At 37.2% G+C, this 130488-nt stretch overlaps 13 protein-coding genes and 4 long non-coding RNA genes across 23 annotated transcripts in view; 15 read left to right on the top strand and 2 right to left on the bottom strand.

Moving 5' to 3' along the window:
* Positions 1–1236: 1236 nt before the first annotated feature.
* On the bottom strand, positions 1237–2383 carry LOC148153456 (uncharacterized). The gene is made up of 2 exons (XR_015761656.1): positions 2003–2383; positions 1237–1768 (listed from the first exon to the last, which is right to left on the bottom strand). It is a non-coding gene; the product is annotated as an uncharacterized LOC148153456 (long non-coding RNA).
* A 4053-nt stretch (positions 2384–6436) lies between these two features.
* LOC148153457 (uncharacterized) lies at positions 6437–8905 on the top strand. The gene is made up of 4 exons (XM_088001368.1): positions 6437–6692; positions 7204–7318; positions 7407–7479; positions 8631–8905. The coding sequence occupies exons 1-4, from the start codon at positions 6617–6619 to the stop codon at positions 8670–8672; spliced, it is 306 nt and encodes a 101-aa protein (XP_087857494.1). The 5' UTR covers positions 6437–6616; the 3' UTR covers positions 8673–8905.
* Positions 8906–23952: 15047 nt separating this feature from the next.
* Positions 23953–52611, top strand: LOC106903452 (NLR family CARD domain-containing protein 3-like). 5 transcript variants are annotated; one of them, XM_088001421.1, is made up of 9 exons: positions 23953–24061; positions 26550–26690; positions 27612–27725; positions 30233–30468; positions 37309–39115; positions 42056–42238; positions 47485–47655; positions 49193–49342; positions 50256–52611. In XM_088001421.1, exons 2-9 carry the CDS (start codon positions 26569–26571, stop codon positions 50260–50262), a joined length of 2790 nt encoding a protein of 929 aa, XP_087857547.1. In that variant the 5' UTR covers positions 23953–24061; positions 26550–26568; the 3' UTR covers positions 50263–52611. The 5 variants fall into 5 exon arrangements, with proteins under 5 accessions (XP_087857547.1, XP_087857548.1, XP_087857549.1 ...); XM_088001422.1 differs by lacking the exon at positions 27612–27725; XM_088001423.1 differs by lacking the exons at positions 47485–47655; positions 49193–49342; positions 50256–52611 and adding an exon at positions 45583–45691.
* On the top strand, positions 52570–55726 carry LOC148153458 (cysteine and glycine-rich protein 3-like). The gene is made up of 3 exons (XM_088001652.1): positions 52570–52576; positions 52678–53039; positions 55563–55726. The coding sequence occupies exons 1-3, from the start codon at positions 52570–52572 to the stop codon at positions 55659–55661; spliced, it is 468 nt and encodes a 155-aa protein (XP_087857778.1). The 3' UTR covers positions 55662–55726.
* A 1168-nt stretch (positions 55727–56894) lies between these two features.
* On the top strand, positions 56895–61503 carry LOC148153459 (uncharacterized). Its single transcript, XM_088001427.1, has 4 exons — positions 56895–57185; positions 59169–59298; positions 60351–60423; positions 61165–61503. The coding sequence occupies exons 1-4, from the start codon at positions 57137–57139 to the stop codon at positions 61246–61248; spliced, it is 336 nt and encodes a 111-aa protein (XP_087857553.1). The 5' UTR covers positions 56895–57136; the 3' UTR covers positions 61249–61503.
* A 1339-nt stretch (positions 61504–62842) lies between these two features.
* On the top strand, positions 62843–69886 carry LOC148153460 (uncharacterized). Of its 2 annotated transcripts, none has more exons than XR_015761641.1 (4): positions 62843–62960; positions 68482–68598; positions 69038–69095; positions 69664–69886. XR_015761641.1 is itself a non-coding variant. In XM_088001426.1 (4 exons), the coding sequence occupies exons 1-4, from the start codon at positions 62912–62914 to the stop codon at positions 69784–69786; spliced, it is 351 nt and encodes a 116-aa protein (XP_087857552.1). In that variant the 5' UTR covers positions 62843–62911; the 3' UTR covers positions 69787–69886. The 2 variants fall into 2 exon arrangements, 1 of the variants encoding a protein (XP_087857552.1); XM_088001426.1 differs by having other exon boundaries at positions 68482–68602.
* LOC106905920 (E3 ubiquitin/ISG15 ligase TRIM25) lies at positions 64632–66791 on the top strand. The gene has a single exon (XM_014970980.2). The coding sequence runs from the start codon at positions 64638–64640 to the stop codon at positions 66297–66299; it is 1662 nt and encodes a 553-aa protein (XP_014826466.2). The 5' UTR covers positions 64632–64637; the 3' UTR covers positions 66300–66791.
* A 2926-nt stretch (positions 69887–72812) lies between the features above and the next one.
* LOC106905921 (uncharacterized) lies at positions 72813–76799 on the top strand. Its single transcript, XR_015761658.1, has 4 exons — positions 72813–72971; positions 75560–75686; positions 76131–76200; positions 76356–76799. It is a non-coding gene; the product is annotated as an uncharacterized LOC106905921 (long non-coding RNA).
* Positions 76800–78167: 1368 nt separating this feature from the next.
* On the top strand, positions 78168–80843 carry LOC148153461 (uncharacterized). The gene is made up of 4 exons (XR_015761690.1): positions 78168–78339; positions 78959–79091; positions 79727–79799; positions 80402–80843. It is a non-coding gene; the product is annotated as an uncharacterized LOC148153461 (long non-coding RNA).
* Positions 80844–83925: 3082 nt separating this feature from the next.
* Positions 83926–87657, top strand: LOC148153462 (uncharacterized). Its single transcript, XM_088001350.1, has 4 exons — positions 83926–84420; positions 85651–85765; positions 86067–86139; positions 86533–87657. The coding sequence occupies exons 1-4, from the start codon at positions 84342–84344 to the stop codon at positions 86578–86580; spliced, it is 315 nt and encodes a 104-aa protein (XP_087857476.1). The 5' UTR covers positions 83926–84341; the 3' UTR covers positions 86581–87657.
* Positions 87658–88069: 412 nt separating this feature from the next.
* Positions 88070–94467, top strand: LOC148153463 (uncharacterized). The gene is made up of 5 exons (XM_088001452.1): positions 88070–88259; positions 91386–91448; positions 92028–92142; positions 93311–93383; positions 93879–94467. Exons 1-5 carry the CDS (start codon positions 88085–88087, stop codon positions 93906–93908), a joined length of 456 nt encoding a protein of 151 aa, XP_087857578.1. The 5' UTR covers positions 88070–88084; the 3' UTR covers positions 93909–94467.
* Positions 94468–95141: 674 nt separating this feature from the next.
* LOC148153464 (uncharacterized) lies at positions 95142–97676 on the top strand. The gene is made up of 4 exons (XM_088001453.1): positions 95142–95301; positions 96555–96675; positions 96999–97059; positions 97360–97676. Exons 1-4 carry the CDS (start codon positions 95253–95255, stop codon positions 97438–97440), a joined length of 312 nt encoding a protein of 103 aa, XP_087857579.1. The 5' UTR covers positions 95142–95252; the 3' UTR covers positions 97441–97676.
* A 4761-nt stretch (positions 97677–102437) lies between these two features.
* LOC148153465 (uncharacterized) lies at positions 102438–103503 on the top strand. Its single transcript, XR_015761621.1, has 3 exons — positions 102438–102641; positions 103213–103272; positions 103359–103503. It is a non-coding gene; the product is annotated as an uncharacterized LOC148153465 (long non-coding RNA).
* Positions 103504–113273: 9770 nt separating this feature from the next.
* Positions 113274–114970, top strand: LOC148153466 (uncharacterized). The gene is made up of 4 exons (XM_088001378.1): positions 113274–113416; positions 113510–113618; positions 114141–114215; positions 114378–114970. Exons 1-4 carry the CDS (start codon positions 113344–113346, stop codon positions 114646–114648), a joined length of 528 nt encoding a protein of 175 aa, XP_087857504.1. The 5' UTR covers positions 113274–113343; the 3' UTR covers positions 114649–114970.
* A 3406-nt stretch (positions 114971–118376) lies between these two features.
* Positions 118377–120344, top strand: LOC106905918 (uncharacterized). Its single transcript, XM_088001379.1, has 4 exons — positions 118377–118535; positions 118619–118727; positions 119565–119639; positions 119727–120344. The coding sequence occupies exons 1-4, from the start codon at positions 118481–118483 to the stop codon at positions 119986–119988; spliced, it is 501 nt and encodes a 166-aa protein (XP_087857505.1). The 5' UTR covers positions 118377–118480; the 3' UTR covers positions 119989–120344.
* A 4528-nt stretch (positions 120345–124872) lies between these two features.
* On the top strand, positions 124873–127170 carry LOC106905922 (C-C motif chemokine 20-like). Its single transcript, XM_014970981.2, has 4 exons — positions 124873–125036; positions 126477–126603; positions 126674–126732; positions 126822–127170. The coding sequence occupies exons 1-4, from the start codon at positions 124964–124966 to the stop codon at positions 126848–126850; spliced, it is 288 nt and encodes a 95-aa protein (XP_014826467.2). The 5' UTR covers positions 124873–124963; the 3' UTR covers positions 126851–127170.
* A 1367-nt stretch (positions 127171–128537) lies between these two features.
* Positions 128538–130488, bottom strand: part of LOC106905919 (vasoactive intestinal polypeptide receptor 2-like) — a 26932-nt gene continuing 24981 nt past the window's right edge. For both annotated transcript variants that reach the window (XM_014970978.2, XM_088001384.1), the window contains exon 13: positions 128538–130217. In XM_014970978.2, the coding sequence (XP_014826464.2) occupies positions 130056–130217 (162 nt within the window). In that variant the 3' untranslated portion in view covers positions 128538–130055. The remainder of the gene's footprint in view (positions 130218–130488) is intronic.

Raw genomic sequence — 130488 nt, forward strand, 5'->3', positions numbered from 1 at the left:
CCAACCGCAGTAAAGTTGTTTTCAAGTTGGATACTGGATAAACCGAGCTCCACGGAGTAAGAGACGTTCAGCTCAAGGTTGATCCGATTTATGAACGCTAATTTCGGCCAGCTGTTCTTAAGTCTCTCCACAAGCGCTCGGAGTTTCACATTGCTGCTGTCAATTTCCGAACACTCCTGTGCATAAATGCTTTGTCTTGTGACCAACTGATACCAAAAAGTGGACATTCATGCTATTACACGAGGCACACTATCTTCTATTAAAATTTTAAGTCATATTCAATAATTTTAATATTAAATGTTTTCTTCAGTAGCTTCCAAATTGTGTCCCATTAACTCAATCTGCTTGAAATTGTTCTACTAGATTGTATAGATGAGGCACACTCACCTTTATTACATTTGAACACCTTTTATATATTTTTTAGCTATTTCTGCAGTCAAAATGTTTTATTTTTCTTAGCTTGTAGGTCATGTAACCTATTAACTCAAAATCTGTGTACAATTATTCTATTAAACTATAGATTAGGCATATTTTTATTCCATTTTGACCCCTTTTTTAACCAGAATTATATTTAAAAAAAAAAAGAAAATTCATAAAATGTATTACCTCAGATGATCATCACTTGTTACCCGTAATGTTCAATTGCATAAAATTCTAGGCCAGGATCTATGTCATTACATGTTCACTTACCTGAAATATGTTAAATACAACAAATATTTATCAAAGTGTGGTCTATTTCATAAAATTTGTCACCTTTATTGTTTAAAGTTTAAAGATGGGCTCTTTCATCTGGTTTGTGTCATGATGTGGCGGTGGACACAAATGCAGCAGGCAGTGGACTTACTTTATGTGGATGTAGAAACAAGGCTGATCTAACAATAAGAACTAAGGAACACAGAGCAAGAGAAACTAGAAGATCTAAACAAAGAAATAACCCAACTAGAATGACACAGAAAGATACAGACTCAGACATGGAACAATAACTGAACCTATGGTGATCAAATTAAGAAATAAACATTACTAGAAACCCTGCAGGGAGGCTGAAATAAGAAATAACTAGAAGGATAAAATAGAATAGTCATTAAAGAAGGCTTGACATGGACTCAGACAAACAAGGAAAAGCAATAATATTATTCTAACTACACTAAATACCATGAACCACTTAAGTGAATTGAAACACAAAGTTAATAAAATGAAAAGCAAAACAAACCCAAAAACCCAGTGTCTTGACAGATGTCTGATTATATAATTGTTTACTTTAATCACATAAAATATTTATTTAAAAATATAATCTCATTACATGTATGTTTATTACCTGAATATTTAAATATCAAATTGTTACTTAAAATGTGATTCTTTTCTTCACGTTTACATGCAACTTGAAGTGCTTGAATCAAACGATTCATGAATGTTTAATACATTAAATTATTAAATGAGAGAACAGCCACTTCCAACTGTATTTCAACACAAATGGTTCCTGTTCCTCTTCAGAGTCTGCAGCCTTGCTGAGCTCCTCTCCTGGGGTTCCTTCCTCCTCAGCTTCTCCAACTTGCTCCTCTTCTGTTGCCTCTGCTACTGTGTTTTCATTATTTATCTCTTCTGGGGTAAATAATGAAATCAGTCTCAGTAACCTGTTGATGGTTTTGCTGTATCGCCTCTTTAATTGACGCGCATGTCGGTCCGATGTTGTGGCGTTTACCTCAGTGACCCACATTCAGCACTGGACCCCAGTCAGGATTGAGCTCATCCATTTCATACGTCGGTTTGCCTTTAAGAGGACATATCAGAACACATCGCTATTAAAGCTGTAAATTTGATAACACTAGTAAAATAGTTTACTTCACAATAATGTAATAACCTCGATGTCCACTGACAAAACTCGGACTATGCTACATAAACAATATTAGCCCGAGCTAAACAACAGAAACTGAACGTAAGAACACTCGGACAAAATCATAGAACATTATGACACAAAACCAACAAAGCAAATTTAGACACTCACCAGAAAGGAAATGTCTGGAGGAAACTTGTAGGTATCTGGGGATTTTGGAGAACGTGATATCAAGACGTGTCACCGCTGATACCAGGACATTCGTCTTCTTTTCGTTAGCACCGATAGCTTAGCCTCCTCACGTTGTTTCCAAGCAGGATAATAGTGAAACCAAAGTCCGTCTTATATCCTTTTACCGTTTCAGTCGTGTGATCGGACATTACAGACAATAACGTAGCAAGTTCGTACCATAGCTAAATTATTTTAAGTAACTTGGATTGAAAAAATCTGCGAGACTGTTTTTTTTTATACTGCGAGACTGTTGTCTATGGACCCCTAAGATGGCGCTGATACCCCTCCGACTAGAGCAGTGACGTCACGCTCCAAAGCTCTATTATCTGATGACATCACAAGAGGCTGACCAACCAGGGTCAGCTTTACTAAATACACTTTCATTCTTATGGATTTTCATTTTATCAATCATTTCTGTTCCCCACAGGAAGAACATTTAGAAAAATAAAAAGATTAAATAACGAGAATTCAAATTGCAAACAGTTAATTCTCACATTTTAAGTCATTTTGATCCAGATGACAGAAACAAGGAGACAATAATCATCTTTGGATTATAAACTTGTGAGTCTTTTGAAGTTTCCATCTGTGGGGATCTTTGGTTGGTTGAGTCGGTTTTGTTTATTTCTGTTTCTTCTTCTGTGATTATCAGCCGTGTTTGTTTTACTTTGGTTCTGTCATTTCTTAGTGATTTTGCTTTATTATGCTTATCTATTGTGACTAGTTTGACACTCTGGATTAATTAAGTGTTTTAGTTCTTCTTCTTTTCTGTGATGGCGGATCAAAAGCAACTTTCAGGTGCATACCGCCACCTACTGTTCATGAGTGTGCAGCAACACAACGTTACATCTATTAATCTTTATTTTTAATTTAGTGTTATGCTGCTTTCCTAAACCTATAAACATCCACCATGTTTCCTTCAGTTCCCAGTAAAACTCCCGTCCTTCTACTTTTCTCTCTTTCAGGCTCGTTAGGTTTACAATTAATCAATAATTAATCTATATTTTCTTTCACATTTATCATTATTTTTCCTCCCAATAGACATAAAAAGTCATTTAAACAAATATGACCTGCTCTTAATCTCATCATCATTATTTCTTCCATTCTGTTTCCCTCACTAATATTTTTAATTAATGCTTTTGTACTTTATATAAACTCCTTCCTTTCTGATCTTCATTTCAGCTTTGTTGACATATTTCTACGTCTTTACTCTTAATAACTGGTTTCCTTCCCCTTTCCTAAATGAATTGTAATTGTTGTTGCCTCCCTTTCAGGTAATTACTCTGCCTTTTCATCTTTAGCTCCAGTTATTCTTTAGCTTAGATTTATTTCCATCTTTCTGCTGGAGAACAAAAAGCTGCTCGCTGACGATGATTAGCTTTGGTTTTAGCTGTTGTGTCAATAAAACACGTTAAATCTTAAATGTAAATATGAATTAAATATGAAAGAAAAAGGGACCCAGTGATTTGCTACTACCGTATTTTCCGTACTGTAGAACAAACCATACTATAGGCCGCAGCTACAATTGTTTTTGAAAACAAACAAAACAAAACAAAACAAAACAAAACAAACAAACAAATAAATAAAAAACTGGAAACGTACATATAAGCCGCTGGATCTCCGCCGCTCTCGGTTTTCCATAAGGAAGCAGCAGAGGGCAGTAGAGAGCTGTGTCCTAAAAACTCAGCCCTATTAGGACGCGGCCCTCCGTCTCCAACGCCGAACCACAGTTTCGTTCATGCCGAAACTATGGTTCAGCATGAACGAACCATAGTTCATTCATGACGTGCAGCGGCTCTATTTCCCTCTTGTAGTGCCAGATCGGTCGACTCAACTGAAAATTGCATCACATGAGTTTGAAGAAATCTCTCCATCGTGCCTGCTGCTAACATGTAAAAGAAAATTAGCACGTTCTTCTTTGATTTCCAATTTTGACTTCCAATGATTCACTTCCTGCTAAAGAGCCCCCTGGCGGTTGAAGAAAGAACCGCAGAAAAGCCGCACCGGGCTATCAGTCATATGGTTCAAAGCGTAGGAAAAAAGTAGCGGCTTATAGTCTGAAAAATACGGTAAATGTTAACACTACAAGAACTAGATGATAAGGTCAGGAAAAAGTTTTAATTAAGAAAATAAAATTGCGAGGTTGAGGGAAGCAGCGGAAACCAGAACATGTAGATGTGATGTTACGGTTCAGGGTTTTTCACTTCAGTTTAAAATTAAGAAAGCTAACGTAAACACCAAGTCTGACAGAGCGGCAGCTAATGTACCGCAGCGACAGGAGGCCTGGGAGGGTGGTACAGCCCTGGCCACCGGCCCTGGCCCCAGGCCCGGCCCCGGGCCCGGCCGCCGGCCCCGGCCCCGGCCCTGGCCCCAGGCCCGGCTCAGTCTGCAGGGGCCTGGATGGGAGGCAGGACAGGACTTCAGGGATCCGAGCCTCTGTCCGTCTGAGGAGAGCCGGAGCAGGCGGCTCTACTCTCCTGATAAAACCCAGATGAGCTCAGTGTGTCTGTTTAGTCAGGTTGCTAAAAACTTGACAAGATCGACTGATTTTAGTGATGAATCTGTTTTACGGTCATATCAAGACTTTTCAGTCATATTTAAATCCATACTTTGACTGGACCAACCTCTCCTGTGTTTGTAGTGAGCCATCAGAATCACTTGTTGACGTGTTTTGAATGTTTTTCCCTCAGTTATGCTGATAATTACGAGGTCATGGTGCCGTAATGAGCTGATTCACATCTGCCAAACTACTTCAGATAACATGACCAAACAGCAGCTCAGTGTTTGTGGTGGTCATCTAGGAAACGAGAAGGGAATCACCAACATTTCTGAGTTACTTCCTCCCACGCAGAAGAAAAAACGCTCCAGAAATAAAACATGCCACTTATTTTTAGCCTCCACTGCTAATAAACTCACACAGAGACGGTTTTAGATGTGTGACTGAGGGGAAATACTTGAGAATGTTATGCAAATATGTGGCTCAGAAATAATCAGAATTTTTCCTGAGTGATGAAACTAGCTAGGTTTAAGACACTTTTAAATCCCTGATGTACAAATATTCTTCCTTCAGACAAGCTAAGAAACAACAAAAACACAATATTGATATGAAAGCTGATGAAATTTGTTCTGGTTGAGCAGAAAATATTTAAAACTAATTTGGAAAAGTTTAAACCATCAAGAATTAAACACTAGAGTCACTGAAGCTTCAGCATTATTTTAGCAAAAACACAAAATATTACCAAGTATTTTGGTCTAGTTTTAACTTATAAAGTGGGAAAAAAGTTTTTTAGTACTTAGAGGTTTTCTAAATCCATATTGGTAAATAATTTACTTACAAAAGCTCTTACTTCTTGGTAAAAAGTGACTTTTAACTTAGTTTAGTCTTATTAAGTGTACTAAGATATTTACACTAGAAGCTAAACCCTAATACTTGATAAGAGTTTATGTTTTTTACAGTGTAGTTTCTATATTATTTCACTTACAACATGGGAAAAACATCTTGTTTATACTGTCAATAGTACTTTTTCATTAATATTAATGAATTGTTTACTTATGTCTTATGCTGTAAATTAGTTTTGTATTATTTTAAGACATTTGCAGTAAAAACTAGACTAAATAGATGTGGTAAGATTTTGGTTTTTTGGAGTGTATCACTAAAAATATCAGATTTTGAGTGGAAAATGCTAAAAAAATATATTAAAAGAAAAGCTTCTCAGAAAGATAATTAACTGACCCCAGTAATCTGAAGACCAAGAATGTCAATGTTTATACCCATAACTGTAAAAAAATAATATTCAATATATCTTCCATCATGACTTGTTTTAACTGAGTAATTTCCCTTCATATATTTAGCAAATCTGAACCTTAAAATGTTAAAAGAAATGGACAGAAAACCCAGAATAAAGACATTTTACCAGCAGATTAAGTTGAAAACCATCCTCTGCTGCATTTATGTTCAGTTCCAGGTTGATTAAACTTTTTAGATCAAACTTTAAAATAAAAGTGAAACTTAACAGCTGTGAGATTTGCTTCATTACTCAGAACCAGTTGCTGCACCACAAAAAATTTAAATATCCGTTTCCTTTTGTTAATGGAGCCGCCGCCTGAACCAGTCATGATGTCACAAACTGTTTTTATTCTGGTGGTTTGAACGCATCAGATAACCACAGGTAGCCAGCCAATCAGCTCTGCTGCATCAAACCAAATCATATATGGACATAGCATGGAGGGTGTGGGGTCTTTTTGGTGTGTGTGTGTGTGTGTGTGTGTGTGTGTGTGTGTGTGTGTGTGTGTGTGTGCGTGCGTGTGTGTGTGTGTGTGTGTGCTCATTGCTGCTCTTACTCGTTGTTTCCACTGCAGACGTGTCCCATGACAACACAGCTTCCTATTTTTCTGCCATAAAAGATCGTCCTCCTCTGGTTCCTTCATCGCAGCTCCAGAAGCGAAGCAGCTTGCAGACGTTCAGAGTTTCAGACGTTCAGAGTTTCAGACGTTCAGAGTTTCAGACGTTCAGAGTTTCAGACGTCCAGTCTTCCTCTCCTCCAGGTTTGCAGCATCATGTCGCCTCTTTCTTCCAGCCGCTGGATCTTCCTGCTCAGCCTGGCTGCTCTGATGCTCATCTCAGACTCTGAAGGTAAAAATATACCCAAAAGTTTTCTCTTTTTTGCTAAATTTTCTTCAGTTTATGAATTATGAATTTGATCTAGAAGAAATTCAAGTAAAAGAAACTGTTTTTTTTTTTTAGTTTTTAGATCATTTCTAATTATTTTTTTCTATATTTATTTTTTGTTTCATAATTCTTTCCTATTTCTGTCAATTTAATTTACTTTAAAATTAAATAACATTTTTAGCTTGCAGGTTAAAAATCAGTTAACCCGCAAGTTAACTGCTGCAGGATTTAAAATGAATTATATCATATCTTGTTATTTAAAAACAGAGAAAAATCTAGCGAATACTTTACGAACAGTTTCGGTTCGGATATTCGCTCAGGGAAACGGCTCCAGTTGCAGATGTTTCATTTTTACAGTGTTTTAATTTAGAAAAGTGATATTGTGATGATTAATGTGACCTTTTTCTCTACCTGTCTCTCTTTCTCTCTGTCTCTCTCCCTGTCTTTCTGTCTGTCTGTCTGTTGGATGTTGCAGGAGGCCCGTTCCAGACTCTGCCCTGCTGGGAGGCCTGCATCTTCCCTCGGAAACAAAGCATCCAGACCTGCTTCGAACAGAGACCACGAAACGACTGCGGGACGCACGGCTATGTGTAAGCAGGACGGGATTTTAGTTCTGGTTCAGCTTTTAAACCCGTTATTAAAAACGACTGGTTTTAAATGTATTTTTTCTGTTTTTAGGGTCACAACCGAAAATGGCAGAACGATTTGCATTAAAGGACACGCACACTGGATCAAAAAGATGATTGCAGATGTAAGTTTGGGTTTTTCAAGCTTCATTATCTTATGATTAACTTACATGATAAAGAACATTAAGAATTTATATAAAGGCATAAAAATTATGACTGATATTAGAAATCATAATGGTTTATTTAAAGGTTTGTAGCTAAAAATGTCACATTAACATAATTCAGTGAAAAGGAACTAAATATTTAACATTTACTCAAATAATCTAGATATGATATTTAAGACTAAAGTTTAATTTTCTTCAGTTTTTGCCTTTTTTTAAACACTTTCTGTGAGATATATAGGAGGTTTAGATTAAAACGACCCACAGTGTTCATATAACAAGCTGTTATATGAACACTAAATATCACTTCCAGTGCCATGAGTCTCATTGTTTCTGAAATGTGCACAAAAGAATAAAAATATATTTATCGTAAAACTTTTGAAGAGGGAGTGTAAAGGTTCAACTCTGTCGGCCGTAAAATCATCAATCAAATCTGAAATGGATCAGGAAACATTGGACTTCACCTGACTGCAATAATATTTTAATAAGTTTTACCATTTTTACGTGATCGTTTAAAATTTAAAACTGGGGATTTGTTTCTTGATCTTAGCCGGAGAATATTCAATGATGTCACACTGCAACAGCTTCTAAACCTCAGAAATATTCTGAAACTTTTTACATTTAATCTCATTTAATGCTCACACCTCCATCTCCACATGTACAACTTTTACCTCAAATGTAGGTAATTTTATCTTCTTTCACCTTATATGTCACTCATATTTGCAACACTTATATTTTTCTGTTAAATCACCCGGAGCGCCGAGGGGGCACACTTTGATTCACTCCATTTCCTCCTTCCTCCTAGCACGAATCACCATGGCAACCGGTGACTCGGCATTTTCTCCCTTTCTTGTGTTAGATCACGTAGAAAGCTCTGCTGTAGAAAACCGACCCACAGTTGAGCAACGTTGACCGTGTTAGCATGACTAACGGAGGGAAGTGTCGGGTTTTGGGTGTTGGCTGCATCAGCGCAAAATAAAATATCTTCAAAAGTGTTTTAGTTTGAGCCAAGAAGCCACTGAAGAGAAAAATCTCATCTTAATGGCAGATTGTGTTTGATTTTTTTAATGTTGCAATGACTTCTCAAGCATTTCTTCTTGTTTTTCTCCTTGCAGGGACACCTGCACTGTCCTCCTGACATCTCTGAGCCTTTATAAGTCCTGGGATCTGAAGAAGTTTGAAATCAAAGGAGAATCTCTGAGCCTTTTCCACTCAAATACTTTTGGTCAATATTTTTATTAGTGTATTTAAAGTTTAAATGTGGCTTATTTTGAATTTATTTAAAGAAAAAAAAGATAATTTATTTTATTTTTGTCTAAATTTGTAATAAGCTAAAAGAATTGTGTATCCGTTATTCTTGTAACCTTAAATAAAACTGGATTATTTTTAACCCAGTGTTGTATTTCCTTTCTCTGATGAAGATACAATGACAATAAAATCAGTTGGAACATGAAATATGGTTTTTCAGTGCAGGGTTTCACAAAAATAATGTTTTTAAACTGAGCTTGAAAAGAGAAACTGCTGTTTGAGTTCAGGCAAAACAAATAAAAAACCAAAAACTATTTACACAAAACAGAAAACCATAAAAGAATCCAACATGAACCAAAAACAAGTTCTGGTTGCTACATCAAACCCGACTCACCTTGGTCCAGTTGTAAAGACGAGGAGGAATATGCTAGTTATTGTGCTCAGTGGGAAGCTAACTACTGTTAGCATAACAAGCTAGCAGCATTGAAACATGTTCACCATCAGAGGTTTTAAGAGGTTTTTAACATTTAATTAGACTCAAACAGGAGTGAATAACAGATTATTGCTACATTTTGTGAAAGTGGCAGCCATTTTGGATTTGTAGGTGAAAGACATCCTACTTTTCACATGCAGCCCATGTTTTACACTGCAAAAATACAAAACAGCCGAATTTTTAGTGTAAATGTTTTAATACACTTGAATTAAGAGAAAAATAACCTAAATGTAACTTTTCTTATAAGATTATAAGCTTATCAATAATTCTTGAATATAGATCAAACAGTACTAGTTCAGAATTTTTCACTAAAATAAAAATAAAATATGCCAAAGGACCTAGTGCTTTTCTTACATTTATACTCAAGAATTATTGATTTAAAAGCTGAAATATCTTGCTGAAAAGTTATTTTTAAGATAGCTTCATCTTGTTTGAAGTGTACTAAGATATTTGCCTCACAAACTAGGTAAAAATATGTACAATTTTTATTTTTGTAGTGCCTTTTTCCAGCTTGATGTCTCATTAAAAATGGAAATGCACAATTAAACTGCACACTCTAACCAAACATACTCACAAAAGAAATCCCCTCACACCTCTTCATTTTCTATTTATTGGTGCTTCTGAAAAAGGAATCACAAAAAATGTCTTTAAATAAAAAACTTAGCTTAAACTGAGCTTTATAAACTGAAGCACTGTCTGCTGTAAACTCGGCTGTTTAACTTGTCCAGTTGTGGTTTCGGCTTCAGTTAAAGTAAAGCTTCATCATCTTGTGTTTGAGTCGGGGTACGTGTTTGTTATCGCTGCTCTATTTAGATTTCTTTGTTCTGTACCACCTCATGTATCATTTCCATGGAAAAAAAAAAGTTTTCAATCTGATAACTTGTTATTTGCAGCACTATTTAAATGCGTCTTAGTGATGCAGCAGTTTTGGTGAGGGTATTTCAGCCCTGCGGTGACTTTGTGGTTTGTTATCTGCCAACTTCTACCCATTTCTCTGCAAACACATTCATTACTTTTAGCATCTTTTCTTGCTTAGCTATCATTGCCCAACACTACAGTTCCTGCTTTTTGCTTCATGCTCACTAATTTAAGAAACGTAAACTTTGGCAGAAGCTGCAGTTAGCAGATTATCAGCAGAGATTAACTGGGTTTACTGGAGAGTGAAACATCGTCCACTGAAACATTTCTTTTATTTTGGGCCTCCTCACTCTGCCACTCTTTGGTTATTGATTAAAGTTTGGGTTTGTTTTACTTTTTGGTGTCTTTTCAACCACTGATGGCAAATCATTGAGATCTAAAGAGTTGATTATAAATAAAACTGAAAACTGTTCAAACAGATCAAGTTGGATTATAGTACCAGGATGAAATATAGTTTTTTTTTCTCATTGGAAATAAAGTTTTAAAACAGTTCAGTGGACATTATGTTACATTTCTTTGACCTAAGTGACCTATTATGCTTCTCTTAACAGGTTCTGATGGGTCTGTGGCCTCTACAAAACAGGTTTGTTACATTTCTTAGATAATGAGATTCCAGTTTACTTTCAGCTCCTTTCAGAATAAAATGTTTTAGAGCCTCCTGTTTCTTTAAATCCAAATAAGCTGCTGCTGGCCACGACCCCAACTCAACGTTTACACTCGTATGTGGAAATGGCTGCAAAGAGATGCACTATTATACAATCTTTGAAAAGCAGAAGTTGAACCCTCTGCGCAATCAACTAGAAAGCAGAAAGTGGTTTCTGGACGGCAAATCAACAGCAAAGCACTTGTCTTTTCCAGCAGCCATACAACGGTAAAACCAGCTGACCAAACTGCCAGAACTCAGCCGGGGTTGCTAGGCAACAAGGCAGGGCTCAGTGCCCATAGCTTATTTTAAAGACACCAAAAACATTAACTTACTGTCAAAAAACGGCTAGGTGTTGCTATTTTTTTTAAAGTGTTTGAGCTCCTTTTAGAAGATACTCAAAATAAAAACATAAAAATGCACAAAATGTGAATTTTACATAGTGGGTCCGCTTTAAATAACTAAATAAATTTTAAACAGCAAATGAGTCCAATTCAGTTCTTTTCACAGAACTAGGCGTAGTGAAACTCTTGACTATTCACAGATTTTTTTTAAATCTAAAATGCAGCTGGGGAAGTGGAAACAGCAGAGGAAGGTTTTAAAAGCATTTACTCAGAGAAGCCAAATACAAATGCAGCACACTTTTCAGATATTTATCTTTTTGTTTTGGTAAAACTAAGCTTTTCTTCTGCTTCACAATTACATCGAGGTTTGAGGTTTTAAAGTGACAGAAAGAGGAAATGCTTAAGAGGTGTGAAAACCTTTGCAATCTAATGGCCTCAAAGTACAGGAAGCTTTCATTTATTAACGCTTTTCTTTTCTGTTAAGGTTAAAAAGTGTGAGATATTTTTGTTCTTACATTCCATTATTGTAACCAAGTTGGCCACTGATGGTTAAAGTTCAGTTTAATTTGTCGACAGTGACGGGTCAAGTCTTTTTTGGGACGTTGCATCATGTTCCGCCTCTCTGAGTTTCCACCAAACTGGTTTCAGAGCCAAACTGGTGCTGCAGGTTGGTTTCCACCGACTATGCGCAGAGGAACTTACTGGAGGTTAAAGGTTGTCTTTAAAACTTAAACCTGCTGAATTTGTTACCAGATTCAGGTCAAATTTATCTATAAATCAGATTTAATCCACTGAGCCAAGATGGGGATTTACAGATAAACATAAAAGCATCCAGTGAGACATTGAAGGAGATTATTTACAGGATTTATGTTGACAGCATAAACAGATTCATACAGCTGGTTCATGTTATAATAAGAAGAAATCATATATACATTATACAGAAGAGAACCAGGAATAGAACCATGTGGAACACCATGAGAAACATTTAATAATAATAATAATAACAATAATAATAATTATATATTGAATTATTTACATTTCCTTCACCGGAATCTGGAACAAATTACATAAAAATGATAAATTCTCTCTGCAGCAATGATTTACTGTTAAATAAGTGGAGTTTTAATTAGTATTTGATCAAATTGATTGAAAACAAACTTTAGACTCAGTTCGTCCTGAAGGAACCGCTGGAGGTTTGTTGGCGCCCTCTAGTGGTCATACTCAGTGTTGAAATCTTAGATATTTATTTCATGACTTTTCTTCAGTTTTTAAAACAAAGATTTAGATAATCATGAATACATGTTGTACAAAATGCTAAATGAAACATTTTTATATTATATTTAATATTAAATACATAATCTCTCAAGTACATGTAAAAAAATATATGAATATATTTAACTTTTTAAAATATTTTTCTATGTCCAAGTCTTTCATGGTTAAGAAAAATTTGTAAAAAATACTTTTGATGTCACTGTTATGAACAAATATAGTCCTAAAAGTCTTTAATATAAACTATGATCTCTGTTAAACAGTGTAAGTTTTGTGATAATTGCTGAGATATTTTATGTTCTGCAGCAAACATATTTATCTATTCGGTTTTAATCTGCATGTTTTAAGAAAGACAAATGTTGCCAAATTGGAATCTTAAAAAGACTGCAGTACTGAACAAAATGGATGTTTAAATTTCTTTTAAATTTATTTAATCTATTTGCTGTTTGAATATTAAAGATAAAATGATGGTGTATGAAACCACAGACGGTGATGAAATTGTCTGTTTCTCTGTCTGTAGTAAATAAACCACGCTGCATCGCAGCGTTTTTCTTCCTCATGAGTGTTTCTAACCTCTTCCTCTCAGTTGTAGATAAGCAGCTGCCGCAGTTCAGCTCTCTCTAGGATGCCCCTTTGCCCTGGGCAGGTGGCGGGAGACAGCAAAAATAACATAACAGTTGGATGAGGGTGATTGACAGTGCTAAGACCCGCCTCCTGGCTCTGATTGGTTGTTTCAGACGGTCAGCAGCGCTAGGAGGAAGCAGAGAAATTTGATTTTATTCACAGATTATCAAACTCTCATGGCAGGGTGACAGTTTTAACAAATATGCACCTTACATTTATTTATTTTTTTTAAATAAAAGTTGTGGGTTTGAAGATGGGTCACAACAGGACCAGTGATGGGGATTCAGTCGTTTCACAGCAGCAGCAAGCTCGGCTTGAACGAATCTATGCCTCGGTGTTGGAGAAGGAGGGCTGCGTCCTTAATAGTAGATTTATTAAGACGCAATCCCTCTGCTGCATCCTTGTGAAAAACCGAGAGCAGTGGAGACACCAGCGGCTTATAGCTTGGTATGTGTACGTCTCCAGTTTTTAGAAAAGAACTTTGCAGGTGTGGCTTATAGTATGGTGTGCTCTATAGTCTGGAAAATACGGTAATCAAGGTTGTTATTCTGATCTGTCCAAACAGCATCCTTTCCAAGTCATATTCAGTCCAATTCTTGCTTCGCACGCAAGGAAGGGCGGGGATCTGGTCACAATGACCGAGAGGGATGCCAAAGGCCCCTTCGCAAAAAACAACTTTATAAATAATATTTCCTCTCCAGCATATCATAATGCTGGAGAACAACACTTCAGATTAAATAGTACCATGGAAAGGCCTGACCACCAAATTGGTGTTCCCCAACAAAATAATAATACAACATCGGACAGATGGTAGTAAAACACACTTATGACGAACAAAGTCAGCATTTAGATAAACAGACCAACATGGAAACAATATCATAGATAATCTCACTGGCACTTATTCTACTGCTTTGTACAGATAATCATGCTTGTGTTTCACTGCATGGTTGTGTGTCTGTGTGCATATGTGGTGGTTTAGGAGGACCGGGTGAGTGGTCCGACATTTACCTATGTGGTAAACATAGGTAAATGAACGCTCTCAAGCAAGAGAGTGGGAGCAGAAATTCAGATTGTCGGCCGCTTTCAGGCTGTGTTTTTCCTTCTTTTCTCCTCCTCAACCCGAGATGAAGAAGGAGGAAGGGCAGTGGACTTCTGTCTGAGTGTGTGTGAGTGTGTATGGGTTGCCTGTCCCTGGGTTGCATGACCCTGTGCTCTGGGTAGTTTAACCCTTAATGGTATATCATTGGGACCCACAAAACCGCTATTCATGCAGCGATGCCAAAACATGCACATTTCCACCATGTTACACACAAAACTCCAAACGATGACACCACTTTCACCAGTTTCGCTCAGTCAAGCCTGTTGACCTCTGAAATGTGACAAAGCAAAGCTCCTGGTGCATAAAGCCAAACCTGGAGCTGCTCATCACAGGCATCCACATTTGATCATACATCTCTCATTCAAACTCTCATTCATTTTGTCATACTTTGCTCATCCACTTCTTTCACACAAAAATTTATCACACATCTCATCACACACAGATCAACATCATTGCAGTAAGCCTACTCACTCACACTTCCATACCTCTTTTCCCCGGATATTTAGGACATAATTTAGAGTCTTGTTGATAATCTAGTTAAGTTCTTACTTTTGTGTGTACACTGTCACTTGTTATATTCTAATTTATGGCATCAGCATTTATTTGCTGAATGACTGCCTACCGTTGAAAACAGTTTCACAATTCAGTAATATGTTTTGTTAAGAATTATCACATAGTTGCCACAGCTGGTCAAAAACATCAACATGACAATCATGTAACAATCAAAATGTGACTAAAAATTTCAAACACAGAATAAATAACTTATTTATTTAGCACAATAACTGTAAAATGAATCCTTGTCAGTGAAAACTTTGTATTTTTCAGTTATAAGACTGAGTCCACAGCTGTTCATGAATTGGCTGGCATAAATTTGTGCCCTGCTGAGTTACACATAGCACATGATAATATAGCAAATATTAAAAATGGAAAATTTTACAAAATTATACAATAAGACAGGTTTTATTTCATTTACATATCTTTTTTGTCTCACCTGTGATTCTGCAGCCAACCCTGCTTCTGTACTCTGCTGGAAACCACATAACATCTGTGTCTCCTTTTGTGATCAACATTAGATTATTTTTGTTCTTTTTTCTTCCCTTTGGATTATTTTGTTTGTATTTCCTTTTAATTCCTGTGTAAATTCAAAGTGTAAAGCACTTTGAATTGCCTTGTTGCTGAAAATATGCTACATAAATAAAATTACCTTACCTAAAGTATACCAAAAACTGTTTATAATAAAAATAGCTTGCAGTTACTGGTTATTTTTGTTTTATATTCAGTGAAAAATGAACATTGGTCAGTGGGGACATGCTCATTTGTCTGACCTCTACACTTCAACAACCCATAAAATTGTTCAAAACATAATTTTTAAAATATATGTGCATGTTATATGACCAAGACACATGGATATTTCCATTTCTTGATTTTCTCAAAAAATGTGGTTTGCATTATATGAAAATCTTTGAGATAAACCTGTGAGACACAAAATACACCGAATTCAGAGGATGATCCCATTAACTGAGCAGACCTGTCATTTACGTTTTACAAAGGAATTTTAAAAAGCATTAAATGGCTGTAACTCGGAGCAGCACATAAAGAAGAAACATGGTGGGACATGTCCACAGCAGTCCTAGGTTACGTCTATGTGATTGGCAGAGAGGGATGCCAAAAGCTCCTTCGCATAAAACAACTCCATCAATATTATGTCCTCTCCAACAATAGCATGGAGGGTGTGGGGTCTTTTTGGTGTGTGTGTGTGTGTGTGTGTGTGTGTGTGTGTGTGTGTGTGTGTGTGCGTGTGTGTGTGTGTGTGTGTGTGTCTGCTCATTGCTGCTCTTACTCGTTGTTTCCACTGCAGACGTGTCCCATGACAACACAGCTTCCTATTTTTCTGCCATAAAAGATCGTCCTCCTCTGGTTCCTTCATCGCAGCTCCAGAAGCGAAGCAGCTTGCAGATGTTCAGAGTTTCAGACGTTCAGAGTTTCAGACGTTCAGAGTTTCAGACGTTCAGAGTTTCAGACGTTCAGAGTTTCAGACGTTCAGTTTCAGACGTTCAGAGTTTCAGACGTTCAGAGTTTCAGACGTTCAGAGTTTCAGACGTTCAGTTTCAGACGTTCAGAGTTTCAGACGTTCAGAGTTTCAGACGTTCAGAGTTTCAGACGTTCAGAGTTTCAGACGTTTAGTCTTCCTCTCCTCCAGGTTTGCAGCATCATGTCGCCTCTTTCTTCCAGCCGCTGGATCTTCCTGCTCAGCCTTGCTGCTCTGATGCTCATCTCAGACTCTGAAGGTAAAAAATACAAAAAATATTCATAAAATTTTCTCTTTTGTGTTAAATTTTCTTTAATTTCTGAATTAAGAATTTGATCTGGATGAAATATGAAAAATTATTTATATTTTAATTATTGATCAAAAGGTTGTGAACTTTTAATGAAAAAACTGATTTAGACATATTATTATTTCTAGCACTGTTATTTTGCTTAATGTGAATTAAAATAAGTTTAATTTTGTTCAGGTAATTTTTAAAAATTAGTTTTATTTTTTTAAGTTATTTTATATTACTTTATTTATAATAAAACATATTTAGTATTTTGCTAAGTATTATTTAATTTTGTTCAGGTAATTTTTTTTAGTTTTTATAATTTTTTTATTGTTTTGTTTGTTATATTCATCTTATAATTTTTTTATTTCACAGTTCTTCATTGTGGTTAAAATTTTGACATCAAATATAACGCTAAGAAGAGCAATATTATGATATAAGTAGGGCAGATAAGCATCTGATAACCCCTGACTTCTGTGTATCTGGTACTGTCCTCTATATATGCAACAAAGTTAAATATTTGGGACATTACATAAATGATGACCTGACCTACGGATGATCGTGACATCCGTAGGCAGCATCATATGATTTATGCACAAGCTAATATTCTGATCAGAAAGTTTAGTACGAGTTCATCCTTTGTGAAAATAGTAGCTCTTTGTAAAGCTGTTTGTACTTCACTTTACACTGCCCATCTGTGGCAGCAATACAAAAACAGTAGCCTGCAGAAACTTTATGTGGCATACAATGACGGCATGAGGCTACTAGTGCTAGCCATATGTTTGTACATAATGCTGCACCCACATGTGCAGCTGTGCTCAGGAATCGTTTGTACAAATGCATGTGTAGATTATCTGTGTCATGCAATAATAAAATTGCAATTTTAGTAAATCCGGGGACCCTCCCCCACCTGTCCGAACGCCCCCCGCACCCGACCTAAGCTCCGAGAGATTTTTTCAGGGCCCAACACACTTGCAGACATAGGGCAGCACCGCCCCATGTCGACTTATGGCGACCCCCTTCTCCGGGAACCGGGCCGCTCGAGGCGCTGCCCGACCCTGGGCTTTCGTTACCCGGACCCCGCCCGACCTCTGCCCTGAACCCCGCGTCTCTGCGATCTCGGGGGACCGAGAACCCGACCCCACCCTCATTTGGGGTTTCCGAAAGTTCTCGCCACGCTCTGTCTTCAGAGTGATGCATCCTGCTGGGTCCCTACCTAAGGGGTTCCGTCGCCCGACCGCCCGGAGGGCGGCCGGGCGGCGGGACCCCCCCGCCTGTGCCCTTCCTACCCGCCTGTGTGACCCCTGGAGCTTGACCTTTCGGCCTGCAGACGCGCGACATCTGGGAGCACACCCTTCGGCTCCCTTGTGGCAGGCCTATAGCTCCCCGACCAAAGGGTTCCAGATGGCAAAAGCGCTCCCCTTTTATTCCTGGGAACCTCCCCCACCGGCCCAAACGCCACCCGCACCGGACCTGAGCTCCAAAAGAGTTTTGAGGGGCCCAAAACACTCGCAGACATAGGGCAGCACCGCACCATGACGACTTATGGCGACCCGGTTCTACGGAACCGGGCCGCTCCAGGCGCTGACGGACCCCGGGCTTTTGGAACCGGGAACCCGCCCGACCACCGCTCCGAACCCCGCGTCTCTGCGACCTCCGGGGACCCCGAACCCGACCCTACGATCCCTTGGGGTTCCCTATAGTTCTCGCCACGCACTGTCTTCAGAGTAACACCTCCCGCTGGGTCCCCCCCTTTGGTGGGGACCCAGCCCTCCGCCACCTGCCCGGGACCCTCCTACCCACCCGTGACCTCTGGAGCTTGACCTTTTGGGCCTGCAGACCCGTGACATCCTGCAGCACACCCTTCGGCTCCCTTGTGGCGGGCCTATAGCTCCTTAACCAAAGGCTTCCGGATGGCAAAAGCGCTCCCCTTTTATTCCCGCGACCCTCCCCACCGGCCCAAACGCCACCCGCCCCGGACCTGAGCTCCAAAACCGTTTTCAGGGGCCCGAAACACTCGCAGACATAGGGCAGCACCGCACCATGACGACTTATGGCTGCAACCGTCCACCCACGGGGTCACGGATCGACCCCAAACCCGTCCTTCAAATAACCAAATGTCACCATATGCTAAAGTCATTCCTGATGGCTCCGGTGACCCCCCCGCACACCTCGATCCCGTCGCCCGACCGCCCGGTCAAAGGGCAAACGGAAACAAGTCAAGGCAGAGTGAAAAAGAAAACAAAACAAAAGTTGAGCCAGAGGAACTCGTACACAATTCCTGTGAAACTGAGAGCTGGACTGGAAGCGCTGTTGTACCCTGCCCCCGTCACACTTGCAGACATAGGGCAGCACCAACCCATGACGACTTATGGCTGCAACCATCCACCCACGGGGTCACGGTTCGACACCCAAACCCGTCCATCAAATAACCAAATGTCCCCATATGGCTAAAGTCGTTCCTGACGGCTCCGGTGACCCCCCCGCATCGCCTCCGACCCCCCCCAAACCTCCATCCCGCCTTTGGAAACGCCTTCCCCGTTCACCTGACTCCACATGTCCGGAATGAGCCCAAACGGCCGCACCCCCGAATTCAGAGAAACCCTCTCCACAACGGAACACCCGGACACTTCCAAAACCAATACAAGACCTCCCCCAAGTGTGTCTGGGACGACACTGCGCATCCGCCAGAATGGCTGAAACTGATCCCCCATTCCCCATTCAAATGCCGCAGAGTGTCCAACATTTCAATCGCAACCCTTGGCAGCATTTTCCACCATGGCGCAGCACAATTACATTATAACCCACGACATATGGGACTAGTGGTCCTAACCCTACCCTAACCTTACCCTAACCCTACCCTAACCCTTTCAGTATTTCAAAATGTTCTTCACTAATGAGATGATTGAACATATCACACATCACACCAATTTGTACTCTGCTCAAGAGCTGGGGGATAAAATCAAGACTAGCCCTGAAGAAATACAGCATTTCCTAGCGATCCTTCTTTTTATGGGTGTTTTCAATTTCCTGTCACTGGAGGACTACTGGCACCATGAATCATGCTTTGACCTGATTGCGGACACTGACTGAAGATAGGAAAAATTAAAATGTAATATTTCCTTGTTCGACGCAATGTTTTTCTTGGTTGAAATTAAAATCAGTGTTTTGTGGCATTTTGACAGAAATAAACTGTATCCATTACCCCAGACATTTTTTTGTTGTTTATTTCTTCATAAATTAGCATTTTATTTTAATTTATCTACTGTAATTGGTATTTTTATTAGGTCATGTACAAACCTAGTGATGGTTGAAAAGTTTAAATTATGATTTCCCCATATTTATTCTAAAATTTTACCATATTTGTTAATATCAACTCAGAAAGTCACAAAAATTCTTTTGTAAGATAATGCCATAATTATTATTAGTGTATAACACTGTAATAACACTTCTTGTTTCATATTTGCACCAATAGAGGAAAATGACTTGATTTTATACTAAAGAAATAAATGTCAACTACATTAGCTTAATTTGCTACATTTATTATTAACTTACATCTCAATATTTCCAAAACCACAGGGTCTGTTGAAAAAAAATATTGATTGTGTTTATGAATCACCCTAGGGTAAAAGAAATGCAAGGAAAAACATGTTCACAAGTTTTTTTCTTGGTGTGGTTGTCAAAGAGTTAAACCATTAAGTGACCATCTCAACTGTTTGGTAGAGATCAATATTTCCAAAACCACAGGGTCTGTTGAAAAAAAAAAATATTGATTGTGTTTATGGATCACCCTAGGGTAAAAGAAATGCAAATAAAACAATTTTCACAAGTTTTTTTCTAGGTGCGGCAGTTAAAGGGTTGTTGCAATGACTTCTCAAGCATTTCTTCTTGTTTTTCTCCTTGCAGGGACACCTGCACTGTCCTCCTGACATCTCTGAGCCTTTATAAGTCCTGGGATCTGAAGAAGTTTGAAATCAAAGGAGAATCTCTGAGCCTTTTCCTCTCAAATACTTTTGGTCAATAATTTTATTAGTGTGTTTAAAATTTAAATGTGGCTTATTTTGGGTTTACTTAAATAAATATGATAATTGATTTAATCTTTTTCTAAATTTGTAATAAGCTAAAAGAATTGTGTATCCGTTATTTTTGTAACCTTAAATAAAACTGGATTATTTTTAACCCAGTGTTGTATTTCCTTTCTCTGATGAAGATACAATGACAATAAAATCAGTTGGAACATGAAATATGGTTTTTCAGTGCAGGGTTTCACAAAAATAAGAGGATTTTAAACTGAGCTTGAAAAGAGAACTACTGCCACTTGAGTTCAGGCAAAACAAATAAACAAAAAAATTATTTACACAAAACAGAAAACCATAAGAATCCAACATGAACCAAAAACCAAAAACAAGTTCTGGTTGCTACATCATACCTGACTCACTATGGTCCAGTTGTAAAGACGAGGAAGAATATGCTAGTTATTGTGCTCAGTGGGAAGCTAACTACTGTTAGCATAACAAGCTAGCAGCATTGAAACATGTTCACCATCAGAGGTTTTAAACATTTAATTAACAAACATGAGTGAATAAACAGCTTATTGCTACATTTTGAGAAAGTGGCAGCCATTTTGGATTTGTAGGTGAGAGACATTATACTTTTTCACATTTAGCCTGTTTTACACTGCAAAAGAACAAAATCTTACCAAAAATGTTGCCTAATTTTTAGTGCAAATGTTTTAATACACTTGAATTAAGAAAAAAATAACCTAATTGTAGCTTTTCAGCAAGATAATAAGCTTGTCAATAATTCTTGAATATAGATCAAACAGTACTAGTTCAGACTCTTTCGCTGACAGCAAAAGATTTTTCCTGTTTAAAGTTAAAAAAAATCTGACAATATTTGTGGAGTCTTCTGCACAATCAAGTAGAAAGCAGCAAGTGGTTTCTGGGTGGCAAATTTACCTGCAAAAGCTCTGATTGATGTGATTGTAACAACAACAATGAATAATAATTATAATATATTGAATTATTTACATTTTCTTCACCTGAATCTCGAATAAAATACATAAAAATGATCATTTCTCTCTGCAGCAACGATTTACTGTTAAATAAGTCGCACTTTAATTAGTATTTGATCAAATTGATTGAAAACAGAAACTTTAGACTCAGTTCATCCTGAAGGAACCACTCGAGGTCTGTTGGCGCCCTCTAGTGGCCATATCCAATGTAATATTCCATCTTTATTTCAAATAAAAATATAAAAGCTAACTTTTCTTTTGTTTTTAATGCCCAGATTTAGAGATTATCCATAAGTACATGTGTAATTTTTAAGCAACACTTTTTAATCAACATTTTTAAGATTTAATATTAAAATCTAACCTTACTTCACCTTATAACATCACTTGTGAAACAAAAACAGTATTTAATTTTCTTTACTGTTTTTCTATGTCTGAAAACAGTAAAGAAAATTACTGTTTTACATCATGATGTAATGTTGTTTCTTAAACAACATTACATCAAGTTAAAAAAGGCATACTTTATTAGCCTTAAATTTACACTGAGATGTAATTTAAAACATAGTGAAATTAATAATTTAAAGTAGTGTTAAGTGAATTTAAAAAAATTCTATTTTGAGCATATATTTTAAAATATACACAAAATATCTTTGACAGATATTTTAAATATCTTAAATATACACCTGAGCAAGTGTATATTTACACTTGAGCAAATACATATTTTGTTCACTTAAAGTATACTTTTATTTAATATATTTCTTAAAAGTGTATTTTGGTACTATTATATTTAAGTATGTTTAAAGTTATAATTTCGAAATTGGTACAAGCATACTTTCAGTATACTTCATATATATTTATAGGTAGCACACTTAATACTTAGTATACACAAATGTACTTTCACAAATGTAAGTATGTTTGAAATATACTAAAGTATACTTTTTTCACCTCGGCATGTTCTGCTCTTTGGGTGGGAAATATTTCAGTGTTTTTCAGGGGTGTTGTTGTCAGTTGCTATGGCAACGAGTCTGTGTGTCGCCTGGCAAATGCAGAGAAAATGTCCAAGTTTCACTGAGTTAACAGAGTTATTCTACGGCGGCAGCGCGGCTATGGATGAATCGTCTCTTTGCCCTCCAGCGTTGTCCATAAACAACAACATGCAGGTGGTCTACATTTGTAAATCTGATTATTAAGTCAGTGCCTCTCCTACTTTGCACCTCACTGACGTCACTGTCTGTGTTGGCTGTAGAAAGCGGCTCTGCTGGAGTTTTTAAAGTTTCCAGGTTTTTCTGGTTCCTGAACATCAGAAGGTCATGAAGAGGTTTTATTCTTCTGCTCTAATCTGGAAGAATCATTTCAGTCCAAACATGGAAGCTAGAGCCGTCTTTGTTCTGAAATCACATCTCAAACAGAGGCTTTAATGGCTGAGAGGCTACATGACCTCTGACCCCTCTGGGTTAAAAAGCTGCTTCCCTTCAGCTGGTTGAACCAGAATCTTTGTTTCAGGTCCGTTTTCCTTCTGTAAATGAACTGAAACAGCCTTTAGTTCAGATAACTGCTGTCCAAACTTATCGCTCTGAGACAAAACTGTCGTTTAATAATGAATGAGAACCAAACCTGAAAAAGCTGCTGCTGCCATTAACAATAACTCTGAGCTGATGCAGTCTAATGTAGGCCTGAAATAATATTTGAAGCATCTAAATACTGTATATCTATATTAAATAACTGCTAATTATTCTAATGAACCTTCGGCTCTACAGAAACGTTAATGTAAATGTTGAATCTGGAAAAATTAAATTCTCCATATAGTAAAAATGTCTCTTTCCTTCCAGCTGCAATGCTTGTAAATAAACATTGTTTATTTAGAATCGGAGGATCATCAGATCGGTTCTGGTCGACCCACCTCGTCGTTTGGGTCGGTAAGACACTTCACCTCCTTCCTGCTGGTGTTGGTCAGAAGGGCCGATGTGTGAATGCATCCTTTGAGATTTAAATTTGGTATATAAACGACATTATAAATAAAATGTATTATTAAAAACAGAAATAAAAATATAATACCAGCATTCTTTTCTCTAAAATGATTTTTCAGTCTAGTTTATGGTTTTACATCGTAGATATAAGTCAGCAAAATTAGTATTTTTGTCCGATTAGTACCGTTAATTTTAGGATAATTAACACTTCATATTTTTCAATATTTAGGAAAATATTGAAAAATATTACAGTATTTTTCAATGAGTTTTACAACTTCTAATATTTTCACAATACATTTCTGTTTTCTATATTTAATAACTGTTAAAATTATGTAAAATTTATGTTTCTTAAGTTTTGATAATTCCATGTATTTTGTACTGTATTATAATATTTTGGATGTTACAGTCTGTAACTGTTGGTATTTAAAAAAATTACTTTAAATTGTACAGATTCTTTTTACAGTGTACACATCAGAAGGTGAGCTCCTCCTCCTCACCTGTATCAAGCAGATCACCTGCGCATGAACACACAGTCAGCTGATTCATAAACTGAAAGTTTTCTATCAGTTTTGTTCTCCACTTTGTGACCCAGACGTCTCAGCAGCAGATCCAGTGAGTAAACACACTTTATATAAAACTGGTTCTGACCCGTTTTCAGGCTTTTCTCTGTTTCCGGGTCAGAGAAGCCAGAACAGACCGAACCTTTCAGTCAGTTTGAACTAATCTGAGCAGCAACTTCCGCTGTTTAAATATAATCTCTCTGTTTGTGTAAAACTGGTTTAATGTCAGATATTTTATTGCTCTGCTGTCATTTAAAGCTCTGAAGAGAAAGTTTGTCACTTTTCCTCTGGAAATAAACGACTTTAAGTGTCGACGCCTGTCAGACAGCGGCCTGTTGGACGTTATGATCTCAATGTTGATCAACAGGTTTGTTGAGCCACTAGAGCATCATGGGAAATGTAGTTGAACTCCTCTGACTACAGAACCTTTTAATATAGAAATATTGAACGTTTTTTTTACTTTATAGTTAAAATCTGAACTATTAACTGTAAATATTTATTCCACAAATCAAATGACGATTTTAGACGCTTCTGTTATGATGAAAACACAGAAGTCATGTTACTGAGTGAAATAGAAACTGAAACTAACTTTGTTCTTCAGGCTCCATTTTGAGACGGAGGACAGAAATAACTTGTCGTTTTAAGACAGAAGGTTTTTATTATTATGTTTCTAGAACATAATGACTTGAGTGGTGCCTCAGTGATCAATAGATGAATAAATAAAGTCTTAATCAGCCCCTAGGGGGCAGCATGAGGCTGTGGGTGTGTCTGCAGGGGGCCGAGAGGATGAAGGTGGACAGATTGATTCTCAGCTCTGGGGAAAAAGCTCATCTTTATCCATGAAGTGGTTGTTCACTTTATGAACCTGCAGCGTTTCCAGACGGTACCAACAGTTTGTGGATCATCAGCAGCAACCAACTGGCCTTCCTCTGCAGTCGGCCAGCAGATATCAGGTCCAGGTTCGGTACCTGATCCCACGACCCACTGGGCCGTTTTCACCACCCGGGCCAAGTCCTTTTGGTCCTGGGTTGTTGTCGTCCCACCCAGTCCTGCTGAGGCAGAGGATGCTCTTCATCACGGCTCTGTAGACGTTCTGGAGCCGCTGAGCAGGAAGTCCCGCCCTTTGCAACTTCCTGAGGAAGAAGAGTCTTTGTTGGGCCTTCCTCGTCAGAACAGAGGTGTTCAGTGACCAGGTCGGGTCCGAGGTGACCTGGATGTCCAGGAGTCTGATGTTGTCCACCTACACACTCCACCACCTCCACCTGGACTGGAACAGGTGGTGCACTGTCAGATTTTCCTACCGTAGAGCATCGATCTGCGCTTCGCCTCTCGGTGGGACGGATAGAAGATCGTCTGTCATGGATCCTTGTTGGGGTCGAGCTTTACTGGATTTATTTTAATTTAAGGGCTGATCAAGAAAGTATTTACACATAAAATTAAATTAATTTAAATGAGACTTTATTGTGAATCGTTGCTGCTCATAAATTATTGTTACACGAGGAAACACATTTATATTTCATGTGAGAAATATTTAACCCTAATGATCATGAATATAAACTAAATAAGAACTTAATGAGTCTTTTAAAGAGCAGAACTGGTTTTATCCTAGTAGGAAAAACCAGAACAAAAACACTTTAAACTATGACAGAGTATTAAAACCATAATATATTTTTGGAAGAAATTTATAATATTACCAGAATAAAGTTGTAATATTCTGACTCTATTCTCATATGTTCATGTTTCCTTAGTGTGTCCATAACACTCCATCCTGTTAAACTGCTTTATCTGAGTATTTAAATCCTAAAATGTGACACATCTCTCCTTCCTCTGCAGTCTGGGGTTCATCAGAAACTGAAGTTTCTCTGATCTGTGGAGTCAAAGCAGATTTAAACTCAACAGATTTCCCTCTTCCTCCTCTCTGAGTTGTTTCTTTTCCAGTTGGACTTCTTGTTTCTCCTGCAGCAGTGAGAAACTCTTTGTCTCTCTAAGTGGAAACCTGAACAGATCTGCTGGAAGCTGAGAGATCAGATCCTCCTCTTGATCTCCATGGATCACCTGATCCTGAATCTCTCTGATTGTCGGTCCGTCTGGAAAATATTCCTTCCACATATTCCTGCCTCTCTGACTGAACCGCCTCTCAGCAGGAGGACTGGCAGCCCGTCTAACGGAGGTCTGGACCCCAAAGGTTTCAGAACCGCTGCTTTAACTGAGCCCATCTGTTCAGGACCAACACTTCACCACTTCATAGGAAATGTTCACTCCTTCATTCACTACATCTGACCTCACTCTGGATGTTTCTGCAGACCTGGAACATGATTCCAGTTCAGGTTTTAAATGTTGTTAATAAAGTCAGAAGTTCTCCAGGAGGTTCTGGATCAGCCAGCAGACATCAGAAGGTCCTGAAGAAGTGAAGGAGAGAACAATTCAAACCCAGATGGTTCCTGCTGGATCAGGTTCCTCTGATCCTCTGAACACATGATGGGATCAACTTCCTGCTGACTGGATCACTGGGAACTGACTGGTACTGGTTTCTCTTTCAGACTCACTGAGATCCAGAAGATGGAGGATTTGGACCTAAAGCAGGACAGAGCAGAACCTGCAGGATCCGTCTGTCCCTCTATGAGGAGTGACTGGTCTGCAAAAAAACCTCCAGACTTCAGTACTGAACCAGAACCATCAGAGTAAGAAACCAGTTTCTAACTGATTCATGTGATTCCACACAGATTTATTTAATATTAACTTGTTTATCTTCAGCAAATAAATAAAAGAAACTTAATTTTTCTGCCAACTTAAAGCTGAGTAGACATGAGGAACGTCAGCCAATCAGAGGAGTTTTAATGAGGCTTCAGTGAGTCAGAGATGGATGGAAACGATCCATGGAAACAGAAACAACCAGAACTTTAGAGAGCAACAATTCAGAGATAAACCCACTGAGAGAGGGAAACTTCTTTACTGGGACCAGTCTATATACTGGGAACACTGGGATCAGTTTATATACTGGGAACACTGGGATCAGTTTATATACTGGGAACACTGGGACCAGTCTATATACTGGGAACACTGGGACCAGTTTATATACTGGGAACACTGGGCCCAGTCGATATACTGGGAGCACTGGGATCAGTCTATATACTGGGAACACTGGGACCAGCCTATATACTGGGAACACTGGGACCAGTCTATATACTGGGAACACTGGGACCAGTTTATATACTGGGAACACTGGGCCCAGTCGATATACTGGGAGCACTGGGATCAGTCTATATACTGGGAACACTGGGATCAGTCTATATACTGGGAATACTTGGCCCAGTTTATATACTGGGAACACTGGGCCCAGTCTATGTACTGGGAACACTGGGACCAGTCTATATACTGGGAACACTGGGCCCAGTTTATATACTGGGAACACTGGGCCCAGTCTATGTACTGGGAACACTGGGACCAGTCTATATACTGGGAACACTGGTACCAGTGATCCAGGTTGATGATCCAGAACTTTAAACCTTCTGCTTCTCTGCAGCAGTTTGTCTTCAGATCTTCTTCATGTTTTTATCTCAGAGTTTCTCAGTAATTGATCTGAATAATATTTTGTGTTTCAGAGATCAGAACCTCAGACTGAGAGCAGAACCTGCAGGATCCGTCTGTCCCTCTAGGAGGAGTGACCGGTCCAAGGATCACAATCCAGACTTCAGTACTGAACCAGAACCATCAGAGTAAGAAACCAGTTTCTAACTGATTCCTGTGACTCTGCAGAGACCAACCAGGATTTAAACTTTGATTTCAGCTTAGAAACTGATTCATGGAGACCAAAACATCATTTTAAATCATTTTAGTTCTTGTTTCAGTTCTGATCTTAGAGAGAACAGAACAAACTGGAGGAAAAACTAAATAGTTTCCTTTGTGTCTTTATGAATCTCCAGCAGCTTCCATGTTCCACTGAGGTCTGGGGCCTCATGTAGAAAAGAGAGAGCAGATTTCACTCCAACACGGACAAATTTAGAAAAGTGCAGCGCACAAAAAATGAGGATGTATAAAACCGTACGTACAAACCTGCTGACCTTTCCTTTATAAATCAATTTATAGGAAATAAAGCAGCTGCTGGTCGGCCTGTCGCCTCCATGAATACATATTAATGTAAATTAGCATAAACACATATTAATGTAAATTAAATACCCAGAAGTCTGCCACCATGTGAAGCAGTAACCATGGCAATGTCCTTGTTTTTAGCAGTATAATTATTTATAATAATTATATATTTTTTATTTAAAATGTGCTTTCAGGGCACATAAGGTCACTTCACAAAAAATAAATACATTTTAAAGAAGAAATTAAAAATTAAAATAAAAAACAAAATAAAGAGATCTAAGTGCAAATGGCTGTTTGAGCAGCAGAACGTTCAGCCAGAATAACGACAGACAGAGAGTCGGTCATGATGTGCAGTGAAGAGGTGGTGAGGAAAACGCTGAGGTTGAAATGAAGAAGTGATGATTTAATGATCCAGAAACACAATAATCCAGGCAGCACAGATGAGCAGAAGGCTAATGCTCACAACTGGTAGCAACTGGAAATGCAACTGAAGATGACTTGACCAGACAGATTAGACAAGGACCCGACAGGAACCAGGAACACAGGTGGGTTAAAATACAGGGAGACAATCAGGGGAAACAAGAAACAGGTGAAACTAATCAAGGGAGAAACGGAAACTCAGAGACTCCATAGAAACAGAAACCTGAATAAACACAGAAACAACCAAATCCTGACAGTCAGAGAGTCTCTGAGTGGGAAAGTGACGTTTATTCAAATAGAGAAATCATGTTTACCTGTGATTGTCTCCACACCTGATCACCTGAAATAATCAAACCTGTTTGGAGTTAATCTGCTGATCCAACATGTTTTATTTTTAGTGAGAATGAAATTACTGCATAGATGCATTCAGACCGATGAGTTACATCTTTATGAGACAAAAACTGAGGAAAAGTATTATTTACATCCTAGTGAGGTTTTCACATCCTTTTATTTCTGTTTTCTTTATTTTCTGTGTGTGTGTGTGTGTGTGTGTGTTAGCTTATTGTCTGAGGTTAAATGCAGTTCAGTTTCATCGTTTAAACAATAAAATATTAAAATCATGAACAAACATCAGGTTTGATGATTCTTGGTCTAAATAACTGAATGTCATATTTCAGTATTTAGTGAGTTTTGACTCTTTGTAGTTTGATGTTCACAGAAAAAGTTTGTGTGGCTGCTGCACATTTTCACAGCAGGTCAAAGTTTGTGTATATTTACATAAATTTTCACGTCATGTTCATTTTTCTACATGTCGACTTGTGTGTAAAATTTGGTGCCGCACATTTTTTGTGCATTCGCTTTAAACATGAGGCCCCTGGTGTCTGTGGGAACAATAACAGTTAAGAAGGGAGAGAATAAAGTTCAATAAAACTTTGATATTTTGTTAATAAGTAAAACAATCTCCAAAATGGCCCAAATATTAAATCCCAGAAAATGTCATTAAGTTCCAGACAGACTGTTATAATTTTATTCCCTCATTAAAAACATCCCTGAATTTTTACTTTAATTATTTCATAAATGTTTGAGAAATCCTTTAATCTCCTTTTGGATTTTAAAAGGCCTTTCCTCACCAGCAGGAGTCTCAGAGTGATGTGGGGTCGGCACAAGAAGACTTTCAGTTTTAAATTCCTGAGTTTTTAAATCATCTTAAACTACAACTATAATCAATTAACCAGGACAATAAAACTACAAAGTGAAAACAGAACAAAAGTCCAAAGAATCATCATGAAGTCAGATTTAGCAAAAGATAAGACAAATTTAATAACTTGTTTCTCTGCTAACATGTCCAAATAATGTTCTGTCACAGTTCAAGGCTCTTTATAAAGTTCTTAGATAAAAGCAAACTGGACCTGAATCCAGTTTACTGGAGCTCCACCAGTAAATAATGATCCATGTTTCTACACTGGAATCCAGATCAGAATCAGATTTTGGTCTCTGAGCCTCTGATGGAAACAGTTTTCTACTCAGACAGAATAAAGATTCAGACGGACAAACACAACCAGAGAAAGATCCATCAGAACACCAGATATAATGAAACACTTCAACCAGAGATCATCAATGTTCTGAGGTTCTGTTCTGACTCAGCTTCTGGTACCAGGACGGCTCCAGCCTGTTGTTAGTGAACTATTTCAGTGATGAAGAAATGTCTTCACAGAGGGAGGAAGAGGAGCAGCGTTGGTGAGGAGGAGCAGCCGTCCTGCTGTGCTTTGTGTCAGGAGGTTCTGGTGGATCCGGTCTCTACCAGCTGTGGTCACTGGTTCTGCAGACGGTGCATCAGGTCCTACTGGGACCTGTCTGCTCCATCTGGACCCTCCTCGTGCCCCCAGTGTGGAGAAAGACCCAGAACAGGAGCTGGACTGCTGACAGCCAATCAGAGCAGCTGTGCTCCAGGTGAGACTGAACACGTCCAATCAGAGCTTCTTCTGTCGTCTGTTGGACCAATTCAACGTCTTTAGTTGGGATTTGGACATTTAAGGTTTTATAAATCTTCCTGTCAACTAAATCTGTGTTTTTCCAGCTGCTGTAAATAGTTTTACTTTAAAGTGCCTCTGTTCTCATCTCTTTGTGCTGATTGTATTAAAACTGAACATCTTATTAAATCTAATGGTCATTTTGATGCATGAACTCGGCAGCCTAGTTCTGCACTAGTGACATGCTATGCAGCTAATGTTGTTCCTGTTATGGTGTGTAAAAGTCAGTCCCAGGATCTTTACAGAAATTCACCACTTTATTCAACTCTGACTAGATGAATAACAGAATCAGAAACTCCAAAAGGAAACAACAACAGTGATCACACAGCGCTCAAAAAACTTGCTGTTCTTCTGAGTCCAACACCTGCCTGCTACCTGTTGCCCCCTGACTCAGATTCTTGAGCCTACAGCGCCACCTAGTGACCAAAGAGGAAATATATCATATATTTGGCTTCTGCAGTGCATGGAGGCAAGAAGGTGGGAAAACCAACCTGCTGCTTTTACAGAAAGAGGGAAGGAAACATTGTTGACAATACTTACACCCTCAACTATAGAATCTTACAAACAAACAAAAAAATAAAAATACAATTAAAATAACTATCATCGTAGATCCAAAGTGACACACTGGCACAGCTTCATTTAGACGGGCTCTTATTAAATGCCATGAAAACTATAGAAATAAAACACAAAGCTTCAGACATAGATACATCTACAGACAGACAGGTGACACATGCTTTAACAAAGTTACCTCGTGGCCGCCTGCCACTTCGGAGGTCTTTAGCAGATTAATACTTCGTCGTCCACTCTAAATTAAAATATTAAGTAATTAAAACACCATAACCAATAAATTTACAAAATATTACAAACATAATTACAAAATACCTTAATAGCTACATGAGACACAAGGCTTCTGCTCCTTCTCTGTTTATTCAAGTCTCGCAACACACACTCTAAAAAGAAAAAAGTTGAACCAACTTAATTGAATTGCTTCTGTAGGTAACAAGCAATTCAATTAAGTTTATCCAACTAAATTTATTAAGTTTAACCAATTCAATATATTATAATCACCCAACTCAATTTGTTAAGTCAGTCTTACCCAAATCATTTAGTTTACTTCAAAAATGGTAAATAAACTTAAATAGCACTTTTGACCACTGAAAGCACATATTCATACATGTATTTAATGCTCAGATTGGTTGGCAACTTGGGATTTAGTACCCAGGGGACGCATTAACATACAGCAGGAGGAAGCTGGAGTCGAACCGTCAACCTTCCGATTACAAGGCGACTGCTCTATCCACAGAGCCACAGTCGCTTACTGGGAATGTGTCCCTGTAAGCGTAAGAGTCATTGTGTCAGACATGGGACACTGAATTATTTCAAGTAAAGTCAAAGTGAAAAAGGTTATTTAAGGAAAAGATTTGTGTATTTAGATGACACTGTAAAAAGATTATTTAAATTTAGTTTGGAACTTCTTAAAAGTTTGAGTTGACTTTCTGTAGAATTAAATCAAAGAGATTTTAAATGTTTATTAGAACAAAATAAATGATTTGAGTAAGAATGACTTAAATTTGTCATGTTAAACCCCCTTATGAATTAAGTTATAAAAACTTAGCAAATTGAGTTGGAAGAACTTAGTGAATTGAGTTGGATGATCATAATAAATTGAGTTGGTCAGACTTAGGATACAAAACTGGCGTTGAACTCAATTGTTTTAAGTAAAGTCAAAGTGAAAAGTTCCTTCAGGTTAAAGATTTGTAAGTTTTGAGTTGAATGAACACAAAAAAGTAAGTTGTCATAGCAAAAGCAAAAGAATTAAGTTAAATTAATGTAAATAAGTCCATAAGATGAACTACAGCCAAAAACACTTTTTAGAGTGACACATATACACAAATCTCGCGATAACTTCCAACAAAAAATAGACATGAAATAAAATATAATCATTTTACACAAATCTCAAAACGTGAACCAAACAACTTAAAATACATAATCCTGTTAGAAATAAACATAAATTTTTTCATAACATAAATCATTTTAGTGACACAATCATTTATGAAGATCACTATTCTTATATATTTATGAGCTGGGAAATTTACTCTGTAAAAGTTCAAAGAACAATCTTCATAGTGAGATTGCTTTGTTACCATAGCAACCATCTGATGGTCTCAGTTTAATCTTTGAGTTTTAGCTGTTCATTAATGCATCTTAGAAAACTTCAATTACATTTGACGGCTCAGTCGCTTAAACTAAACAGCCTCTCCCAGATTTCACTAAATCCATGGTGAAATGCTGTTAGTGGTGCTGATGTTTGCAACAACCCAGGTGAAAAAAAGTATACTTTAGTATACTAAATTTTAACATACTTTAGTATACTTTAATCGATGTACTTAAACTGTACTATTTTGGAACAACTAATTTTGTGCTTAGTATACTTTAGTAGTATTTAAATAGTATTAAATTACAACTAATAGTATATTTTAGTATACTATACGTACTTTTTTGGAACAACTTCAAGTGTACTTAAAGTATACTTTTCAAATATATTTCAGAGCTTTATTATTATATTTTGATATAATTATTATATTTTGAGTGTAATAATTCTGTCTCAGAATTATATTAAAAATATATATTTAATATATTTAATATGCTTCAAATATATTTTAAAGTAATGTATTTAGTAATGTATTTAAATTACACTTAATTTTTATTTTTGATTTCCTGCTACTGATAATAAACTACAATTTTAATTACTCGTGAAAGTCTTTATTCCTACGGACCTATTTTGTACATGTCATGTACTACAGTACTTATATTGTTTTAGGCTAAAATTACATGGAAAGATTAATTACACAAGATGCCCAAGGTAATTCAAATATTTTGTTTTATTACCGACATTTTAAAATTGTCCAATGGATCGACGACAGAACAGTCCCAGTCACTGCACCTTACAGAAACCTACAAAAAAGAACAATAGAGCAATTAAACAGAGAAAGCATTTGTATTTAAAGAGAACAGAAAAATGGCAAATAAAAAAAATAATACAAGTTTAAGACGTGGACTCGCCATGTATGTGACGTCATCAGAACTGATGATCATTGGGACCGGATGCCTGGGGTGGAAAAACATTTCTGAGAGGCAGGGCTCATCCTGGACAGGTCACTTACAGGGTCCTGAAAGTCAACAACAAATAAAATGTATGAAAGAGAAATGTTAGATTAACAAGAAGAGAAAAATGCTGTCCAGTTATCTTTAAATCAAATCATGTTTATTAAGCACTTGGTGTTGGTAACAGCAGTTTTTGTTGTTGAAAATGTAGCTAGCTCCTCAGTGAAAAAATAAACTTACATCATGAAGACGATGTGTTTATAATTAAACAAAGATAATTAATAAGCAAACTTACCACCAGCTAGCAACACTTAGCAGCCTTCGTCCCTCCGGGCTCCTTTTGTGACACATTTCATTTCCATTGGTTGCTGTCCCGTTGTGTTGTCGTCCAACTCGGACTAGGACGTCACCAGCTTGAATTTACCAAAATTAGTAACTATTGTCAAGGCCCTTTCTACTTTTAAGGCAATATTATGCGAGTAAAAATGGAGAATTTGAACAGCGTCCGTTATCTTCCCTGCGTTCAAGTATTTTCTTCTCGTTGTGGCGTTTTTTAAATAAATGAAAGTTTGCAATACCGCCACCATCTGGTCTGGAGTATGAACTGGAGCTAATGCTGTTGATTATAAGGTTTTACATCACGCATCTGAAAATTGATTGGGTACTTTCTTAAAAATTACATCATGATTATCCTTTTTTATTGTATGCAATTTTAATAAATAGTAAAAGATTATTAAGGCACTTAAAAATTCATACATATTCATTCATATTTTGTTCACTTAAAGTATACTTTTATTTAATATTAAAAGTGTATTTTGGTACAATTATGTTTAAGTGTGTTTAAAGTACTAATTTCGAAATTGGTACAAGTGTATTTTTAGTATACTTCAGATATACTTATATGTAGTACACTTAATAATTAGTATACTTAAAGTGTACTTTCACAAATTTAAGTATGTTTGAAGTATACTAAAGTATACTTTTTTCACCTGGGAAGAGGGACCCCTAAATGAAATTCTGCTCAAGGCCTCATAAAGCATTGGACCGGCCCTGCATTATGAGCTTGACCCACTGCACAACGCATCTCTGCTGCTGGATGTAGAGGGACAAACGAACGGGAGATTTAATTTATGTGGCTTTAGTAGCTCTTTTATTCCAGGTCTGAGTTTTTAATAAGCGTCACAGAAACTGTTTTGGTTGCCTGAGTTTTATAGGACGAGTTGTTCTGGTCCTTGTGCATCAACTCTACCTGACTTTATGAAGGCAAAGCATTGTGTCACCTCTAAAAAATAAACTAAAATAAAAAATAAACCAGCATGCTTCACTAGTCACTAAGCAAGCGTGAAAGCAGGAGTTTTTTTCTCTATTGCTCTCAGTGAAGGCGGACGATTTTTTCCTCTGCTCCCTCCCTGCCCAAGCCTTCCCTGCTTGCTCTGTTTTTCTCTTTTTCTATATTTTTCGAGTCTTTCTTTGCACATACTCCGAATCTACAAATTATAGATCTGGTCAACCAATCTCTCAATGCAATTGATCAAATTTTCTTGACGAGAAGTCTGGGCACAGGAAAGCCTCTTGTCCTGCGAGGACACATCCGACGGGATTCACCCTGGATTTATTCATAACAGGATTTCTGCTGTTTGGAGCTTGTGCATTCCTGGATTATTGACAAATTTGTGATGAACTTGGCCGAACTAGCAAACACTCAGACTGTTGGTGTGGACAGAGACACAAGTTGGATGTGAGACTTGCTGAGACTTGCAGCAAAGCTGAGGACTCTAAAACTCACTAACGAGTTAGAATCGATCTTGGAGAAGTTGCTATTTTCGGTTCAGTGGAACGACCAACCTAATTTTAATGATTGGGAACTGAGATCTATCGGTGAGACTTTATGGGAGACTGAAATTCATAATCTACCCGACCTAAGACATTCTGAATTGGCTTTCCCCGTGTTGCCTTGGAAGGGCTGCATATTTCCAATCTCCTTGAACATATGTAAACATAACACTCCTTCCCACCTCAGCCCTTCCTGTTATCCATGCAGCTGTGGAGCTGAGCTCTCCCAAGGACATTCCGTGATAACAACATCTTATCAGACTTCTGCTGGGAGGCTGAGCAACGTGGTTTCATGGCCCTGTGATGTCACCACCTTCACTCATGTCTTTGTTATATCCGAATGTTGCCATTTGCCCTAATGTGTCCTTTCCTCTTTCTTATTTTACTTTGTTAGAAACTGTGGAGTACTCACTTTTAACCCCGAAAAGGAATTAGAACAAACTTGGAATCCAGAGGCTCTAGTTTATTCGTCTTTGTTTTTTAAGAAACTGTAGAGAACTCACTATTTAGATGCAGAGATTTCTATATTTTTTGCTCTGTCCTTTGGTTTGTTATTTTGTTTGTATTTCCTTTTAATTCATGTCAAGTACGTTGTATAGCCCTGTTGCTGAAAATGTGCTATATAAAAAAAACTACCTTTATCTCCATGGGCTGAACCATCCGTCCATTAACACCACGGCTAACCGGGATCTCAAACTTTATCCACGCAGACAGAGTCAGCATGTTGAGACGTAAACACACATGTCGGACATAATACTTTGTTCATAAAGAAATATTCTCGCTGCTCGCTCACCTCTAAATGTTTACCTGTGAACACTGAGTGCTGCTCAATGAGGACATTTGCAGTTCACATTGAGTGGCCCAAGCAGAGCAAACACAGTGGATTTAAACTTGACTCCTACCTTGATGAATTCTACAAAGAAACATGGATCCTCATCCTCACCGGGGGTTGATACAAATGTCCACATAGGTAAGCCTATATGGGCGATCCGCGTTGAGGTAAACTACAGAGATGAAGCCGTGACAGCATGCACAAAGCAGCAACCATGGAGAGGCACCAGCAGAGTGATTGGTCTGAGTTTCCTGTTCAATGCATCAACTATAAAAACTATAAACCCATCTTTCTTTCAGGAATAATTCTGCCCTGCCAGTGAAATACTAAACACAGAAGAGACACTTGCATTCCAGCTTATTAAAAGAGAGAGAAAAAAAACAATTATTAAAAAGCCCCTTTATTTTCTTTCTAATAAAACAAAAACACACAAGGCTTAACCTGGCAGGGGGCATGTATAGCATGGCGCCCCCCCCAGGTCTATAATACACTGGGGGAAACCCTGTAATAATTCTAATAATCTGTTGTCCCATGTCATTTTCAAACTACTATTGTTCTTTAAAACCATCCAATCCACTCTCTGACAGAGAAATGCCATATTAACATGAACACTGCCAGATACAATGAGCTGTTTCTCTGCCAGATTAAAGGTTTTTCTCTAGATGTTCTTTATTTTTGCTGAAAAATGCTGGGAGGAAACATCTTTCTTCCTCTCTTTCTTCTGAAGCTGCTGTTTGTGGGAGAAGATCAGATAGAAATGAAATGAGGACATGGTGACATGATGCAGAAGAGTTCATGTTGCTTCAATCATTGAATGGATGTGTTTCTGTCAGGATTCACTCATCTGATCTGATTTGTGAATTTGATACTGACATAGAACAGACTATGATCACTGAACAGAGACAGACATGTGATGTTTGATAATCGGACAATATTCTGTTTCAGATGTTTGGTTTTTATTTTACTTGTGTTTTTTCTTCTTTGTTTCAGCAAATGTTGTTCTGCAGGAGGTTCTAGAGGAACATAAGATCAGTCTGAGGAGGAGATGTGAATGTGTGACTGAAGGAAGTGATGAAACAGGAAGTAGAACCTTCCTCAACAGGATCTACACTGATCTCTACATCACAGAGGGATGGAGTGAAGAGGTTAATACCCACCATGAGGTGAAGCAGCTGGAGAGAGCTTCCAAGATCCAGAACCTCCATGACTCTCCAATCAGCTGCCATGACATCTTTAAATCCTTCCCTGACCAACATGGAGCCATCAGAGTGGTTCTGACCAACGGCGTCGCTGGTGTTGGAAAAACCTTCTCAGTGCAGAAGTTCACTCTGGACTGGGCCGAGGGCTTGGAGAACCAAGATGTCAGTGTGGTGGTTCTGCTGTCATTCAGGGAGCTGAACCTGATCAGAGATCAGCAGCACAGTCTTCTCTCGCTGCTCCATGTTTTCCATCCAACACTCCAGAAGCTCCCAGCAGAGCAGCTGGCTGTCTGCAAACTGCTCTTCATCTTTGATGGCCTGGATGAAAGCAGACTTTCACTGGACTTCAACAGCAGGCAGCTGGTTTCTGACGTCACACAGAAGTCATCAGTCAACGTTCTGCTGACAAACCTCATCAGGGGGAACCTGCTTCCCTCGGCTCTCATCTGGATAACTACCAGACCTGCAGCGGCCAATCAGATCCCTCCTTCATGTGTTTCCAGGGCAACAGAAGTACGAGGCTTCACCGATGCCCAGAAGGAGGAGTACTTCAGGAGGAGGTTCAGTGATGAAGAGCTGTCCAGCAGAATCATCTCCCACATCCAGACCTGCAGGAGCCTCCACATCATGTGTGGAATCCCAGTCTTCTGCTGGATCACTGCTACGGTTCTGGAGAACATGTTGACCTCAGAGCAGAGAAGAGAGCTGCCCAAGACCATGACTGACATGTACTCACACTTCCTGCTGGTCCAGACAAAGAGGAAGAAGAACAAGTACCATGGAGGACATGAGACAAGTTCACAGGAGCTGATGGAGGCTGACAGGGAAGTTCTTCTGAAGCTCGGGAGGTTGGCGTTTGAACATCTGGAGAAAGGAAACATCATGTTCTACCAAGAAGACCTGGAGCAGTGTGGTCTGGATGTCACAGAGGCCTCAGTGTACTCAGGAGTTTGTACAGAGATCTTCAAAAGAGAGAATCTGATCTTCCAGCAACCAGTTTACTGCTTTGTTCACCTGAGCATCCAGGAGTTTCTGGCTGCAGTTTATATGTTCCACTGTTTCACCAGCAGGAAGTCAGAGGTGGTGGAGAAGTTCCTGAGGGAACATTATTCTAATTATAATTCATATTTGGATGAGCGTAATGAAACATCTCTGGAGGGCTTCATGAAAAAAGTCATGAATAAATCCTTCAGCAGTAAAAATGGCCACCTGGATCTGTTTGTCCGCTTCCTTCATGGTCTCACTCTGGAGTCCAACCAGAGTCTGTTAGGAGGCCTGCTGGGTCAGACAGAGATCAGTCCAGAAACCATCCAGAGAATCATCAACAATCTGAAGGAGATGAACTCTGATGAAATCTCTCCTGACAGAAGCATCAACATTTTCCACTGTCTGGTGGAGATGAATGACCTCTCAGTGTTTCAGGAGATCCAGCAGCTCCTGGAATCAGGGAAGAAGCTCTCAGAGATCCAGTGTTCAGCTCTGGCCTTCATGCTGCAGATGTCAGAGGTTCTGGATGAGTTGGACCTGGAGAAGTACAACACATCAGAATCGGGCCGACAGAGACTGGTTCCAGCTGTGAGAAACTGCAGAAAGGCTCGGTGAGTCCAGATCAGTGATGGCATAGTGACTTTGGAAAAGTAATTTTAATCGGATTACTGATTACTCCTTGAAAAAGTAACTAAGTTACATTAAAAGTAACTTTTTTAGTTACTTTCAGCAGCTGCTAACAACAACACTCCACCACCTGTGAAAGTTACATGAAGCTTTGCCAAAACTTAATTACAAGTTATTTTATAATAGTAACATCAACAATGTGTTTCCACTTATAAGGTTGAACTGAAGGGCAGATTGTTTAATGGTTACAACACCATAAAATCTGTAGTAATCTTTGTGTGTTCCTCTATAATCTGTAAACTAAATAGTATTTTAGCCCCCCCACCCCCCTCCCTGCCCCAGCCTCCAGGTTCTGTGTTACAGCCCTGTGTTTGCTGTCATAGTGCAGCACACAGAGCTTCTCCTGCTGCTCCACAGCTCAGATCACCTTCTGCACAGATTTGTGACACTTATCTTAATATTAATGATTATAATGGCGTTTAGTTGCACAACTTTACAGGCTGTTTTCACGTTTATTGCTGTTCATATTAGTCTCGATGTTTGCAGTTTTCTGGAGCTCAACGTGAAGCTTGATGTCATTCACAGCAAATATATTAACTTGACATTAACAAAGACACAGCAGGACGGATCATCTGGGAAATGATGAACAGGGAGCGTCTGACTAAAACTACCTGGATGTCAGATAAATTCTGGGGTTTATTATGTGTTTCTGCTTATTTCCAAACCCAAATGAGAAACTTCACGTTCAGAAACAAACCCAAAAAACTGCAACCAGAGACTCATTAAATTTGCGAACGACTTTAGAAAAAACAAGTCCAGAGTCGCTTATAATAATCTGACTTGGTGACAGAAACTCAATAGATCCTGATTTTCCAGCAACAAAATGTGCATCTCCCTCCATTTTTTGCCTTTCTCTCGGTGCTGATAATGTTGCATAGAAATGGCGATCATCCTGGTGAAATAAAAGTTAAATAAATAAATTAGTGATTGTTGTCTGCTGTCATAAAAATCATTTCTGGAGGAGTCCTGGTTTCTGTCAGATCCTCCCAAAGCTCTGAGAATCTGCTTCCAGAGCTGGAACCATTTTACTCATCAGCTCTTCATCTGCAGCCTTTATGAAGCTGTTAATGTCCATAAAGACCTGGAGAGACATGAGCTGCATCACTCTAGAGCAGCTGACCAAACTGTTGGAGACCAGGATCTACTTTTTCTCTCACCAGCCGGCTGAGATCTACCACTCACCCACAGAAACTGGAAATTAAACTGTATATGCAAATATACAAAAGTTATAGCAGACATATGGAAGTGATAGAAAACCTGATGAAGTTTCTTCCTCAGTGAGATTCTGACACTGGGAGGAGGTTACTGGTTTCTCAGTCAGAAGCTGTTTGTAAACCAGCAGGTATAAATCAGTTATGGCAGATCTGAACTTTGACCTCAATATGAGAAACTTCAGACTGATAGGAGGAGCGGGGGGACTCTGCATACCCTGCACGGGTATGCAGAGTCCGTGCATACCCGGACTCTGTATACCCCTCCGGGTATACAAATCAGTCTGAAATCAGATTTCAGACTGATTTCTATCAGTCTGAAATCTATCAGACTGATAGATTTCAGAACCTATCAGTCTGAAATCTTCTGAAGTTTGGATATTTTTCCTCCAACAGGATCAGAGGAATCAAACCAGATGTTGGACTGGATTTTATTTCAATGTCATTTGTGAATGTTAGAGCCTCGTTTTCAATAGCAGAGCTGTAAAGGTTGAAAAAGGTTATTATTTTGGATAAAGTCTCATCAGCATCAATATTTCTACTAAATAAGAGATGAAAATAAATATCATGTTTGATGGAGGAAAAGCCTCTCAGACTTTGAGCTCAAAGCGAGATGCCAGAGAACCAAACTAATATTTATTTTAGACAACTAATTTAATTCCACATAATTATTGCAGTAGGAGCCATTTGTTTGTTAAATACTTAATGAAATATATTTTTCCTATTTGATGTTTGTTGTGAATAACTTAAACTCACAAATGAACGAGATAATTAGTCAAATTCTGTCGTTTGAACGTTCAGAAACTACAGCAGCTGTAATGAGCCACAGACAAAGGTAAACAAAGGTAAAATAACCTGAACAGGTGATCAACTCAAAACCACTCCTACCATTTTACCCTCTGTCGTATAAGCACACTCGTTGCCGTGTTTAGTGTCAGGAGTTCATCTGGATGTTGGATTAGATGAAGAAGCTTTGATCACATTTACATCCAGCAGTCAGATCCTAACATGGAGGCCTGAAGATATTTACTGACTTCTGCTGTTTTACTGCAGATGGTTCTAATATCTAATAAAATCACTGATTGCTCAGATGAATTGTCCTCCTGTCCAGAGTTTCTCCTGCCTTTCAGTCATTGGCTGCTGGAGACAGAGAGGAGCCATGATCCTAGAAGCTGAAGTTTGTCTAGAAAATGGATGAATAGAAACTATTTTCTGATCATCACCATCCACTCCACCATGTTGGGTCTGTTAGGATATCAGCTCCACTGGTTTCATCCGTTCCTTCATCTTCCAATGAAAATCCTGTTTAAAGTCATGTGATGAAGAGCTTCTGGTCCAGATTGTTGCTGCAGCAGTCAGAGCTCAGCATGAAGAAACAGGGAGGTTTGCTAACAGGTAGCCAAGATGGCCGCCGCTAAAACCTCCAGTTGTTCTGAGAACATGAAGCCTGAACTATTGGAACCTGTTGCTCAGCTTCTCTATTAAATGGATCTTTGAACAGAACCAGAACCAGGATGTTAGTTATGAAATGATCAAACTCAGTAAATTGATGTGAAGACCAGATGATCATCAGATGATATCAATGTTATCATATGTGTTCATATAGATTATCTGGTTTAATCAGAACTGACTTTATTTCTTCTCTAATCACAGACTTGGTGGCTGTGAACTCAGAGAGGCTGAATGTGAAGTTGTGGCTTCAGCTCTGAAGTCCAACCAACATCTGACTGAACTGGAAATAAGTCAGATCTACATAGATAAAACCATTACAGACTCTGGACTGAATCCAGTGTGTGAGATCCTGCAGAGTTCAGTCAGTAAAGTGAAGAGTCTGAGGTTTGTTTTCTCTATTTATCCTATAAAATCTTTTATTTATACTTTAATATTTATTTATCTTCATTTATTCTGTTTTCTTTAAAAACAATCTGCTCTAAATGTCAGAATATAATTTATAAAATCTTTTGCTTTGTAAATAAATTATTTTCTTTTTTCAGACTTTGAGAAAATTGATCTTTATTTTTCACTTTAAAATGTTTTGGACTGATGAACAAAAATAAGTGAAATGATGATAATTAATGATGGAGATGTTTCAGTTTGTTCTGAAAAGATTCAGATGATCAGATTGATTTATTTCTCTTTTCTTCTTCACGTTAATAAAGAAAAGTTCCTCCAGAGTAAAACCAGAACCAGGACCAGACCAGTTATGTTTCATAAACAGAAACTATAACATGAATAAAAACTGCCAGCAGCAGCCGGTTCCTCCAGCTCAGCTTTGTCCTGAAGCTGTGGTTCTGTTGGACCGGGTCAGAGAAGAACCGTCTCTTCAGTCTGTCAGTCGGTTGGAGCCTCAGAGACGCTTCATCAGGTCACTGATCAGAAACTTTAGAGCTGATTCAGAGAAAAGCCATCTAGGCCTGTCGTGATAAATGATAAATCAATTAATCGCATGATAAATTAAACCTATCAACCTCATTTTAATTATTGGCTTTATCGTCTCTTTCTGCCCCCCCCCCCCCTTTCTGTTGATGACACTGAATGAAAAAAGGCTCAACTCCAGTGCTCTCCACTGACCCTCCCTTCCTCATTTCCTTAGTGTAATGTCCAGCGCACACGACACGAGTTGTCGGCCCATTTTCAAAACCTGAGGGACCACACATTAGCCGACAGAAATCCTAGGTATAATGCTTTGATCGGGTTCGATCGTGCCGTGTGGTGTCCAGCCACACAGCCATTATTTTGGACTTGTAGCCCAAAATAATGGCTACAAGTTCAGTTAACTAATTTTAATATCAGGCATTAATCAATGCTTTACTAGAATCTACCTGTGATGCATGTGACTACAGGCAGTGTAAAGTCCTGACTGAATGAAAATCATAATCAATCAATCAATAAATCAATCAATCAATCAATCAATCAATCAATCAAATTTTATTTGTATAACACATTTCAGCAGCAAGGCATTTCAAAGTGCTTTACATAATTAAAATAAAAACAGCATGTGACATTGAATAAACGGTGAGACAAAGAGATTTTGAAAAAGATTAAAAAAGATAAAAACATTAAAACCCGCACCCCCTTTTAGGACTTCAGTTAAATGTCGTTTAACTGGGACTCTAACCCTCTGGGACTTAAGTCAAAACACCGTTTGACAAGGACTCCAACCTCCAGGTTTTTAGTTGAAACGCTGTCAACTGGGACTCTAAACCCTGTAGAAATTTTGTTAAACGTCGTTTAACTGGGATGTTTTCCAGGGGACTTTACATCATTAAAACGTAGACAGTGAGAAAGAGAAATAAAAAGAACTTAATAAATAGATAAAAACTAAAGATAAAAACATTAAAAACATCGAAGACATCAAAACCCACTGTAATCCTAATTTAGCCATAAGCAACTCTAACCAGGTGGGTTTTAAGTTGAGATTTAAAGGCTCTCAGTGTTTCAGCTGTTTTCCAGTTTTCTGGAAGTTTGTTCCAAATTTGTGGTGCATAGAAACTGAAAGCTGCTTCTCCTCGTTTGGTTCTGGTTCTGGGGATGCAGAGCAGAACCAGAACCAGAAGATCTGAGGGGTCTAGACGGTTGGTACAGCAATAACAGATCTTTAATGTATTGTGGTGCTAAACCATTCAGTGATTTATAAACTAACAACAGTATTTTAAAGTCTATTCTCTGAGCTACAGGCAGCCAGTGTAGGGACTTTAAAACTGGTGTTATGTGCTCTATCTTCCTGGTTTTAGTGAGAACAGCAGCAGCTTCTGGATCAGCTGCAGCTGTTTGATTGATTTGTTAGTCAGACCTGTGAAGACGCTGTTGCAGTAATCAATGCGACTAAAGATAAATGCATGGATGAGTTTCTCTAGATGGTGCTGAGACATCAGTCCTCTAATCCTGGAGATGTTCTTCAGGTGATAGAAGGCCGACTTTGTGACTGTCTTAATGTGGCTCTGAATGTTCAGGTCAGAGTCCATCACTACTCCCAGGGTTCGGGCTGATTGCTGGTTTTCAGTTTTAATAACTGAAGCTGCGCATTGACTCTAGTTCGCTCCTCTTTAGGTTCAAAGACAATAACTTCAGTTTTGTGTCTGTTCAGCTGGAGAAAGTTTTGGCTCATCCACACATTTATCTGTTCTAAGCACCTATTCAGTGATTGGATGGGGTCAAAGGTCACCTGGTGACATCGTGATGTAGAGCTGTGTATCATCCGCGTAGTTATGGTAGCTGATCTTATTTCCTGCTATAACCTGAGCCAGTGGGAGCATATAAATATTGAATAGGAGGGGTCCTAGGATTGAACCTTGGGGTTCCCCACATGTGACCTTTGACCTCTCTGATGAGAAGTTTCCGACTGAAACAAAGAAATCCCTGTTCTTTATGTAAGATTCAAACCAGTGGAGGACTGGACCGGAGAGTCCGACCCAACTCTGCAGTCGATTCAGTAAAATGTCATGGTCAACACTGAAGTCCAACAGAACCAGCACTGTGGTTCTCCCACAGTCTGTATTTATATGGATTTCATTGTACACTTTGACTAGGTCGTCTCCGTGCTGTGGTGAGCACGAAAACCAGACTGGAAGGAGTTAAAGCAATTCATTGTTGTTAGGAAGTTATTTAATTGTTTAAAAACTGCTTTTTCAATAACTTTGCTGATGAATCAGAGGTCAGAGGTCGGCCTGTAATTCTGCAGTAGTGATTTGTCTAGATTGTTCTCTTTTATCAGTGGTTTAATAACTGCTGTTTTCAAAGCCTGGGGGAAAACACCTGAAGAGAGTGATGAGTTACTATTTGGATCAGATCATTAGCAACGACAGGCAGAACTTTCTTAAAGAAATGTGTGGGTAGGACATCCAGACAGCAGGAACTGGAGCTTCACTGACTTATAATTTCTTCTAGGGTTTTGTTAATGAAGTTTTGAAATTGGGTCATTTTTCCTGCATTTCTTTTGTTTGGGCACAGCATTGGTACTGGTTTTGGAGTGGATGAGCAGATTAATCCTCTGATCTTTTGAATTTTCTCTGAAAAGAAACTGGAAAACTTGTTGCAGGCGGCATTAGATTGAAGTTCAGGTGGTGACGTCATAGGAGGGTTTGTGAGCAAATAGAAAATAGAGCTCGAGCGTTGTTAATGCTCGAGCATTAACAGCTGCATCCTGTTGCTTCAGCTCACATCTTTTATTCTTTATTCAGATTGATGAGCTGCAGGTTGTCAGAGATCAGCTGTTCTTCTCTGTTTATGACATCCGCAAAGAAAGCCTCTCTTGCATGTGTTAGTGGTGAGTGATAGTTACGTAGTCTTTCCTTGTAGATGTCATAATAAACGTGCAGTTGAGTTTTACGCCATTTCCGTTCGTCCCTACGGCAGAGTTGTCTTGCAGATTGAACTTTGTGCATTTCTCCATGGAGATTTCTTCCTACCAGACACAACCTTCACTTTAATGGGGGCAATGTAATCAATGATATCTGAAAGTTTAGACTGAAAGTCATCTACCAACTTATCTATGTCATTATAGCTTAAGGGTGAGGAAGAAGAGTAGATTTGATTAAATGTTTCTGCTGTGTTTTCTGTGAAAGTACGTTTTGTGATAGTAGCTTTTTGTCCACGTGGGTTAATGGATAAAGAACATTCAAAGATAACAGCAAAGTGATCCGACAGACGACATCAGTTACAGAGACACTGGAAATATTCACACCCTTACTGATAACCAGGTCCAGTGTGTGTCTATGAGTGTGTGTTGCTTGTTTGACATGTTGTGTTAAACCAAAACTCTCTAATATATTACAGAGCTTTCTAGTGCTGTCTAGTGATTACTGAAGGGCAATATAGTATACAGACTTCATAATCTGCACTCTTTTGGTTGAATGCAGTATTTATTTCCACTTTATCTTTATGTTTAGTTTTTATTCAAGTACGTTTTTTTTGTTCATGGAGACTGAGAATCCATTTTATTTTTGTTTTTGGTTGTTTTGTTTATTTAGTTTATCAGTTCCAGTGTTATGTGTTCTTTTGAAAATAAAGTGTATCTATCTATGGCAGGAAATAGCGTGCATTATTAATCATTCCCATTAAATCAGTGTCAAAAGGTCTTGAAACAATATTATCATTTATTGCAATTATTTTTTTAGACAATCGCTCAGCAAAATGTGTTATCATGACAGGCCTACCTCCATAGTGTTTCTGATGATCAGATCTGATCAGAATTGATCAATAATGATCAGATGTGATCAGTGGTAAAGGAGGCCTGTGTCTCACTGCACCAAACATCTGGTCCTCGTCTCCAGCTGTCCTCTGTCTCTGCTGTCCATCCTCTGCTGGGATGTCAGCAGGTAGATGGACCACAACGTCTGCTTGTTGGTGATTGGCTGAGCTGTTGTCATGGCAACATGCAGGCAGCCAGAAGGCAGCATAGCAGCTTCTAGACCAGGACTCTTCAAATCCAGGCCTCCAGGTTCGGTGTCCTGCAGCCTTTAGATGTTTCTGCTTCAACACCTGAATGAAGTGATGAATTGTCCCTCAGGACGCAGTCAGGTTCTCCAGAGTCCTGCTGAACTTTGACCTCATGAGGGACACAGGGGTTGAAGGTTGCAGGACGCCGGCCATCGAGGCCTGGAGCTGAAGATCCCTGGTCTGGACCGAACCAGAACAAGTTCTCCAAGTATTTACTGTCCCCATAGTTCAGTAAATACTTTGACTTTAGAACAAAGAGCTGAGAACCTGATCACCAGCAGAGCAGCGCCACCTGGTGGATCAACAGGGTCATAGGTTTCTACCAGATACCTGAGATAAACCAACCTTCACTTTGACTCTGATATGGAACTATTTTAATATTTAAAGTCCATTTTAATTCCCGACCAGAACCACTGAAGGCCCGACTGAAATATTCTAACAACACGTCATAATAACATGTTCTGGTTCTGCTGGTTTGGACTCTATAAACCAGTTTTACTGGATCAGATATTAAACATCAGTTCATCATGTTTCTTTTACATTCAGTCAAATTAATTTTCTACATTTTTATTATTAATTTGTTCATATTTCAGTTTTAACCTGCATCCTGTTGCTTCAGCTCACATCTTTTATTCTTTATTCAGATTGATGAGCTGCAGGTTGTCAGAGATCAGCTGTTCTTCTCTGGCCTCAGCTCTGAAGTCCAACCAACATCTGACTGAACTGGACCTGAGTGGAAACAACCTGAAAGATTCTGGAGTGAAGGAGCTCTGTGGTTTTCTACAGGATCCTGAATGCAGAATACAACGATTAATGTAAGAAACCATGTTTTATTCTGGATCTGATGTTTGTGGTGTGAAAGTTGTGTTGCCACTAAACTGCAGACAGATGCTGATATTCTACTGATCCACTCTGAGGATCTTCATGGTAAAGTCTGCTTTCTTCTTCTATGGTTTGGTCCAGTTAAAGTTTCTGTGTTTTATAAAAGCACCAGCAGTTCCTCCTCCCACCATCACATCCAACCAATCACAGCGTTCATTTCACAGACACCAACCACACCTGCAGAGAGAAGGTCAAAGGTCAGATTGGAGACTGAAGGCTGATAAAACTCTGATATTAGGATCATTAAATGTCTTAATATCTACAAACAATCAGATATAAAATCTGATAAAATGTCTTTCTGTCCAAGACAGACTGAGGCTGAATTCACTAAATAATGATGTTCATCCACATCTCTGACCTTCTGATCATAAATGATCAATAAACCATCATTGATAAAACCACAAACTTTATTAACCTGTAAAGATGAACAGATGTAGAAACATCAGGAATCAGTTTGACATTTAAAATGAATCTGAACTGAAATATTAGAGCTCAGCCCAACAGAAACAGTTACATTTTAATACAGCAGCATCAATTTAATAAATTATCTGAAATAATATGTAAATATTTTCCCAGCTGTGAATAAATGTGAGGTAAACAAAGTATTCCCTCCTTTCCTGGGTTGTTCCTCATCTCCAGTGTCTGAGGTGAAGCAGCAGGAATCCTGTGAGTTTGTGACAGATGTAGCAGGAAGTTGTGACGTTGGCAGAAGGAGCTGGATGGACGACGGAGGGAAGCTGATAGCAGAGCAGCTTTATTTCTAGACAACTTTAAACAGGACAAAGGAGACATGAAGCAGCATCACATGATCCAATAATCAACCAATAAACCATCAATAGGAGATAAACATCAATACAACAGACCTGATTAAAATAATAAGATAATCATACAGTCAGAATGAAGTAAATGGAAAAAGAGCAAAATAACAATAAACTGATTTAATTCAAACAGACAAAAGTCAACATTTGGTTTGAAGCAGGAATTTATAATCAAACTGGGTTATTGATCCTCAGATAAATCAGTCAGTTCAGTTTCCACTCATGTGTTCATGTGTTTATGAATGAGTGAAGTGTAATTATTGCAGCTGTTGATCCTCCAGATAAATCAGTCAGTTCCTCTCAATAGCAGGTTTCTGTCACTGTGGAAATGAGCTGCTTCATTAAATCACTGCAGCTTCATTAACAGCTCTAATGTCTCACTTTGGTTCTGAAAGTCCATTTTAATTCCCGACCAGAACCACTGAAGGCCCGACTGAAATATTCTAACAACACGTCATAATAACATGTTCTGGTTCTGCTGGTTTGGACTCTATAAACCAGTTTTACTGGATCAGATATTAAACATCAGTTCATCATGTTTCTTTTACATTCAGTCAAATTAATTTTCTACATTTTTATCATTAATTTGATCATATTTCAGTTTTAACCTGCATCCTGTTGCTTCAGCTCACATCTTTTATTCTTTATTCAGATTGTGGAGATGCAGGTTGTCAGAGATCAGCTGTTCTTCTCTGGCCTCAGCTCTGAAGTCCAACCAACATCTGACTCATCTGGACCTGAGACTCAACGACCTGGAAAATTCAGATGTTCAGCAGCTGAAACATTTTGTAAAGGATGTTCAGTAAGTAAATGTTATCAGTGAGTCCAGCTGCTGTCAGCATGTTGAACTAAACCAGTTCCCATCAAAGCTCCAGTGTTCCCAGTAAAGCTGCAGCTTCTCAGTGGTTCAGGCTTCCTGATTGGACACAGAGACAGCAATCAGCCAATCAGAGCAGCAGCAGCTTGCTGTGTTCCTGTGTTTGTGTTGCTGTGTCCATGTCTCCAGGACGTCCAGCTGGACTCCAGCGTCCAGCCGTCCAGCATGTCTAGAGACAGTGGTCCTCATTCATCAAACTGTGGCAGCAGCAGATCTGATCTCAGATCTGTTTGTTCTCTCAGTTCAACAGGAAACAGCTGATCAGGTTGATGTTGGTCACAGCTCTGAGATCAGTCTGACTGCAGCCTGGAAACCACTGGAAACTCTGGTTTCACAAACCATCATTCATTTAGTCAGCAGCTGCTCTTCCTGCTCCAGTCCAGTCCTCACATGTGGACATGTGTCCTCCTGTCCTCAGTCTCATCCAGATGTGTTCAGGGACAGACAGCCTCCATGCTGCTCAGTCAGCTGATGTCCAGCAGCAGATGTTTGTTCATCAGCAGCAGTTTGTGTCTAAATGCAGCAGCAGCAAATCCATCCCTCCAGTGTTGGAGCAGCAGTGAACCTTCAGGCTCTCAGCAGTTTGTTTCCACTGTGGACTTGAGTGGAACCTGCAGAGGAAGCAGACTGGATGCTGAAAGTGTGTGTAGGTGTGTGAGCTTGGAGCTCAGTGTGTTCACTGCAACACGTTAAGATGAGAGCAGAGAGGAAGCTGCTCTGAACACGACTGAAGGCCCTGCTGCTCTTTCTACTGGATGTGCTGCGTCACTGACTGCTGCTGCTGGAGAGAAGCTGGAAACTCACTGATCTGATCTCTGATTCTTTCTTCTCTCTGCAGGTGGTGATCTCTGTAAAGAAGAGAATCGTCTCCGTTTCCTGCTGATCCTCAGAAGCTGCAGCAGTTTGAGTCTAAAGAGACTCTGACTGGATCATGATGACCTTTGACCTGAATGGTTTCCATCCTGTTTATTTCCTCCTGTCTGTCATTTTGTATCTGATGTTTTTCTCTTTGGATGGATGAAGATGAAATTGTAACTCGGCTCCATTTCGAGGCTTCGTGGAGTTTTGATCTGAACTTGATTCAGTTTTTAAAGTTGATCATTTTTCTCTGATTCATTTTCATCCTGAAATATGAACCATGTTTCAGTTCAGCCGTTTCCAGGCTGCATGTTGCTTCATTTGGATCCAGTTTCTGATGTTTGTGCAGCTCTGGTCTTTCTATCTGCTGCTGGAAACGACTCAGTGAGGAAATGATGCAATCAAACTGTTACTGATTATTTTAAATCTAATATTTTCATTTCCTGGTATTTTCTGCTGAGATTTCATTACCTAATTTATGTTTACATAATCAGAATATAATAATTTTTCCTTTTGAATTCTGTACTGAAAAATTCACTAAACGTATAAAAAAATCTATTAACTAGTAAAAACTAGCAAACACTTTAGAAACAAATTAAAACTGAATTGAACAAACAAAACTAAACTAAATTTAAAGCCCAAAACTTTTATAACTCTGGTTGAAACTTTATGTTTCATTAATTATAAATATCCAGAGGATTTTTCACAAAACCAGGATCTTGGATTAAGCCATAATTTTCTGGATATTCTGGTTTAATTAAACCTCGATTCAGTTTCACAACACAGGAAACGTGTACGTTGCCATGGCGATTTATTCTGTGAAGCTAGCTGCTCCAGACCAGGCTAACATCTGGATTAATCCTGGAGCTTCATCTGTTCAGTCAGCGATGAAAACCTGATGAGTTTTGTTTTCTTTTGTCTTTTTTATTACGCTGCATTAATTAATTTTGGTTTTCAGTCTAATATTGTTGTAACATCATGATGTTAGAATATATTATCAATTTAGCATCAGTGTGGATTTCTTCCTGTTCTTTGGGTTTCTCTGTTCTAAGTTTGACATAAAGGCCTTTAATAGACCGTTGCAGTTTTTAGGGGATTAGAGAAATGGGTCATAAAGAAACTCAGGTTTTGTAATCAAGTCCAGCCAAATTAGTTATAACAAACTTTACTGATGAATTTTAATGTCACTTAAAATAATATGTACAATGGAAATTAACTTTAGTTTTGTTAATGCAATGCAGAATTAAAGGACAATATTTAAAACAAATACTTAGTTACATTATTAATAAACCTTTTGTCTTCATCCAGGTGGCTACAATCTTATAAGCTCCATTATAATTTATATTTTGTCTTTTTAATTGTCATTAAGCTGCTTTTACACCAACAGTTATAATAAGAAATTGTCCCTTCAAAACAAAAGCATCACAACTCAAACAGGAAGTTAACTGTAGGTAAAACTAATGAAGGATTTTCTAAGTTATTAGTATAATTATTTGCACATTGTTGTCAACATTTTAACCCCATACTTCCCAGAAACTGTAAATGTTCTTATTTATAATCTGTTGTTCATGTTTGTTCTGGATAAATAAGTTGTGGATCAGAAAAGAGTGACATGAATTAATCTGCTGCCAGATTCACTCGTTATTTTAACTTCCACTGTTTGTTTATAAATTTAAAGTTGTTTATTTGAGCAAATAAAATGTAGTATTATGGTTTAAGAATGTATGTTTGGGCTAATTACTTATTTAATCGAGCCGCTATTGAGCAGCAGTTTTTTTTTATCGAGTTTGATTGGCTTTAATTCCTCATAATCCTCCATCAACATGTTGTTCGTTTAGTGTGAGGGATGGTGAACACAATTAATCTACTGTACCATCAGTGAATGATCGATCTCATTGATCTGATGAAGAAATCTGTTGATGCAGATTCACCTGAATTAAACTTGTATAGATGTTGCTGCACCTGATCAGCTGGTTTGGTCTTTGTGAAACGGATAAAATGTGATGAAATGATGGAGCTTTGCCAAACCCGGTTTTATCTCTGATCCTGGATTTAATAATCCTGCCTTTGTGAAACACAAACCAGGTTAGTTTAAGTTACTAAAATGACATGTCACTGTTTTACTGCAAATGTAGCTTCATTTATAATATAACACAAAGTTCATGTGATTCAGCTGTGAGATTAGAGAGAAAGAATCAGATCAGAGGAAGACCACAGGTTGGTTTATTAATAAGAGGAAATGTAAGATATCTTCAAGCAGTTTCAAAGAAAGTCTAACTGGGAATAAAACATTGATGAATTGTAAATAAATCAATAAAAATAATATTTTTTACTTATGGTTTGGTGTGTCACTTGTTCTTTTCAATAAACGTATTAATTCAACTTATTCATTGGTAAATTAGCTTTTATCCCCCTTCTTCCATTCAATCTGTTTAATTCCGCTCTTATTTTGAAAGGACCGGGCCCGGCTTCCTTCCGGCTGGTTGTCTCCAGCTTGACTCCTGAGCTCAGTGTGAGCAGCATCCAGCCTCGGAGCTCCGCTCAGAGAAAACAGCCTCACTTCCTCTCTCTTCTCTCTCAGCGGCTCCGTTTCTTTAAAAACGGTTCCGCTCCAGCTGGAGCGGCTTTTTCTCTTTCCGTCTCTGCGGAACAAACGGACTTTTATCGGCCGGAGAGTCCAGAGGAGGTCCGGAGGATGAACCCGCCGTGCGCCCGCTGCGGGAAGATCGTCTATCCCACGGAGAAAGTCAGCTGCCTGGACAAGGTGGGAGCTGGAGACTCTACGGAGTAATAATGATGTTTAAAACATTACATTAGATTATCAACCGTTAAAAGTTCATTTAGTTCATTTTGAAGAGGAAACAAAAACGTGAAGGGAAAATTTCAACCAATATAGGTTGATAAATTTTGATCTGAAGAAAATGATGTTTAAGAGTTGAGTTCTTAAAGGCAATTAATAAAATTGAATTTAATACATGGGAAAAAGCAGCAATAAACTAAAACTTGGTATTTGTGGTTGTAACTTGAAAATGTGGCACTTTTGATTTTCAAATTAAGATATTTATGTTTATTCCTGCCAGATTTTTAAAGTTTTCCCAAAGTAAACATCCATTATTTATCCATTTTGGAAAATCTACAATAACGTTCACATTTATCACTTTACATTTAAATCATTAAAGTTTTCTGTTGCCTCTGAGAAAAATATGTGATCAAGAACAATATTATTAATTTGTAACTAAATCTGTTGATTTATTATATCTGCAGAAACTACCAAACATCACAGACTATAAACTAGTTTTTACAGTGTAACACTTTTCTGCGGCTTCTTGCATAACGATGTTAAATTATGAATTGATCTCAGCAGCTTCATGTTCTCTGTCTGTTCTGAGGCTCAGATGACACAGCAGCATGTCGGCGCCGCTCAGAATAATTCCTCCAACTTTCATCCTCAAACCAACAAACATCTCCTGGTTCCTACTGGGACCAGCAGAACAAACCAGTCTGAACTGGTTCAACATGGATTCACTGGGCAGAGCCTTTTGGAGCCAGGAGTGTCTGAAATGAGGAGATGAATCTCTTGTTTTCTGAGATGAATGATTGTTGGAGGCAGAGATTTAAAGAGGAGGCTGCAGAGAAACCAGGTGAGTCAAAGTGAGGAAAGAATCAGATCCTTCTGTCAGAAAACCTCCAGATCAGATCATCTTCAGCGCTTCGTCTCACTTCAGATCCCAGCAGAAAACAATTCATCTGTCCGGTTATTAAGATGCTCGGCGCTCTGAGTGATTTCCAGCTGAAGGGGAGATTTATGTAGGAGGAGAAATGTGTTGGCAGCAGCTGCAGTTCCGCTAATGCCCACTGGGGGCAGTAAAAGGTTAACTGCTGATTTTGTTATTTTCTTAAAAACTCTCCTGAAGCTGACAGCAGAAGAAGAGTGGATCACAGAGGAACCAATAAGGTCTCCTGATCCATCAGAGTCTGGTATCAGAACCTTCTGGACCTTTTCCTCTGGAGGTTCCACTGACAGACCCAGAACCTTCTGCAGGACCGTCTGGCTCCAGGACCGGTCCATGAGAAGCAGAGGAATCCCGTCAGAGTGTCAGATGTCTGGGTTTCCCTGCTGCTCCAGGCTGAATCACTGAGACGACTGATGACTGAAGAACCAGAGACATGTCCGAGTCCAACCTGGAGAGTTCTGGTGTCTGCTGATGTCTGGAGGTTCTAAAGAATTGGGAGATTCTTTATGCTTTTTAACCTGGTTTGATCAGCAGGTTAATAGAGCCTGGAGCATGAAACAGGAGCAGTGAGGGTTTAAAATGAGCAGCAAGAGAAGAACCTGGAGGAGATCTTCAGGAGTCTGGAGACGTTTTGACCAAGAGACTTTAATAGAAACTTTGGCTGCTTGGAGAGAAAACGTCCAGAAGAGAAACACGATAAATAATCTGAGGAAATATTTCTGATCACTTTTTGTTTCCAAAGCGTCTCTGACTGTCAGCTGAGGATGAATCCACCAGTCAAAGCTCTGTGTTAACATCTCCAACACAGAACTGAGTCACTTTCTAAGGATTTGAATAATCCTGATCCGGAGCAGATGGAGGAAGATCTGAGCTGAATGCTGCCAGAGCCAAAGGAGCTGACTGAGCAGCCGCTGCTGTTCCAGTCTGAGCAAATCTATTTATATCCAGGAACTCCTGTTGGCAGAAACTACATTTACACTGATAGCCACACTTCAAAAATACCAGAAATCACAGAAACTAGCAGCTGTTAGCATCTGTTAGCCTCCTGTAGCTGCAGATTAGTGACCGGTTGTCATGGAGACGGTTCGGTTGCTGAAGGCGACTCGGAGCTGCAGCTTCCAGCTGAAGGATGCCAGCAGGGCTCCAAGATGGTGGAATATTTCCCCGTCCAGATCGACACTTTGAAACATTTCAGGATCTTGTTTGTTCTAGAAAATTGTGAGAAAATAGAAAAGTGGAGAGAAAAACACCAAGTATCCACAGATATTCCTGTTTCTACTGAGACAAAGTGAAAACGTTATTAAAGATCCTGTTTTCTGTCAAACTGAGATTAATGTGATACTTTTCATCCAATAACTGTGAACAAATCATGTCTGACCTCCAGAAAACCAGAGAAATGTTGATGAGCAGGACTTTAAGTTTTCAGAAGAAAGTCTGTGTGACTCAGAGACTCGATCCGACTGTTGGACTCGGCTGGTTTTGGTTCAGGAGGATTTTAGATCAGAGCTGATCAATAATCAGACATAATGTGACTGTTTGTGTTTTTCCATCAGAACTGGCATAAAGGATGTTTCCACTGTGAAGTCTGCAAGATGACCCTGAACATGAAGAACTACAAAGGCTACGATAAGAAGCCGTACTGCAACGCGTGAGTAGAGCCGCGTTCTCTGATGGATCCATCATGGCTGCTGCTGCTGCTGATGCTGCGTCCTGACTGCTAAGCTCCGCCCACCGCTGGCTGAGCCGCGGCTACTATCGGAGTCCTGTAGGTTTTTCTATCGGTGCTGGATTCAGTGGTTCTGCTGCTTATTGGACCATGAAAACATGGAGATGATGAACCTGAAAGGGGGCGGAGCTTCCAGCGGCGTGTGACGGATGATTGGATGAATTACAGCTGGTGTTTTGGGGGCGGGGCCTGTGGTTCTGACCCGTTAGCTTGTAACGGTGAGCTGGTTATCATGTTGATCTGGTTTCTGTGTTCAGTGACGTGCGGTCAGGGGGGGCAAGTGGGGCGGAGCCTCTCCTGTCATAACGGAAAAATATAATGATAAAATAATGTATATTGCTATTTTCACCCTGTGGTTTGCACTGTAAAGTATTTATTTTTCATTCAGCTTAACCAATTTTGATATTTTTTTCTTCAAAATCGTTGAATTTTCTCATTTTTCCGTTCATGTGCTGGGAAGTGAAGCCGGTGAGGCAGCAGCGATCCGAGCCTCACCTGGGATTCATCAACCTCCCGCTAACTGCACTGGCTGCTGTTCTATGGGAGCAGCTCCTCCTGTCTGTATGTCGCCAATAAAATGGATAAAAACATTTAACATATGAACTGGTTTTCCATAATTTAGCTTAATTTTAGTGCTAAAATTACGTTTCCATAACAGCCATGGTAGCCATCTTAAAAAATACAAAAATTATCAGTGAATATGGTTTCTATGGGCCCAATTAGGTTTGATTTGACACCAAAAGTATTTATCTGTAATAAATCTTGGTAGTTTTAGATCAAAATAAATTTAATCTTGAAGACCATGGCGGCCATCTTGAATTTGTCAGTGGCTAACAATTTTCCCTTCCAAAAAGCCTTTTGGAAACATCTGTGTGAAGGTTCTTCTCTAAAACGTTACATTTTCTGCTGCATCCTTCCCCAGCACACCTGACTAAACGCCTCATTTTAAGGCCTTTTATAGCTTTTGAATTGTTGATTTAACAGAAACTGTGAAGAAAAACTCGTTTCTTCAACTGTTGGAACCTCTTTTGTGTTTGTAGCTGCTCATGTTTTCATGTCTGTCAGAAGAAAAGCTCCTCCTCTGAGGTTGAAGCCGTTTTTTTCATCAGACTCTGTTCTGCAGCGTTATCTCTGACATGATCTGACCAGTGGAAACTTTTAGGTGAACTAATGCTGAGAGTTGCATGAAGGCTGTCAGACTGTGGTTTGGTAACGTGGTTCATGTTGGAGGTCTATGTGCATCCACAGGCATTTCTTTAGAAACCTTCATTAAGTCGCCGGCGTTTCATCTGTACGCCACGGTTAAAGGTCACAGGGAGCAACGGCTGCAGTTCGTTCCCCGCAGAGATCCGGTCGGCTTCAGATCCCAAACAAACGGACGACTTTCACCACCAGGGGAAAATGTTTCTGCCCATCTTGACGGTTTGGATCGTCCTCACTTTATCTGCAGGTAACGTACATTTAAAAAAGTTGGTTTGTCTACCTTTTTTAGCCACAGCTCATATCTATGACATCTGATGGGTGAATATTTGAATATTCCCCATGAATAACCAGTGGTTTTTCATCAAAACATTTCACTTTTGACTAATTTAGAGTTTTAAGACACAGCAGTAAAGTTTTTACATTTTTTTGATGTTCTTTAAGCAGAATAACTAACAGTTCTCCCTCTGCTGACAAGTTTACAGCTAAAACCACTTTTTATTCACTCCAATCTCATATTTACATTACCATGTATCAGGACTCCTCAGTGCAGGTAAATATGAACTGCTTAAACATCCACTTTAAAATATTATTAGCAAAATGATTGAGAGGAAAATATAAAGGAAGAGGATGCACAAAGCATTGCTTAGCTAACGCGCACAATAAAAATTATTTTAAAAATATTGTAAAAATAATTAAAATGTTGGTTTGAATCCCAAGAATTTATTTTATTTTAAGATAAAAAATTAAGAAAATTCCTGATGCAATCAATTTCTTTTCCTTATTTCTGGACTGGATTTAAAAAGCAACAAGTTTGCACTAAATAAATGCTGGAGCAAAATGTTTGCACCTGTTTTTGCAACAAATTGCAGAAGTTTGCACTTCAGCTACAAACACAATGCAGGAATCAAGAAGAGAGAAATATTTTACTTTACCATAAATTTAACCAAAAGATGAATTAATTACACTTTAATAATAAGTTTTATGTTTTATGAATAATGTTTTATGTAAAACAAAAGGAAAAAGAAATTAAAAACATTGATGTTAAAAATGTACCAAATTATGAAGTATTTGCTGCAGTTTTCACAAATAATATGTACTGACACTATATATTATTATGCAATGTTTAGTTACAAGCAAATTTAAAAGGTTTGTACATCAAAGTGAAGCAACACTAAATATTTTATCAGTAAATCAGAATAAAAAGCAGCGTTTCGTTACATCCTGCCAACCGCAGTCCCTCCTCTAACCAACTCTTTTCTTCTTTACATATTTCATTTACGTAAACAAACATCGACGGGGTTTTCCATAAAAGCCTCATTTCAAACTAAATGATTCACCTCTGGTTTGATTTTGATCAACATATTTCTTCTGGAAATAACATTGTCTAGCAGTACCCCAGATAACCAGCAGAGGGAGCTAAAAATCAGGGTGGCCCTCGGTAAATCACCAGAGGAAGCCATGATGGCAGCCATGATGAATGTCAATAAAAATGTTTCAGTTCTTTAATGAAAACTCTGCAGGTGATTTTCAACAAACCGTTTATAAAATGAAATTTAAACAAATCAATTAAGCTTTTAAAACTGATTTATTTTAAAAGCTGCCTGTCTCACTCACAATCAGAAACATTATAGTGTAGACACATTTAGATAATTTCCACAAAAAACTCAGACATTTTCTAGAAAAAACAAAATTTCTGCGTTTGAAAAGTTGCTAGAAAAACCAAGGAAATAAAGAGATTAATCTCAGAAAATTTAGAATAACTTCATACTTTTGAAACTCAGAACATTTTTAAAGAAAATTTCTGAGATTAATCCTGAACATTTCAGAGTTTTTTCTAGAAATGTTTAAACTTTTCAAACTCAGAAATTTTCTTGATTTTTCTATAATATTTCTGAGATTAATCTGAAAATTTTCTGTTTTTCCAAGCAATTTTTCAACTTTTCAAATTCAGACTTTTTCAAGATTTTTCTAGAAAAATCCTGAGTTTTTTTTTCTTCTAGAAAATCTTTAACTTTTAAAACTCAGGAATTTCCTTATTTTTCCTAGAAATTGTATGAGATTAATCTGAAAATTTCTGAGTTTTTTTTACTTTATTTTTTCTGTTTATCTACAATATGCAGTTGTTGAACCATGAGACGAATGTTTCTGGACATGTTTTATGATAATTATTTTTACACCTGTTCTGATCAGAAATAATTTAAATCTATTTTTTTGTTCCTTGTTTTTTCAGGGTCGTCGTCTGGAGTGAAATGTTTGGTTTGTCCACCCTGCTGCCTGAAGGGCTCAGAGAAGGCAAACGTGGAAAACTTCAAGTGTTTCGAACAAAGAGCAGGAAAAGCCTGCCACAAACACTTCTTTTTGTAAGCACAGCAAATACAAAACAAGTTCATCCTTCCACCTAATTTTCTCCTCTCCCAGCAGGAGCACCATCCATCCACTGATCTACATCATTACATTCATTAAATTACATACAGAAAATACAGAAGAAGTTTTTAACAACAATGTTTAACCATTAAATTAATATCAGAGTAAAGAGTTAAATGCTAACGCATTCATGCTAATTATATTTAATCACAGGTTTGTTAAAATCCTTGAATTTCAGTTTGATGTTTTCAAGGTTTGGAAAGGTTTTCAAGTCCTTGGAAGTTTGATGTTCAAACTGAATAGTTTTGTAATAAAATTCAATCGAACATTTGATTAAAATGTCAAATTTGGAAAATGTTTAAAGTTGAAATCAGATGTTTAAAGACGCCTAATAAAAATACATTTTCTCATCATCTGAAGTTAAATCAGACTAAACTTTAATATTTTAGAGAATTACCAAAATTATTTCTATTTGCTAAATGCCAAAAAATTAGTAAAAGCATTTTTTAGATTTTTTTTTTTTATAAGTTTTTTTTAGCATTTGAGCATCTTAAGATTTGGTGGCATTGTTTGGACTTAATAAATATTTATTATTCTAGTAAGTAGAATAATAAATAAATATGATTGATAAGTATTCTATTTATGAGTTATTGATCATCTTATATTTTGTACAAAGTTATTAATATTGGGAGATGTTTTAGTGCTAGTGTTGAGTTGTTGTCTCTTGTGAAAAAGAAACATTTCAAAACATATACTGTCGTTATATTTAAGTTTACCTTGTCCTTATTGTAAAATATATTAACACAACATATTATTAATATTAGTAATAACTCGTATAGAATATTGAGTTGAAACTGTCTTTTTTAGTTAATTTATGTTTTTATCTCCAAACTTTTGGAAAAGTTTGAAGTCTTACCTTGAAAATGCTTTAATTGGCTGTTTTAGTCTGTTTGGTACGTCCCCAGTTCAGCTGGCAGAGGTAAAATAAAATTTCATCACATTAAATATGTTATTTATTAGTCAAAATGTCCTGTTTGTGTCTCCGTAGGATCCTCACTGGCAGCGGTTTGCCGCAGTGCATCAAGCCAGACTCCAAGTGGCTCCAGGACAAGATAAAAAATGTGAGAATAAAAAACTCCTGAGTGATTCACACACAGCAGATCAGATAATCCTGCAAACAGGTTAAATCATCTTTAAAGCAGGGGTGTCCAAAGTGTGGCCCGGGGGCCATTTGTGGCCCTTTGACTCAGCTTGTGCGGTCCCAACTGCAGTTTAAGAATGTAGCCTGTGCAGAGCAGGTGGTTGACTTTTTATTTTTAAATCAGGGTAAAATTATTACCAAAGTAATTTTATTATAATTGAAAATGTTACAAAGTTTTAAACTTTTTACTGCCAAGTTCTTCTAATAAATAGAACCAGGTTTATTCAGAGATTCTTACTGAAAAGCATCCAAATCAGCTTTTATTTAACTTGCTGAATTTGGATAAATATAGGAAACATTTTAAAAGAAACTGACCCAAATTATGATCTGATATCTGAGAATTAATGTTTAAAATTGATCTGAAAAGAATCTGAAAACTTTTCTCTTAATACAGGAAACGTAAAAATCTTTTTTACGTTTTGGATCTACGATCCTTTTCTACAAGCAAAAACCAAAAACTAGAGAATTATACTTGCTTGATTTCAGTTTTCCTTTGGCCATCATTACTTTAAAGGCTAATCGGTGCTTTTGTTTCATCATATTAAGTTTGCATGACTATAAAACACAAGAGGCTTCCTCTTCCATAACTGTTACAGATTTAGATAAATAGTGTTTGACGCTGAAGTCCGTTGTCCTTTTCTCTCTTTTTGTTTCTACTCAGGAAAACTTGACGTGTCCTCCTACTGACGCCATGCAGCACAAACATCACAAGGCTGAGAAGTTTCTGAAAAAACTAAACTACTGAAAAAGTTTCTTTCCTGCTGGCTGAACGGCTGCAATCTGAGAAAAAGTTTTGCATTTTTAATTAAAAGGTATTTGTAAAATAACCTGTTCTTAGATGCTAACGACAGCTTCTGCAACAACAAAAGGATTTCAGTTTTGAGAAAAGACTAAAGTGAAATAAATCAGTTTAATGTTTTTCTGTGGGTTTGTTTCTTGTTTTTATTCCATTTCATGACTCCATCCATCATTACTCCCATAAACACAGTTCTGCTCTGCAGCCTCAACCTTCTTCACTTTGGGCTCATAAAACGTTTATTCACATGTCTGATTGTTGTCGCATTTAATTAGAAAAATCAGAATTGAGCTTCAAGCCGTCGCTCGGTGCAGAGGCAGACAGAGTACATACAAACTGTAGTAAAGTAAGAGTAGAGGTGCTTCAGCAGATTTTTACTCAAGTAAAAAGTATTTGGTAAAAAGACTACAAGTACTGATCAAATATTACATAATATGATGAACTACAACATAAAGTTAAGTGGAAATGTTTATATTTCAAGGACCAAAATGACAATAATTCATATATGTAACAAAAAAACATAAAATCAGGCAAAATAAAATGTTTCCAAATCAGTTTCTTTCAATATAAAACTTATGAAACTTCAACAGAAACTGCAGGTTTGGTGGATTTTTGGTTAAAACATGTTTTTCATTCAGTGAAAAGAAAATCCAGAGATTTTAATACAGCGCAGTAAAAATACTTGAGTTACTTTTTTCAAAAAAGTAACTCAAATAAATGTAACTGAGTAAATGTAACTAGTTGCTACCAAACTCTGGTCCTGGGAGGCTTGGTTACCTGCTTTCTGCTGCCAAACATTTCTGATAATTTCCTGCATTTACCAGTCCTGGAGCGCCGCTGCCCTGCAACTTTTAATGTTCCTCTGCTGCACCACATCTGCACAGATAATGAGGTTATTAAGGTTCTGGAGAACTGAACTGCACAAGAAGGAGGTGATGAAGCCGTTTCATTCCAGTGTTTTGTCCCTGTGGCACATCTAAAACCTGCAGCACAGCAGAGGACTGGAGTTTGACACCCCTGGTTTAAAACATTCAAAATGTTTTGAATATTTTCTCTTTGTTCCTGGTGAAGCAGGGAAAAATAAAAACACATTTTTAACATTTTTGTGCTTACGTAAAGTTTCAGTCAATGTTGGCAATGTTTTGTCTTAAGGCAAAAATAACTACGTATTAGGTCTGGTTATGAAACATCTCATCAGACAGACTTTGACTAGACCACTGTAAATGGTTGGGTTGAGTTGAACGTTGATCAGAGCTGCAGCATTGGATGTTATCTGTGTTTGATTGCCCTGGTGGAAAAACGTTTTCAGTCTGTAATCTGAAGACCTTCTTCGTTTTGAGCGCCGTTGTCTCAATAGCCACTATTTTTAATTTGCAAACAGACGTTTCTCTTATTGAACCATTTCAGCTGCACCAAACTGCGACGCATGAGAATGTTTGCTTTTTATTTCTGTGTCCTCAGTCTTTATCTGTCTCAGTTTCCTCTTAGATATCGTTGCCAAAGACGACAATCGTTTCTTTCCTGCTCACATATTTTGCTGCTGAACGGTTGAACAGAAACATTCAGCAGCTTTTCCTGCAGATCACAACAAACCTTCACCTTCAGGGGAAAAATGTTTCTGCTCATCATGGCGGTTCTGATCTTCATCCCTCCGTCTGAAGGTAAAAAAACATTTAAATAATTTGGGATGTAATTTTAGAGCACATCGTTAGTGAGAGAGTCGTTTCTTTGAATTTTGAAGCAGCATAAAGTTCTTTGGGTAGACGCGTTTCTGCTTTCTGTTTATTTGTGCAATAAATAATTTTATGTCTGTTTTTTAGTTAGAAAAATGTGAATTAATTACATTCAGTTCAATGTGTTTCTGCTGAACTGATAACATTCAGAAAATCTGAGAAAATGTATTTTTAGTGCTGCAGAAACTCAGTAAAAATAAAGTTTGATGGTCAAATTTAAGATAAAACTCAAATTTTTTATATCATATTAAAGATTTAGGCCTCAAACTGCAAATTCAAGAGATCAGATTGTGACCAGGGGTTTTTAAACTTTTTGTCATGAGGGTCAAAATCATTGAGTCAAAAATATTTTTGTCCTTTATTTTTGTAAAAGACAAAAAATAAAGCCTGATTAGTTGTTTTTTTTTTTTTTTACAAAACATGTTATTTATAGAACCATGTAAAAATGATTTGACATGTTTGCTGTATTAAAATAGAAATTAATCTTGTTTTCAAATTATTTTGGCTCAACTGAATAAATTTATTTCCAGTAAAAAGAAAGGATTTGGGACGTTTTGTTTCAAAATGATTCCTGCATTTGGCCAGATTTAACTTTGTTGGTGCAGCAAAGTTTCAATAAAAGTCTCTGGATAAATTTGGCTCTAATTTTTATTAAAGCTTCATTAGAAAAACATAAAAACTTTGTGTTCGTGTTTCACATTTTCTATTATAATGACATGATGTCAGTCATAATTTCACCTGATTAAAAATAAAAAGTCTCCATCTGAATCAGACACCTGTGATGCAGTTTGGGGGTCACAGTTGGTCCCCAAACCACACTTTGGACATCCCTGCTGTAGATGTTTGATTTTTTTCTTAACTCATAAAATTCCTGATCAAGAACAAAACGTTAAAAGATTATTGGGACTTAGTTTCTCCCCTAAAAGAGGAAAGTATGTTGAAAACAAAAATGTCAAAAAAAACATTTAAGGTTAAATCACTAAATAGGCATGAGATCCAGGCCTGTGCTTTGACTAGGCCCCGGACTTTGTTGGATTAACTGGTACGTTTTGGTTTATTGTTATTTTGCAGGTCCAGTTCTAATTTATTTTTAATTTATCATTTTTTATGAATGAATCTGGAATCTAAAACAAAATGCAATAAGAAAATAAAGACTACATTTCCAATTATTTTGTTAAACATCTCCTGTAATAAGTGAAAAAAAATATCTTGTAATATCAAATATCTTGTAATAAGTGAAAAAATCTGCAGGTGGAACTAGTATTATTTTTAATATTAAGGAGGCATTCTAACTTATCTTACAGAAAATTTTATTTAGTTCCTTCTTATTTTAAGTGAACTAAAATATTTGCACAAGGAAACTGTTGGGATGACGGTTAAACATTCATTACCTTCAAAGCCGTTCCCTCGCCGGAACCAAAACTTGTTCTTCTATATTTTCCTGCACAGACACGCAGGGGAGCTGGAGGTGAAAGCTGATTGGCTGCACTGATGTGTAGATCAGAGCTCAAACTGGTTTCTGTTTGAGCTCTGATCAAACAGAAACCAGTTTGATCAGAGCTGGTTTCTGATCAAACTGATCAGAGCTGGTGACTGAGAGCAGGAATGGAGCAGAATCAGCTGGATCGAGAAACCGTCTCCTGTCCGATCTGTCTGGATCTACTGAAGGATCCGGTGACCATTCCCTGTGGACACAGCTACTGCATGAGCTGTATCGAAACCCACTGGGATGAAGAGGATCAGAGGAGGATCCACAGCTGCCCTCAGTGCAGGGAGACGTTCATACCGAGGCCTGCTGTGAAGAAAAACACCATGTTTGCAGCTTTAGTGGAGCAAATGAGGAAGACTGGACTCCAAGCTGCTCCTGCTGACCACTGCTATGCTGGACCTGAAGATGTGGCCTGTGATTCCTGTACTGGAAGAAAACTGAAAGCCAGGAAGTCCTGTTTAGTCTGTTTGGCCTCTTTCTGTGAGAAACACCTTCAGCCTCATTATGATTCAGCTGCATTTCAGAAACACAAGCTGGTGGAGCCGTCCAACAACCTCCAGGAAAACTTCTGCTCTAAGCATGATAAGTTGTTGGAGATCTTCTGCCGCACTGATCAGAAGTGTATCTGTTATCTCTGCACCATGGATGAACATAGAGGCCATGAAACAGTCTCAGCTGCAGCAGAAAGGACTGAGAGGCAGAGAGAGCTGGAGGAGAGGCGAGGAAACATCCAGCAGAGAATCCAGGACAGAGAGAAAGATGTGAAGCTGCTTCAGCAGGAGGTGGAGGCCATCAATCACTCTGCTGATAAAACAGTGGAGGACAGTGAGAAGATCTTCACTGAGCTGATCCGTCTCCTCCAGAAAAGCAGCTCTGATGTGGAGCAGCAGATCAGATCCCAGCAGGAAACTGAAGTGAGTCGAGTCAAAGATGTTCAGGAGAAGCTGGAGCAGGAGATCACTGAGCTGAAGAGGAAAGACGCTGAGCTGGAGCAGCTCTCACACACAGAGGATCACAGCCAGTTTCTCCTCAACTACCCCTCACTGCCAGCACTCAGGGAGGCGACACACTCATCCAGCATCAACATCCGTCCTCTGAGACACTTTGAGGACGTGACAGCAGCTGTGTCAGAGCTCAGAGACAAACTACAGGACGTCCTGAGAGACTCATGGACAAACATCTCACTGATGGTCGGTGAGGTGGATGTTCTACTGTCAGAACCAGAACCAAAGAGCAGAGCTGGGTTCTTAAAGTATTCATGTGAAATCACTCTGGATCCGAACTCAACACACACACAGCTGGGCCTGTCAGAGGGGAACAGGAAGGTGACGAGGATGAATCAACCTCAGTCTTTTTCTAGTCACCCAGACAGATTCACTAAAACGCTTCAGGTTCTGAGCAGAGAGAGTCTGACTGGACGATGTTACTGGGAGGTGAAGTGGACCGGGTTTTGTGTTTCTATAGCGGTCGCATACAAGGATATCAGCAGAGTGGGAGATGGGAATGAATGTAGATTTGGATATAATGACAGATCTTGGGCTTTAGTGTGTTTCCAAACAGATTTTCAATTTGTGCACAACAGAACCAGGACCTCCATCTCAGGTCCAGTTTCCTCCAGAGTCGGAGTGTACCTGGACCACAGAGCAGGTCTTCTGTCCTTCTACAGCGTCTCTGAAACCATGACTCTCCTCCACAGAGTCCAGACCACATTCACTCAGCCGCTGCTGGCTGGAGTTTGGGTTGGAATAGGATCTGCAGAGTTCTGTAAACTCAAATAGATTTTCTCTCTTGATTGTTGATCACGGTTCATTGCTCTGGTGTCTCTGCTCTGCTGTTCTTCTTTACATTTTATTTTTAAAATGTAGTTTTGTGTTCGGGAGCCATAAAGCAAATCACTGCTGATGTTTTCTTTCATTCTTATATGACAGAAATATTTCTCCACATGAAAATCTGAATTTCTATGAACTCTAGTAGTGTTACGTTATTTGTATTGATGTATTTAGATATTCTGGTTTCTCTTTCAATGTTCTGCAGAGCTGATGTTCTTGATGCAAACTGAATTTGATTCAGTTTTCTTTATTGGAATCCAAAGAACTCAACAACTCAAAATTTATGTACTTTCTTTCCAATTTTCTTTTAGTTTTAATTCAGAAAAATTAATGTTTTCTGTTCTGTCTCTGACTTTCTTCAAGAAAACAATTTGATTGCAGAAAAATGTGGAATGTTTTCTCTTCATTATTACAATAAATTGTGAGTTTTGCCACCTAAAATGTAGAATAATTTCTTCAGTGTCTCGTGATGCAGGAGAAAATCAGATGTTTGGTTTCACCTTCATGCACCAAGAACTCTCCGCTTTCACCACTGCTGCAGAGCGATTACAGGCACTGATCAGTTAACCTGTCATTAAAATAAATATCAAATCAATCGGCGATTTTTATCATTAGATAATTGGTTCATTTTTATTTTAAAGATATTAAAAGTAAGACTTTATAACGTCGGCGGCTCTCACAACTCTCCATCCATTCACCTTTGTTGCAACTGTAGGTGGTTTGGCACACCTGTCCTTACGTCACTCCCACACTAGTCCACCAGATGGCGCATTTGGCAAATCTCCCCATTTGCCTTCAGTCTAGCTCAATATGAATCCAGCAGTAAGTTTTTAAAGTTTGGCTGAGAACTGACCTGGTAAACAGGAGTTATTGTCACTTCCTGTTTTGTGGTGAATGATTGGCAAGTACTTCCTGCAGGCTTTTGAACCCGTATGTGATTATCAAGGGTTAGTGGATACAGTTTCAAGGAGAATAATTATGTTGTTCAATATCATCAAACACAGGTTTAAACCTGTATAAAGCAAAGAGTAAAATGAAGAAAACCAGCAGGAGGTGACTTCCTGTTCAAAGGGGGCGTGGCCAGGTGATGTCACCAATTCACCATGTGAATATGGTCATTGCTGGTTTGCTATGACACATACAGTCTCATGCAGCTATATTATTGTTTATTGAAGTTGTGTCATCCTGATGTTTTATGGGAAATAGATTTTGAGGCCACGCCCACATGCTTTGATGCAGCAAATCGTTTTTGATAACGTTTGATCTCTAATGTCTCAAGACTTTGAGTGATTATGAAGTCCTATGTCAAAAGCTGTAGAATACAACATGTGTAGAACAGACTAAATGATCCAAAATGGCCGACTTTTTGTTGACTCCAAGAGACGTTTTGATTGGACCTGAGATGACACGTCTACTTAATTACATGATTCTTGGTCAAAGCACAGCTTGGGGCTGATTTTTTAAAGACTCCTAGGGGGCACTCTGGATAATTTAGGCCACGCCTACTAAATATTCGACTGCGTTCCTGTTTGTGGTTGGACCGGGACAAATCATGGTGAGTTTGATGCAGCTCGGCTGGAAAATGTGGACGTTACACATTAGGGCAAGGACGTGACATCTGACTTTGCGTAGCCTTCCAGTAAAATCTCTTTATTCTTTAAAGCACAGAGTCTCTTCTTACACAAGATCATCTTGATTAGGAAAAGGGGTTTGGAGATGGAGCTTTCCAAGAAAAACAAAGTTATTTCCTGTTTCGGAGCTTTCATGAGTAATTTAACACAGATTGCACATGCCAAGTTTGGTGCAAATCGGTCCGTCTATGTGAAAGTTATAGCATTTCGTTGGCTAAAAAGCAAATTGAAAAGATTATTTTAATAGAGATTAACGATCACTTGACTCATGTTTTCTGGTGCCTATTAAAAATGTTCCAGCTCTTTGCAAAGGAAATCCTTTAAATAACCGTCTCTGGTCTTCAGATTAAACCATCTTCTGACGCTAATAAATGTCTGAAAGTTTATGCAGTTAAATGTATTTAAGAAATGCTTGACATGCAAGAACATGATACATTTTTAAAAATTTATGAAAAATATTCTCCATGTGTTTTTTCTCTGTGATGTGTTTTCTGTTGCAGTCACATGTCAGCGCCATGGGATGCCAAGCTGCTGTGATAAAGGGACAGATGAGGTCAACGGGGAAGTCTTAGGGATTTTTGAACAGAAGCCTGGACCAGCATGTGCAAAGCACTTCTGTATGTAAGCACAGCAGATATAAAACAAGTTTTCCTTCCACTTCATTTCTTCTTTCAGCTATAAGCTACTGTTTAAATTTAACATTCAGGGAAAACGAGCTCCCTCTAGTGGTAGACCTTTATATCAGCAGTACCTGGAGAAAATCTTTGCTCTGAACAATTTCATTATGTAAAATTACTGAGGTTTTCCATAAACTGTTCTGCAGCACATGTTTGTCCCTCCTAGTTTTATGCTGAACATTTTAGTGAAGATAAATGTTTTTCTAATAAATTAGTATCTTGATGAAAGCAAAACACTGAACTACATGGTCACTGTATTTATATTTCTTAGCATTATCTAAACAATATTTAGGTTATTTTATATGTTTATACATCTATTTGTTTATTAAAATGGCATCAATAGTGATAATGAAAAACTGTCCTGTTTTTCACTTTGCAGCGTTGAGGTCAAAGGTGGTAAAATTTTTTGCATCAATCCGGATTCCAAATGGCTGAGGGTGAGAATCAACTATAAAAACATCACAGAGTTCAATAAGTTTATCATGCAAACATCCCATCAGGTTTACCAAATCTCATCAGTGTACATTGATTTTAAACTAGGATGAAGAAGATCTTCTGTGAAAATGTAAATATTACTTTATAAAGATGAAGATGGGAGAGAGGCAGGAAAATGTTTCCTCCCTGCAGCTCCATGTTTTAAAGATAAAATCTTTATAACAGCAAGAAATCAGACTAATCATGTTCCCAATGGCATCTGAAAGCCAGACGCCATTGATCTTTTAATAAACAGCTACAGATTGTAACATATAGGGAAACGATTTCCTGCTAACTAAACAAAAAGCAATAAAGGAATTAAAAATATATTTCATTGTAAAGTTTGTATAGTTTTTGAAACTATACAAATTCATTTTTATTTCTGTAGAGCAGTTTTCCATCTAGCAGGTATTGGAAAAAGTAAAAAAAAAAATCCACTTTTAAAGATTTATGACAGTGAAAGTATGTATTAATTTCTAGAAGAAATATCCTATAAACCTTTATTTTTCTCTCTTATTCTTTTCACAACAGAGAAAACTAATGTGTGTTGGTGGAGTTGGTGGGTCCGGCATGATACAACTCCACAGCGGGACCTCAATGCTGCCCGGCGTGACCTCGACAAGGTCCTGCTGTGCATTAAAAGTGGAAAAATGAGATTTTGCACCAACAACAAAAGCAGCAATTACTTTCATGCTTTTCTTATTTCTAAAGCAAACAGTAAACAAGTAAATAAAATGATGCTTTATAAAAGTGAGTCCATCTATCCGACTCCTTTTTTTGTCAACTTCTGCAGGACCAGAAGTTGAGAAATTAGTTTATTTTGTGATTAATCAGAAAAACTGAAAACTAACATTTTCAAATAATTCAAAGCATGAATTATGTTGGATTAGAAAATAATGCCGTTTTCAAAACACCTGCAGCACATTTTCCTTTATAAAGCTAAAAAAAGGTTCATTTATTGGTTCTTTTATGTTTTGCATATTCAGTTCAATGCAAATTAAATTATAAAATACTTTTCTAATCCCAGAGATAAACTAGATGCTGTTCTAACTCATATTGTAGACGTTTGAAAGGAAGACTCCCCAGTAGAGGTCAGTATCTCAGTGTTTCTGAAGAAGCCCCTGACTCTTGTTTATACAATCATCTCCAGTTTCAACAGTCGACCCAGAACAGAACCAGCATCTTCATCAGCTTGTTGAGCTTCTTAAAGACGATGGCAGAAGAGATTAAAGATGCGAATCATAAATGTTTCCTTTTTGAAACCAATGCATCACAGATTTGCACCCAAACACACAAAGGGCAATTCAGAGAGCAACTAACTGAACAGTCATGTTATTGGATATGTGAGGAAGACAGAGAACCCAAAGAGAACCCATCAATCCACCGGGAGAACATTCAGCCCCATAACATGAAAACTTCACGTAGAAAGACATCAGGCTGGACTTTCCTACTGTCAGCAGCCCAGTGGTCAGTCTGCCAATGAATCTAAGGTCTAACGGTCAAACAGGCCTGTCAGGGGGTCAGAGGAGCAGCTAATTTGGGCTTATTCAGTTATTTTATTACCATAAATCCTCTTCCTGTGGTCCCAGACTCTGAAGCCTCTGGTCCTGAACCCTAACTTGATACCTTTGTGGGTCTGGTCTGCAGAGAAGAGACTAAAAACCAGAGAGTTTGTGAAGTGGAGTGTTTTTCTTCTGTCTTAAAATGAGCAACAAGGAATGAACAGGAAGTACCCCATCTCAGCTAGGGAAGTCCCAATGACCTAAAAACAAAGCAACAAGTTGATCTACTCAGCAACTTCTCAGCCTGAGAGTTGATGTGGAGTTAGGAACGAAACTGCCCACAAACATAAAATCCTCAAATATCTGAGACTCCCTGTAAAAACGGTTATAACTGCCATTATAACAGTTCAAACGGTAAATATATTAATAAACACAGCAGAAGCTGTTTTACCATCAGTGTTCCGTGGTTACAGCCAATCAGCTCCAAGGGAAGTGAGTGCCGCTCCTGGATTGGCTGGTTTGTAAAAACACCAGCCAATAGATGTCAAGTGTCTTCGAGGTCTTTTATCTTCTGATTGTTGTAGTTCTGCTGTTTGGAAAAACCTGCAAACAGACAAATTTTCTTCAGCTTACATCAGATGATGTCGACTCTGTGACGTTTACTGACAAATTTAGTGTGGAAGTTTTTAGTTTGTAGATTAATTTACCCAAACTTACATGTTAAGATAAAATTTATCAACTGCATCTATCAATCTAAGCCTAAAACTATTCAAACCTCTGGCAGGTTTAGATTTAAAATGATTTCCAATCAACCAAGAAGTTTGTTTCTGAGAGTAAATGAGACAGAAATCCCTCAAATAGTAATAAAACAACGTAAAGGGAATGTACATCTAGTATAACCTCTTTACTTATGCTTCCTCAAAAAAAAATATGTTCACTATAATATCAATGGAAAATATGTATATCATATATATGTCAATCTTTAATTGCTGAGCAGCTTTTGAATGTTTCCGATGTTTTGATGATTCCTTTTTGCCGATAAGCTCCGAGTCTCCATGCCATCACCCTAATCTTTAACCTCCTCCACAAAATCTGAGCCGCTGCAGAACATTAAAGTTAAGTCATCAGAAACAAGCTGGGAAAATTACTTTCATTTAAATAGTTGATGTTCAGACATTCAGTAAGTTAGGATTTGAGATCCAATGAGGATCTATTGTCAGATTAAAACATGTTTTAAAAATATTTTACCTTTTGTGTGAATGTTGAATTTTGATTAGCTATAAATGGAAGATGATCACATTTAACAGAAATAAAGATTTCAAAATGTAATAAAACTCTGAAAGGGAGTTATTTATTGAAAGAAATTAATTTTCAATACTCAAAGTTATTAAATACGACTGTTTTACTACTTGAAGTATTTGGTGTTAATATAGGTTTATACATTTTAAACCAGTCAGTTTTCTTGTCAGTGGTTACAGCTTTAAAAACGGTTTTATTTCACTCAGCGTCCGTCAAGCTTTTGGATCAACGATGAGTTTTTTCCGTCGCTGTGGAGGAACTTTAGTTGCCTTTTCTTTACAGAATCAGTTTAATTCAGCAACACCAGAGCATTTCTGAGCATACTTGGACTGATTAAGTTTACTCCTCTGCATTCTCAATAGTATTTAAGTTCAGACTTTGACTAGGCCACTCCAAAATGTCCATTTATATATACAGCTGTAGAATTGATCTGTGTTTTGTTCAACTGGTCAGTGTGGATGTGATTGACTTTTGTCTGTAGGAACATTATGTAGTTATAACTTTAACTTGTAAAGTTATAACAGTTGGTTTGTTTAGAGCTTTAAAAGTTGGTCTTTGCAAATGCAACTGGTTTCATGTGAACATGCTCACTGTGGCTGGCTGGCTGAAGTTTCATTTTCACATAAAAATAACCTTTACATTGCTATCTGCTGATCTCTTTTGCACTATGCAACATTATCTAATAATCATCTAACCATTAGAGAGTTTTGGTTTTAAAACCAAGTTAGTTTAATAACAAGAACCGGTTCAAACTGCCTCAGACTGCAGTGTAGAAGAATGTGGTTTCATGTTTTCTTTTGCTTGTGGTCTTTTATGTACGTCTGCAGCCATTACTTCTGAAATATTGGTTAAAACATAATTTCCTGTTATGCCCATCATGCTTATCTATTTAAGAGCTTTAAAGGCTGACGGAGCTGCACAAACTGTTCCAGTCGGCTTCGCTGCAGAGCAGAGACCAGACGTGGACGACTTCAACCATCGGGAGCAAAATGTTTCTGTCCATCTTGGCTGTTTGGATCCTCCTCACCGTTTCTGCTGGTAACGTAATTTTCAGATAATTTGGGGTTTTCTTGAAATGACCTACAGGATGAATTATGTACAGTCTTAACTTATCTTTTCTAAATGTTTGATTCTTTTCAAATTTTGATATTTTGCAATTCAAACAGAAAACAGTTCAACAAACAATGATTGATCATTGCTTTGTAAATAATAAATAAAATAACTAAATAAATGTCTGAATGTGTAAATATGCTGCTGTTCTTTTTGCTTCTGTTTCAAATTTATTTTCTTTGTATATAACTTTATTTTTTTATTACTCTATATTCAGTAAAAACTGAACTAAACTAAAAAATAAGTTTAAACCACATTAACCAGCCTTCATGAAGATTTATTTTCCTGTCTATTCTTCGCAGCATGAGCTTCTTTAGCGGCTTTGATTTGCTCCTCAAATATTAATTTTCAAGAGGAAAACCAACATGATGTCTGACGTATTAAAATAAATTCATTTTAATGTGCTGATCACAGCACAGGCCATCTTTAAAAGAGAGAAAAAAACAAAAGCAAAGATATAATTCCTCTTTAGGATCTTGTAACAGAAATACTGCAGGTACTTTTTGAGCTAACTTTAAATAGAACATTTTAAGTGAAATTCCCCATTTTCTTTAACCCTCCTTCATTCTTAAGAGACAGGGTTAACTGGACTAGATTTTTACCCGACAGCGTCGCTTTTTTACAAAGTTTTTTTGTGTGGTTTCGGGAACTGACGGTCTGACAGGACAACGCCCTCGTTTCACGGCTGTCCGACCGTGACATCGGCCGTGCTCAGACCGCAGAGGGTTAATCTCACTGAACAAACAGATGTCAAAGTGTGAATGTAAGAAATCACCCTGCTCCGCACCCATCAGCCACACATCCCAGATCTGCACTTGACTCAGCCTGCAGCTACAATAAGCAACAAAATAGAGCTGGAAGATGTTAAACTAAAACTAAAAACAGGAAATTACACAGAAAACAGTCAGAGATCTGGAAATATTTTAAACAGACAGCAGTTTAAAATAAAATGTCAGGTTTAATAAGGGGCAGCAACATCTTTGTACCAATATCTTTCAAATTCAAAAATATTTTATTGATCCCAAAGGGAAATTAAGTGTTTTAACTTCTGTTAATTCAAATTCTTCAGAGAGTTATTGTTGGGGTTGGAAGATCTTTTGTAGCCGTCTGTATTACAGTGAATTCAAAGAAGCCCCTGACTAAAGACTCTATTTTCCCAAGACAGTCTAATGAAAAAGATGGTCAGGGTTGTCCATCATCTTATTTTTTTTTATTTTATGAAGCATCAACAGTCATTTAAAAATCCTCAAGAAAGGCTCATATTTACATAATGTTGCAGCAGGTAAAAGTAAAAATTATGAGCCCAAAATACCTTTTTCCAACACATCCATGTTCATCCTTGCAGGGCAACTTGGAGCCTGAGTATAATAAAAACATCACATTGTCCCATTAAAGATTTAAAGCCTGAGGTTTAAAGACAAAACGAAAAATAGTTGATGCTGCTTCAAGATAAAGAAAAAAAACAAACTATCTTTAATGTGACAGTAAAGTCACAGCAAATGGAGTAAATGTATATAAAATAAGAAAAAAATAGTAATTTATGTATTTCTCTCTAACATTTAATTTCTCCTGAATACATTCAGTAAAATTTTAGAGTTGGTTTTACTTAAATTGGTTAAAAAAAAAAAAAAAAAATATATATATATATATATATATATATATATATATATATATATATATATATATATAAACAATAAGCTTCAATTTTTATAATAAAAAAATCAAATTAGCAGTAAAATACCAGGGACTTACAGTTTTCAATGTAGCTTCTGTTTCTTTTTATACAGCTCAGCATATAAATATATATATATATATATATATAACAAACTTCAGTCATAATCATGTATTTAGTAGCTGAATATGTTGTTAAGTGGTAGGTGGTGTTTATTCATCTATTTTTGAAATGTTTTGTGTGGTAACCATGTTAATTTTTAATTAATACCTTATTGAAAGAAGAGGAAAACAGGAAATAACTTTGCTAAAACTTTTCTCTTTATGTTTTATTTGTTTCTCTTTATGTTTTATTTGTTTCTCTTTATGTTTTGTTTGTTTCTCTTTATGCTTTGTTTGTTTCTCTTTATGTTTTGTTTGTTTCTCTTTATGTTTTATTTGTTTCTCTTTATGCTTTGTTTGTTTCTCTTTATGTTTTGTTTGTTTCTCTTTATGTTTTATTTGTTTCTCTTTATGTTTTGTTTGTTTCTCTTTATGTTTTGTTTGTTTCTCTTTATGTTTTATTTGTTTCTCTTTATGTTTTATTTGTTTCTCTATGTTTTATTTGTTTCTCTTTATGTTTTGTTTGTTTCTCTTTATGTTTTGTTTGTTTCTCTTTATGTTTTATTTGTTTCTCTTTATGTTTTGTTTGTTTCTCTTTATGTTTTATTTGTTTCTCTTTATGTTTTGTTTGTTACTCTTTATGTTTTGTTTGTTTCTCTTTATGTTTTATTTGTTTCTCTTTATGTTTTGTTTGTTTCTCTTTATGTTTTATTTGTGTCTCTCTATGTTTTATTTGTTTCTAGGCCGTTCGTCTGCTACAGATGTGATAAACCTGCCCTGCTGTCTTGAGGGATCAAATAGGGCCCCAGGGGACATCACTGAGTGTTTCGAACAAAAACCGAGAGGAAACTGTCTGAAACACTTATATGTGTAAGAACAGCAAATATGGACCAATCCTTCCACTTACTCTTTCTTTTTCAGCTATGATCTGGTTGTTTCTGTTTCTCCTGGACATAATGCTGGAAGTCTGTGGGCTCCCCCTAGTGGTAGAATTTTATGTTTGCTGTTCTAGTGCTTCAATTGTTTCTTTTAAAAAACATCATTATTTATCGTTACAAAATGAGGTCTGCCCTGTTTAAATCACAGATACTGACTTTGGCGCTGTGAGATCGACCATCATCATAAGATTGCCAGAAAGAAAAGGGAAAGATTATATCAGTTTATGAGTCTGGTTAGGGATCCATGAAGTTCTCCAAATATCTTAAAACCAGCCATTTTACTGTATCATAGTCTAATGGTGAAGATTCAAAACAATTTCCACCTTACCTTAAAGGTAAACAGCAGTGATAATCTGTGATGTTTCTGTCTTTATAGGGTCGTTACTGAGAAAGGAATGTATTGCATCAACCCAAATTCAAAATGGCTCCAACAGAAGAGGAAGAAGGTGAGAAATATCAGTTTACAGTGAGAGGAGCTGCACAAGCAGGTCCAGTTAAAACAGAGAATGATCTGAATGCACTGGGAAAGAAATCAATACTAAAATAAACATTCAGTAAACATTTTTCTACTCTCTTTTCTCTTTTAATTTTCTCATCACAGGGAAACCTGAAGTGTCTTCTGCCCCAGATACATTGAGGAACCTGATTCCAATATTCCAGGATTGAGACGTTGCTGCAAAGAAAAAAAACAACAACAAAAAAAGCTTTTCTATCTGCAACAATATAAAACAACAGAAGAAGAAAGTGGTTTATAAAAGTTTGTGGTTTACTAATCAGTTAATGATAGAAGTCCTCTGTTTTTCTTAGGTCCACTTTGATTGATGACCTTTTTATCAAATACTGAAGAAAAAAAAAGTCTGGAAATTAAATACATTAAAGGTGAAAGGTCATATTTTTATTGGATTGTAAATAGTTTTCTTGACATATTTTTTGTTAGATTTCAAACTGTAGCCTCTATCAGAAACATGAAGAAATGTATTTTCCCTCTGTGATGAAAGTTTTATCATTTAATCACTTTAATAAAACTAAGTTTACACAAATAAAACGGTCATTTCCTTAGAAGAACAAATACACATATATATGTGTGTACATACACACATACACACATATATATACACACTGGAATAAGTGAAGAGCCCACTGCACTGAACCCCTTTGAAGACTTTGTCGTTATTCCACAAAATTTCTGAACTCTTCCTGAGTTAAAACATTACTATTGTTGTTTCTAAATGAATATGAACTTGTTTTCTATGCGTTATTTGAGGTCTGAAAGCACTGCATGTTTTTGGTTATCTTGACTATTTCTCATTTTCTGCAAGTACAAACAAATACAACATGGAATTTTGGAGACATGTCAGTAGCTCATAAAATAAAAGAACAATGTTCATTTTACTCAAAAGTAAAATCAGAGAAACTGATAATTTCTCTCTCTCTGTGTATATATATATATATATATATATATATATATATATATATATATATATATATATATATATATATATATATATATATATATATATATATATATATATATATATATATATATTTTTTTTTTTTTTTTTTTTTTTTTGGTTTCTAAAAGTGCCGGTGTGGTGAGAGACTCCAGTCACTGGTGTCTTGTAAATGAGCAGCTGGATCGTAACAACAATTACAGTAAAACTGAAGCGAGGCGCAGTGTATGTGGGTCATAAGTGTGTGATGTTCAGAGACAACCAGTAAAGAAAAGTGTGAGAAATTGGTCACAGGAAGCTGAAGAAACCCTGCTGGGAGGTTTTGAGGCCACTGATTGGGTTGCTCTTTGCCAGCCACATGGAAATGACCTCAGTACCAGGACTGAGCATGTGGCTGAAAATATAAAAGGACAATACAGAGAGTTATTGAGGAGTATGTAGAAGCTGCAAGGAGGACTGTAGGAAGAAACTGGAGAATAAACATCAGGGGAACAATATTGGAGATGTGTGATCAGGGAGGAAGAAGGAACCAAAGAAAACTCAGTCATCACTCGACTGTCGACCTGCTGTCCAACAGTTTGACTTGGTCTGTGTTGCAGAGGGAGCTGATGAAAATGTGTTGGTCTGATATTTGTTTAAATAAAGACTTTAACTGGACTCTTTGTAAATTTATGCCGGTTGGTTTGATTACAGTTTGAAAAGTATGTCAGTGGAACCGTGACCCATTTCATGCAGCTGTTAACATATTCACTGTGCCCCCACTGGAACTAGACATTCAGTTCGTTATCTGATGATCTCTTGATTTTACAGACAGATAAAGGATTGGTTCAGGCTGGTGTGACAAAATGTGGTTTTCCTGTTTTCTGGTTGTGACCCCTTCTGTCTTACATAGCGGTTGCCTCAGAAACGTTCCTCTCAAGTATCATTGCATAAAACAGCATTTCCTGTCGTCTCCTTCACCTAGTTAAGAGCTTTAAAGGTTGAAGGAGCTGCAATTAGCAGCAAACCGTTTCACAGCAGATCCAGTCTCCTTCACTGCAGAGCAGAGACCAAACGTCTGGACGACTCCAACCATCAGGAGAAAAATGTTTCTGTCCATCTTGGCTGTTTCAATCCTCCTCACCATATCTGTCGGTCGGTAATGTACTTTTCAAAGAACTTGGGATTTGTTTGAATTCCCCATGGAATAAATTAAATATCTAGTCTTATCTCATCTGTTATCTGCAGAGTCCAGATATTTGAGATTTAATGAGTCAAAATTTGATCTTTTCAATTTAAACTGAAAACAGTTCAAACAAGCAAAGATTGATTGTTTTTAAATAATAAATGCTGCAAGTATGACATTTTTTTTACTAAAAAATTAAGTTTGAAACAAATTAAGCAGTCTTTATGAATGTCTAGTTTTCTGTCTAAACATTATTTGTGGCATAAGGTTCTTGAAGATGAAGTGCAGGGTTTTAATTCGGTTCTCAAATATCATCTCAACCAAGAGGAAAACCAACATGGTACAAAACCGATTAAAGTAAAAGGCATTAAAAAATAGACAAAGAAGAAAACAAAGCCAAAATCTATGACCTCTTCTTTAGTATCTTAGAACAGAAATACTGCAGATAAAATGAGCTAAAACTACCTTTAGTAGGGTATTTTCATTGAAATTCAGTTTTTTCTTTAATTTATTTGACCATATGGACATCAGAGTGTAGATTTAAGAGATCAAAATGTCTAAAAATAAACTTTTACTCTGTTTTTCTAGGATGTCCGCCTGCTATGGGCCAGGGTCAAATAAGCCTGCCCTGCTGTTTTAATGGGATGGAGAAGGTTGAAGGGAAGATCATCGGGTGTTTCGAACAAAAAAGGACACTACTCTGCCGGAGACATTTCTACCTGTAAGCACAGAAAACATCAAATACGTTCATCCTTCCACCAACATCCAACTTCCTCTCAAAAGACATCACCACCACGCTCCGATTCTTTTATAAAACCCAGGAGGTTTGAGCTCCCTCTAGTGGCACAGTTTTAAATCTACATTTGGGATTTTTTTTCTGGTTCATTGTGAACAAAATTAGAAGATTATTGATGCATTTCATTATGACACAACAGCACGCTTTTGAGTTTTGTTTGCTTTTATTTTATAACAAATGTTTACATTGTAGGACCTTTTTAAGACTTTGAAATCATGCAAACAAATTATGTTACAAATAAATCAACAGCCTCTGATTTAGGACAAATTTGAATGAATGGGAATTAAATGATACTTTGAAAAAAACTGAGAAATCTGAGTGAAATCAACAATGAACAGTAAATAAAAGTAGCTGCAGACATTTTGGCAAAATTCAAAACAACTTCCTCAATTTCCAATTTTTTTTTTTTGCTCTGAGTGGTTTTGGTTTTTCCAAAATAGCTAACGCACTTACTGAGAGCTTTGCCGAACTTTCTCATCCTCTGGTGGGTGTGCACCTTACCAGCGGCACAGAAATGAAATTGTCCAGCTGTGATGTTTGTCTTGTTGTTTGTCTCGTAGAGTTGAAACTGTAGGAAAACCACCGCTGTGCGTCAGACCTGGCTCCACATGGCTCCAACACAAAATCCACAAGGTGAGCATCAACAGTGGAAAGCAGATCCGGTTAATTCAGCCAATCATCTCTGTGTGAAGAATCTGTGTCAATAATGGTTTGTGTAAAATAATACGTATTTGTGTAATATTTATCACTTCCTTCCGTACCTGCTGAAGATTTGGGTGAAATATGTTAGATTTGGTAATTCTCATTGTCTGAGATTTAAGTTTCTCAGTTTCAGCATCTAATTCACAAAGCAAATATCACAAAAGGCATCAAGGCACAAACACGAGAAGCTACATTCTTTTACTGCTGTTTTATTGCTTTAATTTGGTTAATAAATCTAAACAAATAATGGATGAAATAAAAAATTGACCAGATTGCAAGTATTTTACATGTTGGTTTAATCAACTGTTGTTATAGTAAATAGGAAGTGACACAATTGGGAATGTTTATGACTCAAAAAAAAAAAAAAAGACATCCAAAGAAAATATTCTGTAAATATTTATTTTAAACCGCATGCTTCTCTTACCGTTTATGGATTCTGTCCAGATATCACCACAAATACAAATATTTATACAATATTTTTCACTTCTGGTTCTCAGAAAATACCCTATAAACTTTATTTTTTCTCATTTCAGGAACACTTGAAGTGTCCTCCGACCTACAGGTACTGAGGGAAATGATTACAAGACCGAGGCGTTGCTGCAACAACAAGAAAAAAATAAACATCCCTGCTTTTTCATCTGCAACAATACAAAATAACTGTAGGAAGCGCTTTTTAATGTTTCGCTGACAGAAACTCTCTGCTTTTCCTCGATATTAAATGTATTAAAAGTGAAAAGTCACTTTCCAGCCTGTAATCTTTGTTAAAGAACCTGCAACATGTTCTCCCTTTATAATCAATGTTTGTTTCATTTAATCATTTTATTATAAGTTCACACAAATAAAGTCTGAAATCAGCAAAAACATTTAACCTTTGAGCAAAACTTTGAAGCAAAATAAATGAGCATAAATAATCTGACTCTTGTTTTTTTCTGCTTTTTTAACTGCTTACATATAAATAAACTGGATTCTTTTTTATTGGTTTTGTTTATTGTCTGGTTATTTCACCTTCCACCATTTTGGTTGTTTTTGTCCCTGAAACAACCGAAAAGATTCAGAAAAGAGAAACCATGACAATCCAAAAGCTTTAATTTAAACTTCGGTTCTCGATACCTGAATCAAAGGACCAAATTATCTGGTTCACCACAAGCTGCGGTTGCCAGAGTTTTACCGTATTTTCACGTTAAGATTCTGGCAACCGCAGCAGCTGGTATGCTACCGTAAGTTAGAGGGGATTTTTTACAGTGTGGCCTGACCCTGAATGCTGGAATGGGGATTTCCAGCTGTCAATGGGCAAGAGGAAGGGTAAGCCTGAACAGGTCATCATCATCATCACACCAACATAAAGACACCAAAGACAAACCACCGTGTAGACACTCACTTAACTAACTACAGTTCTGAGTCACCATTCACCCAGATTCATACGGAGAGGAAGCTGCTCTACAGCGCAGAGAGGGTTTTCTAACCTTTACTGTCATATTTTGTTTTCCACTCCTGTCTTTTTCTTCTTTCAGTTTTTCTAAGTGTCTAAAACCTCTAGTTTATTCAAGTCTTGGAGGCTTGGCAAAATTAGCAAGTTTATCTTTCACCAACTCACACGTTGAGGTTCAAAATCTAAACCTCGCAAAATGTATTTGACTTAAAGAGTAGAAGACAGAAGGCACAACTAAATGCAGCTCAAATGTTTTACAGTGTAATGACATATTTAAGACTAATTATTCAAGACCACAATATTTTATTACTTCATTTACAGACCAGCCTGGTTTTAATGGTGCTGCATTAAAATGATTCAGGTCTCATTTGTCAGAACCACGTCTGTGAATGTAGCTGGTTTTCAATCTTCTTCTGAATTGATGGAGCCCAATTCAGCTTTTATCCACGTTGGAGTTTTTGTTTTTGTCTGTGTAAAGCCATTCCGCATAATTTTAACGGTCTGAACTTTCACTAAACACTCATGTAAAAACTGAAAAACAGTTGAAACGCCGAGTTCCTTCAAACTAAAGCTGTTTAGAGTTGCCCTTTGACTCATTATCACGGGAACATTGACCAACATATTTAATTATTTTGCTGATGGCACTTCCTGGTTTCTCAACTGGCGACTGTATGATGTTTCTATGACTTTTTTTTTTCATGTGAAGCCCTTTGAACTGAACTGCCTTGTTGCTGAAATGAGCTGCACAAATAAACCTAACTGACTTAACTTGATTTTCAGAAGCTCGTCTCAGGTTGACTTTACAACTTAAGGCGCCGCCTGTCGGGCTGCCAGGCCTCAGCCAACCATCCCCCCCAATGGATGGTTGTACTGGAACTGCACTTTCGTTGTCTTTCTGACGATGACAGTAAAATTCTTCTGATTCTGATTCTGAGAACAGACACAAGGAAAGAGGAAATCAATTTGGTGGTTAAGGTCAGACCTGCAACTTCTGCTCCTATACATTAAATAAAATATAATAAATACAGTGATCCCGCATAACAGAATTTAAAACACCAAAATTTATATGTCTGAAGGAACAACTTGTTGACTAAACCAAATAAATTCAAAGAATAAATAAATTTTGACAAACTTCACATCAATAATTATTGGTAAAATAAAACACAGTTTGACACCATGAATAAGTCTGGACTTGATCTGTGTTAAATTTGTGGTTGAAAACCAGTGTGATGGTTTACTTTAGTGTGTTTGGATGTGTGTGTTGTTAGCAAACATTTAACAGATCTCTAACCCAGTGGTTGATTTCACTGAGCTCCTACTGCTGCTTTAGTTGACGTTTGGAAAGCCTGCCATTGCAATGCAACCCGTTTCATGCATCTGTGCAAAGGTTGATTGCGGTCGCTCGTTTCGACTTATCAGCAGCATCTCAAGTTTCATTCTCATGACAAAAAAATTCTTTACATTTTTTTATATGATAATTTCCTGCCTGTCCTGCAACTTTATCTCAGAATATAATATACATATGCAGGGGTCCTCTGTTAGAAAACCTAAAGCAAACTAACGTTAAGAACGGGGTCAGGCTGCATGAGGATGCGGTTCGTTGATTCTCTAAAACGGCATCGTTGGTCAGTATGTCAGAAACAAGAGATCATTTCCTGCTTTGTTTGTTTACTCCCTTATTTCAGACTTTTAAAGGTTTGAAGCACCAACATTCAGCAGCAGGTAACAAACTGTTTCACTGCAGAGCAGATGAAAAACATGGACGACTTCAACCATCAAAATGTTTCTGTCCATCTTGGCTGCTCAGATCCTCCTCACTGGATCTGCTGGTAACATCTTCAGTTTTTGGGGTTCTTTTATTCACAAAGCCCAGAAAAAATTATTCTCTGATCTTTTATTCAGTAATTTAGCTGAGTGTTACTAGTTTTGAACTAATTAACTCTTGCATATAAGTGAGAAGTTGTCTTTGTTTATCCATATTTGGGTATTTTGCTGTTCAAAAAACTCCAGTGCTGGATCTATTCCTTCATCTATTGTTATTTTAATGCCTAAATCTTATCATGCAGGAACAATAAGCAAGAATTGAGGCTGAACTATTTGGATATTATTTTTTTAATAACCAGTCGGTGCATCATTTTGAGCTTAATTACATGTTTTACTAATAATTTCCTGTCAAGTTGGGTTAATGAGCTCACGGAGTGTTTTCAGCAAAAAGCATGACCGCCCTGTCAGAACAGTAAACATAAAAACAGGATAGTGAGCTCCCTCTGGTGGTAGAGTTATTCAACAACACATTAATTGGGTGTTTTAGTTTTGTTTGTTTTTTAAAGTGATGTCACCATTTCACAGATTACTGATTCACTTCATGTACGTCGCTGCAGAACAACTATTTGTTTGCTTTGCTTTAGGAAAAATAAATGCTTAACTGCAAAAAGAGTCCCTGAATGCATCGCAGGATTCCCTGAAGGCATCACAGGAGTCCCTGAATGCATCACAGGATTCCCTGAACCCTTTGCATCTTAGCTGGTTGTGCAGCGGACGGCGAAGCGTCTGATACTGACTCTGCTCAGACGTCAAACTGATCGCTGATCTTCTAAAGTTATGACTGTTGCTTTACGTGACTCTTACAATCTATTTCAGGCGTCTGCGTTATGTAAATTGCAGCCACTCAGTTCATATTATCTGCAACATCTCCAGTTTCGTTCCCATGCTAGAAGAGACTTTTAGTGTTCAGCCGTCTGTGTGTTCATTAAATCTATCAATGAACAATCTAACCGAGAAATTTCACCAGCAGATGGGAAACTAGTAGTAAGAAGCGGTTCAGGCTGCGTCAGAGTTTGGTAGATGAGAATGTGGTTTTCTAGTCTTCCAGGTCATATTCTAGGTCATTATCTCAAACGTTTTCCCTTCAGATATTTCTGCACACACCAGTTCCTGCTAACTCCTTTCTGCTCACTAATTTTAATAACGTAAGTTAGTGGGGGCGGCTGCATTTCGTATTTAATAAACGGCTTCATTCAGATGTGGTTGGTTTCATAGCAGACATGTCGACGAGTTTCACCATCAGGAGCAAAATGTTTCTGTCCATCATGGCCGTCTGGATCTTCCTCTCTCTTGCTGCTGGTAAAGTAGATTTTAAAGCTTTGGGATGATTTAACGTTTTACTCAAAGATACTAGATGAGTGAACTTCTGGTGTCTTTGAGTGCAAACATGCTGCAGATCAAGTTGGTATCTAATTGGGGTCAAACTGACAGTCACTATGAGGAGATTATAGTTTATTTTCTGAAATTATAGCAGCAAAATGTTCTTTAGGAACGTAGATATTTGTTCAATTCCACAAAATTAACTTCAATAACTGCTATTTGGAGAAACAGGATCTATGGCACATTACGCTTTGTGTACAAAAACATTTTAATTCATTTTAATGTGTTTAAACTGGTGAGATCACAACAAAAATGTCAATTTAGGACATTTGACAGAAAAGCAAAGAGGTTTGATTCGGATCTGTTCAGATCATCTCCAGTAAGAGTTAATTACTTTTAGAGATAAAATTACTTTTAGAGATGAAAATATAACAAAGTTCTCATAGAATCATAATTATATCTTGATAGTTTTGCAGTATTTTGCTGATTTATTTTACTGGTGCCTCAGGATGTATTGGCTTTGTAAAAGTTAGATAGCTTATTAAATTTAAATCTCAAATTATGACAGTTAAAGAACAAAATTCAGCTTTAAAAGATGAGTAGAAAGTCTGAGTGTTTGGAATTAAAATATAAAGAAATAAGGAAAGAATTTAAAAAATACTGACAGTTCCGCTTGCGCAGATGAAATTACCTGTTAATTTGGTTTCAATTACAATGCACTAATATAAACATTTGATAATTTAAAGGATTATTAAAATAACCTCAAGCTGAGTTATAAGCTTTTTGTTAACTTTGAACATTTGTAATAAATTTTCAGATTTTTTTTGTTTTTTTAGTGATTATTTAAATAACCTGTTTTCTGGCTACTGAACTGTTTTGTTGCAGATTATTTAACTTATAACAAGACATTTTTCTCATGTTATAAGTTAATTTAACTGCCAATAGAACAAGTACATTGATATCAATATTAAGGAATTATCTACTTAAAACAAGCCTCTATATCTTGTTGAAAAGTTACTTTAAAGTTAGTTAGTCTTATTTCAAGTGTGATAAGATATTTGCACTAGAAACTGGACTAAGAATACTTGGTAAGATCTTGTGTTTTTGCAGTGCACTTGATTGAAATGACAGGAAATTATTTGAAAACTTTGTTATTATTATTCCCTTGATGTTTTTTTCACTGTTTGTCGTTGTGCTTTTCTGTTGCAGGTAGATGTCATAGATGCCCAAACTGCTGTGATAAGGGGACAGAAGAGGTCAAAGGGGAAATCGTAAAGTGTTATGAACAGAAACGAGGACCAGCCTGTGCTAATCACTTCTATATGTGAGTAGAAAACAGATTCATCCTTCCATATTCATCCCTTCTCCTTCAGCTTTGAGCTCTGATCAGTTTTCCTGTAGATGTTAACACGAGCGCCACCTGGTGGTGTAATTTCATATCAGCTGTAACACCTGGAGAAATGAACATAAAATTACTAAAATATTTATTTACCATCTAATTTATAAGAACATAGAACTGAACTAAATGCTCACTCTGTTTGCTGTATCATCTAATTTTAAAAATTTATGTTTGTGCTTCATACAGGAATAATTAAATTGTCCAACTGTTTTGTTTCTCTCTGCAGTGTTGTGGTCAAAGGTGATAGAAAATTTTGCATCAACCCGAATTCCCGATGGCTGAAAAACAAGAGAGACCAGGTGAGTCTCAGCTAAAAACATCATTAAGTCAGTCAAAAACAATTTAAATTTAATTTTAATTTCTCCACTGCTTCCACATATAAACAACGTCAGGATGAAAAAGGTTTAGACCAATTTCTAATTATATTTTGCTCTACGTATAACATTTGAGTTAACTCTGTATTTAGGTGATTGGATGTTTTTTAAACTCAATCAGTCCAGAGAAGTAATAGATGAAGCCAAGATGTAAAAATGTGCTCAGTTATAATATCAATGCAGCTTCTAGAAAACACCCACTGTTCTTGATTAAATTATAACTTTTGCTGGTGCAAACATTTACAAATGACTAATGTGTAAGTTTTCTGTTTTACAAAAAAAATGTAAATATTTACTTTTTTCTTTCTCTCATCACAGGAAGGGTTAAGCTGCAGCTCAGCTGACGAGCATCATCGGCACAAATAAGATGTTGGAGCAAAAACAAAAGGGAAGAAACATTAACTTCCCTTTATTAATACAAGCACATAAACTTCTGCTTAAGAAACATTAACAATGCAGAAATATTTTGGTTGTTGATGAAAATCATCCTTTTGTTTTGGTCAGCTCTGGTCAAAAAGCGAAGCAGGAGAAAATCTGATTGTTTTCTATTTTTTTTTATTTTGTTTTGTTTTTTACATTTGGGATTATTGTTCCAGTTGAGAAGCATAAATCTTTGGTTGTGATCATTTCACTTTTCAGCTTTGCAGGTAGAAAGCTCGCCTTTGATGTGGAGCTTCAATTATCAAAAATATGCTAATGTTCGAGTAGGCTAGTTAAAGTTAGCATATTAGCATGCTAATTCTTGTGACATTTTGCATGACTGTTGCCAAATGTCCATCTGAGCCAACAGGTCAGTTTGAAAGACTATAGGGAAACTGCAGTAGTCAATAAAAATTCAAACATACGTTGTATATTATTGTATTTATTATTTATTTATTTATTTTTATTATTGTATGTTGTTTTAAATTACAGGTTGCATCAGAATAACTGAATCTTGATGAAATCTTGGTCCAACATTAGTAAACTTTGGACACAGACTCTTTATTTCACGGCCATATTTGGCTTTTCTGTAACCTGTAGGTCCTAATTTAAATCCAGTAGAACCTTTTCGTGTCAATAGGCGACTATAAAGCTAAGCTGAATCAAATTATCTCCGGAGTTCATCAAGGTCCTGTCCTCGGTCCGCTCCCTTCGACATAAATGCTTCTGCTCATTCAAATATTATGCAATAACAAGATAGAGTATCACAAATATGTGCAAATTCTCAATAAATGCCTAAATGCATAGGACAGATTAATAGTTGGATGCATCATAATTTTATTCTTCTTTTAAAACGAGGTTAAAACCTTTTTTCCCTATTAGCCTAATTTTAATTTGTTTAAATCTGTTTAATGTAAATGTTTTTGATGTGCTTTATTTAATGTATGTTGTTAATTTCAATACAAGCACTTTGAGTTGCCTTTAGTTGAAAGGTGATGCGTAAATAAAGTTGCTTTGCCTTGACTTGCTTCAGCAGTTGTTTTTTTTTCCCCACATGCAGACTTTCCATTTCTGGTCTAATTTAGCCAATATCTTTTCTATTCTGATCAATCCCAGGGTAATATTTTACAAAATGTTGTAAAAACACCCAGAGGCCTCTGTGCCATCAGACTCTACATCTTTTATTGAAAATGAAATCTGCTTCAGATGTTTATGTTAATTGTGGTTGCAGCAGTTTTGTTCTTATGGTGGGAAAGACTTTTCTTTATGTGGTGACCTTCTGTGGGTCCTTTAAACTATCAATGAATAATCTAACAGAAGTTTTACAAACAGATGGGTTCAGACTATTTCATGACAAAGTGGTTTTCACGTCTTTCAGATCGTGTCCTTGGTCACTATCTCAGACATTTCCTGATCAGATATCTCTGCTCAGTTCCTGCTTGTTTCTGTCATGATTATTCATCTAAGAGCGCTGAAGGTTGGAGGCGGCTGCATTTCTCAGCAGGTAACGAAGCGCTTCGGACCAGAGATCCAGTCGGCTCCGCTGCAAGAGACCCGGACAACTTTCAGCACCAAAATGTTTCTGCCCATCGTGGCCGTTTGGATCTGCCTCGCGGTGGCCGACGGTAATGTACATTTACAAAAACTAGAGTTTGTTTATCTAGATATTAGTCATCAAATGAGTCAATATTTTACATTTTTGACTGCAAACGGGACACCAGATTGAGTTGGTTTTAGGCCTGTCGCGATAAACGATAAATCAATTAATCGCACAATAAATTAAACCTATCGACCTCATTTTAATTATCGGCTTTATCGTCTCTTCCTGACTTTTTTATTTTTGTTGATGACACTGAATGAAAAAAGGCTCAGCTCCGGTGCTCTTCCTGACTTTACCCTAGTGTAATATCCAGCGCACACTACACGAGTTGTTGGCGGACTGTCGGCCCATTTTCAAAACCTGACAGAAATCCTGGGTATAATGGTTCGATCGGGTTCGTCGTGCCGTGTGGTGTCCAGCCACATGGGCACAAAGTAATGGCTACAAGTCCAGTTAACTAATTTTAAAACCAGGCATTAATCAATGGTTTACTAGAATCTACCTGTGATGCATGTGGCTAGAGTCAGCTAAAAGTCCTGACCGAATGAAAATCATTATAACCTATTTATGTCACGTTAACGAAGAACAGCTGAAAACCTACCGGGTTTATCAACTGCGGTAGCAATTTGGCTCCAACTCCTCCCTTTGTGATTTCTATATTCTTTGCACAAAATGTTGAATATATTAATGTTGTTTCCATTCCCCTCCATAATTTCCCCTCAGAAAGCACGGAGGGGAATCCGCGCTTTCTGATTGGCTACCTGTCACATTCAACGGGCTGCGTTAAGCTTCCAGTCGGGGAAAATCCCTGATTTAGATCGGAGCCGCCACGACCGACGATCCACCGTAACCCACCACACACTGCAGGATGGTCGGTTACGAAATCACCAGCGGCCAACGATCTAAGATTGTCATAAGGGGGAAAAGAGGGGCAAAAAAAAAAAAAAAATCATCCGACTGCATTAGGTAGTCGGATGTGTCCATCTTCTTTATTTAAATCTAGTGATTACTGAAGGGCAATACAGATTTCATATCTGCACTCTTTTGGTTGAATGCAGTATTTATTTCCACTTTGGCTTTATGTTGTTTAGTTTTTATTCAAGTACGTTTTTTGTTAATGGAGACTGAGAATCCATTTTATTTTTGCTTTTGGTTGTTTAGTTTATTAGTTCCAGTGTTATGTGTTCTTTTGAAAATAAAGTGCATCTATCTATGGCAGGAAATCACATGCATTATTAGTCATCTCCATTAAATCAGTGTCAAAAGTTCTTGAAACAATATTGTTTATCGCAATAATTTTTTAGACAATTAATCGCTCGGCAAAATTTGTTATTGTGACAGGCCTAGTTGGTTTGTAAAATCTAATAATTTGTTCTAAAAGACTATTTTTGATTTGTTGACTTTTCAACAAAGTGCATCTATGGGACATTGCGGTTTGTAGACAAAAACACTTGAATTCATTTTAACGTGTTTAAACAGACGAGATCGCAACTTGAAGGTTATTTTAGGACATTATTCAGAAAAGCAAACAGGTTTGATTCGGATCTGTTCTCACATCCTCTGCAGTGAGAACCAAGGGAGGAGATCCCATTTCATGATAAGGGGGGACTTTTAAGAACAATTTTGGGGAGATCTGCAAAGTTACAGTGAAATGTAACAGCAAATGTGGTTTGAAAAGTTTTTAATGTGTTCTAGCTGAAGGTCCAAAGTTTTCTAGTAAGTTGCAATGTACATGTAACGTGTGTTTTTCTCAGTAAACAAACTGTTGAGACCCATAGAAGTCAAACTAATATTTAAATGTTGAGTTTGGTTCAGTGTCGCTGATCTAATCTCTGCTACACAAAAATTTAAGGCTCTTAAAAAAAGTTTTAATCACTACTTGATAAAATTCCTCATAAGTATTGATTTATTGTAGTGGTTCTCAATACAACTTATGTGTTATTTAAATTATATGTTATTTTTTACTGCTTTTTTGTTTTTCCATGTCCTGTATGGGTGAGAAAACAGATAGAAATAATGAATATCAGAGAAGTATCATAACTTCAACTTAAGGCTCAAAGCACTAGGGTTTTTACAGAATAATATTAAGATTTTATTTTGTGGTTTTAAAATAAATAAAGTCATACTTTCTTTATTTTTTTTTACTGTAATAGCGCTAACGCTCAGCCCCTCCCTGTTTCAAACTCTTCTCATTAACGGGAGAGTTACATTAGAGCTGAATATAACTGAAATATTTGCTACCTTCGACAGAGAAAACGCTAGGTTTATCAAAGGGTGCGTTCACACTGCAGCCTGAAGTGACTCAGTTCCGATTTTTTTGATGTAATGTGACCTGTATCCGATCTTTTCATGGCAGTGTGAACAGCACAGGTCGGATTCTTTTTCGAATGTGACCCATATCCGATACGTATCCGATTCAAATGCGGCCTAACGTCCAGGTCGCCTTCATCTGAACTGAACGTCACTGATTCTCAACAAATCTCACTATTCTGTGTCCTGATATGCGCAAGTGGGAATAAAAACAACAACCATGATGGATTATATGAGGATTAAGTTGTTAATATGCTGCTCCGGCCGGACAACAACTTCAAATGTGTAAGCTAAGCTCCACCGTTAGCCTCCATGTTAACTTCCGCAAACACTGAGCACTTCTTCTTTATGGCAGTTGGCAGAACACTTAGAACGCTGATGCTATGGCGCCCTCTACTGCGCATGCGGGACACTTTCAGGTTGTTTGCCTGTTTACACTGCAGAACGCATACAGGTCGCATTTACTGGCAGTGTGAACGGCCACGGCGAAAAAATCGGAATTGCCAAAAAATCGGAATTGGGTCACTTCAGGCTGCAGTGTGAACGCACCCAAAGTGTTTCATGTATTCGCTTTAAGTATTTACTTACATTTGTTCGTATTGCGGCTCTAATGGAAGCTGCGCCGTTCCGCTGCGCCGTTCCGCAGCACTGCTGTTGCTCCACCCACATGTTGGACTGAACCATTGTTCTAATAATGGCGGGGGGGATCTAAAAAGTCATTCTTATTTTCTTCTTAGATAAATGGTGGATTTATTTCGTTCTTTGTTTCTTTTGCCTTTTCATCTTGATATTGTACAATGCAATAATAATAATACAAAGTTTTCTTTTATGATATTTTTAGGAGGGAAAATTGGAGACTTTTCCAATAAGGGTGGGCTCGGATTCCACGGGATTTCCGACCATGGTAAGAACGAGTTATTAGAGACAAAACTATCTTTTCAGGTAAAATTTAACAAACTTCCCACATTTCGTTCATCACAATGAACAAAGAAATTTAAAGATTATAAATAGAATTAACAGTTAGGTTTGCATTCATCCTGAGCTTGATTCTTGATCAAATTTAAATAGTAAATCATGAATAAACAGAACCCTGCTTTAAGAGTTTAAGAGAAAGCCTAAACATTTGGAAGTAAATATAAAGGAATTAGTGACATTCTTTTTAAAAAATCTGATATTGAATCTGCACAGCCATCAGTTTAAGGCCTACCAGGAGTCTGGAAATGTTGCATATTACTGGAATATCTTTTTGAAATCTTGGCTGACTGTAAGAAACTGTCTGTAAAACTCACGTTAAAAAATGTGCCTCATTCAATACCATTGCAAATAATTTAAATAAACTTCTGTCAGTAAATGTATGAAGATTTACTGTTAAATATGTTTGAGTTTTTAGTTAATGCTTGATTAAAACAAGAAATTATTTGAAAACTTTGTAAAAATATTCCTTTTGTATTTTGCTTTTTTCTGTCGTGCTTTTCTGTTGCAGGTAGATGTCATAATTGCCCAACCTGCTGTGATAAGGGGACAGATGAGATCAATGAGGAAATCATAAGATGTTTTGATCAGAAACCAGGACCAGCCTGTGCTAAACACTTCTATATGTGAGTAGAAAACAGATTCATCCTTCCATCTTCTTCCCTTCTGTTACGACCCGGCTCGGCCAGGGGAAAGGGAAGTAACATTAAAGAAACCTAGGTGGTAAGGTTTTAACAATTTAGAGGTTTATTGTTTGGTTCAACAAAATAAAGAGGGTAAAAATTAACAATAGTCAAAATGTAGGGACTTACAACAACAAAGTACTAAACAAAACAAATTACACAAACAATCAGTTGTAAACCAAAGAACTTAGCCAAACAAAAAAAGGACTTTCAGAACAGGGTACACAAAGCAAACTACAAATCTCTAACAGAGACTCAAAGATCCCTCACAGGGACAACGAGAGTAACACGAGCTATCAAAGCTAACAAAGGTTAACAGAGCTATCAAAGCTATCAAAGGTTAACAGGGTTAACAGAGCTATCAAAGCTAACAAAGGTTAACAGGGTTAACAGAGCTATCAAAGCTAACAAGGGTTAACAGGGCTATCAGGGCTATCAGGGCTATCAGGGCTATCAGGGCTATCAGGGCTATCAGGGCTATCAGGGCTATCAGGGCTATCAGGGCTATCGGGGCAAGCTTACAGCAGTGAAACACCTAACAAAGTGGCAAGCTGTCTAAACAAAAGGAAACAGCCACACCTTCTCCCAGGATGTCCTTGGTTCTTAAAGGGAGGCCTCAACAGTGATTGGTGGAGCCGGCAATTGATGACCCAATCACCGTAGGCCTCAGGATGTAGGACAGGACGAGCAGGGCCGCACCCACTTCCAGGTGGAGTCAATCTAATTAGCCACTGAAAACAACAAACAAACACAGAAAAGGCCACTGGCCGTAACACCTTCTCTTTCAGCTTTGAGCTCTGATTTGTTGTCCTTTAAATGTAATATGAGCTCCATATATTTGTGTAATTTCATTTTAGCTAAAATGTAATTTCATTTTAGCTAAAATGTAATTTCATTTTACCACCTGGATAAATTAATATTCAGAAAAATACAAAATATTGCATTTTCAGCATCAAGCATTTTATTTACCAGCTAATTTATGATCTTGCTTACATCATTGGAATGAACTAAATGATCACTCACGTTTGGTATATCATCTAAACATTTTTATCACTTCAAATGTTTATATAGTAATAATTATATTGTCTAATTTGTGTTTCACTCTCTGTAGGGTTGAGGTCAGAGGTGGTAAATATTTCTGCATCAACCCAAATTCCCAATGGTTTCATGACATGAAAAAACAGGTGAGCCTGAACTATAAACAGAGTCAATCAAACTATTTAATTACATTTAATTCTGCTAATTTTGTTGTGCTGTAAAAAATATTGCTTCATTTTTTTCTGGTATATGAAAAGTTTTATTTCATTATATAAATCATAATAAAAACAAACAGAGTCAGAAAAACACACTCTTGTTTTAGCTGTTTAATTGATTGATTGATTGATTGATAGATAGATAGATAGATAGATTGATTGATTGATTGATTGAGTGATTGATTGATTGATTGATTGATTGATTGATTGATTGATCTCAATTAGTCCAAAATAAAAATGTGTCCAGTTGTATAATTGTGACATAAAGCTTTTAGAAAACACTCACTGTTCTTGTTTAAATTATAACTGCAGTAAAATGTAGAAATTGTTTTCTGCTACTAATACAAAGTATGTGAACATTAAAAAACAAGTATGCTTTCTGTTTAAAAGAAGTATTTGATTTTCTCTTTTCCTTTTTCATCACAGAAAAACCTACATTGCAGCCCTGCTTTTTAGCATCATGGACACAAATTACGTATTACAGCAAAACCAAAAAAGCATTGACCTCCCTGCGTCACTGACTGCTACAGGAAAACAAGAAGCTTAAAAACCACCTCTGCTTAACAAGCATCAGCAGTGTTTTTGTAGGTCTCAGTTGGAAACAAACATTAGTTTTATGAGTGTAGAGAAGCATAACATTTATGGAAATTGTTCCACAACTTTCTGTCCTCCAGATCCATGAATATAAATTTATTCTCACTTTAAAATGTTCAGCTTGGTTTATTTATCAAAGAAAAAAAGTAGAATTTATTGTAACTATCATACTCATTAATGTTGACTTGCTAAATGCTTCCTCTTATAAATAAACTTTGCTTGTTCAAAAGATTTCAAACAAAATTTTACAAGTTAATGTATTTTTTCCCATGTTTTCTTTTCATGTTGTACTTTGAAGCTGTTACCCAGATTATTTGGATTCAAAAGATGTTATATTTTTGTTTTTATTTACTTGTAAGTCGCTTTTTTTCTATTCTTCAATATTCAATAAAATGTAAAAAAAATAAATTAATTAACATTATCATGGTTTTTCCTTCGATCAGCCCTGAAATGCTTTCATCAAAAACCCAAATAGTCAAAAATCTGATTCTTTTTCTTGTTCATTGAACATATCAAAGCTAAAAACTCACATTTTTCTTTTTTTTTTACACCTTTTTGAAAGTGAGAGGTGCAACAAATGATTTGTTTTGTGGTCACTTCCTCCTCCTACATCTTTCACAATCTGAGCTCCAACTTTCCTAAATGGTTAAAATGATTAAAAGTTTCTGTCCCAGTAGGATAGCTAACAACAACAACAAGACAAACAACATAAGACCAGGTGCCTGATGCTGCAGCCAGGCGCTGTGTGAAGAGAGATTAGGGCAAAATAACATTTCTGCACATGAAAAGCAACATATTGATGAACATAAAAACATGAATCATGTGGAATACATGGATGAGTATCAGAGTAACAACATATGTTGTAATATGATCCAAAACCCCCGGAGGCCTCAGTGTGATCAGACTCTACACCTTTATGGAGAACCTAGTTCATGTTAACTGTGTCTGTGACGGTTAGCTATGAATAATCTAACCAAGACGTTTTACAAACTAGCAGAAAGAAAAAGTTCTTATCATCAGTCACTGTCTCAGACATTTCCTGATCAGATATCTCTGCTCAGTTCCTGCTTGTTTCTGTCATGATTATTCATCTAAGAGCGCTGAAGGTTGGAGGCGGCTGCATTTCTCAGCAGGTAACGAAGCGCTTCGGACCAGAGATCCAGTCGGCTCCGCTGCACAGAGACCCGGACAACTTTCAGCACCAAAATGTTTCTGCCCATCGTGGCCGTTTGGATCTGCCTCGCTGTGGCCGACGGTAATGTACATTTACAAAAACTAGAGTTTGTTTATCTAGATATTAGTCATCAAATGAGTCAATATTTTACATTTTTGACTGCAAACGGGACGCTTGCATCACGTTTGTTGGCTGGACTTCAAAGAAGCACAATGTTGATTTGATAATCAACAATGTTGATAATTAATTATTTAATGAATATGATATTTAGTTACAACCAGTTTGAGTTGGTTTGTAAAGCTAATAATTTGATCTAAAAGACTATTTTTGATTAAAAGGAGTCATTTCAACAGAGTCATCTATGGCACAAAAACACTTGAATTCATTTCAACATGTTTAAACAGACGAGATCGCAACTTGAAGGCATTTTAGGACTTTATTCAGAAAAGCAACGGGTTTGATTCGGATCTGTTCTCACATCCTCTGCAGTGAGAACGACTTACTGCTGATACCTTCAGAGATAAAACTACTTTTAGAAGTAACATTTAATAAAACTCATTTCTTTCATCACAAGCGTAATTCTTCTTCTTATTATTATTATTATGTCCCTTGGTGGGGTCAGGAGGTGCTGCTGCCTCTCCAGCTAACGTTCTGGGTGGGAGGCGGGGTCACCTGGACAGATCACCTGGACAGGTCACCTGGACAGGTCGCCAGTCTGTCGCAGGGCAACACAGAGACAGACAGGACACACAACCATGCACACACACACTCACACCTAGGGAGAATTTAGACAGACCAATTAACCTGACAGTCACATTTTTGGACTGTGGGGGGAAACCAGAGTGCCCGGAGAAAACCCACCATGCACAGGGAGAACATGCAGACTCCATGCAGAAAGATCGGGGCCGGGAATCGAACCCAGAGCCTTTATCTGAGCCCAGAGCCCGGCACCATGTCTCAGTCCACCATGACACTGGAGATGTTGGATATTATTAAAATATATATTTTTAAAACATTATTTGACTGTCAGATGTTTCAGAAACTTTCTGTATAAACATCAATAACTCATGTAAAAAAAAAAAAGATAATAATAATGATAATAATAATAATAATAATAATAATAATAATAATAATAATAATAATAATAATAATAATAAAATAGCAAAACCAATCATTTAAAAAGCCTTTGGTCAGTAAATGACGATTTGCTGTTAAATATGTTTTACTTTTTAATTAATGCCTGATTGAAACAAAAGGAAGTTATCTGAAAAGTTTGTGAAAATGTTCCTTGTATTTTTGTTCACTGTGTTTCTGTCGTTGTGTTTCTGTTGCAGTCTCAGGTCAGCACAATGTGAAGCCAACCTGCTGTGATAATGGGACAGACCAGGTCAGCGGGGAAATCTTAGAGTGCTTTGAACAAAAACCAGGACCCGCCTGTAAAAAACACTTCTTCATGTAAGAACTGCAGCTAAAACAAGAGCATCCTTCATCTTCTTCCTTTCTCTTTGAGCGCCATCTACTTGGTGTAATTTCATATCGGCTGTAACAGCTGAAGAGAATTACGGAAATATTGCAGCACTTATTTATCTCATCTGATTTTACATTCAGCATTTTGTTTACCAGATAATGTATGATCTATGTAAGAACATTTGACTGAATGAAGTAGTCACTCTATGTTTATATAATGTTAGTTACATTTTGGTCATTTTAAATGTTTATTTTTGTGCTTCATACAGTAATTATGAAATTGTCTAACTTTTGGATTTCACTCTTTGTAGCGTTAAGCTCAAAGGAGGTCAAAAATTTTGCATCGATCCAGATTCTCAGTGGTTAAAAAAGGTGAGTCTCAACTATAAAAACATCAAAAACAATTTAATTAAATCTAACTTTGCTTATTAACTGAGCTGTAAAAAATAGATTTGTTCTTTTTTAAAAATTTATTTGTGTTTTTTTTGGGTCAAACTGAAAAGTTTCATATCAACAAATAAATCATAAGCAGAGTCAATGGAGCACACTTTTGTTTTAGATGTTTAACTGATTTGTCTCAATTAAGAATCTGCCAATAATGGAGACTTGTTTACATTATTTTACCTTAAAACAGGAAACTTACACATTTTCATTGTTTTTTTTTCTTCACAGAAAAACGTAACATGCAACTCAACTGATGGGTATCATCAAGAGAAACCACATGTTGCAGCAAAACCAAAAAAGAAGCACTGACTTCCCCGTTCTACTGACTGCTACAGGAAAAGCTGAAGCTCATAATCCTCTGCTTATAAAAATAATCAATGCATCGATAACTTTGATCCTTCAAAGTTATCAATCAGCTCCGACCCGCTCTGCTCAAAAAGCCAAACGATGAAAACTCTCGTTGTTTTCCTTCTTTATCAAATGAATCAAAACTGACATGTTTGTCTCCTTCCTGTGAATGTGTCAATAAAGAGTTTGTTCTTCAATGCAGCTTGTTTTGAGTTTAATAAGAACTTGATAAAGTTCTGGGCAGATGCATCATGGGTTGACTCAGAAACAGATTTAATCTCTAACCTACTGCGTCTCTGAAGGAACGTAAAGATCAGGTCTTTACCTTTTATCCTCAATCTTTATTACATTTATTTCTTGAATTAGATCTAAATTTGCATTAATGAGTTTAAATGTTATTTAAAACATTTGAATCAGAAACTGCAGAAACATTTCCACTGTGACACAAATGCTGAAGCACAAAAAATGTCATTTCTACAGTTCTGCTCGATGCATTTGGGAATAACTGTCTGCAGCTGAAGGTGTGATGAAACGTTATGTTAGATTTTATGTTTGATTCTACGTCCATAACAAATACACTACAAAAACACAAAATATTACCAAGTATTTTTGTTCTAGTTTCTAGAGAAAACATCTTAGTATACTTAAATTAAGGTTAGTTTTGTCTTAATTCAAGTATTAAGATATTTGCACTAAAAGCTAGACACAAATATTTGGTATAATCTTGTGTTTTGTGGTGTTTTCTGTCTTTATGAGTTATACAGAGACTTTAACAGCTGATCTGCTATGTGCTAATGATAGAAACCTCAGTATTTTCTGGTCTTTTCCATTGATCCAGCCATAAAGCAGACGCTGATTAAAACTTTAATTATTTCAGTTATTAGTGAGAAACCTGTTCCTTTGACTTTATCTTGGTCACCATGACACCTTGGAAACTGTGTGAGTTGCTGTAAAAGTGTTTGTGTACACAAAACACACTGTGTGTTTGCATAAATTGTTATCTGATACTAAATTATAACACACGCATGTGGGGAGAGTGAGAAGAGATTACCTGTGTTTACGAGAAGAAATGCCACAGAACCAGGATTAGAATAATCTGACATCTACCAGGGCAGGACGAGCAAAACCGCAGAAACAGAAGAAACAGCAGCAAAAACTGCTGACCGTCTGAGACTCTGAGCTTCAGAGACAGGAGTAAAAACGGAAAACAAAATCCTGCAAATGCTGCAAAAACACAAAATATTACTTCTAGGTTCTAGTGCAAATATCTTAGAACAAATTAAATAAGACAAAACTAATTTACAAGTAACTTTTAATCAGATATGAGCTTGTGTAAAGTCAGTAACTTCTATAGCAAGACGTTGTCCTTCGACCAGTGGAACTACTTTACTTTTTAATGTATATTCAAGAATTATTTTTTTAAAGTAACCTTATTTCTCTTGCTGAAACGTTACTTTTGAGGTAGTTTTGTCTTATTTCACGTGTACAAAGATATTTGCAGTAGAAATTAGACCTGAAATACTTGATAAGATTTCATGTTTTTAGTTTTTTGCGGTTCTGTATTGATCATCGTTCCTACAGGACTTAATATTGATGTACAGATCAGCACTATAATTAGAGAAATTAGCAAACTGCATGTCCTATGAGAGACGGCCTTCCCTTTAAAAGAAATAACATCTGAAAGGGTAGTAACAGTTTATTAACGGAGTTACAGAAGGAAGGAGAGAGTGAAGAGTTCATCTGATTAAAGTTTTCAGCTGAGCCGTTGCCTGAGAAAGCGTCTCTTTGGCTGTGTGGGTCAACAGAAACGATGATGTTTCCAAAGATAACAGAAAATGGACAGACAGGCGACATCAGGAAATATTTACACCTTTACTAATGAGAGTTTGTCCCCGATGAGCGTTGGCTGTTTGAGTCAAAGCAAAACTTTAAAAACTTTTGCTCCTCTGTCAACATGAAGTCATGATAACAGATAGAAAGTCACTAAAATAAGTTTGTTTTTTTAGGGCTTTTATACATTTAGAAGCCAGAAATCCAAAGGAGTCCAGGAAAACTTTAACTCTTTTGACCAACGCTCCCTCCCTCCATCATATGAACTGACTCATAACCACAGCAGATTGGACGATTCTGCCGACCAGACAATGATGTCAATGTTGGTTTGAGATAAATCTTCTTAGAAAGCAGATTTTCATCAGATTCTTCCTGTTTTTACTCATTCTCTTTTCATTTTACTTTTATCCAAGGTGACTGACCAACTACAAGTGAACTGTAAATAGTTCATTTGTGATGATTTTCTTTTAACTATAACTATCATACATCCAAGCCCAGAAATGCTCATACTTCCAGGAGATTTTGACTTAAAGGAGACCTATTATGCAAAATTAACATTTTGCATATTTTAGTACTTCCATTTGAGTCTCTACTGCTTCTAAAAACAACCAAGTGCTTAAAAACAACACCCAACTGCTTTAGGGCAATACGTTCATGTCTTTTGGTGTCTAGAAAATGAGCTGTTTCATAAACAACTCCATATGTAACATCACAAATCACCTACCAACCCCAACAGAACACAGCCTGTTACCTAGCAACGCCAGCAGAGCTCTAGCGCGTTTGGTCAGCTGGTTTTACCGCTGTATGTGCTGTACAATGGCTGCTGGAAAAGACAAGTGTTCATGGCTTGTCATCCAGAAACCACTTGCTGCATTCTTGTTAGTTGTGCAGGAGGCTCCACTTCTGCTTTTCAAAGATGCACAGTTGTATAATTGCGCATCTTTCTGCAGCCATTTTCTTGGCCGGCGTGGCCAGCAGCAGCTTATTTGGATTTAAAGTGACAGAGGCCCTAAAACAGATGATTCTGACTAAAATCTCATTTTCTAATAACGATTAAGTGCAAAATAAACGTAATTAACATGTTTTGTGTAGCTCATAGACCTATCCTAACCTGTTCAAGGAACAATAATAGGTCACAGCTAAATATATTGTTTAGATTAATCTGTCAGAGCAAAATCTTCCCAACCAGATTAATGAGAAATGTTTAAGGAAAAACAATTCTGTCTTTTTTTTCACTAAAAGAATATATCAACTTTAACATTTTATGTATTTAAGTTGATTTAAATGGTACTGGTTTTTGTTTTGACATGTTTCTCTTAGAGAATATTTTCTCCACTTGATGTCGATAAACTGAGGCTGATCCATGACTGCAGGGTTTCTGAGGACTGGTGATGCTGTCACTTCAGGTTTTTATCTTTCAGATTTCACCAGAGAGTCTCAGTTTTTATTACATAATATTAATTACAAATAAAAATCAAAGAGTTCATTCAGGACGTTTGATCAACTTAAAAGCAGTCCGGTCTTCACCTTTAGGGGGAGACAAAGAGTCATGATGATCTCGAAGATACCAGGTTAAAAATGACAAGAACTAAAAGTATATTTAACAGGTTTCTCTATTAGAACAAAAATACTAAAATTGAGAATAGCTAAAATTTAGCTATTATGATAGCTAAATTTATGCTTCAAAAGAGACAGCAGTTCAGCTTTTTTTAATGAATTACTATCTACTCTGCCTGCTCCGTATAACCAGCCACATTAGGGTTTTTTTTATAATCATAGAAAGATTCAGAAGCTGTTTTTCTTCCATCTGAGTTTCATAATACTACTCTGAGGAGAGATTTTATCTATAACGTACAAATGAAACAGAATCTGGTGTCAGTTTCAATTGCTAACTTCTTCGAAGCATTCAACCGGTTGTACAACTTGTACAATTTCCAATGATTTTACTCCTTCATTTAGAAAAAGTTCAAGAAAATAGCTGGAAAAATATATTTTTGTGGTATTTGGTAGTAGAAATATTTCTCTTATTCCTCCCAAAAAGCCAAATGTCTTTTATGTAGTGCAGGTATGTAAACCTCTGGTTGGAGCTGGTAATCTAAGAATACATTTTCATGAAATGCACGCTACCATGTAGTTACTTTTATAAATAAGCATGTTTTTTCTAGCTGAGGACAACGTTAGGATGCACTACTTCTAACAGGCCTGTGATTAATTTAGTCTTATGAGTAAATCAGTTTCAACATTTTACACAGAAAACCCACAGAACTATCAGATAAACATCAACACCAAGAAAACTTGTGGTTAAAGTGGTTTCACTATCATTCTTACCTTTGCTGCAAACTGAGGCATTGGCGTTAAAAAACACAAGTTGTGCCTGCTTCTGTTCTCTGCAAACACTAAAAACTTTACTCCCCCAGATTAAAAACAGAGTCACCCACTTGGAAAATCATAAATTACTTGTAGTCAATCACATTTTAAAGAATAAATTTACAGTTGCTAGTACTGTAAAACCAATTAACCACTTAAACAAAATGTTTCTGACAACAGGAAGTTGGCTAAAGAATCTCACAATGCAGCACATTCAACTCAGTTCAATTTATTGTTTGTCACTGCACACATATGAAATTAAAAGTCAGCTCCAACAGTGCAAACAATGTAGGAAATACAATATAACCATAGATATAGTGATTTTTACATTATTTACAATATTAATCAGTTATATTTAAATATACATACACATATAACCTCCATATAATTAGTGCATGTGAGCGCTCAGAGTGTTAATTGCTTTTGGGAATAAGCTGTTTTTGAGTTTGTTTTTGTTTTAATCTGTAGCATACATCATACCACAATCTAAAGACATTCAGGAACTAATGAAACATTTCTCAGTCCCTCCGGAAAGGAAGGTCACAGTAACGATTAGAAAGCTAATAAAAAGTCTAAGATGTCAGTTTTTAACATTACCGGCTCTTCATCAGCAGTAAAAGGCCCAAGTCTTCAAGAGATATACGATTAGCTGTAATAATAAACATTTCTTTCAGATGTAAAAACAATGCAGTGAAAATTACTGTAGGTTGTTTAGTTTTTATACATTTACTGTATATAAAATATTGTCACATGGAGGTCGCCATATTGTTTACGTTGCAATGCATTCTGGGTACATTAATGCTAACTCCTAGCCAACCCTTTCAATTTGAACCGGAGTGCGTTGAAATATGAGGCAATGCAGAAACGACCAGAGGAAATGAAGGTGGAAATCGGAGGAAAAGGAAAAAGTCGGAAAGGTTTCGGTTGCTTACCTGTAAGAGCTTGACTTTCTAACTCTGTTTACGGTGAGCATCAGGGTGAAAGTATCTATACACGGTTTGTTGCCACAATTTAAAGATGCATCTTCATTACTTTAAACGTATTTGTTTTACTGTCATGTTAGCTCCAGCTAATGGTGTTAGCTGTAGTTAATATTTTAGCAGATATCTCGTGTATAACTGCATATGAATCAATCCATATTATCAATACATACAATTTTTCAAGTACTTATGAGTTTTTACATAACTCAAGTTTGGTTAATAGATAAATGTCATCATATTTATGCCAACATGTTGTACTCAGCCCTGACCTATAAATTCCTCACTTCCTGACTGTACAACCTCATTTTTTGCACGACGGCTCTGTAAAGTATGCAGACAGACCGACTTAGTGAATGACTGGTCTCATGACGATGTGGTGTGAAAATATCCACTTTCTGGATGACTACAAAACCAAACAGATTTTAGACAGAAGGAAGGAGAGAAGTTACTTGGTGAATCTGCAAAACCTTCATCTGTACATACCTTTGTTTTTGTTTTGTTTGTTTTTTTTGGCTTTTTTTTAATCAGTTTTTCCTAAATGTGTTTTATTTTTCAGGTTGTAGCTGCAGTGAGTGACAGCATGAACATTTACTGCACTGTTGGCGTCAGCTTTGAGGTTTTTCCCTACTGTTTTCATCACTATCCGGTCACAGTAACACCACCTCGCTCATCACATCTACGCTGTTTCCTTCCAACCTACAGACTTTCCGTACACACGCGTTGGGACGGACAAACCTGCAGCCCAGAGACGGAGACAATTAAAATGTTCGCCTGTTTGGATTATGATGCTTTCAGGATATTTTGTAGAAAATTATCACCTAAATAATACATAAATTTGTTGCCACCATGTCACTGGCTGAGGCTGACCTGACTCTGCCCCATCCTCTCAGTCTAAGGCAGTTTTTCCTCAATCTGTGGACTGTGGGTGCCCCCTAGTGGTTTGCAAGGTACTGCATTTAAACAGCCGTTTATTGGTCGTGACCTCGGCTCAAAGTGCAACGCTACAGCTAACTTACCAAAGGATTGTGTTTAAAATAATAATGGATAAATGGCTTAAGACCAGGTAACTAAAAAGAAAACCTGAAGATTCCAGAGAAAATTTCTCAGGATGAGATGCAGAGCTTTTGTTTTGAATACTGTCATGCTGAGTGCAGTATGTCCGTAACTAGGCGCTGTGCCCCACGCTGGCTAACTGCATCTTAACACCTAGAATACAGCCATTTATGTTGGGCTATCTACTGACTGAAAGAAAATATTTGTCTTTATTTTTTTACTTTATTATGCGTCTAAATTACAAAGCCCTAAAACGTTATTAGTGCACACAAAACTCGTACTAAAGCTTAGAATCCATACTGTCAGAATCTGTAAATAACTCAAGAAGGTTTTATTGTGGCCAGTCACATTTACAAAATAGCGCCACCTTTCACATTAGGCGGAACAAAGACAAATGAGTTAAGAGCCTAATATTTTAATTTCAGGTTGTATATATTAGGATGTTGTTATTGTGGGGCAGTTTTAAGTTAGGTGGAAGGTGAGGGTTTGTTAAAGGGGGTAAATGATCCTCGGCCTGTAAAAGCTTGAGAAACGCTGACCTAAGGCCTCATATGTGAAGAGTGTGCAGCTGAATTTTGCATCAGTTTTAATAAGAGTAAATATATTTAGATGTATTTCTGCTGGTACGTCTAAATGTGATGATCATATTTTAAGACTCTTGAGTTCACAGACGATTCTATTAAAATGACATTTGGCTTAGTTACATTATATAGATTCTCTGTAAGCTTTGCTAACTTAAGTTATAAAAACGTGTGACAGTTTGATTAGTTCAGTGCTTCTCAATTATTTTCTGTTACGCCCCCCCCCAGCAAGAAGAAAACTATTTGCGCCCCCCACTCCTCACCGTGACTATCCGTCTCTGCATAACATTTTATCCTTATTAATATTAAAGAAAAGAAAAAAAGGCTGCACTGGTGTCATCCTGCATGACAGAGACCATGTCTAATGCTGCAGGCGGTATCAGCTCCTCTGCTATGGTGTGGGGCTTTTTGCACTGTGCAATTTGGTACGCCACCTTATATGATGCTAACAGCGCTCGATGGTTTACTGAAGTAGCCTTCACAAAGCGGGATGACTGTTGGCAATATTCAGCACGTTTTTGCTGAAAAAACTCTAGCGGCTTACCGGCGTGATTGGAGTGTAACGTATTTAAGTGACGCGCTAATTTATTTGGCTTCATGCTGTCCGCTGCGAGCATTTTTAGACACAGAAACACACCGGTCTTTCCTCTTCTCCAACTGTAGTGACAGTGAAGCCAAGCGCTAAATACGCTTCGTCATATTTCCTCGTCTTAGCTTTCGGGTGACTTTCTTTTTCTCATTATCTTTGTCTCTCTCCGCTTTTATTTTCATCCCTGTTAAAAACTTTTTCATGTTGGGGGTTGTTATGTTTAATAACGGAGGCTATAGACAGAACGCAGTCGGAGCTTTCTGTTGACTCAACGCTGCTAACCAAGGAAAACCTGTTGTCTTGTAAGTCGTAAAATGTTGCACTGTCGCAAACGTGACAGGAGTAACAATGACAGCGCCACTGCCCCCTACTGTAGTGGATGCGCAATTACACTTTATACTAGTACTGCCCCAAAAAAAGCCTGTTCCCCAGGGTCACACGCGCCCCCCCAGGTATCGCACCGCGCCCCCCTTGGGGGGCGCGCCCCACTATTTGAGAACCACTGGATTAGTTGAATAAATCGCTCTCTGTGCAGAACAGTTTTTTTTTTACAAATATTCATACTTTTCTCACTGTCAATTTTTTTCATTTTAAGCGTTAGTATAATTGCTGCTGGCATTAGTGATCCTTAAAAACCACCTAAAGCTGCGCAGTCGATAAAACTGAAGTTTGATTGTAGATAAAGACGTGTTGCAAAATAAAGTGAGTGCTATCTGAGCACACATCAGCGTGAATCTCACGTTATTAAAGACTGGCACTAAGCCTGTGGTTGTGCAACAGATTCTTTTCATGCATTTGCATGAATCAGTTTCTTTTTCATTTTTTCTTTAACAATGCAAATATGCTGTTATGAAACTTGTGTCATAATCTTTACATTTCATTTCATGGGTAAAAGATGCCACCGATGTTTGGCTTTTTATGCATTTGTGCCACTTTTAAGATATTTATTTTGATATGCTTTGCTTTGATCTTGTCCAAACTAATGGTTTTTTAATGCTTACCTTTAGCTGTAGTTTTTTCAGTAATGTATTTCAGCAGAAATACTGTCATAATGCAAGATGTGCTAATTTATTCAGCACCCTTCCTCCACAGGAAACTTGACCAAATATTCAAGTTAAACTTACGGACTTTATTTTTTTTCTCATTACTGCTGAATATGTATTAACTAATCTGACTCATTTTAATTTATCACAAACTGAGGCATAATGGGAGTGGCGGCGCTTCCTTTGAGTAATGAGGTCAGTCCAGCTGAAAGACGCCAACAGTTGATGGTTCATTGGCACATGACCGTTTGATCCGACCAAAGCTAAAAGTCACTGAAGCTTCTTCCTCTTTCTTAGCAGATTTAAGTTAAAGTCACAACACATAAAGTGTGTGAAGGAAGTCATTGAGGGGTTTAAAGGAAATGTCGTCTTTCCTGTTACATGAATGCATGACACCAATTTTCCACTGTCAAAAAGAGTTTCTCAAAAATATCAGAAGACTCACTGCAGTTAGAGTTAAAGCAAAAAATAAAATTGAGTTGGTGGAGAAAAACACTTTTCAGAAGACAGAATAAAGTTTAGCTCATTAAAGAAGCTTAATGTTAAACCAGAACAACCCATGCAAGTACAAAAAGCAGTTTTATATACACTGCTCAAAAAAATAAAGGGAACACTCCAATAACACATCCTAGAACTGAATGAATGAAATATTCTCATTGAATACTTTGTTCTGTACAAAGTTGAATGTGCTGACAACAAAATCACACAAAAATCATCAATGGAAATCAAATTTATTAACCAATGGAGGCCTGGATTTGGAGCCACACACAAAATTAAAGTGAAATGTCCCCGTTTTTTTTTTTGAGCAGTATATTAAAGTAAAAGAAAATCTATCTGAGGACTGTTACCTTTGTTAAATGATGAATTGAATATTTTTTGGTTTAAAGTTTTTGTAGAAATCATTCATCAGTTACTACTTATCTTTCCATCAGCTGTATGTGCTGCTGTATGTGCTGGTTTTACCGCACATACAGCGGTAAAACCAGCTCACCTAATGTGCTGCAGCTTAGCTTAAGTTGCTAGGTAACGGGCTGTAGTTGCTAGGTAACAGTGACGTGTGACTCATCCATTGGGAGGTTTTTGAAAAGGCTCATTTTCCAGACACCAAAAAACATCTGGATGGTTTTAAGTGCCTTTTAGACACAATTGAGACCCAAACTGAATTATCAAAATGTTCAAAAAGTGAATTTTGCATAATAGATCCCCTGTTTGACAACATGAAATAGACTTAATGATCTCCACATTACATGGCTTTATTGAAATAAAGCTGCATTTCAAACTTAATTCATAAGATGTAAAATAGATACTTTATGGCAGTTGTAGCCAATGGCACCACAAACTGTTATGTTTACTGGGGAATTACTTTATTATAGTTTTATCTGACATGAAAAGTAGCTTGATGATCTGAGACATTTCAGACGGATGAGCAAGAGGTCAAATAGTCGCACGGCGCTGCTGCTTTCACCTTTGACGCCACAAGAAAGACTGTAGCTCTGTGATGGGAGTGACGGTTTTGTCTTGGTTACGGTTTCTGTTCATGTCTGTGGGTATTCTTGGTATTGGTTTGATGTAACTGTTGCTCGCTGCTCGACTCATTTCCGACGCTTGGCATCATTTTTTAAATGTTTCAGGAAGGTTTTTTTTTTTTAATTTGTAAACAGTTTATATTCACCTTTTAACTCAGGATTTGGTTCTGCATTCATTTATTTCAAAACAAATGATTTTAAGTCACCGCAGTTCAGAATCTGAGTCGGTTTTATTTACTTGCTGCACAAATTCAAACATTAAGCAGGTCAATTTATGCATATAACATAAAAACCACAGATGTTGAACAAAGCGTCGTACTGTTCAATAAAGTGAAGCAAGTAAACAACAATAAGAACAAGAAATACTTAAATGTAAAACTAAAACAAAATACTAATAAACTCTGTAAACTTTCATAATAAAAGATTCTAAAACTGAATCAAACAGAATAAAAATGGGTCTTGACAGTCTAGCATACATATGTAAACTTTAGAGGAAATAAAAGTGAAAGAGCGACGTGTTCGTCTGTTTATGTGTGGAAACATGTTTTTAATGTGAGGTTAGAAAAGTTCAAACATGTTTTTAGGTTTTACAGTCGATTAGCTGACTGTAGCGCCGACCTGAAGGTAAAAGTCTGAACAGTTTGTGTCCAGAATATGTGTGGTCTGCTACTGAACCCGTTAAAGGACACGGGGAGTTTTCATTCTTTTGCTTTCCCTAATGCAGCTGCTCAAGTGTAATAAGATGTTTTCACTGGAAACTAGATAAAAATAAGGTGAGGTTTTTATCCATCTGTGTTTCCTGAAGAATATCTAACTATCATCAATGTTTTTCTTTATCTCTGCGTGCAGAGGCACCACAACCACCTGCTGCTAAGGCTCAGCAGCCTCTACACTGATGGTGGTGTGATTTGACTAGGCCACCCTCAGGTAGAGACATCTTGGTGCTCTTTGGAATATTTTTATTGTAACTGAGTCTTGCAGCCTAAACGTGATGATGGCTGCATGCAGGCTGGATGTAACGTCGGCCCTGCAGCCGGTTCTACCCTCACACAGCAGATTGATGAGTTCTTCACTCCAAACAGTTTTTATTTTCATTTTTAAACAGTTTCATTTCCAAACACATTTAAAAGCATGATATCATTTCCAGAGGCACCAGTTTGCCAGTTTGCCAGTCTCGCTGTGAGTGTTTTGCAATTATGATGCAAACAATCCATTCCAGTCATTCATACTAAACCAGTGTTTTTTATAACTTCTAGACTTATCAAACTTGCAAAAAGTTAATATTTAGCAATACAATCCAAAAGGAAGAATAAACAAAGTGATTTATTAAAGGTTTTGGATTAAAATCTTTATTACTATATTCTTAATTCTAGTATTCACTTTGAAACTGAAAGAGAGCAGCAGTTGCCACAGGCAGTTCCTCTGATTCACGGTTCCCACTCATCAATGAAACGCCGAGCTCGGCTAAAACATGCAAAACCAAACCTGAAGTCACCAAATTATGATCATTACAGAAAACAAGTATTTGAAGATCTTTGGGCTCAAGATGAAGGTTGGATCGTCCACTGAGAAAAAACAGAAACTTTTAGCTTCACCTGAGACAAAAACTCTTTCAGATTTGCACAACTTCAGGTTTATTGCATTCATAATTTGTGGCGTTATTGACCCTCGTTCAGCACAGTCCTTCAGTTAATCAAGCTTGGCATTTCTGTTGCTCAGCTTTCTGCATGTGTGGTTAACCACAAGCGACAGAAGTGAACTATGCGACAGGAAAAGGAAAACGTCTTGTCTGTGTGCGACACGTACATCTGAGAAATAATCTTTTTTTATTATTCTAGGAAGGATGAATTCAGATAAGGAAGGTTTCATGCAAAGTGTTGCAAAATGAATGTTGGAGTGTCAGAAATGAGTGTCATGTCAGTTTTAAGCTGATTCCCATCGCTATGGTTACAGGCCGTTAGCTCTTTAGCAGTATGAGTTTTCACATGTTTCCTGTTCGCACATTCAGACAGTAGCAGTACATTTAGTTTGCTATTTCTATATTTCAGCAGCGTACGGTAAAACCTTTAGAGTTTTGGTTTGCAGGTCAAAGTGTTAAAATGCTTGAAAGAACTGAGCTGATCTAAACGGGGAGGTTTAAAATGTTTGGTGCAAGGCAGAAGATCCAGTTTTCTCTTTCTTGAAGTTTTCATGAATTTCTCACATTACTTGTATGTAGTTTTGCATGTAGTTGAAAACTTTTTATTTCTTGCACATTCAGAGCTGAAAATTCTGCAAAATATAAAATATTGTTACTGCTGATCACAACTCTTAGCAACATTTCCTTACAGCAGGGCCTCATGGAGAGAAGAAGATTAATTTAAATCAAAGTTTGTCAGAGTTTGAGTGAATCGTCCCTGTGAGTTGTTGGCCTCCTGCAGCTGGATATTCTCTGTTCAGAATAAACAGCTCATAGTTCAAAACAAACACTCATCGAAAGTGTCGTATTTAAACAAAAGCTCTAAAACCTGCATTAATGTTTAATACAAGCAGATTAACAAACCGTTTTATGGGGTTTTTAGGTTTGGGAAAGTATTTTGTGCTGATTTATAAAATATTCTCTTTTAAAAAGGGAAATTCTCCAGATCAAAAGTCCATTCTGCGTTTATAGCTGGGAGAAACATCCCGTGTTGCAACCGAGAATAAAAAACGGTCATTGAAAAAGTCAGACAGGAAGCTCCAGTTATTTTAATCCAGTGCAGATCAACTTGAAGCTAGAGTTGAGTTTGATCTTAGGTTTTCTGTCTGCTTAGCTTTGCATTGAATCCAACTGTCTTTAAATCCTCAATCTGCTCTTTTGCATGAAAAACACTTTTTAAAGTTACGTGCTCCAGACAGAAACTTAGAAAACTTAACAAGAAAGCCGACAGCTTCCTTCTTCTCCTTCTGCTTTTGTTTTTCTTTCCGGTCTTCTGTTTTTTCCCAAACGCAGCAGATCAGGTTCTAATATTATCTAAACTGACACGTCCAGGGAAATACTCCTGAAATTTAAAGTTTTGCTTTAAAAGAAATCAACTTTTGAGCAGATGTAAAGCAGCTCACCCCATTTTTTATGCTTTTTGCTACCAAAATCTTTGCATAAATAAATTGAAGCACATTATCTAACTACCACTGATCCAGTCAACATCATCAGTAGTTGATGTTTAACCATTTAACCTCAGTCCTTTTTATCAACTGCAATAATAAACTGAACTTTAAAAACATGTAACTGACTTTGAATTCAACATTTTTCTGCATATAAACTGAATGTGTCTGTTTTGTAAATTGCATTCAGACGCTTGTTGTGAATCGATGCAATATAAAAGAGCTGAATTTAAATAAAATTGTGAGGATAAATATATGTTTGCATAGTGAAGAAATATAAAGTGTTTTACATTTTAAAGCCTGCAAAAAGATGGACTCTGATGAAGGAAAATAATTTTTACTCTGTAGGACTGATCAGAAATCAGAACAAACTGTGTTTTAGTGTCTGGGAATCAAACTTTTTATGTTAAATAATCAACATTTTATCTCGGTGCTTAATGATATATCATTAAAAATGATCAGGTTGTTTTAATATGAACATTTCAGTCCTATGAAATACTAGAAATGCTCAGCTCTGTCGGTTTCCAACTTGAGGATTTTGAAAAGTTGAAACTTTTTCAGAGAAACTTTTCCTAACTTTGTAAAACCATCAATGACTGTTTTTCCTCTGAACTGTTCAGAGGAGATGATTTAATTTAATCACAATCAACAATTTCGATGAAATTCTTATTCGACAAAGTTCAATCAAATGAATCTGTAATCATTTTAGTTAGAATATTAGACAAACTGAACGTAAATCACGTGAACGGCTCTGCTGACCCGACGCCAAGTCATTTCCTGTCTCTTCTCTGAGGTTTTCCATTTAACCTCATTTCCTCCATTCTCTAACGTTTCACCAGTCAGAGTGAAATGAAGGTTTTTACAATTAAAAAAGAGCAAAAAGTAAAATATGCCTGTAACAAACAGAAACAGGACATCAGAATGTAGCTACAGTATTTATTTTATGTGGACATTTTGTAGAATAAAGAGGAAAAATAAAATTTGCAATTAAATTTTAATACTTTAGATATTTGATTCTAATGTTTTTGACATTGATGGAATATTTATTATATTTCTTTGAGGCCTGTTTTATGGCTTTTCTCCAGGTCATCCAGTTTTTGGCACATGTGTTTGGTCTCTGTAAACATTTTTTAATCGTTAAATGTTTAATTTACTCACTAACTTGACCATAAGGATTTGTTAAATTGAGAAAATAATGACTTAAAATTTGGAATATTGGTCAGTTGATATTATTCTGGTAATATAACTTCATTTTCATAATATTATGATTTTATTCTTGTAATCTTATGATTTTGTTCTTGTAGGTACATTTTCTTTCTCTTAGTTTGGTCCTATATTCTGTCGTAAGGATGGGACTCCCTCATGTGATGCTGTATTTAATTTTATGAGACATAACTATTTGATTTACTACTAAACTGCAAACTAATCCCATGTGTAAAGAAGGAAGGACTAATTTGGATTAAGCATCAGGTTTTTGGAACCAGACATTATCAGGCAATCAGCTTGGAGATAACATTTTCTGTTCTAGTCTTTTTTTAATCGTGTTTAATAATCAAAAAGTTTCTCTGCAATACTTAATAAATAAATGACAAAATATATATATTTTTACTCATCTACAAGATAACTGAACTTTAGATAATCAGGAAACGACAGCAGCTGGCTCAGGATCCTTTAGATTAGTTAGAAGAAGAACCAGCCTGGAGAGTCACCAGTCCATCACAGACACTGAGACCAATTAACCCAACAGGGAACCAGTAGACCGAGTACCTGGAGAGAATCACCGCACGCGCATGGAGACTCCCTGTATAAATACCAAAGGCTGGGATTTGAACCCAGAACCTTCTTGCTGCCTCAACTTCAAACAAAAAGGCCTAAATAAAGTAAAACAGCCATGAAATGACAGTGCTGATGAGAGTCCCACTGTTCAGTCCTAAAACTGCAACTTTTTTTTCCATTTCCAGCCGCTGTGGTTCTTTCTCTCTGCTGAGTCAAACCAACCTGTTCCCCTCCCCACCTGTGGGGGCGCTGCACCAAGAACCCCTGAAGAAAACGACATGAAAACCTCAGAAGACACTGAGCGCAACTTCCTGAACAAAATGTAGCAGCGTCAGATTTTAACGGTTGTTACTTTTAGGATTTCTCTTTTGTTTTTGGTAAAAGACTAAGAACCATTTCTCCTGCTAGTGCTAGGTTAGCACGTTTGTTTTGGTTGTATTTACCCAGAATGCCCTGCTCTATGCATTCGAACCGCACCAGAGTTCACTTCAACCGAACTGAGAACAAGGTTTGTAAGACCAGATTGGATTTTTTTTAGTTCGATTACCCATTCACACCTCCCCAAATGAACCGGACTGTTTCAGATAAATTAACTGGAGTTTGATTAAAGCAGGTCCAGTGTGAATGAGACCATAATTAAGTGCATGAAAGAGGCTTTGACTGTTGCCTAACCCCCGGTTAAAGGTTTCCTTCCACCCCCTCAGCGAGGAGCTCCCTGTTTTTGACTCAACTTTCCGAATGAAACCTTCTGATGAAAGCGTTTCCGAACAGTAGATTTTGGGTCATTTGGTGGAATTCCCCTGAAGTCAGCATCTCCGTCCTTCACATGTTCAGAGTGGAGGGAATCGGAAGATGACTAACCAGGGAGTCGCTTCTGCTTTCGGGCCGTTAAGTAGAGGCGGCGTCCGTCCAGCCGTCAGTTCACAGCAGAGGCGGCTGACCAGAACCAGAACCAGAACCAGAACCAGACACTTTCTCTCCCCTCAGTCAGTGAAAATGATCCGGTTTGACGGTTTGTTGAAGGCTGCGCTGGTCACCGTCGTTTTGGTGGTCGCTTCTGGACACGCAGGTAAGACTGATTCAAAATGAAGCTGTTTGTTTTTGTGTGTGTTGAACTGGAAATGATTTGAGGCTTAGAGGTTTTTTTAATCTTTATTTTCAGATGAGAAATTGGCCACATGCTGTGAAAAAGTGAACAGAAATGAGATCACAGAGCCGATCCTGGGATTCCTGTTCCAGAGAGCCAATTATCCCTGCGTCCAGGCGATCATGTGAGCATTTTCAATCCGAAAACTTCAAACTGCAATGAAATGAGATCTTTAATGAGAGAATTTTACACTTTTTAATCAGAATATGCTAAATAGTAAAAGGAGACCCAACGCTGCAAAAACATTAAACCTTAAATACTTTTCTCTACTTTCTAGTACAAATATTATACTTGAAATAAGATTAAATTGACTTAAAAGTAACTTTTGAGCAAGAAATAAGAGTTTGTTTTAAGCCAATAATTTCTTAAAATTGGCAGATTATTTCACTTATAAGATGAAAAGCATCTTATTATAAGTGGAACTAGCATTAAAGGATTATTTATATATAATAAGCTCTTATTTCTTGGTGAAAAGTTGTAAATTAATTTTGTCTTATTTTATGTGATCTAAGATATTTGCACTAAATCTAGACATAAATACTTGATCAGATTTTGTACGATTTTAAGATGCTAACCTTCATTCTTAAATCTAATTAGATTTTTATAAAATGTGGATTCTAATCATTTCTATCTGTTTTCCCTGCAGCTTCCAGACAGAAAGCGGTCTGTACTGCAGCCAGGTGTCGGCTCCCTGGGTTAAAAGAAAGATCAGCGAATTCAGGTTTGTCAGTCAATCTAATTTTATTTGTGTAGCACATTTCAGCAGCAAGGCCTTTCAGGTGCTTTACATTGTAACAAACACAAAGTCTAAAATAGACATTCCTAGTTTTTATCCTTCTGTTTTACTCGTCTATAATCTGTATTTCTACGTTTCCTCTAACAGGGCAGCGAAGGCTCAGGCAAAGGGTGCAGCCAGTTCCTCTCCATCAGCACCATCAGCGGTCTCCCTCCTCTCCATCATAACATCCACCGCCGCCGCTCCACCTCCCTCCACTCTTCCTCCCTCCACTCTTCCTCCCTCCACCCTTCTTCCTTCCTCTTTCTCTTCTTTCTTCAGCTCCGCCTCTGGGGTTTCATCCGGCGATTCGTTTTCTGGCGAGGAGGAGGAGAGCTCTGCGACCTTCATCACCTCCGCCTCCGGCGAAAACAACTGAACATGTTTCATCAACACCGGAACAAACAGCTTAGTTATATTGAATTAATTTAGGATTTTTAGTTTCTTTCATTAGTTAAATTATTTATTTGGTAAAGCTAAATTTGCTGCTCTGACACAGTTAAGGTTAATATTTATTACCTTGTGTATTTATAAACATTTGGAGTAACTTATGAAGCAGTTTGGACATGTTGAATGTTTACTCAGTTATATGTGGAAATGTTTGGAACTTAAGAAACTTTAATGCTTGAACTTTGAACTCTGAAGGAAACATCTGGGAAAATAAGAACTTTATGCATTAATAAATGTGATTTTACATAAAATATTTGTTCATTTTGGTTTCCATCTCATATCGTCAGTAGCTGTTGGGTTCAAATCCCAGCCTGCACTGCAAAAACACAAAATCTTACCAAGTATTTATTGTCTAGTTTCTAGTGCAAATGTCTTAGTGCACCTGAAATAAGACAAAACTCACTAGTAACTTTTAGCAAGATATAAGAGCTTGTTTTATCTGCATCATTTAATTTACGTAAAACAAGTACATTTAAAAAGTTCTAGTGAGCTCTGCTGCCTTGCAGCAAGAAGGTTCTGGGTTCGATTCCCGGCCCGGGTCTTTCTGCATGCTGGGTTCTCTCTGGGTTCTCCAGCTTCCTCCCACAGTCCAAAAACATGACTGTCAGGTTAATTGGCCTCTCTAAATCCTCCCTAAGTGTGTGTGTGTGTGCGTTTGTTTGTAATACCTTGTGGGGACGATTTTCCTGACATATACTACGTGGTGGGGACCAATTGCTCCTTGTGGAAGGGGAAACCCTGTTTTTGGGTCAGGGGTCAGAGTTAGGGCTAAGGTATGAATTGAGTTTTGGTTAGGGTTAGGTATGTGATGGTTAGGGTTAGGAAAAGGGTAAAGGTCAGGTTTAGGCTGTAGAAATGAATAGAAGTCAATGGAAAGTCCCCACAAAGATAGCAACACAAACGTGTGTGTGTGTGTGTGTGTGCGTGCGTGCGTGTGTGTGTGTGTGTCTCTGTGTTGCCCTGTGACAGACTGGTGACCTGTCCAGGTGACCTGTCCAGGTGACCTGTCCAGGTGACCCCGCCTCTCACCTGAAATATTCGCTGTAGAGGCACCAGCACCTCCCGACCCCACTAGGGACAAGGGTGTTAGGAAATGGATGGATGGATAGTTCCACTTGCACGTAATTTTTCCTCCTAAAAAGGTAATTTTCTGAAAAAACAACATATTCAGAGCACTAATTAATCCAAAAGTGTACAAAATATTTTTACATTTTTAGCCAAAACCCACCAAGTTTTATAGTTTTGGGTTCACTTGGTTCAAATTCAGTACAGGAATGTAATGCTGTTGTGTTTTGGGCAATAAAAATTTACTTTTTAATATAAGAAAATAATTAATATTTGTTTACTTGCATCTTTGTCTAACGTATTTTACAAAGTTAAATGGAACATCTGCTGAATGTAATTTAAAAAAAATTGATTAATCGTGAAAATAACTGATTACTAAAATAATTGTTCATTGCAGCCCTAAAAATGTCTCAAACTCATTTAAAAATGTAAGTTTGTCTTAAATACAATAATCAGAGGAATTCATTTTTGTTGTCACAGGAGTATTTAATGTCATACATTCAGTTTAGTAGAAACGGTTTGAGTTTCGTGCAAAAAACTGTGATTTGTGACTGGAACCGGCTGCAGCTACCGCTAATTAGCTGCTGGCTAGCTAGCTAGTGAGCTATCGCTTTTTGCGCCTGGACAACATTCATCTTTGCGACTGGCTCACTTCTGTTGCCAAACATTCATTCTTATATACATCTACACAATTATCTTTACATTTCTATCATTATAAAGGTCATTATAAAGATTTTATTAATAATGGTGTTAAAAAGGTTTAAAAATCTTAAATTTTCACTGGTGTGTTTCACTAAGACGTTCCTACCTGAACTCGGTACCGTTTGATGTGAGCTGTACCGTTTTAGACAACCTGCTGAGGCACCGTTCGCCCTATAGAGGGCAGCACTGAGACGATAATGTGGATATAAATAAATTCACACAAAAGTGTTCAAATTTGCACAGAAACGTGAAGATAGAACCAAAAATAATCTATTAAGACAATTTATCAGCATAAAAGATGAGTCAGGAGTTAGTCGTATAGCAGTTTGTTTATTTATATTTTTTTTTACTTTGTTTCCGTCATTTCTGCTGTAACGCCTGAATTACCCCACTATGAGACAACAAATTATTTCTCTGTTCTAATAATGTTCAATGTGTGACTAATCCTGACTAACACGATTGTTATAGTTTTGATATGTATATATAGTTTTGCCTGAAGGTGTTCAGATATCAGTGTTGTGGCTTGTTTTTGTTACTGGGAGGGAAAACATTGTGACTTGTTGCATTAAGTCATGCTGAGACTCGTTGCTAAATCTGTTGAGACATAAATGCAATTTCCACAAAACAAGAACATCTTGACCTCAAAATCTTCCCTTTTTTACTTGTTTTCAACCTGAATTTAAAACCAAAATATAAACCAATTATTAAATAATGTTTCCTTATTGTAAGCAGATATTACGTACTCTGATGTTGGTCCAGTTAAACCAGTCCTGCTTTATTCTTTAGAGAAATTAATTAAATTCATTTTATGTTTTTGTGAAGTTGAAAAATGCATTTAAGTTGACTTCCCATTTGAAAATATTTATATTTTAGTTTATTGCCCTAGATTTTTATACAATATGCCCTGATAAGTTTTAGACTCATTTTGGGATTTTTTTTTTTTTTTTTTTGTATAATTTATTAGCTTTACTTTTTGGTGTTAATTATAGCATGTTTATATTGATTTCAAAAACAAAAAGAAATGCTTTATACCTGTTTTTACTTGTTTCTTTACTGTGAATCTCCGGTTCACATTGGTTAGAAAACACAACCAAACACCAAATATGTCTTAATATTCATTAATATTTACACTCAGAGACATTCAGCCAATCAGCACCAAGCAAAATGAACGCAGCTCCTGGATTGGCTCATTTGGCAACCAATGGTAGATCAAGTAGCCTAAATATTTCAGCTTCCCAATCTATATTTTGTTTTGAATATTTTAGATATATTCTACAAAAAATTCTCCAAATGGGTTAAATTTTCTGAAAATATTTTGACTTTCATTGATTCACAAAATCTTACAAAGTTTTCTGTCTAGAAAACATCAGTACACTTGAAATAAGACAAAACTTACTTACAAATAACTTTTTCTTATCATGATATAGGAGCTTATTTTAAGTCAATAATTCCTTAGTATTAATTTAAAAAGTTCTTGTTCCACTGGCAGATTATTTCACTTACAATAAGATGTTTTAAGTTAAATTATCTGCCAGTGGAACAAAAACTTTCTCAGCAATATTGAGAAAGTATTTACTTAAAACAAGCTCCTGTATCTTGCTGTAAAGTTACTTGTAAGTTAGTTTTGTCTTATTTCAAGTGTATGTTGTGTTTTTGCAGTGTGTGAACAGGTGAATCCACAGGTTCATGTCTGAACTTATGCCATCAGGTTGACCTCTTATTTCCCAGGGTTTCCATTCACCCACACAGTTAGGGATGAAATATGACAAAAACTCTAAATATAATTTAGTTACTTTGTGAAATCATCGTCATCTGAGTTAGTCAGACCTGGATGACAAGCAGAAACTGAACTTCTGCTTTTCTCAGTTTAATAAATAGATGTTTTCTTCAGAAGGCTGTCAGTTCACCACCAGCTCTGTGGAGGGGAAGTGAGACGACCGACCGACCAGAAATACTTTCTTCTCCGTTTATTCTCCTGCTTTCTTACCATCAACATGCTGAAGGTCGCGCTGGTCGCTGTCATCATGGCGGTTGTTTCTGCAAATCCAGGTAAGGTCAAACTTTAGTTGAATGTTAAGTATTAATGTTTATTCCTGATAAAGACTAAATATTTGATTTTTTGTTGTTCTCAGGTGAGAAGTTGTTTAGCTGCTGTAAGAAAGTCAGCACAGCTGAGATCAAAGAACCGATAATAAAGTTTGAGGTCCAGCGGTCGAATCCTCCGTGTGTGACAGCCGTCATGTACGTACCTGCAAAGTTTCTGATTAAAATGGGAACATGGAGACGATAGCTTTCAGGATCATCGTTTAATTTACAGCTAAAATAATTATAGTTTAGGGCAGGGGGGTCCAAAATGCGGTCCAGGGGCCATTTGTGACCCTCAGACTGATTTTGTGCGGCCCCCCGACTGCTATTGAAAATGATACAAATTTGTCCCCTAGATTCAGATGGAGGCTTTTAATTTGTAACCATGGTAAAAATTATTACATTTCTTACACAGAAAATGAAAGATAGAACAGAAAAAATGTGTCTTTTTATAACAAAGTTTGAACAAAAAGTCAAACCAGGTTTATCCAGAGGCTTTTACTGAGAAGCCAAATTTCTTTCTGTTTTAAACTTGGCTAATATAGCAAACACTTTGAAACAAAGTGACCCAAATCATGTTTTTATTAATTAAAATACATTTATTCAATAAAACCCAAAATAAACTTAAAACTGGATGTTTTTCTTTTTACACATCAAACAGGCAGAATCCGCTGCAGCTTTTTAGGGCCTTTGTGGAGAAAAAAGAAAATTTCTGACAAAAATTTTAGAGTAATCTCAGAAATTTTCTACAAAAAACGTCAAAATCTTCAACAAAAAAAACGTTGAATGTTCTTTTAATTTTTCTAGAAAATTTCTGAGTTTTTGATTAAAATTTGCTCATTTTTTCTGCACCTTGGTAAAAATCAGGATTTGGATCTACAGTGACATCAGTTTACTTTATCTGGCTGAATTTAGGTTGTTAGTTTTTTTGCTTCTGGTTTACAAAAGTTTGTACACCCCTGGTTGATGGTTTCTTCTTTCTGTGACCTGCAGCTTCACCACCCAGACGGGGCATTACTGCAGCCACCCTCAGGCTCCCTGGGTTTTCCAGAAGATCCAAGAGCTGAGGTGAGTTTAAACCTGGATTTATTCCTAATAACTTCAATCTTTCACTATTAAACTCATATTTTTATGTTTTTATTGCTTTTCCAACAGGAGAGCCAAAGCTCAGCTGTCCACTCCTCAGGTTGTCGCTTCAACCCCTCCATCAACTTCATCTTCGTCTTCATCTTCATCTTCGTCTTCAACTTCATCTTCATCTTCGTCTTCATCTTCCGTGCTCCTCTCCATCATTACATCCACCGCTGCTCCGCCCTCATCATCGTCACCCGGACCGTCTTCTTCATCTTCGTCTTTCTCCTCTTCTGCCTCCACAACCGCAGAAAGTGAGACGTTTTCTGCATCCACAGATCAGTAGATCTGCAGCTGATGCAGAAAAACAGAAAATATATTTAATTTGTTTCTCTGTACAACTAAAAACTAAAGATAAGGAAAATGAAAGAATAGAGTTAAGCTAAATTACGATTCACGTTAAATATTCCGTTTTTCAGTGTTAATTTGGTAACGTTATTTATTAAAGTATTTCACTGTCCAGGTAGAGGATAAACTATATTTATATTTATTTACAGAGCTCCAAAGAGTTTAATAAATGATAAAATTGTTTGTAAAATATTTTAAGCTATCTGTTTACTTTAAGGCATTAACTTTTCACTCTGAAGTAAAACTGTAAAGATATAAAGATTGTTTTTAGAAATAAAAATATCTAATCTAAAACTTAATGTTTGGTTTTCTTCATCTTGGTTAATTTTCTGAAAATAAAAATCCAGATAAAAGTCAATGTTTTAAGTTTCATCAAACATTTTTATGGACAAAAATCATCAAACTTCAATTTAAAACAAAATAAATTCAATAAATGAAGATATTAATAAAAAGTCTAATTATTTTAGGAATTTTACCTCCAAGTTAAACATTATTAATTACAAACAGATGTTATAAAGCTTTTATTTCTGTTAATTATAATTAAAATTAGAATGTAGCTTTAATGTAAAGTATGTTTAATGTCGATTTTATGTCGATACTTTTAACCAGACAAATGAAACTCACTGGAAGTAAACTCTGATTTATTGAAGATGATTCTGCAGTATATAAATAAACTTTTCCTGGTTCAGGATTTTCTAAATCCAGCTTTTAATTGACCAGGATTAAATCATTTTTAACGTCAGGGCTTCATGAATAACATTTAACAGCTTCATTCATAACGTTTAGTAAAAACAAAGACAGTTTCCATCATGAAAAAGTAAAAACATAACTTCAGGAAGGTAACTGGTCCATTGCTGGGAACCATTTCCATGTTTCTGCAGGTGTCTAGTTAAAGTATTTGATCCGGTTTCTGGTCAAAGAGTGAAAGCAGTCCTTCGTCCACTCAGAGTCAGAAACCAAATGAAACTAAAACTGTTTGGTCATGATGGCGGCTGCTGCAGCTGCAGGAAACAGGGAAGTTTGTCAAACGTTGTTGAAGAACGGCAGTGGCAGCATCATGCTGTGTTTTCTCAAAATAGATGGCATCATGGGAATAACATGTTACTCTGAATCAACATCACAAGACATCAGGTAGTGCAGTTAAAGCGGCGTTGAGAAATCTGGAAAGGAACAGGTCAGTAGAAGGAGGTCAAAGGTCAAACTAACTCCTAACCAAACGCTCCAACTGTTTAAAAGACAATCCTACCAAACATTTAATGTCTGAGTAAAAATCCACCCAAATGTTTTAGCTCTGTTGTAATGTGGTCATCTTGGGTAATTATGAGCAGTCAGTATCTTATGTGAGTAAAGAATGAGGGAGGATTCCTGAACGAGGCGTCAAGCTAACAGCCGCCGCCGACTTCTGCTGATTCACAACTCAGAAATGTAACTTCCAGATCAACTACAGGTGGTTTTATTGTTGTTTTATTCATTTTAAAGCAAAACAACAAAAGCACCACGTCTGCTTCTGCAACAAAGTACAGGAGGAATTTACTCCAGAAGAAGTTTGTGTTAGAAAGAAGTAATTTTACATTCAGCAGAAAGTTTGTTTGGTTTTTAATGAAAGGAGAGAATTACGAATAACGTCTAAATAGATTATAATTCCTCCCAGAACCTTCCAAAGTTCAAACTTTTATTAACTTTACCTGTAAACATTTTGGAAGAAATATCTTACGAGTGAAATAATCTGCAAATGAAACCAGAACTTTTCATCAATACTAAGGACTTATTTACTTAAACAAATTCATATATCTTGCCGAAAACTTAGTTTTGTTTTATTTCAAGTGCACTGAATCAGATAAAACCAGATAAAAATACTTGGTAATGTTTTGTTTTTTGCAGTTTGGGGTTAAATGGATCCATGAAGGTTCAGGTTTGAACTTTATCAGGAAAACTGAACTTCCTGAAACGTTTCCTGAGCTGAAATCCACTAAAAGTTTCGCTTTAATCTCAGAAAGCGATTCTGTTTCACAGCAAACCACATTTTAGGTTGAGAAACCAAGTGGCATTTCTTTTATGTTTCCGTTTCTGCAATTTGTTACATCAGAAGCATGTTGACATTTTGACTCAGGATGTTGTCTAACATAAGGTTTTCGTTTATCTTGTCCTAAACTTAAAATTTCCTCTTTTTCGTACTTTAAATCTGACACAGTGTCTGCAGCCTAATGACTAGCATATTTCTTGATGCCGATCACGCCGAGTCACGGTGAAATCATTAAGTTTCTCTGGATCATCAGTCACATGATGCCTGAGTCGGCAGGATGTGGAAAGTTACCAGCTAATCTTCCATTCTTCAGAAGTTGCCACAACTTCCTGATATTATAATGCAACGTCCGTGATAAATATTGCTTGGTGAATTATTTTGCTTCTGTGAGCAGGTTAGGCTGGTTTATGGCCTACACAAAACATGATTATTATGTTTTTTTGTATAAAATCATTCTTAAATAATGAGATTTTATTCTGGTCAGTTCAGAATGAACTGTTTTAGGGTTCTGTCACTTTAAATCTAAACAAACTGCTGCTGGTCACGCCCACAACTCAACGTTTACAACCACCTGTGAAAACAGATGCACAAATATTCAACCATACATCTTTGAAAAACAGAAGTAGAGCCTCCTGCACAACCAACAAGAATCCAGCAAATGGTTTCTGGATGGTAAGTCAACAACAAAACACTTTGTCTTTCCCAGCAGCCATTATACAGCATGAAACCAACTGACCAAATATTTAATGTCAGAGGTGAATAAAGTACCCAAACATTATATTCAAGTAAGAGTAAAAAGTATCAATCCAACAGATCATCAGTAAAAAAGAATTTGGTAAAAAAAAAAAAAAAAGTCCACTGAATTACTGAATAACTGATCAAATTATCAGTTGTTTAAAATTTAAAAGTTGCATCTTCAGACAGTTAAGTGGAAATGTTGGTATTTTAAAGACCACCAAATTTTCAATAATTCATATAAGCAACAAAAATAACAAAATTAGGCAAAACAAAATGTTTCGATTCAGTTTATTTCAATAAAAAACATATAAAACTTTAATAAAAACTGCAGGTGTGTGTCTGTCTGGTGGATTTTTGGTTAAAACATGATTGTTTTTATTCAGTGGGAAGAAAATCCAGAAATTTTACTCAACAGTAGAAATACTTCATAATAAAATTACTCAAAAGCACAAAGTAGTAAAAATACTCCTAAAAGTACTTAAAAAAAAGTTACTCAAGTAAATGTAACTAGTTTAATACCCACTCTGCCAAACCAGCTGGAGCTCAACTGGGGTTGCTAGGTAACAACCTGGACCTTGCTGGGGTTGCTAGGTAACAACCTGGGCTTTGCTGGGGTTGCTAGGCAACGTCTCATTGCCCTCTGAATGTTGCAGAGTTTCTTGAAACAGCTCGTTTACTAGATACTAAAACCATAAACGTACTGCCTGTAAATGTCTGGATGATTTCAAAATCGCTTTGGTTGTTCTTTAGAAGCAGCAGAAACTCAAAGTGGAAAATAAAAACTGAACTTTGCTTCACATTGTGCTGCTCTTTTAGACGTGTACGGAGGTGAACACTAACAGTGACGGGGATCCGAGAGGCCCAACCGCAGAATGTTACAAAACACAAAACTTTAGTTTCTGCAACATCGTTTTTACCTAAGAAGGAAGCAGCCTGAACTGACCACAGCTGAGTGGTTGATGCGAAACGTTTCAGCTGTTTATCCACTGGTAGAGTTTAACATTTACAGTTACAAAACCTTCACTGAGCTTTTAAAGTCCTGGAAGAAAACCAGAATTTTAACGATCAAATGTGTTCAAATGGCCTAGTCAAAGTACAGACCTAAATCTAATTAAGAAACTTGAAACATGATGAACACTTTTCAATATTTATTTGTAAAAGCAGACACTCTTTACCTTTAATGGCTCTGCTGTGTGTTGTCACATAAAATACCACCAGAACAAATTTAGATTTGTTGTTCTGGAGCAAAAGGTGTGAACTCATTACAGCGACTGAATGTGGGAAATCCATGTGTGACTTCCTGTGCAGTCAGAACAGGAAATCCTGAAAATGTCAAATCATAATGTTATCCTCACTGAGGAGCATAAATCTGAGCTGGATTTAAAACAGTGCAACATGTAACTCTGTGTTTATGCACCAGACTGACATGATGAAGGAGTTTCATAAATGTTTACGACTGCAGACATGAAGCATCATTTGTAAATAATGACTCTTCTAATGTAAAGATGCACTAAAAGTTACATTAAAAGTGTCAACTTTGCATTATTCAGTAAATAATGACACTTTTAATGCAAAGATCCGTTAAAAGTTTCATTATGGCATTTCATGTCAGCAGTCATAAATATTCATAAATGTTCATAAGTCGTTATGTCATGTTCATGTCAGACTCCAGTGTTACCCAAACTCTAAAGGTTTCTGTTTCCGCTCTGATTGGAAGTTAAAGGAAATTTGTCGTAAGTGTCAGAAATGAGTCCATTTAAAAACCAGTTTGAGATATTTTTTGTGCAAATTTGAAAACACATCTGATGATTATCCTCAGCCTTTGTGTTTATTATAATTAGCCGTCAGATTGAAACAGAAATCATGTTTTGTTGTGTGAAGTTGCCACCATGACAAAGCGAAACAGGCGACGTGTTTTCTGACGACGTGTGAAGCCGTTTCTCAGAAACATGTCACTGAGATGAAGCTTGTGGTTGGAGGGGCGAACAGCCTCTGATGTTTGGAGCGGAGGTGAGAAACACTGACCACGAAACAATCACACAACCTGCAGAAGCATGAAGACATGAGCGTCATGGGGCCACAGGGGCCCCGCCGATGGTACCGATAAATACCAGACCGGAGATCAGCTGCTGTCAGTCCGACCCATCAGCTGATGATCAAAATGAAGATCCTGCTCCTGCTGCTCCTCCTGCTCGCAGCCTGTCCATGCAGCCACTCCTCTGCAGGTAGATTCTCCTCACCGCACGTCTGCATTTCATCCATCGGCTACAGACACTTCAGCTTATTAACAGTTTATTTACCGCTGCAAAAACACAAAATATTACCACGGGTTTTTGGTTTCTGCTCTTGAAATAAGACTAAACTAACTGCAGGTTTTGTGTTTTTGCAAAGGAGATTTTTGGTGTTTTGGCAAAATCTCCTGCTGGAAATATTTAAATGATCCATCTGCTCTTGTCCTGAACTGGAAATCTTAATTCATGGTTTAGTTTTATTTCGATTATTGTAATGCATTCTGCACAAAACAAAAGTCGGACCGGTTGAAGTCGCCACAAACTGCTTTCATGTGACTGTGTGGCCGATACATCGACTAAAATGCATTTTAAGATCCGATACACAGTAGATACATGCCCGTATCGCCAATACAGATATCGATACTTTTCTATTGTCTAAGTTTTATATACCATGAAACTTCTGACCTTTAGGTGTTTTGATGGTGTAGCAGCATTTGAAAACTTTTTAAAGAAATATTGACACGATAAACAGATAAAAGAACAAAACAAATTTATGTCCACAGAACAAACAATCATCAGAATATCTTCATAATTGAAATTACAGAAAAAATTTGCTTAATGAATAGATGCCAACTTAAACAAAACTCGTTTTTCAATAAAATGCTTTTTTTTTTTTTTTTGGCTGAATCGAAGTTAGTGACCGAGCCCCGATATCTGGAGAAAACCTTGGATTATTTATTTATGTTCTTTACATGTAGGAGCATATTTACTTATTAGTCTGGTAAACATGAAAATACTGCCAGGCGTTATCAAAAAGAGACTCTATTCCACTCAGAATGTCATAATCTAAAGCTTCCCCATTTGCTACTGACGGAAACGACAAAGAAGACGACAGGAAGGGGAAGGAGGATGATGGTGCTTCATGGTTTCTAATGATTTATCACATAAACAGTTACTCATGTTTGATTTTAATTATGTTTCTCATTTAATGGAAACACTGCAATTGAGAAATTATGTTTTTAGGACATTAGTGGAATATTGACAAGTTTTACGCACACTTGTAATGGAAACCAGTAAAACCCAACAACATGGAGGACAGAAAGTTTCCAGTTTGTCATGGAAAACCAATAATCTATTTTAGGAGGATTGTATCAACTCACTGACTTTTCTGCAAAGCCTTAAAAAGCACAAGGCGACAGTAGTAAGGAACAACAACCTTTTAACAGGAAGATTACTACTATTACGTTTTTTATGTCAATATTAATTAATTAGTGACTTAAAAAAAGTTCCTATATCTTCATGAAAAGTTATTTTTATGTCATTTTTGTCCTATTTCAAGTAGGAAGATATTTGCATCAGAAACTAGAGAGAAATACTTGTTAATATTTTGTGTTTTTGCAGTTTAAACTCTAATTCCCTTTCTGTCGTTTGCAGCTCACTATCCGACCGGGAAGAACCGGCCGTGCTGCCTCCACGTCTCCAGGAAGAACCTCAGCCGTCAAGTCGCCGGGTCGGTTTTCTATAAGCAGCCGGCCCGGTTTCCCTGTGTGAACGCTGTGATGTGAGTTCACTCTGATTCATTTCAACACGCAGAATCACACCAGAATTAACGAGTCTGTTTACGTGTCCAGATTCTACACAAAGAAAGGACCCGTATGTGTCCATCCCAACGACTCCTGGGTCCAACAAGGTACATCAGCTCTTCAAATGCAAACACAGGAAACAATGCATCGTTTATAAATTAACTCTGACTTTCACTTTCCTCTTTTTTCTCTCCAGTCATTGCAAATATTACGAAGAAGGACTAAAGCGAACATGTGAACACACCGTTGGACATGAAGATTAATTTAAAATATTAATCATCCTCAGACCTGATGCTTGCAGATGAGCTCCACTGGTTCTTATATTTATTTTCTTCTACATGAAAAATAAAATATTAATTTGACTAATGAAATTGCTGCATTTGCTTTCAACACTTAAAATAACTGTATTTTTCCTCTCGTCTCATTTTTGCACCTGTTTTAATGCATTACTTCCTGTGAAATGCTTTATGAAATATAAATAAAGTTACTTACTTATTCACTCAAATTGTGCTGCTGAGAATTAAATAAATATATTTTGTCAATAATTATGATTTTGAACATTTTTACACTGAATCTTCAATGTAAACGACAGAAATATAAAAATAACAGAGGTGAAAGTCAAGGACTTTGCTGCCATCTTGTGGCCAAAGCTGGTATGAAAAACAGTGATTGGCCTAAAAACGTTTGAATTTCTCACTGAAATCCTGATGAAGTTGATTTTAACTGTCTGAATGCACTGACCAAAAAATAAAGTTTTATTTAGTTATTAGTGTATAATTATTGGTAATTACAAACTGAAAATGTGTTGGAAATCACATGAACATTGTGTCAAATATGAGTCAGTGACCATAAAATATATCATAACTCAGTTTAGTTCAAAGAAAACCAAAACTAACCCAGTTTTTATTCACTATTAAAAGCCATAAGAAGTGTATTGTATAAAAGTAATAAATTATTCCTTAGTCATTTTAAAGATTCAGGATTTTATTTACTTTAAGCAGCAAAGTTAAAATAAATAAAGTATTTCTTTATAAAGCAGATGTTTTATACTTTCATTCTTTTTTACTGTTTGTATTAATTTCATTCATGAACTAAATAGAAACAAGCTGTTTATTGTAAAATTATTGAATGTTCCCCCATTTTGCAAAGTTACAGCTTCAGCTTATCAGAATGGCCTAATCAAAGTCAAGAGCTAAATCAAACTTCTGGAGCAAGACTTCATCCAATCTGATGAAGTTTAAAGAGATTTTCTTACTCTTCATGTTCAAAGTCGATAAAGAAAAACCCCAGAAGGATTTTTAGCATCAAATCATAAATCAAACCTTTCGGCTGCCGAACGTCCAGATGTTTGGTTATCACAGCTGAACAGGAAATAAAGGAGTCCAGAAAAACTTTCAGCTACTTTGACTGTTTCGGCTTACAGTTTAACTCTCCGAGTTCAGCATGACGCTGAGGAAGAGTGAGGAAGATGTCAGTGGAGAATCGTGTCCCGTCAGCAGGTCAGTTCCCGAAACCACACAGACCCGCACAGCACAGAACTGCCTCAGGGTTAAAGGTCCAGTTATTCACTTTCAGCTTCACATTTAGCTCACAGAAAGAGCCGAATAAACTGGACCAACATTCAGGTTTAGGATGGACACTGTCCACTCACACAGGTTCACACAGATGAGAGCTAAACACCATCTTTATTTTTTCCCACAATTTTGTAAATAGCAAATGGGGAAAATAATAAAAAGTACAATAACTATCATATTCCTTTAACTCTGAGGAAAATCTCACAGCAGCTGCAGGCGCCCTGATGCTAACAGTTAGCATAACGGATACAGTCTGATGTGAAAGTCTGATAATTATTAAAATTCAAAAATAAGTTGAAATATCAACTGTGTGTCTAATGAATCTCTGAAAAATGAGCTAAGATGGCAAAACATAAGTATTTATTTAGATAAAAAATCATTTCAGAACATAAATATTTAATAATATTCAATCTGAAATCAGACTGTTTTCAAACATTACATTTTACAAGCTTCAGTAATCGTCACTAAGTGAAAAACAATTAAAAAACAGACTTTATATTAAATTTTTATTCAAAAAAATCCAGACGTTTATGTTGTGTCTAAAAGCTTCCATATTTTTATATATCCATGTTTAATATAATGCAGATAAAAACATAAACATTGAGTCCATTTTACAAAGAAGGAAAATAATTTTCATTCATTTAAATCCAAATGATCTATAGGCTTGAAAAATGATATAAAAATATAAAACCTGCCTGTAATAATCGGCCCCTCAGACACACAGAAGAAGCCATTTAAAATAAAACTTATGAAAAATAATTCAAACATAACAGATGCCATAAACAAAGCAGGTTCCATGAATTTCTGATGCATAAATGTCGTAATAACTTCATGTCAGTTTGGAGGATTTTTATAACATGTTTTCCAGTAAATTAAATTCATTTTGTGGAACATGATTTTTACATCCTGAATTTTTAAAACGCTGCTGGTTGATACTGGATTTAATGCATAAGAAGCTAAACAGTAACAGGAGCTGTTTTCACCAGTAATACCTAAAATGGCCACCAGGAGGAGGATTTCTTAAATTCTGGATGTAGCAAAATATTTTTAATAAAACGATTTAAGATCCTGGAATCAGAGACAATTTACAGCATTTAAACCTGAAATGTAAAGTTTTGTTTCATTCTGTGGTTTAAAAAAAAGAATCAAGTCAAACGTTTGTTCAGAAACAAGAATTACAATCAACCTGGCAGGAGAAACAAGCCCACAGCACCACACATCCTCCACCATGCCTGATGTGTTTCCTTCCCCCCGTTTTGCATTGCGTGGTTTCTGTTCCACCAGGTGGAACACATTTTCACCGTTTCCATATTTTTGTGCAGCTGAAGGAGCCGAGAGCAGACTGAGTGAGATTTAAAGGTAAACGAATCAAACTATCGTTCCCTCACATAGATGTATGAGCTCAGATCAGTCTGACTGCGCGCTCCGCCCGCTGCTGGGGCAGGTTTCATCCTCCGTAACCTCGCTCCTCCTCCAGCCTTCTCTCACGTTTAATAATCGCTCCTTCTGCAGATATGAAGCTCCAGAGGAGCAGCTGTTTCTCTACTTGTGTTGGAAAAGATACAAATTATAGATCTTGTTTGTCTTCTCCATTAAGAATTATACAATTTTCTATATTTTTACTGTAATATTATTCTGCTGAAACTAAACATTCATTCATTTTCAAACATTTTTACAGTGAGGTTAAGTGAGGAGGGATCTGCTTCCAGCGAGGTTAAAGGTCAATGCAAACCGGTGTTTCCATGTTTGGCACTTTCTTGGTTTTTCTTCCAGTCAGTTTCTCTCTGATTGACATGTGGTTTCTCCCCCAGCTGGGGGCGCTGTGGCAGAACCCGGCTGTTTCCGGCCGGTTCTGGTCAGAGCATGGTGGTCTCGGTCTGCAGGATGGACTGGGCCCGGGTGTTTCTGGGAAACTGAGTGCTGGTGTGGTTGGCTGACAGGCAGCGGAGCCTGTAGTCCTGCAACACGCAGCCCTTCGTCGTTAAACTCCTCCATGTTCTACGCAGCTCCGCCTGAACCTGCAGAGAGGAGGAGGAGGAGGAGGCGGGGGGGAGGAGGAGGTGGTGGGGGGGGGAGGGGAGAGGAGAGGAGAGGAGGAGGTGGGGGGGAGGAGGGGAGAGGAGGAGGAAGTGGGGGGAGGGGAGGGGAGGAGAGGAGAAGAGGAGGAGGAGGAGGGGAGAAGAGGAGGAGGAGGAGGGGAGGAGAGGAGAAGGAGGAGGAGGAGGAGGAGGAGGAGGAGAGGAGAAGAGGAGGAGGAGGAGGAGAGGAGAAGAGGAGGAAGAGGAGGAG

Source organism: Poecilia mexicana, unplaced genomic scaffold (genome assembly GCF_051168715.1).
Source record: "Poecilia mexicana isolate PSO_F unplaced genomic scaffold, ASM5116871v1 scaffold_20, whole genome shotgun sequence".
Classification (NCBI taxonomy): Eukaryota; Metazoa; Chordata; class Actinopteri; order Cyprinodontiformes; family Poeciliidae; genus Poecilia; species Poecilia mexicana.

Excerpts from the sequence above, each read along its gene's own strand:
- LOC106905922 (XM_014970981.2), top strand. The coding sequence starts at position 124,964 with ATGATCAAAATGAAGATCCTGCTCCTGCTGCTCCTCCTGCTCGCAGCC. Across the intron at positions 126,604-126,673 it reads CCCTGTGTGAACGCTGTGAT|ATTCTACACAAAGAAAGGAC; the intron begins GTGAGTTCACTC and ends TTACGTGTCCAG. Across the intron at positions 126,733-126,821 it reads CGACTCCTGGGTCCAACAAG|TCATTGCAAATATTACGAAG; the intron begins GTACATCAGCTC and ends TTTTCTCTCCAG.
- LOC148153466 (XM_088001378.1), top strand. The coding sequence starts at position 113,344 with ATGATCCGGTTTGACGGTTTGTTGAAGGCTGCGCTGGTCACCGTCGTT. Across the intron at positions 113,417-113,509 it reads GGTCGCTTCTGGACACGCAG|ATGAGAAATTGGCCACATGC; the intron begins GTAAGACTGATT and ends CTTTATTTTCAG. Across the intron at positions 113,619-114,140 it reads CCCTGCGTCCAGGCGATCAT|CTTCCAGACAGAAAGCGGTC; the intron begins GTGAGCATTTTC and ends TTTTCCCTGCAG.
- LOC148153460 (XM_088001426.1), top strand. The coding sequence starts at position 62,912 with ATGTTTCTGCTCATCATGGCGGTTCTGATCTTCATCCCTCCGTCTGAA. Across the intron at positions 62,961-68,481 it reads CTTCATCCCTCCGTCTGAAG|TCACATGTCAGCGCCATGGG; the intron begins GTAAAAAAACAT and ends TTTCTGTTGCAG. Across the intron at positions 69,096-69,663 it reads CGGATTCCAAATGGCTGAGG|AGAAAACTAATGTGTGTTGG; the intron begins GTGAGAATCAAC and ends TTTTCACAACAG.
- LOC148153457 (XM_088001368.1), top strand. The coding sequence starts at position 6,617 with ATGTCGCCTCTTTCTTCCAGCCGCTGGATCTTCCTGCTCAGCCTGGCT. Across the intron at positions 6,693-7,203 it reads GCTCATCTCAGACTCTGAAG|GAGGCCCGTTCCAGACTCTG; the intron begins GTAAAAATATAC and ends TGGATGTTGCAG. Across the intron at positions 7,319-7,406 it reads TGCGGGACGCACGGCTATGT|GGTCACAACCGAAAATGGCA; the intron begins GTAAGCAGGACG and ends TTCTGTTTTTAG.
- LOC148153458 (XM_088001652.1), top strand. Across the intron at positions 53,040-55,562 it reads AAGTCAGCTGCCTGGACAAG|AACTGGCATAAAGGATGTTT; the intron begins GTGGGAGCTGGA and ends TTTTTCCATCAG.
- LOC106905918 (XM_088001379.1), top strand. The coding sequence starts at position 118,481 with ATGCTGAAGGTCGCGCTGGTCGCTGTCATCATGGCGGTTGTTTCTGCA. Across the intron at positions 118,536-118,618 it reads GGTTGTTTCTGCAAATCCAG|GTGAGAAGTTGTTTAGCTGC; the intron begins GTAAGGTCAAAC and ends TGTTGTTCTCAG. Across the intron at positions 119,640-119,726 it reads CAGAAGATCCAAGAGCTGAG|GAGAGCCAAAGCTCAGCTGT; the intron begins GTGAGTTTAAAC and ends CTTTTCCAACAG.
- LOC106905920 (XM_014970980.2), top strand. The coding sequence starts at position 64,638 with ATGGAGCAGAATCAGCTGGATCGAGAAACCGTCTCCTGTCCGATCTGT.
- LOC148153464 (XM_088001453.1), top strand. The coding sequence starts at position 95,253 with ATGTTTCTGCCCATCGTGGCCGTTTGGATCTGCCTCGCTGTGGCCGAC. Across the intron at positions 96,676-96,998 it reads TGTAAAAAACACTTCTTCAT|CGTTAAGCTCAAAGGAGGTC; the intron begins GTAAGAACTGCA and ends CACTCTTTGTAG. Across the intron at positions 97,060-97,359 it reads ATTCTCAGTGGTTAAAAAAG|AAAAACGTAACATGCAACTC; the intron begins GTGAGTCTCAAC and ends TTTTCTTCACAG.
- LOC148153462 (XM_088001350.1), top strand. The coding sequence starts at position 84,342 with ATGTCGACGAGTTTCACCATCAGGAGCAAAATGTTTCTGTCCATCATG. Across the intron at positions 84,421-85,650 it reads CTTCCTCTCTCTTGCTGCTG|GTAGATGTCATAGATGCCCA; the intron begins GTAAAGTAGATT and ends TTTCTGTTGCAG. Across the intron at positions 86,140-86,532 it reads TGAAAAACAAGAGAGACCAG|GAAGGGTTAAGCTGCAGCTC; the intron begins GTGAGTCTCAGC and ends CTCTCATCACAG.
- LOC148153463 (XM_088001452.1), top strand. The coding sequence starts at position 88,085 with ATGATTATTCATCTAAGAGCGCTGAAGGTTGGAGGCGGCTGCATTTCT. Across the intron at positions 88,260-91,385 it reads CTGCCTCGCGGTGGCCGACG|GAGGGAAAATTGGAGACTTT; the intron begins GTAATGTACATT and ends TGATATTTTTAG. Across the intron at positions 93,384-93,878 it reads TTCATGACATGAAAAAACAG|AAAAACCTACATTGCAGCCC; the intron begins GTGAGCCTGAAC and ends TTTTCATCACAG.
- LOC106903452 (XM_088001421.1), top strand. The coding sequence starts at position 26,569 with ATGGAGGATTTGGACCTAAAGCAGGACAGAGCAGAACCTGCAGGATCC. Across the intron at positions 26,691-27,611 it reads ACTGAACCAGAACCATCAGA|AGATCAGAACCTCAGACTGA; the intron begins GTAAGAAACCAG and ends TTTGTGTTTCAG. Across the intron at positions 27,726-30,232 it reads ACTGAACCAGAACCATCAGA|AGGGAGGAAGAGGAGCAGCG; the intron begins GTAAGAAACCAG and ends ATGTCTTCACAG.
- LOC148153459 (XM_088001427.1), top strand. The coding sequence starts at position 57,137 with ATGTTTCTGCCCATCTTGACGGTTTGGATCGTCCTCACTTTATCTGCA. Across the intron at positions 57,186-59,168 it reads CGTCCTCACTTTATCTGCAG|GGTCGTCGTCTGGAGTGAAA; the intron begins GTAACGTACATT and ends TTGTTTTTTCAG. Across the intron at positions 59,299-60,350 it reads TGCCACAAACACTTCTTTTT|GATCCTCACTGGCAGCGGTT; the intron begins GTAAGCACAGCA and ends GTGTCTCCGTAG.